The 144179-nt window shown below is 39.0% G+C and overlaps 1 protein-coding gene across 5 annotated transcripts; it reads left to right on the forward strand.

The window, feature by feature from the left end:
* Nucleotides 1-21253: 21253 nt before the first annotated feature.
* Nucleotides 21254-89151, forward strand: TJP1 (tight junction protein 1). 5 transcript variants are annotated; one of them, XM_082291059.1, is made up of 28 exons: nt 21254-21565; nt 48874-48930; nt 53387-53511; nt 53725-53827; nt 55260-55539; nt 56099-56202; nt 57007-57175; nt 57534-57678; nt 63330-63466; nt 65946-66051; nt 66877-67027; nt 67547-67655; nt 68294-68513; nt 68919-69103; nt 69239-69334; nt 69764-69846; nt 70873-71083; nt 71622-71722; nt 72667-73020; nt 73430-73681; nt 74430-75329; nt 75659-75753; nt 76262-76486; nt 81023-81198; nt 81888-82329; nt 83610-83827; nt 84141-84245; nt 87554-89151. In XM_082291059.1, exons 1-28 carry the CDS (start codon nt 21533-21535, stop codon nt 87646-87648), a joined length of 5277 nt encoding a protein of 1758 aa, XP_082147185.1. In that variant the 5' UTR covers nt 21254-21532; the 3' UTR covers nt 87649-89151. The 5 variants fall into 5 exon arrangements, with proteins under 5 accessions (XP_082147185.1, XP_082147186.1, XP_082147184.1 ...); XM_082291060.1 differs by having other exon boundaries at nt 84141-84224; XM_082291058.1 differs by having other exon boundaries at nt 21255-21565; nt 84141-84284.
* The last annotated feature ends 55028 nt before the right edge of the window (nt 89152-144179 follow it).

The raw sequence follows: 144179 nt of genomic DNA on the forward strand, positions 1-144179 counted from the left end.
GACACAGTGAGCAAGCTGCCCTGAGCTGGTACTGTAATCATTCCCTTGCTGCCATGGTCAAAATTACAGTGTCCAAAGTATTCCTTCCAGACTTTCACCAAAACGCGAGTGTGTTCTTGCCACTAGCAGTAAACCTGAGTCACGGCCTCAGTGTGGTTGAGAAAGAGTTAGTCAACAGTCTGAAGCCAGGAGGTACATGCTGGAGTCTGGAGCGGCGTGGGAAAAGGGTTCATGAGGAGGCAGGAGGCTCTGAATTGCATTCAGCATCTCGATGGAGGGGTGCAGGATGTGGCTTGCAGAGCAAAGGAATGGGAAGATGTGGGATTGCCCTGGGGTGCCTCGTGTCCTTCATTCACGGCTATGTGGCAGCCACGGTGACGTGTCCAGGAAAGATGCAGTGGACACAGATGGACCTGGTGGACAGAGGCTGTATTTGCTTTACAAGATAACGTATGGATAGAAATGTTAAAAGGGGACGAAGTGAGGTGGAGACTGTGGAAACCTGGCCATGTCAGCATGTCTTCATACTGAAAGCACTGCAGGGCAGGGACTTGTTTACCCATAAATCCACTAAGAATAGTATGTGAGTGCCATGGATCCTGGCACTGTGATTTGGTTGAAGACACAACCTTTGCGGAATTCCCTTCTGTTCTCCAGGCAAACTGTTTTGCTACTCTTCCCTCAGCCCACCTACTATACTGCCATCCCTACATGGTACAGTCACTTGCCCACTTCTCTCTGACCTATTTTGGCTGTTAGGAGAATTCAGTCAGTTAATAATGGCACATTTGGGGGAAGGTAGGAATAATGTCTTGATCTTGCACTCCTACTCACATATCTGTATTAGTATGTCATGGATAGGTAGATGTTGAGTACTTCAATTAGGCATTCTTCCCTTTCCTACCACCTCCTGTTTCTCTTCAGGTTTTAATCTCTGTGGCTTAGAAAATGCCAGCAGACTATGAGGATTGCCAAAAACTAATAATAATTAAAATTCCTTGCTTTAAAAAGCAGTGTATGCTGCTTTTGAGCTGAAAGTATTAGAACACTTTCCAAGAATTCCAGCATATTAAATTCTAGTGTGACATTTGACTTATAGCATGGTAATTTTTCCCCCTGCTTCAGCTCAGTGTAATGACAGTAAGTCCCAGTTTTGTAAATAAATTCCCACTCAAATTCCTCATGTCATCGTATGTGGGAGTTCACATAATAAAAAAGGAATGTTCCCCTCTTCTTCATGTTTCTTTACAAACCTGTCTCCATCTTTTAAATGAATGTCAAATTTTCTTTAAAGACATGGTGTCTACATAACTGAGCTATGATCATTAGTGTTCAGAAGTGCTGTATTCCTAGTTGACCTCATTGATAAGCAGATTCAAAAAAAAAGAAGGAAAACATTCCACAGCATAAGCAGTTGCTGTAGTCGACTGGACTGGCTAGTTCAGGGTGCTTTGGTGACAGTGCAGCCTCGGAACTGGCCTGACGAGTTCCATAGGGATTCCCCAACTGGCATGTCGACGTAAAAGCAGCCCAGCTGCTGCCATCATCATCAGCCTCTGCTGGGCTTCACATCACAGAGGTGGGAAGGAGAAGGCAAGACTTCAGCTCAGATCTGCTCTCTTCAGTCTGTACTCTGGTGGATCCTGTGAAATTCCATTAAGGTCCTTACTGATACAGTTAATTTAAGTTGTACTGATCTGTTTCCAGATTATGCTGGAGGCTAACTCCAGGGGGAAAATGGGTAATTTAAGTCCACTTTCTTCATGATCACTGATGTGTTGGCAATAAACCTACACTGCAGCTACGGATTTATTTTTATATGCCCAGGGCTCTGTAAGCAAAGTCTTCATCACTAGACTAATATAAGAGCAACCCTTTTTAACTTATTACTCATGTACTGGACAAGAAACCTATCCTTTTTCAGTGATCTGTATTTGTTTAATGTGCTTTCCTTTTATATTTGTAAAAAAATTGTTGATAATTTGATATTAGCTTTACAGAACAGGAGCTGTGTCGAAGGAAAGACATTCCAACAATTAAGTGAATCCCTTGCAGTACTGCAGCCTTATCAGGGATTGTGTTCCACTCTGAAACTGCTCACCATTCACAGAACCCAGATTCTGGCCAAACTGGAGTTGTTTGGCACTCACAAGCAAGCACATTTCCAGAACAAGATCAAATATTCTGATTTCTGACCGTTGCTCTTGCACCAAGGCTCCAGTGGAGATTTATCAGACTCGTTAAAGGGAACATATTGCCAGTGGATTTGAATTATAATTTGATTATCATTTACTGTCTTAGTGGTATCAGACACTCACAGCCAGTTCCTGTGTTGTAATAGTTCTGTCTTTCCATCCTGTACCAGCATTATGTTTCTTATGGTGGCTCAGAAAAGTGTTTTAGTAATTTTCTTCTGAGATGGAAGTACAAAATTGCTGCTACTGAGATTGACCTGGGCCCACACTCAGCTGTAGCTGGAAGGAGTGGGGGATACTACAGTTGTTTCTTTGTATGCTCAGGATCCAAACACCTGAAATATTAGCGTCTGAATTGCCTTGTTAGGAGTCTAAAGAAAAAAATTCATTAGGAAGCTTTGCTTTAAAATGAAATATGTTGAGAAGCAAATGGAAAATGTTTAAGGAAAATAGGTATGCATGTGTCCTGAATGTTTGGTTGGTGGATGTTGGGTTTTTGGGTTGTGGTTGTTTGTTGTTTTTTTTTTGTTTGGTTGGGGGTTTTTTGTGAGAATTCTGCGTAACACATTGAATACTTGAAGGTTAAAAGCTGGTGGGATCTTGTTCTTCACCCCATATTTTCTTAGCAACAAAAGCCATACAATTTATTTCGTATTCCTTGGTATTTTTCAACTCCTGTCTCCTGTTACTAACTTTTTTAGAAGCTATTATATTACATCTTATCCTAAGAAAAGACAAAAATAAAGTGCATATCTATTTAGTCCAATGAAAGAAGAAAGAGAATGGAAAACAAAGACAGAAGGGTCGTTCCTAGCAATTAGACACCTCTTTCTCCAGTAACAAAGTAATTGCCAATTATTCGAGGGAATTCAGATCAATGATAACAGTATTTTCAGAGACTTTGACCACAACACAAAATAATATTTTATTTTCTCTGCCCATGTTCTGTTGTGTGTTAGATTATCATATTTAATGGAAGTTCTGACATTTTCATGCGCTAGCTAACGTATATCAGTATTTGTTCTGCTTTTCTACTTTTCCTGGATGCATATATGCTCTCTATAAAATTAAGACAAGGAGAAATGCTAATGTTCCTTTTGCATTGTCTGTTCAGCTGTGAATACTGCACAGTGCACTATAAGGTGCTGGGACATATCAGTTACTTATAAATGACTTATGTGGTTCTGGTATTACCGTAGGAGTCATGTGGATAATGCCATGACCATCTGCAGAGTGGAAATCTGGAAACACTGTAATACCGTATAGACCATCTTTTCATCCCACATGGCACTGCAATCCCTCTGCAGAACTGCAATTTTGGCTGTAATATGATTGAGGCTGGTGTTGCAAATGGATTCTAGGAGTGTCTCCTGTGCATGCCTGAAAGTAACTGTAATGTACCATATCGTTATTTTATATGCTCTGTTTCAGGTATAGAAACATAAAAAATGTTAGTATTTATTCTAAGGAAAACGACAAGGAGTCAGAAATAAAGCAGAATTTACAATGGGCTGGGGTGCAACTGTGTTTTTTCCTGAGGCCTCAGCAGTGCCACAAGCAATAGGCATGCAGAAGGATGTGGAAGCCTGGTATTCACAATAAGTGTCCCATTGCCAGCCTGGTCCTCCAGCACTTTTCTAGATCTTTAGTCTCTGTTTAGGTTTAGCTTACATAAAGTTTTATTTTTCAGGCTATGAGTGTAATTTTTATAACTCTTTTTACTTCTGACAGTCAGTCAAAGAAATACACTGTCTTGTTGAGTAAGGGTTCTGTTTTCCCCTTAGCTCAACTGGGAATCTGATTTCCTCCCTTGTGCTGCAGTGACATGGAGAAATTCAGAAAGCTTGTGAGAGTCCAGGAGAGAATTCCCATCATACACTTGATGCTAGGAGGCCTGCTTTTTCCCCACTCCAGCACCCATCATAGGGCATCCACTGAGCATGGGGAAGTGTGCTTGTAGCATTCTGCTAATTTACACAGGCATGGACAGAGTCCAGGCAATACAGATAGGAGGTGCCTTCCTCTGAGCTGCACCTTCCAGAAAGAATTAAATGCTGTATCTGCCCAAAGAAATATGGACAGGTAGAAACTTAATTTAATTTTGCAGGGTCACTTGGTGAGCAGGGGACTGGAATGGAAGGACATCTTTAAAATTCTTTGATCTTGCACTCAGTGAACGAACTCCACAAGTTCTTCCACAGAGCTAGAAGAAGTGGAAGAACTTGCACTGTAATGCTCTCCTCATTATTACATTGCAGAAATAACCAGCTGCTGCTTCTTCCCTTTATTTCCAGCTGTTAACTCCTTTAAAAGACAACTGAAAACGAGGTAGATATAATTTTCCCCTTGCAGATAATTTCTGTGGTTACTGTGCTGCTGCAAGCTGGAAAGAGGGATGCTGGCAGCAGATGGGAGGCTTCAGTCAGGGCAATGTGAGGAAAGATCTGTAGATATGGGGCAGTGTTGTAACTCCATGACTCTTAACTCATTGCAGTGAGGACCTTACTGTGTATAAGGTTCTCACAGCTGTGGGTAAGGAATGACAGAACTCATTCCACTGAAAAAGCACAGGGATCATTTTTAAATGGACGCCTTCCCAGAATATCTTTGTTTTGCTCTGGGATTATTGCCAAAAATATGTTTTTGTGACATTTTGTAAATGTACCTGCATCCTTAGATAACATTATTTTTGTTGTTGTTCAAAACTATTTACAAAAAGAAACAGAAAGAAAGGAGTATAAACTCTATCAAAGTAATTGCAGATGGTTTACCTAGCAAGGTAAAAGGAAAATGACAGAGATGGCAAAAAGAAAGCTGGATTTAAAATGCAGCAAAAATTACTGTCTTGTAAAATTAATTCCAGCCATGTGAGTTTGCTAGAGTGGAGAAACTGATTGAAATGCTCATCTTCAGATTCAGGTGGAGAGAAGTTTACAGGCATCACATAAATTCAGGAAGTGATTCAGTAGGTTAAAGGCAGTCAGGAGTTTGAGACTGCTGAAGCAGCACAAATGACAGAGCAACTCCTGTCAGGGGATCAGGAAAAAGGTTGGAGAGAACAAGGCTGAAAGTCGATTGAGCAGGGGAGGACACCCATGTTTAAAATCCAAGTTGCAAAGTAGAGTGTCATGAAATATTATCAAGATGTTTTCAATTCTCTTTGGACCTAGATAAGAAAATTGTGAATGTAGCAAAGAAATTATTACCATAATAAATAGCATCTATATAACACATCCATCACAATATCTTGAACTGGTTTACAAAGGTCCTTACATATTTTATTTTTACTTCATAGCCAATCAAACAACAAATTAAGTGACTTGGGCAGTTACTGAGAAAGTCAGAAGCACAGGCATGTTACTGATGAAGAGCGACTCTGTACAGTAGTCTGAATATAAAGATGCTAGAATATGCTTTTTCACAGAAGGGAGCTGTTTGTCTCACAGCTGACATTTCTTCTGTGCAATTACAGTCCAAAAATGCTGTGTACTGCTGTTACACCATTGCTGCCTTACCTGAGTTCAGAGCACCACAAAACTATTTCCAGGCTTTGGAAACTGATGTCAAATGTTTATCAAGACAGCTTGCAATTTCTCTTTGCATTTTGTCTGCATTTCACAGCATATTATAAGTGGCATGTCAGTAAAAAATAGATTCAGTCTTGCCAGCAACAGAAAGCAAAGAAGGAAGTGGCGGTAGTTGGCTCCCAGCAATGTTCTCTTGGGAACAAGTCTGAACTAAGGCAGCTTTAGGGCTCTTTAGTTAAATTAGAGTTTTCCTTCAGTCCTCTGCATGATGGGGTTGTTCTTTTAAGGACACCACCGTTTTGCAAACATCTAAAAAATAGTACTGACAGTCTTTGAGAACAGGCATCTTGTTGTACTGCCTTGGTTATAGCAGCTACCAGCTTACAATACACAGAGAAAATACCTCTCAGTACATCACAAAAGAGAGCAGAAACATTCCATAAAACACCAGAGGGACACTGTCTCTGGCTGACAAGATTTATCTTTAAGGCACAAAAACCTAGAGGGATGTAACAAAGAGCCACAGATCTCAAACAAGGAAGCAAAGAAAGTTGTGGCCATTTCCATTGCTGGGGTTCCAAGGCAGAACTGTGATGCTGCTGTGCATGTCCATCCTGTGCTGCCCACTATTTCATAGTGCTACAGGGGACTGAGTCGGGCTGAGTTTTAGAGACTGCTTATGTGATTATTGTGGTTGGTTGAGGCTTTTTCCAGAAGACCCATCTCATGCCCCTGTTTTGTTGTGAATTATCTGTCACTTTTATTACTGCACTGGATTCCGTTTGATTTATGGGTTAAGTTTACATTGATGAAAATAGATCTGAATACATTCCAGTCCCCCTGAACAACTATTACCCACCTTCCAGCTCCACATTTTAGCATCACCTCTTCTGCTCATTCTCTCCTGTATTCCCTACTCATTTGTGCAGTGGCTCCTTCATAGTCATTACCATGGCACCAGAAAGTTTTGACAGTGCTTCCTCCACATGGCTTACCACAATTGAAAAATGGTGCTGATTGTCCTGGATGAACTGGCTAAGAGGACAAACAGATAATAATAGAAATTATTAAGTTTGGCATTGTAATTTTTCACATGTCAGTGGTGCTCAGTCCAGCAATCCTTGGTGCTACAATCTCGAACGTGGGGTACTGAAGAGATCAACTGATCTCTGAGCAGGAGGATGTGGACTTATTTGGAAAGGCTCCAGTGTGGAGTGGCCGCAGCAAAAGGAAGCAAAAGTGGTTTAATCATAGGATAATCATGCCATGGTGACTCACTGATAATGGGTAGATTGCTGGGCTTGCATATCCAGAATCCAGCAGGAGCTTGAAGTGTGAACAGGCTTTGGCAGGAAGCTGAAGTGTGCAAGTGTTTGAGCAAACAGAGAGTCCTTTTTTTCTGTAACTTATCAAAAGTGTTTTCTCCTTGGATGCCTGATCATGAGGATGGCAGTACGCTCACTGTTTTGCTCAAAGCTGTAAGCAACCTTCAGTAATGTGGATAGTCAGAGAATATGCCAGACTTATGTAGTGGCCCTTAAGGAAAATTACTCACTGGAGCCATTTATACCAGCTTGTATTCGCAAGGCAGGGGGGAAAAAAAAAGATATTTTGGTCTAGCATTACAGTTCTTAAATCCATAAAATAAAAATACTGAAAGTGATTATGTTTGCATACTGAATGGTGCTTAAAGGAGATAAAATGGCAACAACTGAAAAATCTGCTGAAATTTGCTGGAAAAACCAAGTATAGATAAGATGGAAGTAAAAAAACCTGGATCTTAGTTGATCATTTTCTAGCTTCCTTCTTTTGGTTCCTGGCTTCAGCAATCTTTTAAATAAGTTTTGAATGTAAATTATTTTCTTTTCACATTACCTTTTAAAAACAGCAGAAATTTGTGCATAGATGCTTGCAGAGCTGACCTGCTTTTTATAACTCTTATAAAATCCCTTTGAGAAAGGAATAGGGAAAAAAAGTAAAAGCACAGTGTTTGCCAAATGGCAGTAATGCCTCCTGTCAGTAGAGAGAGGGGAAAAAGGTATAATAAAACTCACTGCTGTTACTTAAGAAGCTTGAAAAACTGATCTCTAATGGAGTTGGAAAATACTTTACAAAGCTAGTTAGGGACATTGAGAATGTGCAGAATACAAAATTAATATTCTGTTGTAAACACAAGCTAATACCAAAGTGAACACCTTGAGAAATTCTAATTTTCACTAGGAAAAAGATAATTCAGAAGAGAGATTTTCACATGTAACTCACCATCCTTTGCAGGGCTTTAATCACTTTAAATGTTTATTTCAATTTCCTTCAAATCAGTTTCTGGAAAGCCAGGAAGGCAATAGCTCAGGCACAACAGGGCAGTACCTAAAATTTGAAACATACAGACAGCAATTAAAAAGTAGCAGAGATTATGTAGAAGAACAGAAAAGTATAAATAACTTGGGGATTTTTTTCCCTTCAATTTTGTGAAAGTTCCAGATTTGGAAAAACCAACATTTTAATCAAAACTGAATAATATGCAAATCTGCCAGAAGTACTGGTTTTCCTGCAATATACTGAATCTTTCATAAAAAATCTTAAGAAAGACTGGAGACCTGAATTTTCTACCAAGACAACAATCATTTTATAAGAGTCCCAAGCTTATAAGGGAAATCCTGAAAAACATCAGAAAGAAGACGGAAAGAAACTGCCAGAAAGGATCATGGAGTAATTCAGGTTAGGAGGGAGCTAACAAGGGCCCAGCCTCTTCTCAAAGCAGGGGCAGCTCTGAGGCCAGACCGGGTTGCTCAGGGCTGTAACCAGTCAGATCTTGCAAACCTCCAAGGGTAGAGATTACACAACTGTAATGCTGAAGGAGGAATTGAAGTGGTAATAATGAAGAAATTAAAAATCAGTTTGTCTTTTGCAGTGTAATGTAGGTTTCAACAAAGTCCATATTTTACCAGTACTTAATTAGCTGTGATAAGGTACCTTGCTGAAGTAACAACCCCTTTAAGGCACTCAGGAAAGACAAACAGAAATAAAAATATTAATGACTGAATGTGCAAGTTGCATGCATTTTTAAGAATAGCTACCAATATTTGTCCTAATTTTGTCTTTTTCAATTACAAGTTTACAGCTAGAGTGTGCCTTTATGTACCACCAATCAATTTTTAAAGCACATAAAAAGTTTCTTCATTGTATTTATTTGGCCATATAGCCCCCATTGATGTTTTACTGATGTACAGAGCCATGGCAGCAGGGTGGAAAAACCCAGGCGTTGGTGCTGTTTGTACCTCAGTGATCCTCCTCTGCAAGGGAGAGGTGACAGTAATAAGGTCATACAAGAGAATTCTCTGTGAACATTGAGTATTTTCTCCTGAAAAGGTCTATAAAATGCTTGAAGAAGGAATGCTAAAAAATCATATGCTTCTTGCTTTCTATTTTGCACTGTTTTTTTCCTCAGATATATGACATAGCAAAGTCAAAGAGCCTAGTAAATTATCTCCATATAAAGATAGACAAAAAAGCTAAAAAAGAAAAATGAAAAACACTGGCTTTGAGGCCATTTACAAAGCTGGTGGAATGTGAGGCTAGTACAGTCCAGAATTTAACATCTGTATCCTGCTGCTGCTAAAATATGGGTGTAGTCACAGTTGTTTGCCCTTTTGTTATGAAGTGGAGGTTATTAAACATCCCTGACAATAGAAACAGGTATGATTTAATAACAGCTGTTACCACAGACAGGATTGTGCCAGTTACGTTTGCACTGCATTTGTATTTACAGAAACAAGTTTGTTCAGAAGAAAATTATCTGTCTGTGAATCTGTACTGACATCAAAGTATGTCTATTAAGTACTTCTTCCATATAGCAGAGAATGGAAATGGAACGCTAACATCAGAAATTAAGTGTTTGCTTAACATATTGAAATAAATGTCAAAAATAGATAAACAAAATGATCTGTTTCTGGAACGTCTTATTGTTAAAGGTGTTTTCATAATCAGCACCAACTTCCCCTGAGAAGATAAAGGGGAGAGGACAGATTCCACAATAACTATCAGATTGCTTATGAAGGTTACTACAATATTTGTCTTGCCCATTCCAGGCTTTGCTATGCAGTCAAAAACAGATTTTGGTGTTTTCAAGAGCTGTTCAAGCATAATTAGAGACTCAAAAGGAGTTGAAATCTCAGCTGGCGACCTAGCAATTTGTTTTCATGCTGCAAGTCATTTAAGATTTATATAAGCATAACTTTTTGATGGAGTAAGAGGATATCCTCAATCCAAGTATCCCGTTATACCTCTATTTCTATGCAAGATACAGTGCTCCAGCTGTGTGGTGTCTTCTGCCCCGTAATGTGGTAGAACCTTGGTAGCTGAGGTGCTGCTGTCTCTCTGAGGCAAACACTGCAATATAATTGTAATAATGTTATATAAGGGTGCATTTGTTTCTTTTGTAATTCACTGCAGCAACAGAGTAGTTTCTAAATATATTAGCAATGCAGGGAGGGAGGCTCCTCTGGAGTCTGGAGAAGGTTTCCATGGCAGGGGTGCTGGCGGGGGGAGTGGGGCTGTGGCGTGCAGATGGAGCATGGCTAAGTGAGCAGAGCGGGTCAGAGCGGGTGCGCTGCCAAGGTGCCTCCAGAGGCACTGTCCTGACTCACTGCGTCCTCTGACAGCTCCTCGGGGAGGGTTTTGGTGGAGTCCTTCGGCAGAGGGTGGAAGCTGCTTTTCCTCAGTCAGTGCAGACTGTGGGGAACACCGGAACTGTGTTCCAGGTGCCTCCCTGGATGGTGAGAGGGACTGTTCAAGGGATGCAGCCCACAGCTGACTCCACACTGAATGAACCAGAAATCCCGAACAACTTCAGATGCATGACTTCTTCAAGTGTCTGTACCCTTACGCTCAAAGAGCCTTTTAATAAAGGACTGCATATGTTGGCTGAATTAATTGCAGTTTCAAGTGCAAGCACCATCTTTTTAAAAACAGGGAACATGCTGGTCTTTAGAGTGCTATTTTTCATTCTGTTTAGAGAATAATAGAATCCTGGTAGAGCAGGTTGTCCCCAGGTGTACTTCTCACTAAGACTGTTCCTTTCTCTGTCCCTGACTGCCGCACAATAGTGTATTGCTGGGGCACTGGCCATCTTCACTGGTCACACATGACACAGTTTTTGGAAGGAGAGTTGGAGGAGGATCATGTAAGGACTATATTTGCCTTTTCAGTGCAGGCAGGAAGATGGAAAATAACAATTTTAATCTAAAAAAAAGACTAAGTTTATCTGCATATGTAACATACATTTGAGAGACCTCAGTCAACTTATCCTTGAGACCAGTGGAATTATTTTTGCAGTGGCATGGAAAAGGCTGTGATGTAGATAGCCTTCAGTTACACAATCAACTCTGTTCACTTAGAAACAAAATACTAATTTTAAAATGTAATATGATACCTAATGAAATTTTAATTTAAATTCAAATAGCAATATTTCTGTGCTCACCATCCAGCTCAAGTAATGACTTTAAATCACGTTTTGATAAGATCTCATTACTTGTGTTGTAGTATTATAAAGTACCAAGACATTGACATGTTCTGAAGGCTCATTCACCTTATTGCTCTGCTGGTTCTCAGGTTGTGCAGGTTGTACAAGATGGGGCTTGTGCTGCTGCAGGGAAGCATCAATGTTCACACCCTTTTCTCTGGGCCTTTCATGACCATGCATGGATAAAGCTGACCCTGCATATATGTGAGCAAAAATTTTGCAAAGCTCACATTATATTTGTTGGTTTTAATATAATGAGGGCAACAGCTACTGTATTATCTTGTGCATTTGCAGATATAATAAACTTGATTCGTAATCCTTCTCGAATATGCTTATGTAGGTAGAGATTGTTTCACTGATTTTAGAAATTATCTAAGCATTCAGTGATTACCTCTCTAATTTATTTCTGTGCCAAGAATAATGAGTGGGTTAACTGCTCATGATGCAGCTCTGGCTGGGGAACAGAGAGAGGAGGTTTCATGTGTGTTATGGCAATACTATGGTATTCATGGGGGAAGAATGCCTCCACCTTCTTTCCTCTTCCATGTAAATCTCTGTCAACCCCTGCAACTGCTTCCAGATTACAGGACTTCTAAAGAGAAACAATTAATTTTCTTCATAATCAATTTGTCAGGGCTATTAAAGCCTATTAGTGCAGCCAGGGCAGTGATACAGTTAGAGAAATATAGTAGGCTGGAAAAAAATTAGTCCATACTGTAAGACAGGTGTACAAAGAAGGTGTTTCTTCTAGTAAAGTAGTTTTGGATGCTTTCTGTGATAACCTTGGGGCTAGGCTTGCTCTTTTTTTTTTTTTTTTCCTGGTCTTGACATCTATTATTCAGAAACCAAAGAGATACTCATTTGTGAAAATAGCATATGGGTACCCTGAGAGAAATATTAAGAAGTAGTAGGCAATCTATTTGTCCAGCAGTGCATGTCTAAAAAGCAGCAGCGCATGTATTTGATGTTAAATGTCAGTATGACACACAGCCAGGGGAGAGTCATAGGGCTGATTTCAAGCTCTGTATTTATAACTGGGTCTTAAGGAGAAAAAAAAAAAAAAGTCTGTTTTGAAGGCTGCTGCTTCTAAAGAAAAGCTTTTGAAAAATATGGGAAAATAAATAAAATTTCTGTGGAAGACCTTTAAAACACTTGTTACATTTATCATAAGAAACTGTATAAATCACTTCAGCATCTTGTTGTAAATTATCATATTTACTCATCTTAAAACAGAAGTCAGAGTATTATGTGACTCATGAAGGTTTGCACACTTGGCAAAAATTGGTTTCTCCAGCTTTGAAAAGGCTTTCAGAAATACTTGGTAGCTAGGGAGCAAGTTTTATGGTGAGAAGCTGTATCTTTTATTAGACTAAAGCACAACATTGGAAATACTCAACAAGCTTTCAGGCAAAGGGATCAAGAGACTGAAAACAGCCACACTGACTGGACTTCACAGGGAAACTTGCTTTAATGCTTGTCCTTGCTTTACCTGCTTGGAGAACAAGAAGAATTTCTGTCCCTAGGCTCTTGCTTTAGCACTTTTCACAAGTATTATAATCTCACACTTTAAAAAAGGATGTGACAGTTACAGTTTTTCAGCTGGCACGTAGCATTGAACTGACAGATGTGTAAAGAAAAGATTTAGCTAATGAAATTGATATAATGTGGATTCTGTGAGGCCTAAACACTTGGATGAGAAACAGCCATGTGTTAAATACAGTATTTGTCCTGTTGGTTTTGAGCTTTGCACTGTAAATATTTTTGCTTTGAATCCTTCTGTACTGACTGTATAGGTTTAGCTAGATTAAAGCAATGTTCTGGTTAGAGCTTCTGGGCTTCACTGTAATATAGGTTGTGGAATGTGTGGTCCTATACTAATGGGATGGTTTCTCTGGTACTGCGGCAGTCAGGAAAATTTCTGACTGTGTATTTCTTAGATTTAAAGTTGGAGTTTAAGTAAAGATACACCTGTAGTAATATAGTTTATTTTACCAAATACTAATGCTTCCTGGGTGATGCACAACCAGTTTTAGCAGAACAGAGCTGAGTCCTGACAGTCCCGGAGACAGATGTCAACTGTGAATTTCTCTGAAGAACTTCCGGTTTGGCAAATGTAAATCAGTTTACAGATCTGTTTGCAGTGTAAGTGCCTAGAGAGCTGGACTGAATCTAATCAACTGAGAGAAGTAAGTGAAGTTTGGACTCTGTATCAGTATAGGCAGTGTGATGGCTCATAAAAAAATTCTCATTTAATACTTCACTTTTTTTTGAACCTCTTGTTTTCTGGGTTAAGCATACTCAGTCTGTGGTCAAAACTTGATTTTGTAAATACTGAACTAAAATCATATCTATTTTTTTCTAAAAATGTCTTACTGAAAATGCGCTGCAGGTTGCAGTTGATGGGACCAAGTGTTAAATGCCTGCACACTTTTTGAAAGTTTTGAGTGATTCAGTTAAAACTGGTTTCACTGTGCCTTTTTACAGCCAATACTATATAAATCTCCAAACTAAAAAAAAATGAGCATCTAAGAATTTCTTGCACATGCATGATGACATATCATACAGGACTACTGGAAAAATGACATGCAATTATCCAAGGAGTGAAGCAAGCCATCCTGTCTCAGATGAGGTACAGGTGCCCTACTTCTATAAGGCAGAGGATGCCTTTTGCCCACAGGTTCAGAAATCTGCAGCTGAGGTGATCTCTGTGCTTGAAGCGTAGGTAAATGCTGTGCAAATGTAGATACATAGGCATGTTACCTTTACCGGTAAATTCAGCTTAAAAAGTCCCCATCTTTGGCTACTTATTCCTGCCTCTGTGCTCCAAGGATAATTTTTAAACCAGTATCACTTCAGTTATCCCCATACAGAGTTAGCAAGATGCAGCTATGGAGGGGATGACACAGTGCAAGAGCAGAAACGAGTGGTCAAGTAACGTCAGAAGAATGCAGGGCTTTCATCACATTAGTTTATGTTGCCCACTGATTCCATGTGCTGTGACACACCAAAACATAAAAGCCAGCCCGTGACGTGCTTTCCTTTCCTGACAACAACAGGTCAGGAAATAACGCAATATCCTTCCAAACTAAGCACTTTCTGTTCTAGTAGCCTCTCTTGTATATTGTCATGTTGAAACTGTTACGTATGCTGAAAACTTTTTAACTTACTATAAAAACTTGTAGTGACCTTTATTAATATATTAAAAATATTAATATTAACCAAACAGTTACAGATGAAATAGGGCATGCTGCAAAACATGTTGTCCCTGGGAGCTGAATTTTGCTATTGATTGCAGACACAGCTAAAATAGAATATATAATATCACAGATAACCAGATGTCTGCTTAGTTGCTACAGACTAAAAGTGACTGAAAAGCTCTCTTAAGATGGATAGTATGTGGTGCTCAATGAACGTGTCTTGAATAAGATCTCTTGAGGGTGTAGCCTGGATTATTGAAATGTGGAGTTAAAAGTCATAAAACTATGTTCTGCTGTAGTGTTTTATAACACAATAATGTTTTATGCACTCATGTTTCAGGTTTAATATATTTTGGAATGATAATGATTTTGAAAGGGAGCCCCAACAAAACCATCTCAGGCCAGTGGTGACACCACTGTGTAATATAATCATCCAATAATATATAGTTAAGAAGCCTGCAGGGGGTACACACAAGATAACCTGAGTTTCTTCCAGTGACACAAACAGTGATCTCTTTAAAGTACCTTTGTTTTTAAAACTGTTTTTAATATTTGGAGGTAGAAACAAAAGCAAAAGCAAATACCAAGATGGAAAGGGTTCATAACCCTATGGGCGTGACCATCAGGAACTTACCTTACTTACCTCCTCTAAACCTTACTGAAGTTGCTCTTGTAAAGCAGGTGCTACTAGGACAGAGCTACCAACTAAGGTAAAGATTACACTGGAATTAACTGGGCGTAATCTGGTGTTCCTACTTTTAAGCACGTTGTTAGTTCCTTGACTTGATGGATTTGTGCATGTGAATTTTAAAAGAATAGATGGAGTCTTGTACCAGTTGTAATAAGAAAGGGCAGAGGATAAAAATAAGTTTGAGATTTTAAAAGATGAAAGCTGAGTGGCAATAAAAATAGATTATAGGTTATAAAGTTCAGTAATCTAAGTTTCTACATTTTTTTGCAATTATGCAATAAAGTCTTTTTGGTATGAAGAATTAAGAAGCAGATGAGCTCACACTTTTGCATCATTATGTATAAACATTTTTAGCAGTGTTACAATTTTCAGTATGTATCTTTTTTGTTGAATATAACAATTTTCAGTACATATTTTCATTTTCTGTATGCATGCCCTTCTCACTAACAAAAATGAGTCATGATAATTTCCTGTAGTACTCATTTCAGGTCTGATATTTGTGCTCAAGAAACTGTAGAAGTGGTATCACGTTTCAAAACTATCCGGCTTAGAAAACCACACCTCTGCAACCTCCTTTTCTCCCCATCTTCCGTCCTCCTCCTAGTGATGATTTCTCTTTGGGTTTCAGAGAACAGTTTTGTCACTTTGTATCTTCTGCGAGGGTTCCTGGAAAATTTCTGGGTTTGGATACAGAGTTGTTTGCCAGAAAGGTAATTAAATGAATCAATTTTGTTAAGCTGGTCCTGGACTACCTTTACAAATCACTCAGTGTTTGTAAGTAACGAGGCCTGTGTGTATTCTGTCTTCATTTTACTTTCTAAAGTTGCCTGTGCAGTTAATCTTTGGTGCTTGTTGCTTGTTGTCCGGGCAAGCACTTTTTAGGATGAACTGCTAGTCATGCTCTCTAAAAGCTAAATATGAGAAATAAGAATTCTAGATCAGTGGAGCATCTGTGGTGCTGTCTGCAGTGTGACTTTCTGGGACTGGAATCGCATCAGCTCTGAATTTGTGTCTGCTGAAGTTTCACAGCTGTCTTTGATTATTTTAACAGTCCCCTCTCTACCAAATAAACCTGGAGAAAGTAGAACAGTTCTGAATATCTGACATTTTGACATCCAGTGGCTACTTAACAGTGAAGCATTTTGTAAAATCAGCCTGGATTGGCTGCAGTGCATTGAATTTTACAGTCCTGTTCATAAAATGACTGAGATGGGAAGTAGAATAGTTACATAACATTTCTGTAACGAATTTCTGTAATAAATTAGCTCTGCTGCCATGAAGCACAAGTAAAACTCAAAAATAACATTTTCTTCAACAGTAGTCTCAGATTTTGTCTCTAAACAATTATACAGATGACAAAGATTCTCCAAGACCTGGTCTAAACCAAGGAGACGAGTTTCTTTTTTAAGGATATCCTGAAATAATAACCAAAGAGACTAGATTTCAGCTCTACAGTGATACATTCTTCAAGTATTTTAAGGCTGACAATAATGTGGCGTTGCCACTGCAACCTACTTTTAATTCTATTTGTACATTTCCCATTTGCTTGAAAGTTGAAGTGGTGTTTAGGCTGAATAGAAAAAATGCCCTTGCACTGTGTTAAACCTAGTACTATTTTTAAGGTGTTAAACAAGAAATAACCATGAGTTTAAACAGCAGGAGTAAGACAGGCTGACTGTATGAAGATGTTGGGTTTATTCCCATTCTGAGCATATCCAGCCCCTGGTGTGTTTTTCAGATATGTGCTTTAACCTCTTAATGAGAGGTGAAGTACAGATTCTGGGATTTTGTCTTTGTCTAAGAGTTCCAATATGTAAGAGGCAGTGAATTACTGGAAGCCTCTATTCCCTGTATATTGAGCAATTATCTGCAGTGTTTTCAGAAGAGGCAATGCAGTGATACACAGCCCTTTAAAGAGTCAGTAAGTATAGGAAGCAAGTTTCAGCTGTGTGGAAGTGGGAGGAAGATAAGAATCGTTACTAGGCATCATTACTACATTAATTTTTTCCCTGGGGACTTGATTCATCAAGACACAAGTTCTGTGTAATTTTGAGGACATGGATTTCCCACAGCTTTCTGGAAACCACTTTTTTACTTCTTAAGGTAGAAACAGATATTTTCTTCTCTTGTGGTGAACTCCTTATTTTCTCTTCCCCTTTTTTCTTGTTCCTGAAATGCTGAAACCATGTGGCAACTACAAATACAGAATGTACAATATCAACTAAACCGCATGACATAATTGATAATATATTGGCCTATTTATAGCTAAGTATCCCACGACTACTTCACAGGGCAGCAAAACTGTCTGCTATCTCTGAAAGATCTTATATGAATTGTTCCCTTTCAGAGCCACACACACCACAAAACCCACAGGAAGTTGTCTCTGTAGTGGCTGCGGTTCTGCAGTTTCCTTCTTCCCCATCTTTAAGTGGTCAAAATATTTCTTAAAAAGTTAAGTCAACATGAAGTAGAGAATAGACTTCCTGTTCTTGCAGTGTAACAGATACCCATGCCCTCAGAAAGGATTCACACATCTGACTGTCCTTCTGTGTCCTTTGAATCAATACAGGGTTATGGTTTGAACTTACTAAATAATAGCTTTATTTTTAGGTTTCCTACCAAGAAAGTATAATAGTACTTTTTTTAGACATCTCCCAGTAGCAGTTATTGAAAGGATGAGTAAAGCACTTGCTTTTCTTCAGCCCTCGACTTCTAAGACAATTTTCTTTCTAAAGATGGAGGTTAAAGATGGTCCTGTTTTCAGTACCTATAAGGGTAGAATCAGGAATATGCTTTAAAATTCTGATCCCTTAGCTAACAGATGGGACTTGGTATATAACTGTATCTGACTGAATGTACTATGTATATAAGGCATATATATATATATATACACACACATAAACACTAACACATACATCTCTTGCTATATATCAATATGTGTATAGAAATATATAGACATCTGCTGTTTCATTAAAGCTTTTTAAAGGGAACACATGAATACGCTGGAATCCTAACAGTCTTAACAATATATAACTTGCTCTTTCAGACATTAATTTTGTAATATATATTTTAAAATAATTTTTTAAAACCCCACCAAGCTTAAATAGGAATATAATTCAAAGTTACTCGCACTTCAGATTATCATTTTATGTTGTCTTGACCAACATTTGATTTGGCATTTTCTGTACTGTTGATGGTAGATTTGCTTGTGAGCAATTTGTTAATTAAGAGATGCAAAAATTCTCCTGAAGGAAGAATTTCAAAGAACAGCAATGTGATTCTGCTACTGCTTTGTATAAAATCAAGCAAAAACATTCATTAAAAATAATTTATATCTACCAAAAATACATATGCATTTTACCAATGCCAGTAGAATAAAATGGTGTTTCCAGCTCATCTGATTTGTATCAATAGTAGAGATGAAGAGTTAAATAACTGTTGGAAGGAAAGAGAAGGAAGATGGTGGAGGGAGGGAAGGAAAGGAAGGGAAGGAAAGGAAGGGAAGGAAAGGAAGGACGGAAGGGAAGGAAAGGAAGGAAAGGAAGGAAAGGAAGGAAAGGAAGGAAGGGATCTCATTAGTCTCTGTGAGCCGAGAGAGTTATGTATATCCAGCTGTTTTAAAACCCTAGCAGAAGTCCTTCCTTGTTAAACAGTCTCCCTGCTTGTTAAACTCATTGTATGGCTTGATGGCATTTTCTCATCCAATGTAAGATGATACAAAAATGGCACCTCCATCTTTGCTGGAATTTGCTTCGCTTAATATTTTTCTTTCACCCTTTTATTTGTCCCCCATCTTTCTCCCAATACCCAAATAACTGCTTTTCTTTCCCATGGTCCTTCTCCCTCATTTTAGGGAACCATCTCCACCTCTGTTTTCATGCCTGCATTCCTGTTTGATTCCCTTGCCTCATATTGGTTGAACTTCTTTACTCTTTGTTCCCAGCCTGTCCTCCTCCCCAGCCTGCAGGTCTTGCCCACCCTCCCCAGAACTATTCAAGGGGAGAAAGATGAAAGGGAGAGATTATTCTACGCTACACTTTATCAGGTCATCCTCCCCTGAGTTTCTTTTCATGCATCTCCACACCTTGAAATCTTCCCCCTCCTTCCTGTTGTGATCTCAGCCTTTTCCTTCCTGCCTCCTCTGTTGAATACTTTGGCAGTGAAGCATGTGGGCATAAAAATCATCACATTCCGCCTTCTGCATGTGTAGATCGAGTTAAAAAAAATAATCTGAGGCTTAGTTACATCTAGCAATTAACAACAAAAAAAAGTGCAGTGGTGTTTTCAGCGGAGGGCTCTGGCGGGAGAACTGCCATGGAGCCGGGCCCCTCCGGAGCTCAGCGCAGGGGCCAGGGCTCCAGGGGAAAGGAAGGGGCGAAGCCGGGCGTTCGGGCACTCCGAGATCGGTCAGGTGTCAGAAAGCCGCGGATGGTGCTGACAGAGGTCCCTGGATCTGTGAGGCTGTCCCAGTGTGTGCTATGGAGAGGTCCCGGTGGGCTTTCCCTGCCCTACAGTGCCGCACTCTCTGCGCCATGGTGGAGGAGTTGGCCCTTCCCCCTGATTTCGGACTGCTGCCTTGGGAATTTGCTTCAGCTATTTCCTGGAATATGAATTTGTTTATTTTCAAAGGAGAACAAACGTAAAACTCATACAGTAGCTTTGGGTAGGGCGTTTCTTGGTAGAAGAGTGATTTGGATCGTTGAATCCTCTTATTAAGAATTTAAGTACTTCTGAAGATTGCATGGAGCACAAAAGCAGCTGGTAGCACATAAATAGCACAAAAATCACGGCCCTGATACCATGGCTTTTATTGTCATGTATATCTCATGAAATGTTTGCGAAGCGAGTGCGGAGTACTCATTTGGGTCTGGGATTTTTTCTCACCTACTTTCGTTTCACTGGAACCTTATGTACCTGATTAGTCATGCTACTTGGGCTCTAATCTCATTGTAATGAGTAAATTAATGAGCAACATAAACTAGGGACCATAGTGATGTGGCTAATAAACAGTGCGTGCCATCTTTCACTGATGTTTGTAGCACTTTAATGGGTGATGTTTCTGGAAGTCATTTTGTTAACTTATGACTTGGTCCTACAAAATTTGGGAGTGTGCTCAGCTTTCTGTGGCATGAGCGTCAAGTCAGAACTCCAGCTGCATTTTGAGATCGCCTCATCGTGCATGGGTTGGGCATCTAACGCCCAAAAGTAAAATAACATCTTTAAAAAGCCTTTCCTTTTAAATGGAAAAAAAAATTGCAATATTTCTCTTAGTGCTTAAGTAAATACTTACTTTGTAAAAGACACTAAAAGCGCTTTGTCTAAAATACTGGGAAAAGTTTATTTTTCAAAGCCACAGGCAGCAGTTCATGGTGCTATAGGAAATGCTAAGGCTGTGCAGTCACCACTTTAAAGCAAAGCAAATCTACCAAGTTGTTTTCTTTTTGTGTCTTTATTGCTTTTATCTCAAGAACAAAATGTACAATTAAGGAACTCGAAAACTGATGTCCCGCCCCTTCAAACAATGGGCAAACGCAAAAGCAGGTTTGAGCCCGCGCTGATTGACATCCCAGTTCTGCGGCCGGCTCCAGGGGGGCGAGAATTCCTTCGCCGTGGGCGCTGCAGGACCGAGCGCCACGGAGAGCGCAGACACGGGCCCTGCCGAGCTCCCGCAGCCGCCCCGTCCCGCAGCCCCCGCAGCGCTCGGGGCGGTCCCGGTGCCAGTGGCGGTCCCGGCCTGCTCCGCTCCCCGCGTTCAAACGCCCCCCCGCGCTCCCATAGGCTGCGCCGGCCCGGCCGTGCTCGGCCCCCGCCGCCCCGACCATGGCGCGGGGGAGCCCGGCGGCGAGCGAGGCCCGCGGGTGGCCACTCACCGCGCCGCGCCCGGCGGAGCCCTCGGGGCAGGGACCGGCCGCTCCGTCGCCGTCGCTCCGCCGCCGGGGGGGTCCAGGTCCTGCGGCAAAGCGGGGGCAGGCGGCGGCGGGGCGGGCAGTCCCCCCGCGGCGGGATGGGCCGTGCCGGCAGTCGGACATGTCGGTGGCTGCGAGGGGGGAGAGACACGAGGCGGGCGGGCGGCGCGGCCGCTGAGCGGGCGGGCCCGGGGGCAGCGCGGCCGCTCCCGCGTCCCGGCGGCGGAGCCCGGCGCGCCAGGCGCTGCGGGAAAGAGACTGCACTTTTATCAAACTTGAGCCTCCGCTCCCCTTCCTCTTTCTTCCTTTCTCCCTCCTCCCCCGTCCCCGCCCCTTCCCAGCCGTCCTCCTCTTCCTCCTCCCCCCCGCGCCCTGGGATGTTTATTCGGGCGGCTGCGTGAGGTGCGGGCGGCGGCGCTGAGTTTCTCTCCCCCGGCCTGAGGAGTTGCAGGCGCGCACACGCTCGCCCGGCTCCGGGGGAGAGAAGGAAACAAAATGTCTGCCAGGGCCGCGGCGGCTTCCACGAAGGTAAGGCTCGGCTCCAGGGCGGCCGTATTCCCTGCCCGCTCCCATCCCGCGGTACCCCCGGCGCGGTTTTCCCATTGCCTCGCCGAGTCCGTACCGCGGCGGCTGCGGCTTTATCCCCGCCCGTCCTGAGGGCAAGGGCTAGTGCGGACCGAGGAGGTGGGCGAGGTGGGCCGGAGCCTCCCGGCCGTCTTCCCTGCAGAGCCTCCCTCCCGCCTGCCGGGAGGGGCGCGCAGGTGGCCCGCACCCCCCCCGGCCCGGGCTGCTGCCCCGCCGGCCGTCCCCGCCCCGGCCGCCCACCTGTTGGACCCGGGCCCCGGCGGTGGGATGGCTGCGGTAGCCGGGCCCTGCCCCCTGGAGAAGCCCCCGCGCTCGCGCCGGTGCGCTGGCCGTGCCCTTTTGTTCCAGCCTGGAGCCGGGTAGCAATTAGGAAAGGCTCAACCGGGAGAGTCCAGTACTGCAGGATTTTTTCTGTGGCCGCTGAATCAGTCGGGGATGATTGTTGCTGACATACGGTAAACAGCTTTGGGGCGGCATTAATCCGTCAGAAACTTGTGCCGGTCCTCCACCTGATCCGTAGGTGTTGCCGGTGCAGGTGCACGTTGCCGGGTGTGTACTCTGACCTCCCCCGGCACTGCGCGGCGGTGAGTAATGCTGAGCGGCCCCGGGGGGGAGAGGTGGAGTTAGGAACGCTCAACAGGTTATTTCTCCTTCGCGTAAAATTAAAGGTTTGCTTTGAAACTAGTTTGAATTTGAATTTCGAACTAATTTTTAGCTTGTGGCGCCTGAGTAGTTGCTCTGGCTTCAGTGCGACAAGTTCCTGTCGTGTGTTAGCTGGTGTTGCCAGAGCTCAGCTTAGTGGTGTTTGCCTTCGAGTGAAACTATGTGGTTTCGGTCTGATGTCACTTGCTGGTATGCACTTACTCAGAAGTGGTATTCTACAGGGTGAAGTAAAATGTACACCTTACTCTACCGAAAAACTTCGGTACTTGAGATACTAAGTAACGAACAAACTTAGTTCTGAGATACTCTTAGCTGGCGATTTTGCAAATTCTAAAGTCTTAACTTTCGAGGTGTGTTAAAGGCAACTTCAGCTTCCAGAGTGGAGTTTTAAAAACTTTAAAGCCAGTGTTGACTACTGAGTTTCATGCCTCTTTCTAATACCACATTTGGAGGTATTGTACTACATTTGAACATATACACAAACAGATTTCAACAATAAATGTTTGTTGTTGGAAGAGTAACTTATTTTGGGTAGTATTTCACACTGGTGGTATTACCTAGCTATGGAGATAGATAAAACATACTTTTTAGCCCTTTTCAAATGCACTTATATTAACAACAAATAGGAGTTGAAGATAAATATTGTCTTGAATACTATTTTGTTAGAATTCCGCTATGTGAGGCATTGTGAGAAAATGCATCAACTTAAATTTTGCAGATTTTTTTTGGTTTAAAATTGGGGTACAAAATTCTCATTTCTAGTTCAAAATGATCTCTTAAAATAGAGCTATTTTGTGAGGCTGTGGACAAGTACTGCCTTCCACACATGCATATACTGTCTTGAAAGTTTTTTCTATTTTTAAATATGGAAGTGTATTTAAAGTTGCAGAAGTGTACAGAAAGTGTATCTGTTTCGGCTGTAGACTGGTGTACAGACTGGTGTTAATTGAAAGTTGTATCTTGCCATAGCAGTTATTTGAAACTCCTCCTGCTCGTGGTCATATCACATTGGCCCTTGGAGCTTGCATACATGTATACAGTATCAGCCAAACTAATTATACTGAAAGGTATGTTAATTTAAGAATGTTGCAAAATATAGTCTCACTGGGGTTTAACTCTCCAGTGGTATGCTTTCAGATTTATGGAAGTTATGTGTTTGAAATAGCATATCTTTCTGAGGGGAAAAAACTTGTTTTTTAAGTCCTGTGACTGTCAGTGTAAATTCTTAGTCTGTGATAGCTTTTTATCAAAATTATTTCTTATCTTTTTATCTTGAAATGTCTTTAGAGGCTAGACTCTGGTGCATACAATTCATATGAGGTTCCTTGTCAAAACAGAGATGCTTTCAGTAGATGGATAGTGTTAATTGTACTTCAGCCATTAGTTCCTGGGCCACTCTCCGTGTAGTTTTAATAGTTGTAGACAAGGAGATTAAAAAGTATTTTGGAAATCCTAGAATATTGTGGGATTTCTGTGTTCACATTTCAGATATTTTTTCCTTTAGTTGCCCCTTTGGACATGGTATCTGGTTTCTGGTTTTTTGGGGTTGTAATGCTTTAAAAAAAGCCTCTCTGAATGGTTTCCTCTTAATAGTTACTTAATATACTTTTGAGCTTTGTGTCCCTATCTACAGTTGCCTTGTCATGCTTGACCAGACAAAACCTTAAAAAAAAAAAAAGAAAAAAAATTTTTTTTGATTACCTGAATAATTTTTATTTGTATGTGAGAGAATCTTGGCTGCTGTGATTGATTGTGTTATGCCCTATTATCAACAGTCTTTAATAAACAGTTTCACTGCCCTTCAGTTTTGATTACTTAGCTTTTTCCCTGCTATGCTGTAAAAGAATGTGGTTTTATTAAGGTATTATAGGCTTGTTTTAGCTGTTGGTAATATACAATAGAAAATGGAGGAGAAATGAAGTCTTGCTTGCAGTTTAATCTGGTTGTGGCTGTTACTGCAAAATGTAAGGGGCCTAATCTCTTCTGATGTCTTTCTGAACAGTACTGGTGGATGGTATGGGAATGACTGTCAGGGCCTTAGTAATGGGATGTAAACTTTCTTTCTGCTTTTAAGTTGGAGAGCGAAATATAGTCCACATTGGTAAAAAAAACAACCAAACAAACAAACAAACCACCCTGAAAAGCTTTTAAAGTGTAAATGTGGGGACAGGACTTACTGAATCCCTGAGCCTTTTTGAATGCGGAACCTGAGTTCTTGAGACTTCCTTCTATTTTTAAATACATTCATGAAGACTGTTTCAGTTTTTCACCTCAGTCCTGTAACTAATTGAATTTTGGTTATTCTAACTGGCTTTCTAGCTCCAGGCATGTATCTGTTAATTATCCCTTGAATCAGGATCTGAGAAACATGACTGTGTTAATGGTTCAAGACATGCTGATTGCAAGGTCTCCTTGGTTTTGTGTTTTAGAGGGAATGACCTATGGTTTTTGTAAGTGTGGGTTAGCATTGTACCCAAAAATCTTACTTGGAAACAGCAATGGATTTGTTTCTTGTAGAGCATATATGTGCAGATCTTTTTATAGTGCTTTTAGTGCAGTGTGTGAGATAGCTAAGTTTGGAGCAGTATTTTGTTTTTCCCATCTAAGTCTGTATATGAGCACTGTAAAGTTAGATCAGTTCTTCTTTGGGTCTTTGTGAGATTTTTCAATTGTAACAACAAAGAAATAAATACATAGAAAATGTATATGGGAAAGTAACCGAGAATTCAGTTTAACCTAAGAATCTACCTCCTATATGGAAAAAAAAAGCCTTTAAAATACTACATTTAATTGTCATAGCATTTCCATAAGTTGTATTTGGACCTTAGGAAATACTAATTTTAACGTTCCAGTAGGTATTTTTCAAAGAATAATTTGTATCAATAACTTGTATTTTGGGCTTGGATTTTCTTGAATTCATTGTTCCAGTTAGGACTATCAGCAACTTCAGCTACCAGATGATACTTCAGGTGCATTTTTCAGTATGACTGGCTGCAATGTGAGAAGAGCTGCAAGCTCCACACTCCGTAGGTCATTATGAAGTGTATTCTGGAGTTTGCTTCTGGTTCAACGTGCAGCATAAAGATTACTGAAATGTAAACAGAACTTGAAATCTGACTGTGCCTGGCAACTGGCTCCACCTTTATAGAGTGGAAAATCAATTAAGACCTTATCACTGATCAGCTAGCTAATCTTTGTGTCAAGGAAGACATCTAGAAATGGGTTATTGTACGTCATAGGTATTCTAACATGCACATTGTGCTACTATTCAGTTTCTATGAGAATAGATACTGGGGTTCTATCTGTGGAAAAAAAAGCTCAAAACATAGTATTTTGAATTTGTGCTTGAAGTCAAGAGTGGTTATTGAGCTTAAATATATGTCTGTGTTGACACTGCAATGTATCTTCATTGTCAAAACCTTCTGGGTACTCATGAAAATACTTCGTTTTAAGTATTCAGCATAAGGTACTGAATTGGAAACAGAACTGTAACTAGTCAACTACTCACGCTCTGAATTGTGCTAAATATGTTGGGTTTGTTACTTGAAGTGCTATGCAAAAGTATTGTCTATCTCAGGTCAAAGCACTTGTTCAAAAGCTGTGTATCAAAGTTGAACTTCTCATCAAGGGCTGAAGTGTTCACCCATTTTGTTTGCCAATAAGCTTTCAGTGTGAAATAGGATCCTCTCTTCTGTTTTCTTCTCCTATCCTCTATACCCAGAGGAAAGGCCATGTCTTGTGTACACACTGGAGTGGCGGGGGAAAATCTGATTAGTCACAGTGTGGGGATTAAAGCCATGTACATGTCCATGTCAAAATTAATGGTCCCAATATTTGGTATGTAACACTGTCAAGTTCTAAGTGTCAGTTTGAGTTAAGGGATGGTATTTGAAACAAATGCTTTTATTGTTTTTTTTTTTATGGGTTAAGAAAGACATTGGTCATTTATATCCCCACAAGTATTTCCTTGTTATCATGGTATAAATACAAGAGAAATTAATATCAAACTATGCCCAGTGTTTTCTCCGGCAAATATATTGCTAATGACTTCTTCACTGAATGTACTGATTAAGCAAACAGCCGTAGGGAAGTCTTAAAATGAATTCCATGATTCTGTGCAGTGTATTTATGCTGAGTCCAAAAAGTCCTGAAATGAAAACATTGTCTTGTCTTATAATTATGCTATTTTAGGGACAGATTATTCAAATGAGTGCCGTACAGTCATAAATAGTGGGGGTGCTCTTGTTTCAAGGGGCTGTGATGTGCTTGAGTGAAGGATCTGAGAAAATGGAGGGACACGTTCACCTGAATATTTAAGGTCCCGTGTGGATCCCTTGGAGGCTGCAGAGTAACAAGTGCTGCTGAGGCCATAAGTGTGGTGACTTGTCCAGGGACAATGGTGTCTGCTTGGTTATCCATGGGATTTTCCTGCTGTGGTGTGCTCTTAGCTCCTTAAGCCCCAAGCTCCGTGGACTGTTTGGGTTTTGTAGATGGGCTACTGCAGGGTTGGAGAAGTGCCCCAGCGTGTGCAGGCCTGGGCACTTGGCTTACGTTTGCTATTCGTGACTCTCTAGGATCCTCAGTAGTTCTTTAGAGGTCTTTCCTGCATTTGCACATCAGGATTTATTTAGACACTTGGAAAAATTAACTGTATTGTTGGTGTTAAAAATTTAAATATTGGCTGTATGTTAAAAAAGTATTTATTTTCTCAGGAGTATTTGGTAATCTCTAATAGGATTTTTGTTTCCTAATCCATTATAAACAGATGTTCTTCTCTTTTGCGGTGGGGGAGGGCAGCCTAAATTCAGTAAGATGATAGCAGTAGGGAGTGCTGCGTTGAAGTTCACATTCTTAGGAGAAGTGGGCAAATGTGACCTTTTTGGCCTACATAACTCATCATAAGGTGTGTGGTTAACTTGCCATAGCAGAGAAAGCAACAACAGAACTTGGTATGGCTCTGATGGCCTTTTTGTCTCCCCACCCCCACATATACAAAGTACTGAAATGCTGAAAATAGAAATTGAGCAAAAGTAGGCAGTTTGTGTGATTTATAGTTCCCAAGGCTTTTCCCAGTAAGTACTGCCCTGTAGAGCAGCCTTGTGTCTTCCTCACAACTGGCTTTTACATTTGACTTCTTCTTAGGAACTTCATTATAAAATATTCCCTCACCCCTCCTGAAAAGGCAGTAATTAGTTTTCAACTTGTGATCCTTTGGGATTGTATAGGCGGTTCCTTGCCTAGTTTGAATGGGGTCCAGTAACAGTGTCTTCCCCTCTGCCCCACTGGGTCAGCAATCATTTTAACAGATGCTCCCCTTCTCTGTATTCAGCTTAAAATTTTTCTTGTAAATATTAAATGGACCCGTTCCAGCTATTTACACTCTGGGCTGGTGACTGTTTCTTAGGATGCATGCAGATGGGACCTAGTATGAGCAAGGTGTGTAGAGACTTGTTAATACACTTCAGAACATATGGTCAGGCTTTTGGACATGGCTCTGTGAGGTGAGTTCATTTGGCTGAAATAACATCCACTGCCTTTTCCTAAAACCTTCTTGGGTCTCTTTCTTTAGACAGATGTGGTGCTTTTGCAGCAGCATTAATGACTTAGTTATATTCACCATGAATTCAATAACACAAAAATTACTAAGAAGTAACTTGTGGCTGAAGAGACGCTACTCAATTTTTCAAGTTAATTAAAAGGAAGTAATAACCTTAAATTATAACTAGAAGCAGTAGCATAATGAAACTGGACAGATTGTTCAAATTTCACAATGATGTCAGGTTTTCTATTACTTAAATTACAGCAGTCGTGGCTTGACTTTGACAAAGGACTGAGCTGGCATGTGTTGCTATAAAAAGGTATATAAAAACATATTTAAAAGTTTTTTAAAAAAATAAAAATACCAAAGTGAAGAATATGTACACAGGTGCTTTCAGCTTCATTGAAAATGTAATAGGCATAAATTATGTAATCTAAAGATTCATTGGTTTTAATAGAAAGTAACAATTGGAATGACTGTAACTGTAAAACTCTGGCAGTGACTTTGAGGTGCTACTTGACAATGTGGTATCAATTAATTAGTTAGTTGTAATTTGCATGGAATCAGGATAGTACCTGGGGCTAACTCTGCCAATTATTGTTTATCTGAACAAATTCCAAGACTTGTAATAAATACGTTATTCATGTTCATTTTGGATGACTGGCTTCCCCAGAATTAAATCTGGGAGAAGGCCAGATTATGTTAACCCTCTCATCACAGGATGTTTGTTTAAAAACTTTTTAATGTCACTTGACCCAACGTTGTTTCTACATGTTACTTGGAAAAAATGTTCCTTTGCCCATGAATGCCTCCACGTGAATTAGTTTCTCAGCACAGTGTTAGGTGACAGGAGTACAGGCTTTCCCTGTAAACCTGGACTTCCTGAAATAATTTTTCCAGTGGGTATCAAGATCTTGAAGCCAAGCTTGAAGGCATGGCTTTCTGACAAAAGAATTTGTGTTTCCTTCAAAATTGAAATTAAGTTGTGGAAAGTGATTGGTCATTGCACACAGGATAAACCTCTCTGTTAATAACCGAACTATGTAATAATGGAAATTCCTGGAGGGTAATATCACATGAGAGAATTAAATGTACTTGCATTTTGATTGGGTCTTGCTCTCTATGGATAATGTAGACTGGATTCATATTCCTAAAGCAGGAAGCATTTACTAGGAAGTACGAGGAAGGTATACAGGTTTATAGAAAACAATGTTGATGGCTTGAACGAAGAACATTTTTCATCTGAATCAGATACAGTGCTGTAGAAGCACTCTGTGGGGTTATTTTTTTCCAGTGCTCATGTAGTTTATTGTGGTTTGTTTATTGTTGGTAGTTCAATGGTAAATCCACCCTAGAACTGCCCAGGAAAGTGCTGAGTTTCACATGAGGGGATTTGTCACTTAAATTGTTTGAATATGAATGCTAACATAAAAGGTTTTCTTACTTGTTGTGTTTATTTGCAGTCAGTAAATATCTCTATCTTGGGAAGGTGTGTAAGCAATAGCAAGAAGCCAGTGGGTGGGAGTTACTGAAATTGTTTCTCCTTTAGAATGACCGGTGGTAGTGGGTTTTTTTTTCCTTCCTGCATGATGAGGGCACCTTCTAAATCAGTTGCATTATTGATAATAGTAGGATTGTCTTTTTGGCTGTAAACTTAAGTTTGGTTTACAATAATGTGAGATTTATGTCCTGCACTTGAAGCTGTGCTAGCATTGTAGTTTAAACAGGCAGGGATGCCTTTTAAACATAAATGTGATGTCCCTGCAGCATGCATTTTTGCTAGCCTGAACTTCTGACTGCATTTATTATCTCCATTTAAAATCAACCAACCATGCTTTAAAAGTACTTTAAACAAAAGCAAGCAGTCAGAGAAATATTGCATAGGCTTTTTTCTTTCTTCTCTATGATTGAATTAACATTGAGAATTTTTGCCTTGTTCTTTGTACTTGGTTTTACTCCCTCCCGTGTGAATGATAAATGCTTGAATTCACCTCTGGAGAAGTAGTAGAAGTAGATTTGTTTGTGGTGTGGTGGCAGTGGAAGCAGACAGTGCTGGTGGTGTGCAGCAAAAGGGCTACATGGGATAGGATGAAGGGAACTGAGGTGCTGCCAGTACAGCTCCTGTGTTGTGAGCGTTGGGTCGGCTTGGGGAGCTGCGTTCTGTGCTTTGGGACACAACAGAAACACGTAAATCAAATAGTGGGTTGAAATAGTTTTGACTGTTTGTGATTAGGCAGTTGGCAACTAAATGTTGTATTTTTAATCTTGTGAAGTGGATTGACTGGTGGATCTAATTTTGCTTTTCTGTTTCTAGAAAAATCTGTTGTTAAAGTCAATGACTGGCCTTGCTTGGTTATGAGTAAATTGTTTGGGATGCTTAGAGCTGATAACAATATTTCTTTTCTCTGATATAAAGTACTGGTTTTCAACTGGAACTAAACCCTTACTATGAAAATTGTGTTTTGCTTGCTCCACCCTTTATCTTCCAGAACAGGACCTTTTAATTTATTCAATAGTAGTTGCAGTCTTGCTGTATTTAAAAATTAGTTTTATAGGAAGTAACTTTAAACATTTTTGAGCACTTTTTAAGAAAAAAACTCCCTCAAATATATTTCTACTTCATAAACTACTATAGATGGTGTTACAAAACTTTGTTAATAGTTTTCCCTCTATCAGAAGAGCAGACTTTGATGTTTTAGTATTCCTTTTTTAAATTCGTACATTATTCTGAGTTTCCTGGATATGCTTACAGTGTAGAGGTTAGTATGTAGCTGACCAAAACATAATACCTAAAATCTGTCTTTACTGTCCTAGCCCTTCAAGCAATGTAATTATGTTGCTTCCATGCGATAAGCCAAGGCAATTTACAGATTACTGGAATGCTTGAAAACACTGACCTTTCAGGTCACTCGGAGCACTCCTATTATGCAGAGATTGCTGTGGCACTGTTGTAATGTGCTGGCCTGTCACATGCTGACTAACTTGCAGAAAGCTTTGATGCAGCTGTTTTAAAAATGCTTTTGCTGACTGATAGGCACTTAGGCTACTGCCTGTGAACAAAGCCAGCTCTCATTCCATGCTTTTAGCCCCCATTTTCTATAACAACACTTCTTCCCTGCTGACTACACACACAGTTCTTATCTGGGCCCAATTGTTGACTTGTTTCCATTTAAACTGTGTTTGTGTTAATTTTCACATCAAAAACAGTCGTGTGTTTGAGACAGATTCGGTTTGTGTGGTTTATTCAGAGCTGCTGCAAACAAGCTGCCTTAAAAAGTTTATGTGGTGGCTTTAAAGAGTGGGTGGATTAGGGAGAAGAAAGTGTGTGTGACCGGGCAGAGCAGGGGAGGGAAAGGATTAAAAAACAATGGTCCTTTATTGATGACGAGTACAGTGGAAAGCAGTTTACTGCAGCGTAGCATATATTCTATAGTTTGAGCTCTAATGTCTTTTCTCAAATTGGTGTGAAGAATAATAAAAATTTGACAAATGTTTCCATGTAGTGTCTGATGCTTAATGGGCGTCATACATGGGAACTATGCTGGAACCTTCCTCAGTATTTGACACAGGGATAGAACACGAATAAAGATTAAGATGACTTGATTTTTTGCTTACTATCTTTACTTTTATTTAGTTTTATTAATAACTGTTAGATCAGGTAGTGCCTGAATTGCAGAGATCATGGGGAGAGGAGAAATAAATACAGAAGAATAAAACCTTTAATGCCAGTAGCCTGGTGAGACTGTTAAAGGATAAATTGGTTTTTTTCTTCCCCAAAACACAGAATCTGTATTCTCAGTGAAAATAAGATGCTGGATGTTTGGGGGAAGTAGATGTCTAATCCAAGTAAGACTCCACATAAGAAGCACAATAGCCCATTACCTATGAATGGCAAGTTTAGCAATTCACAATTTAGTCTTTGTTAACAGGGAATGTTTTATATTTAATGTATTCTATTGGTTGCCTGTACCTCAGATTCTAAGTATGTTTGAGTTCGCTGCATTAGGATCAAAAACTAAGCATCTCTATTCTATTCTGCTGAGAAGTGGAAAACAGAGGTAACATCTGATTGATACTGTATATATGTATCATGTATGGCATTTTATATAAGTCTAAGACTGAGCTTCTGTTGTACAGCATGGCATCATTGTCCCCTTGTTTGGGGGAGTGGGACATCGGGTATTCACCTGTTCGCTGCAATTCCAGTAACTGCAAAATATGCACAACCTGTGCCTAAAATCTCTTGAAGCAGTAGTGTATATTCAAGGATAAGCACTGGTGTACATAAAATTGCCTTTGCTCTTTGACCACGTACTATACAGTGACAATGCACTAAAACATAAATTTCAAGTTGTAGAAGAATGGAATATATTTTTCTTGCTATAACAATGCAGTGAAAAGAATTGAATGAGTAGTGATTTTACAGCAGGAACCTAATTGAACAGTGTAGTTACACAGTGAGTGTTTTCTTTTTTGGGTATAAAGTCTGTACTTCTTGTGGTGATTGGTAGGACACAAATATTTGGGTTTTGTATATATTTTTGTATGTACTTTGTAGTTGCACCTTAACTTTCATAGAAGAAAACGTTTTCCACAGCTCAGTTCAACATGTGGTAATCCGGATCAACTTAAATGGCACGGTGAGGCAAAAAGGATGAATAACTTACACGTGTTGATAACATTACAGTATCTTTGAGAGGATTTCATTTCAGAAGAAATTACTTCTGAAGGGGAACCTACAAAAATGAGTGGAAGAGATGCAACTAAATCAATACATTGATACAAGAGGTACAGATTTAGATATTGTCAACTGCACTTAGTTTTCTCTTGCAAATCATTAGAAGTTGCATGACTGTGAAGGTATGACCATTATCAGTCAAGCTTTGAAAGCATTCTGGCAGTAAGTTGTGTCTTGCTGTTCAAGTCTCGCTTTAATGATAAAATTGTACTACAGCTATCTTGGCTGGAACTACTCTTTTTTGTCTCATCTTTCTGATGAAGATGAAGATGTTTTCTGAAAACATCACTGTTTTTTATCCTCATATTTAGTCTTTAGGATTCTTCTTTCCAAAGAATACTCTGGATTGAATGGTTTCTCTTCAAGCTATGGTCTCCTGATAGGTTTTTCCATTGAACTGACTCATCAAACAGATTTGTCTGGGTGTCCTAAAGCTAAACTCTTGTGGTTACGTACTCATTTCAGGAGACGCTCCTTTGAAAAAACTATGGCTTGCTGAATTTGCAGGTTTGTAGATAACTCAGTTGCTTTCTTCCTCAGTGTCTCATTCTTGTTGTCAGGTAACTTGATAGTTTTTTGGGACAACAACTGAATGAACTGTAGCTGTAATCTAGGATAAACAGGTAATCCACCAAAATTATACAGGCTTTTCAGCTGTTAACCAAGTGCTTACCCAGTTTCTTCTCCAGCTGGTTGGATAAACAACTAGAATGTCATTCATACTTTTCCATTTCAAAAAATGTGCTGAGTAAACGAAAAAGACATCTGCCCATTAACCACAGATGGGAAATACTTGCTAAGAGGTGGATTTGATGGGTAGCATCTCTCAGTAATTATGCGTAGACTTTTATTTTTAGTCTTTGTGTTCAGAGTTCCTCTTCTGAAATAGTCTCCGTGCTTCTCATCTTCACCATAGCTTGGCTTGCAATCAGGGATTAATCTTGATGAAATGATGATGACCGAGGGAGAGAGCAGCTTCTCATAGGTCTGGCTCTGCTTGAGTTACTGCATTTTGATTTATTTCAAAGTTGAATTGAAGCCATGACATCCACTATTAAATTATGGACACACCTTGATGTAGTGATTAGTTTGGGATTCTTCACTTGATGTGTCTTATCCATGCAAAATAACAGCGTTGTACTTGAACATAATTCATTTTTTTGTTTCCCTGTTTCTAAAAGGTACCAAATGGAAAGCTATAGAAAGTAATTTGTGATGTCTGTGTTAGGTACTTAGAGCTGAGAGTGAAGATAGTTCTTCAGACCTGTACAGACATGGACAGCACCAGCAGTTTAATTGTAAAGGCAATTCTAAAAATGCCACGACAATCTCCTTCTGTTTAAGCTGCCAACAGAAAGTTTTTGGTGTTACAGTGCTAGTGTGTCTAGATTTTCATTGTCAGACATACATGATGGCTGTCAGACTTCTGCCAGTATTTACTGGGATTTGTTTGTAGCATTCTTTAATACCTCAATAATTTTTTTTTGTTGTTGTTAATGAGTGCTTGTAGAGTGTATAAACTTTCTTCTGCCCCTTCTCAATACTGAAAACAAGTCTATGAAAGTAATGGACACTCAAGTAAATAAGAGCATTACTTTTGGTTGTGTTGGATGATGTTTTTGTGGACTGGTATAAATAGCTTAGGCTAAATATTCTTTCAACTTGCACTGGAGTAGACTAAATTTTTTGGTGGTAGGGAAAAGTCTCTAAAATGTATTATGGAACAAATGTAAAGTGAACCCCCTAAAAAGTAAAAATGCTTTGCAATTTAACTTTACCATTCTATCAGCCTTATTTAGGCTGAGGTCCAGGTGCAAACTTCGGATACTACAATTCTCTGTGTGTTTTGATGCTTATCACTTTCTTTCATGAGAAGCTCAGATTCCATCTTGTACGAAGTGTGTATCCAGTGCTAATAGCAGTAGCAAAAGAATAACCAAACTGAAAATATGCTTGTATTGTTATCTGAAAAATAAAGAAAACCTAAAATACTGCTTTTGAAAATTATTTCAGAGTAATACTGACATTTGCATTTAATTTTACAGATGCAATGATGTGCTCTATGTAGGTGTGTGGGGCTGTAGGTTATCTGAAATAAGGATGATAATCTATTCTATACCTAATGCTTTGCTAACAGCCTTCCCTCCAGTTTGGAGAGAGAAGCTATACCCTGCAGAAACTTTACACTTCTGTGACATGTCACTGCATTTGGTCTCAATATTTAAGTCTGTTAAGTATGTGCATCAGTAATCTGCACTATTGTTATGGTAAAGCATATGTTATCTTTGATCTTTTGAGGATAAACATGGCTTGGGAGCACTGACTGCTAAGCTGACAATGCATTGTCAAGGAAAAATGTCACCAGTATGATAAATGTGTGCAAACTGATAATTGGTACATGCTTGTGGAACCTTAATGTGTTCAATTTATCAGTATTGGGCAGCTAAAATCCTTAGTTTACTGTATTAGTTGCAAGATGTAAAGCAAAGGTGGAATGGAAAAAGAGCTTTTAAGTACTTTTTTTTCCTGTATCACCTTGTAATAACTTAGTTCCTTAAAAAAACGTCATTATAAGCAATCCTAAAGATGTGTTGCTGATTTATCCAAGGCCCATGTTGTCACAAAATTGGCCTTTTGTATCCTTTACTTTCAGATGCCAATATACACCTGAATGTTGGGGTGCTGGTGGTGAGGAGCAAGAGTGTGGTACAAGTGAAGTTCTGCTCTTGAAAGAATTTGTTTAGCTGTGGAATTAAATTACATTGTTGTGTGTACCTTCCCCCTCAAGACTCAAGGTGTGACTCACATCAGGCAAGAGTGTGGAAGCCCTTCTGCCATTGATTTTCCTTTTCTTTTTGGTGGAACAGATTGGAGTTAATGCACAGCAATGTGAACAAATATTTGCAGAGGGGGAAAATACAGTTAAGTGGGATTTCTGTTACCCTTCTTCCTTGCTTCTTTTAGAACTTTGTCACTCTTGAGGTGAATTTTTTTTGTCAGTTAAAGTCTTAACTTGCTTTAGAATGTGAAACGTAGAGATAAGGTAACGATGGGGCAAGACTTGAAATTTCTACACTAGTTATTTCTCCTGGTCTGTAACCTTTTTGTTATTTTCTTAGAATTTATTGCATTCAGAATGTTGAAGTTCAATAGAGCTGCTTTCTGTAGCACAGGGACTGCTGTGGTAATCCAGGAGTGAGGTAAAGGCTGTGTAAACTTGTGTGTTTTCAGGTTGCCAACTGGAGTGTCAGGTTTTAGTTTTGCAGTTTTTCCTTCTTGCAGTTTTTAATGTGAAGTATAATCAGAACAACTTTTAAAAACATAGAAATTTGCTCTTGTTTAAGTGCTTTGGGTTTGCCAACTCCATTTTTAAATATGATTCCAGGTAGCTAGAAGATGCAGTTCTGTAGAAGCACAATGCATATCTTAAAATAGCCTTGATCATCTCTGGCCACATAGTTTTCTTGAATACTTGGAAATGTGCATTCCAGAGTGGTGATGAATGGAGATGAAGCAGTTTTGGTCAAGAATATAATCCTGTATCATTGATATACTTGAAATTGTGGGTATAGAAGTTAGTGTTATGTGGCTAAAGCTGTTGGTGAGGCAGTTTGTTCCACTGAAATGAGTTTATTTTTAATTGCTGGTGTAAATACAAAACTAGCTTTGTGACCATTTTTTAGGTTAACCTTTGGCTTTTTAGGTGTGGCTTTAATTTCCCCTTTGATGGGACTATGTTTTTAGGTATACTTGGGCTTGCAAAAGGTAGGCCTTAAAGCTATTTGATCTGAAACATTGTAATTTTAGGTGATTAAAGCTTTCTAAATTTGCATACTGGGTTTTATGTAAAATTTAGTGTTGGTTCATCTACAGTGGTGGAAATAATTGAAAGTCTACCAGATGGATTTTCATGAGAAGAATTGCTTTTGAAGTGTGCTGTTTTGCATGGTATGCATAAGGCAACTTGCTGCTAGGAAGTTCTGATCTGGTCAACAGTTATTTCTCTGAAGCATGTTAGTGAATTCCCTTGTTCCATTCCTCTACTTTGATGTGCAAACAGGAAAGAAAGAAATCCTAGCTATATGTCTGTCTGAAATGATATGATGGTTGTGTAAATCTGAATACCTACAGAGGTCAGTTTGAAGCCTGTGTACAGTCTCTTGTCCAGTAATTGCTCTGTCATTTTTTCCAGTGACTGTAGCCAGTGTCTCTTCTGCCCTCTCTTCATGGGGGGGAGGGAAGGAGACTGGGTGTTGGCTCCTGACTCACTGAGTGAGAAAGGCTGGGGTAATTCTTCAGTCTGGGGTTTGTATGAATTCTGCTATTTGAAGTGGAAGTAGGGATGCAGTCTACTAAAGAAAATCCAACCCCAAAAAACCAAGAACGTGCTGTTTTTAAAAAGTGCTTGCTTTTCTCAAGTTACTATGTAGTGGTTTGTATCCAGCTGTTCTGAAGAGGTCTGGTTGTGAACCAATGGTATAGTGAAAGGCAGCGGGTGGGATTGCTGCCGGTAGTAAATCAAAGAGCAGAATTGTGATCAGGGCAGCTGATGGTGCTGGGCAGTATCTCAGACCCGCTTTTGGTGCCTGTTGTTCAGTCTTGGCTCCCTGATGGAGCTGGTTTCATTGCTGCTCTTTAAGAGGTATGATTGAAATAAAAAGACGTTTTGGGTTGCAGGGTCACCCCTGTTGCTGTTGTGTGTCCTTTTAAGGGAAGGGAAAAGTGTGGACATGTCTTACTGGTTCTTCTTGCTTGCTGATTCTTCTGGAGCTGCTGTTATTTTCTCCTGTGCTTGTTAGTGGCCTTGGCTCCTGAGGAGAAAGGAATGAATCACTTAAAAAAAAAAAAAAAAGGAAAATATTAATAAATTGGAGGGTAGAAAAATGTGTTTTCTATAAAATATACTTGTAAATCTTCCTTTGGCAAAAATGAGTCTTTTTTTGCCTTCTGGAATAAAATATCCATATTTTGCAAATATTTAATACTATAGCCAAGATTAAGAGTAAAAAAAAAAATCCCACTCTGTAACTGGCTGTGAATAAGCAATTGTGTTACCCATGAAAGCAGCAGCAGCAAGGGTTATCAAAGTGTCTGCAGGTATGTTGTTATATGGGCAGTCTTTTGACTACATTCGGAGTCAATGAGTAACCTACCTGAGTAGTTTCCTGCTTTTATTTTGCTCCCTTCCCTTCTTGGCTGCTCCTTTTCCATCCCAAGAAAGCCATCATCAATGCCAGGCTGATTTCTTGTTTCAGTTCAGAGTAGCTTTGCAAATGAAGGAGATCCTCTGTGCCAAGAATGAAAGTAGCCTTAAGCCTTAGGCTTTTGCTGCTCCTTAACCCTTTGTATTGTCAAGTAGTGGCCTCAAGGTGCTGTTCTAATGAGATACTCGATGTACTCCTGACAGCAGACTTGGCTCCAAGTCCTCTGGCTGCTTTGCCTTGCCTTGGTTATGTTTAGGCAATTGGTTCACACAACTGACTTCCTTTTTCTTAGGCCCCATTCACCCCTTTGCACCACTCTTCGGAAATTGAACCTTCACAATCACTTCGATTTTTCATAGTATCAGTGGATAAGTTTAATTTATATTACATAGACACTAAACAAAAAGGGTGTAAAGGACTGATGAAAATGATGTTGACCGAGCTGTAGAAAGATGCTCCTTGGGATGTGGGAGTTCATCTGCAGGTCTGTGGGCTGTTGAATACAATGGAACAACTTAGTATGAAAAAGCAAAGGACTTTTTTCCTCCATCTCTTCTCCTGCACTATGTTGTTCAGAATTTAAATACTGGTTTTACTTACTAATACATCTTAGCGTTTTTTTCTTTCTACACCTTCAACTTATTACCCATTTTTGAGTTCTGTCAGAGCTATGTTACTCAGTTTTGAGATTGAATGGAAGGACAATTGCAGCATGCTATTTTTTTTCTGTAACACCTACTAATCATTAATGCATTAGCTTTAGAAAGAGTTTTTTCAGCAGGAAAATCCTGGAATAGACTGATGTGCATATAAGCAAGGAGAGATTGACACTTTACTCACAACTGTCAAAGTATAGTAGACTGTACCTGTTTAAACAGATACTTTTTCAGAGTAGGTGTTTTTGAAAAATAGGAAAATCCATTTCATGGTGAAGTAATATGGAAGCTAGATGTTATTAGGATGGGGATAGTCCTTTTTGCTGAGAAAAAGAGGTGTTTTCCGCTTTCCACACTTGCCTGATAAGAAAGTTTAGGAATGTTTACCTTTCTGATGGCTGAGTAAGCCTTTTGAATGCTGTGGTGGTGTTTGTTATGTTGTCCTCCCATCTAAGTCACATGTCTATCTCTTGCCAGGGCCGTATGGCAGTGCTGCTCTAGTTTCCATTCTCTTCTCTCCCAGTGACTTCTTGGACTTGTTTCTCTTCCTCTCTCAATTCAAAGCACTGTATTTGAAAGTAAAGCAGAACCCTGCTGTGTTCCCTGTAACTGTGCTTTTTAAACCAAACTATTTGTTGCCATTGTCTCCTTAATCCAAAGTCACTAAAACCTTTCTAACCCAAGAAGTTAACTCTTTTTCAAGGAGCTGTAAGACTTAACATTATTCACCATCTCTTTCTCCTTGAACTCCTGTATTTCTGTATCCTTGATTTGAGTCTTGCTTTCTCTGATTGTGTGAAGTTAATGTGAGCTCAGAGTTGTACTGTGTTCTGAAGATGCTCTAGCAGCCATGTGACTGCTAAAATTGAATCTTCTTAATTGACAGTTACCCAAGTTGAGGGTGGGAGGATGCCATCTGGGTGTGTGGTTGTTCAGGGTAGGGAAGGACACTTTTCCTTTAATTTCTTACTAAGAGTGGTTGGTTGAGAGTTGAGATTCAGAGGAAGAAATTTTGTACCTACAAGCAGGGCAGGGGTGTCACTTACTGCCCAGTGACATATTTCTTCATACTGAGATTCAAGGGGTAAAATGTCAGGGAAACACGTTCCCAACCCCCTAATCCTGCTACTTCAAAAGTAGTTGTCAACTGCTTCCATGAAGCAAAATGTAGTGTGTGTGTTCAGAACACCCGCAGTTCAAATCTTAATTTTAGAAGAATGTGGTAAATTAACTATAGAATGTATAGTTTTGCTGTGGCTATGTGGGCTGTAAAAAGCAAAAACAAAACAAGCAACACCTCCCCTCCACCCCCCACCCCCCACCCCGATTTTAAATAGAAATTAACCTATGCAGGCTACTCTTTTATTGTCAAGATGGAAGATGTCAAAGGCCGTTTTTGTGCACCTGTAACTGGAATTGTAATGCAAGGCTCTTAAACATTTGTTCATACTTGGAAGCTCTGAGTAGTGTCTTGGAAAACCAACACAGCTCTGTCTTAGTGGGATATTGTTGCCTATCCTGAAGCTCTCATGATCTTCAGAGTATAATGATCTAAAATTTATGTGGTGCAGCACTTGGTGACTAGGTTATGATTCTCTTGATTAGAGACAAGGTGAGAAGCAGTCTTGTCTTCAGGTGAAGTGCTTGAAAGCTTTGATTGCTGCACTGATGTCTATATTCATGTTGGTAATTCCTTGGGGGACATATCTGCTACTTGTGTGCATCTTGGTTTTGTATTTTTTAAATAAAAAGCTGTAGTCAGATACAGAAGATTTATTTAGGCTTCTTATATAAAGCTAATACAGTATCATTTTGCTTTCTTTGATACTGATACTGTGCTCTTCTCCTTCCCCAAGGGAAAAACCAACTGGAATAACTCCAGCTGATGTTCTTTGAGTGATAAAACACTAATGTCAAGCTGTGTATAAGAGTAGAGATGGAGGTTGTGTCGGCAGTTGGATGATTGGATTTGGTTTCAGAAATATGCTGGCAATGTGACTTACGTAGAATCACAGAGTAATTAAGGTTGGAAGGGACTCTTAGAGATCAGCTAGTCCAAGTCTGTGCTCAAAGCAGTTCTCACTAAATCTGATTTATAGAATAATTGCAGAACAGTGAGGTCAGATCATCTAGAGCTCATCAGAGCTCTGGAGATCATCTAGTCCAGCTGCATACTCAGAGCAGGGTCAACTACAGGTTTGCCCTGGATCTTGTCCAGATGAGTTCTGAGCCCCTGCAAGGATGATATTCCATGGCCTTCCTGGGCAGTCTGCACCACCATTTGATCACCACTGTGGTTTTAAAACAAACCCACCAGGCAGCTATGGGACTAGAATTTGCTGTTCTGAGCTGTGTCAGTGCTGTGAAACTGGTCACAGCTGTGTGTACTTCTGAGCTCCACTGGTGCACTTCAATAGGACTTGTTTTACTTTGGTGAGAGGCTGTAGTTTAAGCTTTTACATTCCCAGGACTGCCTTACAAACTGTACCAGGAGCAGGTGCTGTTGTTGAAGTTGAGATGAACTGGTGGGGATACGGTTAGCAATGACCACAAAAATATGTGTAACACTTTAACAAGATATGAGGGAGGGGATATTTTTGAGGATGGAAACTAGTAGGAGGGTAGTGTGTGCTGCCTAAGCAGGTACCTGTGGTAAAAGAATTGCTTTTCAAGTTGCATCCTAAGATTTAAACAATTGAAATATTACATGAGTTCCTTGAAGATCTTGGTTTTGAAATGATACCCCAAAAAAAAATCAAATTTGAGGTAAATAATGAGAGGATAAGTCCTTTCAGTTATATGTTAAAATTTATACTCTAAATTAGGAATCTTTAGGTCCTAATAATACTGATGTAGGTCAGTATGGTGGAGAAATTACTTAAAGCAAAGTGCAAGTTGTCTGTGCTTCTGTGGTAGCATCCCTTGCTGGGAGGAGAAACATGGCTTGCCACTTGGCTTTTTTAGCCTCTGTTCTGTGTGATTTTGCTATCTTTTGCTAGTGTACTGGCCTGAAGTAGTGATCTGTGAAACACTATTGCCAGCACTTTGGAGTTTGTGATCCTATGTGGTTTCATTGCCAGCTGAAAGGCAAACTGGAAAGAAGCAAAAAGAGGCAAGGATCCCATATGCTGAAGCACAGTTTCCCCACACCTTAGCTATCAGGAGCTAGTAAGCTTTGCTTAGCTGCTGGCTGATACTGTTACCAGGGTGTTTGAGTGGTGTTCTTCATCTGAAGTAACTTGACCTGAGATCATTTGAGATGTATCTGCATGTGGGTCTTGCACTCTGGTTTGTTTTGCCTTATTCCTGAGTGTCAGCCTTCTGCCTTTCATGGATAATGTGATTTACTAGGCCTGTGTCATAAACACTTCTATAAATACTCAGATTTAACTGGATCTGTAATCCAGTATTTAATTATTTAACTAAAATGCAGCATCCCTCCAAATTTGTGCATACTGTTCTTGATGAGGGCTTTTTTTGGAAGAGGGGTCTAACATTTTTTCCATTGAGCAGCAGTACCACCAACAGAAAGGTTTTATGATCCCATCTGTGATGTGTGAAGCTTTGACTTGAGAGGCCATTCTGGAAAAATGAGTCATGCTAAACAAGCTGAGTATTACATGGATGTGGTGAGTTAAATACTGAGCTACTTTTTTAGCTTGGAGAGAACAGTGCCCAGAAGTCAGAGAAAAAATGTCTCTTGTAGAAAAATTTGTCGAGAAAACTTGTGGTTAGGGGTGTTTTTAGATACATGCAGTATCTATATGTTCAAAAGGTAGCCACAAACCTCTGGAATTTTATGTCAGGAAGCAATGGAAATTGTGTTTAGTAAGGTAGTGTCTTGCAGAATGGCATGTGGTTTTGGGAGCACGCAGAATTGGGTGAAATGGTTAAACAACCGAGTTATTTTTAAAACATACATGTATGTATTTAGTCCTACTTTTTCCTCTCAAGGTTGTTCTTCATGATGTAAAGATTAATTGTACTGTTCAAACTGTCCATGTGTGCTATTGTAGAGACTTTGTACTTAGAGAGTGATCTAAATCAAAATAAGTTCATTTTATTAACATGCAGTGTTGAAAATCCTGTATTTTTTCTAAGTTGGATTGCGCATTCTCATCTGAAGAGCAGCTTTAATTGTGGTTTTCCTCGTACAGACTTTTCATGAGGTGGGGCTGTTTAATATAGGTGAATGTTTGGGAGGAGTGGAACTCTTGACTAGAGCTTGGAACCTGTACAATAGATCAAATGGGAAAAAATTGCAATGAGCACTGCTTTACTTTTAGGTGGTTAGTACATTTGCTTGAGAGAATAAGGTTATTATTTCTGTTTTAAGAGATGGTTGATATCACTTCTGTGGTTGTGCACTCAGAAGGGGAGACTGAAGACTGACTTCTCAGCTTCAGTGATTCTGTGGAGTTTTTTTATACACATCTCAGAAGAGTCCTTTAGTGGGTGCTTTCTCCTCAATTTAGCAGTGCTGCGTAAAAGAGAAAATCAAATAGACAAACAACGTGCACCTGATGCTCTGTGGCAGTCCCTGAGCTGCTCCGTCTGATCTCTTGAGTCTTCTCCTCTGTTCAGGAAAACAGTCCTTCTCCTTGGAAGGAGTGATGATCAAATAAAAAACCAAGATACAGGCTGTTTGCAGAGTGTAGGACAGAGATAGCAGGCTGTGGGTGGGAATGTAGCTGCAGCAGTGTGCAGTTTGCTGTGGGGACCCTGCCTCAGTGCTCTCCTCTGCCTGACTGCCTGCACTTGCTCCAGAAGCTGGCTGCCAGGATTGGAAATACCTCAAGTAACTCTAAGGTTCCCTGTAGAGAGGCTGTGGTGCATTGTGTATGTGTTAGACTATGGAAGACAAAGCTCTCCTTTCAGCTGATAAAATCAGTCAGATAATGGGATTCTGACCTCATTGCACTAATTGCAGGGGAACAACTGTTAAAAAATGGGTCTCCTGCCCCCAGTCAGCTGAAGGCTTTTATGATAAGGCAATTGGAGGGAATCTGTTGGAATTTAAGGTGTCTGTAGTTCAACTAGGAAAGGACAAAGGTGAGTATCTGTAGGGAAGTCATCGTGGTTGGTGTTGGAAACAACACTGTGCTGCAGCTGAGTGCTGAAAGATGCTGTGTGTAGGGAAATGACCTCTTCATTCCTTGTTCTGGGCTGGCTAAGGAAGATTCTGTTTTCTATACTTCCTCAGGAAGCTGTGTGTTTTGGATATTGACTTTGATTATGTTGGTTTTTTTAAGTGAATGATAAATATCACCCCCTAGATACCTAACAAATTGCAGAAATTCTTGTAAGAGTTTCAAATTCTGATTGTTCTGATAAGCACTTTTAATTCTTGTTCCCACAAGTTCAGTCAAAATGTATTGATACTGCATTTAACCTTTAGAACTTGGAAGTTTAATAGCATCCTGCTGTGAACTGGACTTCCCCAAGAATAGTGGAAAATTAATTTTAGAAGCCAAATAGAAATGCAGCAAGATGGGTGAGGCATATGTATGTCTGGTGTATCCTTCTGAAGAGGGATTCACACTCTAAATGTATTATAGATAATACTGTATGTAATACAAGATTATATAGTAGAGTATATAGAGAGTGAATACAGTATTTTTTCCCTCTTTTGACACAGCCCCAGTACCAGTTCTTCCTTCTGTTTTTTTGTGTCATAAATAAGAACACTGTCACAGGTGTTATGATTTTCGCAGGATAAATAGGAATGTTTTTTGACATGAGCATTTTATTGTAAGTATGGTATACACAAGACTGCAAGCTTGAAGCAAAGCTGGTGTTCTTTTACATGGCTGAGTTTGTGATCTGACCATTCACTTCCTGTGGTTTGCTTGTTGTGGTTGAAAGAGCTCACAGCTGTCAGATACCTCTCCTCTCCCCACTGTGTTCTGTGCAGAATAGGAGCAATATGCCCCCTGAGGTAGCAGAAACAATTGCTTCATTTTATTGTCTGTAGGACAGCTGTCAATGCTGTTATGCAAAACCAGACTGGTAAAGATGCTAAATGCAACTTAGTGCTTCCTACAGTAGGTTCTTCTTGCGTACTCCAGAGGAAAATCTGTTTTAGGTAGATACCTAGGTATTATTTTCTCTGAAAATGTAATAATCTCTTTGTCCTCACTTTGTCCTTAATGAGGAATGTATGGAAATGGATGGCAACTGTAGATATTTAACACTTACATTTATTTATTGAAAATTACTGTTAAATTTTACTAAGAAGTAACATGGTTGAAAACTCATTTGACCTCAAAATTTGATCACAATTGAGGAAACAATTCCTTAAAATCTATCTTGTCATTTAGAACACAATTCACTTTTTATGAAAAGCAGTTGAGTTAAAAAGGGAACAATAATTCCTATAGTAAATCCCCCTAGACTTTGAAAGAAACATTGGGAAACTATTCAGGCTTGGATTTCAAGAATATGTAGGAGCTCTGGCCTTAGTCTGAGCTGAGGTGTAGAAATCTAAAAGGTGTTAATCTGCAAGAAACCTCCCCTTGGGAAACTTGCATTATTTTAAGGTAGAATACTAATTTCTGTTGCTGTTGTTTGAGGCTTTCCAAATGTGAACTGGAATTGTCTTCTCAAGCCTGTGGGTGGCTTCAGTGCTGCTGCTGGCAACAGCTTTTTCACCTGCGGTAAACTGAGCAATGGCATTTCCAACATGACTGCATTGAAATATGTTGAGAAGGGGGACAAAAGATGTTGGCTTTTGTTTGAAGGACCCTTATAAGACCACAAGGAGAGCTTTCTGAAAAGATGTTTACTTTGATATGTTTATTTCTAAGGGCAATTCCAAAGATGGAAGAGTTGAACAAGATTGGATATTTCCAAGATTCTGAGCAAATGATAAGTTTCATAACTTCCATATTGATGAATTGCAACATCATGTATGACTCTATCCTTTAAATAGTAATAAAATAAATATTAAAAAAAAAAAAAAAAACAAACACATCCACTTGCCATATACAGAGCCAGGAATACCAATTGTCTATGTAAAGGTGTTTAAGATGAGCTTAAGGAAATTTATCATTTTAATAAAACAAAAGCATGAAATAAATCACTAAAGTCATGATATCATCATTCTGTCTGTTCTTTTTATTCTTAATATATGTGCTCAGTTCTGGGCTCCTCAGTACAAGAAAAACAAGGAGCTGCTGGAGAGGGCCCAACGGAGGCCACAAAGATAATGAAGGGTCTGGAGCATCTCTTTTGAGGAAAAGCTGGACCTGTTTAGACTGGAGAAGAGTAAGAGGGGATCTCATTAATGCATAGAAATATCTCCAAGATGGGTGCCAAGAGGATGGTGCCAGACTCTTCAGTGGTGCCCAGTGACAGGATGAGGAGCAATGGCCATAACCTAAAGCACAAGAAGTTTCACCTCAGCATGAGGAAGAGTGTCTTTCCCTGAAGGGTGGCAGAGTACTAGAACAGTTGCCCAGGGAGGGTGTGGAGTCTCCCTCTCTGGAGACATTCCAAACCCACCTGGACACATTCCTGTGTCACCTGCTCCAGGCGACCCTGCCTTGGCAGGGGAGTTGGACTGGATGATCTCCAGAGTCCCTTCCAGCCTCAAAAATTGTGATTCTGTGATGTAGAGTCATTGGTAATATAAATATAGGCGTTTGCAAAGTTGTCCACTTGCATTTCAAAGGTATTAAAGGGTCTCTGTTAAATTATTGTAACTCTAGATTGGGGCATCTTAGTATTCTCCTATATTCCTAGTTTCTGGGTTGTTAGGCTGTATATATTTCTCAGTTCCTGCTGAGTCACCTTGATTTCCCCTAAATTAGTGGTGGATAGCATGAAAAATAGAAGACTTTGAGTATGGCCTAATAAGAGCAGCATCACAACAGGGACCTCAGCTGATGGTAGCACAGGCTCATTCTTCTGCCTCAGTTGTCAGTGTTAAGTGGGATGAGTACCTTCACAGGTCTTCTTCAAACTTCCCTTTTTCTTTTGTGAGTGAATGCAGTTTTTTACAGATCAGAAACTAACTCAAGTAAGCAGTTTGTGTCAAAGCCAACACTCACCTCAGACTGCCTTTGAACTGTTTTTCACTGTTCTTGATTGGACTGTTTGGGCATGCAGAAAGAATGAAAATAACTTATTACTTGCTTTGCTGTGTAACTAATGGATATTTGATGTTTCCAAGTCTTGTGCATTTGAAATGGATGTATTAGTAAAATCTAGGAGAGGTGATAGCAATAGTGTGAGCAAAAAAATGGGGAATAAAGTGGAAAGTCTGAGCTTCTGCACAAAGGAGAAAGGCTTTAAAAATGGCAGCCTCAATCTGACTGAGCAGTGAGTGCCCTGTCCAGGTTTTGAAAGGCTGGTGAGTTTGTGAAGTTGATTTTTTTTTTTTTTTTTTAACGTTTGTCTTGAGTTTTTTTGAAGTAGTGTCTTCTCACAGTTCTCAGAAGCATGTTACATAGGTAATTTCTGTTTTTCTTAGTCATGGCTTAGCTGTTTTTGTTGTCTTGCCCTGCTCCAACTCTGGGTTTGCCAGTTCTCCCAGATCCAGTGGGAGCAGTGCTGAGCTGGTTAAACCGGGTTTTATCAGTTCATGCCATATCCAGAGCCAGTTCCTGTTGTTTGCACTGTGCCCTGTGTACCAAGCTCCAGCAGTGAGGCACAAGGACCCAGAGCTGTGGCAGTCAGGCAGCTTGTCAGCCAAGGAGCTCAAACTGTGCTGGCTGAGGGGGGCTCTGCTGCTGACACAGGGCTGTACCTGTGGAGCGCTGCCAGAAGTGCAGTAAATGATCAGGCGGGTTAACTTCTCTCCTGATAATTGCAGGTAGAAATGAGGCAGCCTATTTCAATTAGCATCTGAATTGCAACTTTTGCAGTCCTTTATTGAATTCCTGTTGCCCCTTCTGAACAGGAGCTTAAAGCTTTTTGCTTTAGAAGTTTACTTGCAGAGATAATTCTTCACTTGTTGATGAGATGTTTAGCCTGAGAAGCCCTTGCCAAAACTAAGACAGAATGAGAACATCAGAAATAAGGAAGAAAATCAGTATTCCTTGACCGTTTAACAAGCAAACATTCTGTTTTGTTTCAAAGATGGCTTTGTGTGTGTAAATTGTTACTGTTTTAGTATATAGTCTGAGTTTAAAAAGCTGGAGAGAAATAGTCTGATTCTGGGGTAGAGTTGAATCAATTGGTAATGCAAAGGAGCAACATTTGGTACTGAATTGAGGAGAATTACAGCTGTTTGAATGAAATAGATCCCAATTAAGTCACAACAGCACTTCAAAGATAAGTGTTCTCTGAAAGAGAAATGAGCAAGTAGTGTGGCACATGCTAACATTTGAAATTCAAGCACAAAATGCAGAGGCAAAAATGCAGAGCTTTTTGGCGTTATGAGAAGAGCTCGCTTTTTGAACCCAATTGCAAATTCTGATATTCTGAAATTGGAAAAAGTTTATTGTTTGTGAGAATAAACACTCCTACTGCTATTCCCTGTAATACAGGACTGGATTAAAAATTCTGAGTACTTCTTGTTGTAGTGACTGAGTTACTGTAACTGGAACAAATTGAGAGCAAAGTAGATTTTCAAAAAACCAGTACCACCATGTTGCAGAGATGTTTGTGTTCTGATTCTGTTCTTTAATTAGTGGATTGAATGCTTATGAGAGGGGAGGGTGTGGAGCAAAACACAGGACACTCCCCCTGAAAAGGTAGAAAATGTAGCAGCAGGACGTTCGCTATACATTTCCTGCTGCCTTCCTGCCTGTTTTCAGGCCTTGGGCTCTGCTAGGTTTTCATCCCTCATGCTATGTTCCCCTTTCCAAATGTTTGCTTGTCGTGGCACACTAAGTAGTTCTCTTTTAAGCAGAAATGCAGGTATGTCAATATTGTCATAATGTTACTGTTTAATCTAGTTACCTTAGAGAGGACCTTGTAATTTCTGCAGTGCTACTGTTCACCAAAATAATTAGCCTACACTAAACTGCAGTCCATTAAATATGACCTGTGTGCATAATACAGTAGCACAGGTACTGTAATCTGTAGCTGGGTGTTCATGAATTAGCGGTAATCTGCATACAGTTAAAACAAGCAAAAGGAGAGTGTAAGTATGAATGTTAGAATATAAATAGAACTGTTTGGACTACTGCAAGCTTAATGAGCAACCAAGAGTTTATATCACAAATGCTGCTTGTAGTCCTTCCCTTGAAACTTCTTTATAACTTCAAGCTCTGTAATCTATTTTGTCTGTTCTTCCCCACACCCTTTTCCACAGGAGCACAGGAAGTTCAGATGTGACATATAAAGGCAGGAAATGTGTAATGAATGAGCCAGGCCAACTTCTTCTGTAGCTATTCTATATGAATATTAATATTACTTTTGAATGTAAGTTTCTGTTTGTGGTATTATACAGCTATTGAAAGTGAAGTTTAATCTTTGGGTTGTTTGGTTTTTTTTTTCCTTAGAGCACAACAATGGAAGAAACAGCTATATGGGAACAACACACCGTGACTCTTCACAGGGTAAGTTCATACAATTGGCTCTGTGTGCCTAACGCAGGATACTGGTAGTTTTTGAAAACAATAGGAAAAGGCCAGATGTCAGGAAGTAAAAGGAAAGGAAACTGTCATATTCCTTTGTTTAAATTTAGAAGTGTTGTAAAAGCTCCATGTGATAGCTCTATTTGTTTGTTGGGTTTCAGAGATAAGCCTGCCTACAAATAACCGTGCCAGAAACAAAGCTTTAGATTACATGTGTATTTAACTGAGGGGAGGTAGAAATCTGTGTTCATTCATGGTTGTGCTTGAAAGTTTTAAAACTTTATTTGCAGGGACACAAAATAATGTAGTTGCATATAAATAAATGTATTCAAAACTGTCTTATTTGCTTGCTGCTTTCTTAAACCAGTGGCTGGAAGTAGTGATTCTGGGTGGTCAGAATGTGTACCCTGCACAAAGGAATGTGTGCTGGGAATCAGTGAATAGCAAGACTGCTTTTGCATTTAGACTGATTCCTCTTGTTTGAGTTACTCCTAAATTAAACTGAGTTCTGATGCAGCTATCATGAAGCTGTACAAGAGAGTCAATAAGGAATTAATTGCTTAGCGAAAGTCAGAGCCGGGTGGGATGCCATTTCTGGCAGCAACTGAGTATTAAAGTGACTGTGGAATCGTGGTCCAAATAGCAGTATTCATTCCAAAACCAGAGAGATGTGAAAGTGTTTTCTCAAGGGAGCAAGTTCTACCATTTGCCTTCACTTCATTGTTGAATGAAGGCATTTTAAAATTGTAGCTTTGGTGGGATGAATGGACCTTGGACAAAAAAATGCATATGTGTAGGTCAGCTGGTCAGATAAAATGTTAATTCTCTGTCAGATCTGTTAGCTGTTGATTCTAAAGGCTTTAATGTTGTTGATTCAAAGTAACTGTTTGGGTAGGTGCGGTTTTGTGAAGGTAACAGTTACACTCAGTTTGACCAGAAGGCTGACAAAGTATCCTGTCTCTGACTGCAGCCACGTGAAAGAAAAGTATGAGTGAAAATGAAAATGTGTAGTGATGTTTATCTAGGCTACTCTTTAAGCTTCCAACAATTTTTAGGTCAACAAGTTTTTGAGCAAGAAGTGTTATTTCTATGTATAATTAATTGCCCTTTATGTTTTCATCTTGAAACTGTCCAGTCATCCCTGAAATTTCTATAAACTTCAATTTTTTTACTCATATTAGTGATTAAATTAGAACTGGTTTTTAGTCAAAACCAAACAAAAAATGCTATAGTAATACAAGGTTGGCTCGTAGGCTTGGTGATACCTCATTTTCTCTTGAAGGGGAATTTTTCCTGGTCAATTGCAGCAGTAATTTCAGTGACACCAGAAGTGAGTTTAGTCAGTGCACAAAGACATAATGAAATGCTGCAATGTGGTGTTACCTTGAACAAATTTTTAAAATAATTGGTAGGAACCAGAGATCTCGTGTTTGGTTGCACTTGCAGCGTAGTCAGAAGTTCTTTTATAACATTGAGGTGAAAGTATGATTTGATTATAATTTTAGTTATGATCTTTTATGTGCCAAAATTCTGCCAGCTGTTCTGGTATAAATGTTTTGTTAGCTGATTAAGTAGCTCTTAGGTGTCGAAAGCTGATATGTACTGTTAATAATTTTGGTAGCATTAATTTAGTCAATTAAAAACAAAGTTATTTCCATCTGACAGATAAAAAACCCAATACCCTTATGCTAATGTTAAACAAACACATGCTTAGAATTTATCCTTAACATTGGGAAGAGGGTTTACTGGTGAATTCCAGCACTACTGTCAAAAGACTTGTTAGAAAGTTTTTTGGGAAGGAGAGGCTGGAATTTCTCAGCGTTTTTTGTTCCCTTTCTTTACCACCCTTTCAACTTCCTAGACTGGACTGCTACTTAACTCTTAAGGAATTGAGCCAGTCTCAAGTTCAGTTAAAGCTTATCAGGTAGCTACAGTTTATCTTTTATTGAGAGATCCTCTGGGTTTATATACTTAAAACTGCAAAGGACTTGAAGAAGGAACCATGCACTTTGTATACAAATGTGGTTTTTCTCCTGCTTGGAACTCAGTTCTGTGTGTCTGTGGTAGATGTTGGTGTCCTTCCCCCAAAGCACAGAAACCAGGTATGTACTTACCTTTTTGCCTGCCCCACACTGCATTACTATGGGGAAGTAGGATAGTACAGCTCTTTTTTTGGTGTTTTTTCTACAACATCTGACAGGTGAAGTTGTGATACAAGAGATTTTTCTTAATGCAGTTTTACTTAAGATACATGTTAGTATCCTGTATAATCTGTAGTGATCAACATCTTGCTATTTCCAGACATGTTTAGGAACTATGCTCAGTTTTCAGAGAGCAGTTCTGATAATCAGTTGTCTCTCAAGATGATGGTAGGCAGCAGGATAAAATGAAAAGTAGGTAGGCTGATTTTTACTGGAAGGTTTCTTATGTGACCTCTTAAATTTTCAGAAGGATTTAGGATTTGATTTGTTAATTGGGAGTGTTTCTGAAGACCTTGATTTATCTTATTAGAAACTCTTTGTCTGACCTGTATGCTCTTTTAAGTGCTTTATATGAGACTACATTGCTTCAAGGCTTCTGGAAGGGAACATCGAAGTATGAAATGTAATTATCTTCATACTGGTGATTTGATTTGCAAATCTACTTTTAAAAAGTAGTATGGCAAAAAAGTGGTATGGCAAGCAGCAAGATAAGGCTTACAGTGAGTTAGCCTGATGATTGTATTTCTTATCATGAGTGGAGAATTTAAAAAATATTTTTGTTTATGGTGAAGGAAAGATGGAGAATATTTAAATGAAGTTTGGCATAAATGTCTGTTATTATCTCTTCTTCTCCCTTTCCTTCCCCTCCCAAATACAGTACAAACTAAGTTCTCCTTTTTAGAGCAATGGAAAACTAAAAGGAGGAGTGTCATGAGAGGGGAAATATTACTGTTTTGAAAGGTTTTTTTGTAACATATTTGTGTAGGCTATTATATATTCTCTTTGACCTTAAAAAATAAAACAGAAAAAAACGCTCGGCTCTGGCCATGAGTGGACATTGAGATCCTCCTTCATGGCACCAAGCTTCAGTTAATTCTTGCATCCCAGCCATGATTTCTGGTTAATCTAGCTAGGATGTATTTTGAAAAGAAGTCCATTCATCCTCTAATGAATTAAATTGGATATAAAAGAAACAGTAAGGTGTAGCCTTCCCCAGTCCCCCACACTTAGACCAGCTTCCTTCTTGGCAACAGTATGGACTAACTGCTTGACTCCATTTCTGAGCCGTGAATCTCCAAATCTGTATTTTAGTACTGTATGTTCCTATTCACTGCTGACAGGCAAATCTGAAGCATCTCTTTATGACCTGTGTTTTGGGAGGAAATAGGAAACATGTTGGTTTTGGGCAGTAATTAGTGTCCAAAAAACTGACAGTCACATGTCTTGCAGCCAGATGCAGACTGCCATGTTGTCTCTGCTGTCACTGGAAGGTTACGAAACTCCTTGCTAAAGCTGGGTCATGTTTGTTGAAAAGTCTGAAAAAGAGGAGGTGAAGTCTGCCAGCACAAAGTGTGTGCTCTGCGAAATGGAGGGGTGGGATTGACCCAAACCTGATTTTTTCTGTCCAGTGACTGCATTTTGCATAGTTGAAAATTGCAGGATTTGAGTAAAATTTAAAGCATTTAAATGGTAATATCCTCAAAATGTTTTCTGTGCCATGATGAAAGAGCTAGATGGTTTGCAGATCAGTTATACTTAGCTTATTTCCCACCCTCTCTGCTTCCAGGCAGAAATGTAAGCATCATTGTTGTATCTTGAAATATCTAACAGGAATAACTTTTCAGAGGCACTGACCTTGCTGTAGTGGCAGGTCACCCTAGAGGGAGAAGATTGAAACAAATTAGTTTTGTTAAGATGCAGATGATTTGCAAGTGCTGACAAGGTTTTGATGTATTTAATGGTACAAGGGATCTTGGTATTATTTGTAAGAACTGAGCCTGCAGTCATTCTACTGTGTGCTTCAATCCTGTCAGTTCCTGAGCTAAGTGAGGTCAAGCTGGGTAAATACCATAATGTGAAAACTCAAAGAAAGTGTTGCAGGAAGTGATACAGGGGTTTGAGTCAGTGTTGCAGCTCAGTGGAATGGTTTGTTGTGCTTACTGAAGATTGAGGTCTTGCTGATGACCACCTGAGGTCTAGGCTATAAAAATGCAAATGAGAACTCTAATCTCTTGGGAGAGACTGGGTAGTTACTCCAAAACTCTTTGCCTTCTAAAAGTGCTTGTTTTTAATCTGTCTGCTGTTACTGGATTGCATAGCATTGATTCTTTCATTGGCCCTGCTTTCTTTCAAAAACTTGTATTCATCTCATAGGACCTTTTTGTGTTTAGCATGGGAATACAAATTGTGACCGTTAGATATTGGAAAGTAAAAAGATTTCTCTTGTTACATTATAGGCCCCTGGATTTGGATTTGGTATTGCAATATCTGGAGGAAGAGATAATCCTCACTTTCAGAGTGGTGAGACATCAATAGTTATTTCTGATGTGCTGAAAGGAGGCCCAGCAGAAGGACTGCTACAGTAAGTGCCAAACTGTACCTGGGTTCTGATTTGGGGGCATTCATCTTTGTCAGTAGTAGGTTAACCTAATTGTTTTGCTCTCAAGTTGTCTGTCTGTAACTGTTGGTTTAGTAGGTTAGTAATACAGGCAGTTGGCTCAGGGGCGCCTATTTACCAATATTTTCTTCTTGGTATAAAGTATTTATACTGTACACTGTGATGTTTTTCATGTAGAGAAAATGACCGTGTTGCAATGGTTAATGGAGTTTCAATGGATAATGTCGAGCATGCGTTTGCTGTTCAGCAGCTGAGGAAAAGTGGGAAGAATGCCAAAATTGTAAGTGAATGTCTTGAAGACTTAAAATTCCATAGTTATAGAAAATGACTAAAATACAAAAGTGAAATAGTGAAATGTCTGCTATAAAATATGGGCATGATGCAAGGTACCTGAATAACACCTATGTGATGCTTCAGGTTTGAGTGATGACCGCGGCATGTTTATCAAGTGGGTCACTCAAAATGTTTTTTTAAAATGTGAATGATGATTGCATAATTTGGCGCTGGATAATTCAGGTGCCTTTTCTTTATGGTAAAGTTCTTCTCAGACTGCCAAACTGTGGCAAATAAGCTTTGTTTAATATTTGTTTACTTTGTTGGATGCACTGTTACTGAGTTTTTCAAAGGCTGGTGTAAGCTAAAGGACAAGCTGTTCAGGCACTAACACAGTTCTTTTTGTGCTCAGAAAACAGTTTGCCAAAATTAAGTATAATTACCTTAATTCCTATAATTTTGTAGGCTTATTCTAAGTGGTTGGTTTTTGAACTTCTGCAAAACAGAACAGGTCATCACCAAAGGGTGGTAATCCAGCTTTCTGTAGAAGTTTGGGGGTTATGCTACAAAAAAATAGAACAAAAAATGCACAATGTTAGGAAGTTCCTTAATTAATGAAAACAAACTCCTAGGGCTTGTAGAAAAGCTTTTGTGCAGGCAGATTTTTTAGTACATTTGTATGCTTTAATGCTGTTGCAAAAAAGTGTAATGTTTTGCATTTGTAGGTTTGGTAGCAGTTCTTTAAAGCTTACAGAAAGCAACGTGTGGCAAGCCGTGCAACACTTTCAGTATCTTAAGTATTTGGTGTGTAGATTTATGTAAAGAAAAAAAGTAATGAAAACTTTATGGTACGATTTGGTTTGGTTCTGTAATACGTAGAAAATAAATCTCTGAACAGGGCAGGCTCATATTCTGGAACCAGCTGTCTATGTTAGTGCAAACCAGCTTTGAACTTCCAAAAGGACTGCTACCCTTCCTCCATGTCTTGCATAAACATTTCTTTTGAAGACTGGGAGGCTTCAAAGTTGAACAGAATTACTGTCAATAACATACTGAGTATACACTAGATTACATGTTAGCAAAAAAGGTTTTTAGCAGTGCCAGTAACTGATTTTGTGGTTTTAAACAAAGAGAGGGCATTCAGATACACAGCACTGAAGATAGAATATTGTTTTGTGCTACAAAGGCTGTTATCCTTTTGCCACTTTTGCATAAGTATTAAAAAGCACTAAAAGAACTGTAAAAACAAGTTTCTAGTAATCTGTATTGATAAGTCTCCTGTATTAATTGGATATAATTTTATAATGAGGGTGCAGCAATTCAGAGCATTTGCAAATACCTCTGCATGTTTTGAATTCTGGGATTAGCTTGGCTTCTGACATTTAGCAACACCATTAGCATTACACAGCCAGAGGCTGATATCTACTGTCGGGTTGTAGACTATCCGAAGGATGAAGAAAATTCAGATTCCAGTGACTCGACCAGACCCTGAACCAGTGTCTGAAAATGAGGATGACAGCTATGATGAAGAAATCCGGGATCCAAGGAGCAGCCGTGGTGGTCCCGGTGCCAGCAGGAGGCACGAGAAGAGCTGGGTCAGAGATCGCAGCGCAAGCAGGGAGAGGAGCTTATCTCCAAGGTCAGACAGGAGGTCTGTCACCTCCAGCCAGCCCGCAAAACCCACCAAAGTCACACTGGTGAAATCCAGGAAAAATGAAGGTAACTTGTCTGTACATCTCTTGCAAAAACTTTTGCTGGTTTTAAGGCCAGCTGCTTCACTCAGTGTTGTGTTATGGGCTATGTGAATCATGCTGTTACCAGTTGGCCCATTTTACCAGTAGCTGGCTTAAAACTTAAAAAGTGCTATTGTGTTTCTAGTGGTATGTTTTGTATTCAAAAATCTGTGTGCTTAGTTAAGGGTAAACTATTATATAGTGTAAACAAATCCCAGTTGTGCAGCTGACATCTGGTAGTCAGCAGCTACATACCTACACTTTAGCTGGGTCTTTAGTGGCTGTCTTATTTAGAAGAGGAGAAATTGTAGGTAGCATCTAAATCTGTTGAACAACAGCCCTGATTATAGGCAGAGTTAGGAAAAGAGACTGATAAAATGGTAAAGCTCTAACATAATTCTACTACGGCCCATTGTGTGCCAAGTTCTCTCTCTTCATGTTCCCTGTGTAAATACTGTATAAAGCAGTGTTGTAAATCTCCAGATACCTCTCTTTTTTTTTTTTTTCTACTTTAACTTCCATCAGTTTTTTCTTTTATTGTAAAGAGTATGGTCTGCGGTTGGCAAGTCATATATTTGTGAAAGAAATATCACAGGATAGCCTGGCAGCAAGAGATGGCAATATCCAGGAAGGAGATGTTGTACTGAAGGTACAGTATATGGTGGTAGGGGTTGTTCAAAGGCAAAACTCATTGATAGAACTCTGCTTAGAATTGGCTCTGTCAACAACTTGATTATAGTTAATAGACAATAGTGTCACTTTTCATAGAATAATTTCAAAGGTCAAATTTAATATAAATGAACCTCTCTAAGGAAAGGAAAATTACTAATCCTTTTTGGTATTATTCCCTAAGCTTTAGTCAGACAAATAATGCCCACTGTAAATACATAATAAAGACTATTTGAAAACGTATGAAGCTTTGCTTAGTTGCAAGTAAAATGTTGTGGATTAATTTTTTGTGCCCCATCCCTAGCAGTGTCCAAGGCAAGCGGATGGGGCTTTAAGCAGCCTGGTCTAGTGGGAGGTGTCTCTGCCCATGGTAAGGTGGTTGGAACTGGATGGTCTTTGAGGTCCCTTCCAACTCAGCCCATTCTTTGATTTTTAATTTATACTAACAATTTTTATTTTAAGATAGTGCTGTGGATGTGTTGGTGAAGGAAAATGGACCATTCCTTACTCTGTTGAGCATAGCAGTGCTGGTTCAAAAAACATAACTAATCTTTTACAAGTTTTGTATTAGTGGTAGAAGCTTTGACTTTGAAAGTTGAAAATAATTTTCTATATTATGCAATATTTTGGATGAGCCCAATGGTCTTCCACTATATTATGGTAATTTGGTAAATATTTAACTATTTCTAAATATTATCAGACAGAACACCGCTATTTTTGCTGGAGATTCACTGGGGTTTTTTTAGTAAGTTTATATCTGTTCTTTTTTCCCCGCTCTATTCAGATAAATGGCACAGTGACGGAAAATATGTCCTTAGCAGATGCCAAAACATTAATAGAAAGGTCAAAAGGCAAATTGAAGATGGTTGTTCAGCGAGATGAACGAGCCACACTGTTGAATGTCCCCGACCTTTCTGACAGTATTCATTCTGCTAATGCTTCAGAAAGAGATGGTGAGTATAAAAACTTGATTTCTAAAGAGAGAGAATTCCTTGTGTTGTCAAGATGTGAAATACCTAAGTGGGATGAGAGGGTGGGGAGGAGAAAGAGTTAGGAATAAGATTGTAATATGGGTAAATTTTTGTTTGAATGTGAATGAAATCCACACCTCCAAAAACCGTGGAGAAAAAGATACAGTCCCTATTCTTGTGGCTGTTCTTTCAGGAATATTAAGTTTGGTTTTTCTGTAATAATAAGCATAGATTTAACATCTTCATAAAAATTCTCTGCAAAAGCTTATTCCCATTTGAGCAGGTCACACCACCATTTAAATTACAATCATTTCATGAAAAAACAACTTTTATTTAACAGACATTTCAGAAATTCAGTCGCTGGCATCAGATCATTCCAACCGATCACATGACAGGCCCCGCCGCAGTCGTTCACGATCTCCTGACCAGAGGTCAGAGCCTTCAGACCATTCCAGACATTCTCCACAGCAGCCCAGCAACGGCAGGTGATGGCAGCATTGTATTATTTTTAAATCAACTATTTAATGTGACATATAAGTTGTAGGAGTGCTTGGATTTATATGGTGTAACAAATGTGAAACAGAACTATGGAAGCAGTAATATGACATTCTTTGTCTCAAGAGATGCAGATGATAATGATCCAGATATTTAAGACTTGAGGAGGAACTGAACCTTTCTTTAGTGTTACACCTTTTTTAAACATAGTCATAGAGCATGGCTGTATGAATGACAATGTAAGTTTGATAGCAATATGTTATTGAATAATATGTAGTTGTATTTTGGTTTTAGAAAGCAGTTAGCTGTGAGGAGATTTGAGATGACCTGTAGCACAGTTGCTGTTGCATGTCCAGCCTGGGTAAACTTGTTGAAATCTTGCTTTGTTTAGGCATAGGGATTATCTTATGTTTCTAAATACGTTTAGTTCCTACAAAACAAGGTGTATTGCACAGCAGGTTTAGCTTTTACACTCTAATTTTTAATATTTGAACTTGGTAATGGAACATTGATTATAATTCTTCAGTACATAAGTCTAATTTTATTTGAATTCAGATATAAGTAATGTACTGTGTGGTTTGGAATTTTTTCTCCTGCCGTATGAAACTTTAGTCCTGAATAAAAAATCTGCCCCATTTTGGATTTCTGCAGTTTGGAAATAGACATTCTAATTGATATAGGTTTCAGTGTTGGATTTCAGATTCTACTAAATATTTGTAAGCAAAAAGTTTATCTTCTGACTGCTCATATATGATAGAGCAGAAGTTAGACTTGATTTGTGCAAATTCCAAATTCAGAGCCTCCATCTGAAGATTTTTAGATGCTGCTCAAAAACTCTGAGAAAACAAATTGCAGCTGGCTGTTTCATAAAAGATATGCCTGATTGCTTATTAATAAAATTTGGTTTGCCCAAGGGGAAAATATCACTTACACCTTCAAGGCTTTTAGAGTCTTTTAAAGATAATAAAACTGCAAGAGAGATTGTACCTGCATGTGCACCTGCTTGGGGTTATGGGTTACAGACATTTTTGCTTCTCTTGTGTACATTGTTCAGAGGGATGGACCACAAGGCATGAAAGCTTGTTTTCCAGTAGGAACCCCATTAATGGGAAAAACCTGAAAGCAAGTTCCCAGAGGCAGGGCTTTGATTGTGAAGGTTGAGAGATCTCTGTCATATTTAAAAGCTGTATGTCTTGATGTGCATTTCTAGTCCAGGCTGATAGGGTTTGTGGAGGGAGGAAGAAAAAACTATCAGAACTGTAACTATGACTGACTTAGCTTAGTGTTAGTGCTTTCCTGTCCTACTGCAGTGACTTAGGTAGATGGTCACTTCCTCCCTGTAGACCAAACTGTTGGAAGAATTAAATCCTCCCTGAAGGGAACTTTGAAGTTATCTCAACTCTGAATGCATCCGTTATATCTTCTTTATGAGCAAGAGCTACTTTGGCATGACTTGATTTCCTGCGCGACATGTCCCTTTCAAGATCAGAAAATCTGGGCCCTGAGCCATGTAAAGAAAAATGTGTTGAGAGCAACTTCTCTTTGTAGTGGTTGTTTGTGCAAGTTTAAATCTACTATAAGATCAAATTAGTTGTTAACTACTTATTCTTTTTTTAATTTGGTGGAAAATCTGGAGGAAGAAAAAGGCTTGAGAACGAGCTGAGGAAGAAATGTGCAAAAAGTCTTCCAACTAAGCTTAAGGAGGATGTTAAAAATGTATTGAAGATAATGAGTCTTTATTTAGACACTGCTCTGCCAAGTGTTTGTATGTTAATGAGGAGGGAAATTCCAGGGGAATCCTCTTAGTCCTGTCATACAAGCTTCAGTACAGACTGACATTTCTGGGTGAGGAATAGAGTACAGAAATCTGCTAACAGATCTGCTTCAGTGTTGCTTTGGGGTCTGACAGGGTCTTTAATGTTGTCCACCTTTCAGTATTCCACACTGGTATGTACATCAGGCTGCTTGCAATGCTCCTGGATATAGAGTTTCTATAACAATTGCTGTTTGATCATTCTGTCAAAGCATTAAATAGCACTTTAGTTTTTTTTAGTCTAAAGAAAATTCACAGATCTCTCTTGAACAGTCTTTTTAAAACTCAAATCCTAAAACTTTTTTCTTAACTTATTAACAGAAAGGACTAATTCTGCTTTGTATAACCTATAAAGAGTTGTACTTAAAAAGTTTGAATCAGTAAAAGAAGTCTCTGTACCTAAGCTGGAGAGTTGCTCAGGACAAGTATCACATCCTTTCTAAGCTATCTGGTCTTACTGCTGGCACTAAGAAGTTGTTGAGCTAGGTAAGCTTTTTGACCCATCCTAAAGACTGGGGTTTATAGCCAGGTGCTGCCAAACCTGCCAGACTCTTATCTCTGGGCTGCCCTTTACTAATTGAAAGAACTCCTGCTTGGGAACTCTGTCTCCTATGCTGACTTCCTCACCTAGATATTGGAATAGCAAAAGCATCATCTGATATGTTTAACACTTCAGCCCCAGCAAGAAAGCTGTGGTAGCTTGAAGAAACCACTGTAGAGGTCATCATTGTTTCTGGAAGGATGAAGCTGACTTCTGTAATACCCTTGTCAATTTATATTGGCACGAGAGATTGGATATTCTGTCCATTTTCAAAACAAGCTGAAAAACTAGGATATAAGATAAAAATCAGGCCTATTTTGAATGTCTTTAGAAAGACGCTACTTTACTCTTAGTCTTTTCTTGCTAAACAGTTTGAGATGTGCTGAAAACACATTTGGGAAGAGCTTATGAGTTCATATTTTCTCTAACTTTCTGTAGAGACAAACGTTGTGTTGCAGGCCATCTCTTGTTCTGCAGTAATAGCCACAGTGGATGGCACTAACATGTAGCTGATTGCATTTTGTAGTTTAAAAATGTTTCCATTAAACACACTTTAAAAAAATGTCAGGGAGAGGAAGTGAGGTAGAGGGGGCCCTGACACAGCACAGATGTTAAGCAACAGTGTCACAGTGCACATAGGGAACTACACTTTCGTCTCTTGGAAAGTGCAGCTGTCAGTTTTTAACAAGTTTCCCTCACCTGGAACCAGTGGTGGCATCAAGTTGTTTCCTGTATCATCTTGTAATGTGAAATATTCCGAGCTTACTGGCCAGTTTAAGCAAAGTCAAGGAAAAAATCTACTCCCCTGCTTCTCTGACATTTCCTTTTTGTTCTGTCAGCTTTTTCCCATTTAAACTTTCATGTCTTAGGTAGAGTAGAGCTGACCTTTTGCAGGCATTTGAGTTGGCAGGGTGTGTTTGCCTACACACATGGCAGCAGCCCAGGAGCCTGTTGCTTCAGATACTCACCTGACTATTTTTTGCTGTGACCCTCAGTGTCCGTATTTTAGTTACTGTTCTTGAGGGCTTCCACATTTACATGGTCTTGATGTATGCAGGAATCAAAGCAGCGTTAAATTACACTGGGTTTGGACTGTGTAGAGGAAATGGAAAATGAATTTTGTCTTTGTGTAGTAACTGCAGTACTTTCTGCCTTATTTTTAAAGCAAAACAGGTATTATTACTTCGGAATAATGGTGCTTTGAAAAGTTAGGAGATGCTTGGAAGCAGGTAGAGAGGGCTCATGGGGAAATTTACTGTAGTATCTCCATAACGAGTGCTCATTACCCAGAAATCTTTGGGGAGTAGAATTAGTTGCAGCTTACAGTATTACAGAACTTTTCTGTTTCTAGGACACTTGGCATGCATTTAAATAGCTAAATACATGTGTCTGTTTTTAACAAGCCAGGAACTATTTTCAAGGGAATGAACAGTGCAGTCATGTTTTAGTCTGGTACTGTGTATCTTATGCACCTAAACTGGAAATCCAAAAGAGGAATAAGAAAACTTCTATCAGTGGTATTTAGGAATGAAGTAGAAGGATAAATGCTTACTTTTCATTTTGTTACACATAGTTTTAGCATCCTTTTAATCAATTGTGCAAGCCTCCAAAAGGGACTTTATCTGGATAAAAAAGGCATAAATAGGGATTTTTAAACTTAAACTACTGTGCTTGTTTTTATCAATGACTTACAACAAGACTGTTTATAATGCAAGAATGCTTCTGTCTTCAGTTTGTTGTGGTGATTGGAGTACTTTTTTGTATTCTATTTTGTTTAGCTGCCTTCGGGCACATGGTTTTAAAACTGGCAGAGGAATGCATGGAGAAGGTGTAGTATGTCTTGACTGAATAGCTAAGCTTTGTTTCTTGAATTTTAAACTTCATTTTGCTTCGGGAAAGCACATTCTGCTTGTTTCGATTTTTGTAATTTCTTTTGTTTTTTACTGCACATCTTGGATGAACAGACTTGCTGGAATCTGTTTTCTGAAGTTGTATTTCCAACTCTTGAAGTATCATTTCTGATTAGGATCTTAACAGTCTTAACTCTGTATGATGGTATTTTGATCCGTTTGTGCTTTATGGGCAGCGATGCTCATTATTGCCCAGTAGCACCATCTAGCTGTTGGTAGTGCAGAATTTCTCTCTCTTTCCCTCCAGTACAGACCTCTCCTTTATGGCAGCAGATGAGCTTGCACCTACTGACCAAGCCATTGTTATCCTTGAGAAAATACCTTTTCCCCCCATTCTTGGCAATTCAGTCTGGTATTATATAAAGGCTGGTATTTGTGTCTGTTTATTTCAAATATTCTTTATATCCTTGCTTATTTGCCAACTCCCAGGAAGAAAATTTTTCTTGCTCGTTATTAATATTCATCTGTTCCAACCCTATTAAATTATTTACTGTTCATCAGATAGCACTGTAGTGGCTAACATTTCAACATGCAGCACATGTTCAGTTCTGCTGTGGTACAGCTGGTAGCTGTAGCTCAATACAACAATAAAAGATGATCTTTTGAACTCAAGGAATAGAAATTATGTTCTTTAGAATTTTCCTTGCTTTCGTAATTTAAAAACAAGAACTTTCTTGAACTTGTCTTAAATTCCTTCAGTTTATACACCAAGTGTGTGCAAGAAACACATAAGAAGCAGCATATTGTCTTTTGACTAAAATGCGTGGATGAGAAGCACTCCCATCTTGTAATAGCTGTGGATTGAAGGCCTCATCTTTGAGATGAGAAATGAGGGACATGTTTGTATGGGCCTTGGCAAGGCTTTGCAAAGGTAAAAGGTGCCACACCAGCGGCACTTGTGTTTCAGAGCAGCTGACACACAAAGGAGCAGATAAATTAGCATGGTCACAGCAAAGCCTAAGAATTAAGTCTCAAAATCCATGTTTTCTATAGGAAGGGGTGAGAAAAAGACCCTTTTAATGGATTTTCTTCCTTTCTTCCCTTTGCTTCTCACTTCCTTATATATCAACATACAGCACATGTGTGTGACTTGTGGCTTGAAGCAGAGAGCCGTCTCTGTCACCATGTGCTGCTGCTTTCTCAACAGCCATATCTGGGGAAGTCCTTTGTTAACGTGAAATTAGGGACGGAACACTTGGATTTAAAGTGGTAAAAATTGTTAATAACGTGATAGTCTACGAACAAAACCGTCTGAAATAGCAATGGTTATACCTTACCCTCAGCTTGATGAGTGAAAGTATTTATTCTTTAGTCTTAGTAGACTGAGATCATAGAAGCAGTTCTGTATGCAGAGTGGAATCTTTTTTTCTAATATAGTCATCGAAGCAGAGAAGATGAGAGAATAACTAAACCAGGAGCTGTCTCTACACCTGTAAAGAATGCCGATGATATTTCTAAAACTGTGGAAGAGGTGACAGTTGAAAGAACTGAAAAACAAACTCCACCACTCCCAGGTAAAAATATTAAAATATATTAATTATGCATGTTGTTGAGAATGGATGACCAGTAAAGACTTAATGCTCTTGCATATTTGTGGAATGACTATCAAGTCTTCAAACAGACGAAGTCCTAATTATTTTTATTTCTGAATACAAACAGTGTTTGTAACCATAATACCATTTATATCTGAAGAGTTTTGGTCCTGAAAACCTAAGTTGTGAGGTCTGTCATTATATAGGGGTCAGATTTCAGTGTTTAGGGTTGTAGTTATAAGTGATGGTTGTAAAGAGTTTTGTACTGATTTCTCAGGCAAGGTTAAAATCTGTCATTTCTTTTCTGAGTGTTCAGCAGTGAGTGTGTTCTTACGGGTTACTGTAGCAGACTATATTTGTAACAAGGATGTAGTTAAGCCTGTTTAGAACTACTGTTCCCAAGATACAACTCAAAACAATCCAAAATGCTTTGTTCATGTAGCACTTAACTACAGTCATGGACCAAGAAGGCAGGTGAACAAATGCAGTACAGCTAATAAAACCAGAACAAAATCTCATTCCTTTTTCCCAAAAGGGAAGGATAAGCTAAATGGCAGCAGATAAAAGCCAGATGGTGTAAAAAAGGGAAAAAAAACCCGAAAACAAAAAAAAACCCAACCAAACAAAAAAAACCCAACAAAAGATGATACAGGACACTATTCCAGGCAGGCTGGCACTTAACAAGATTTTTGTTTACAGAATGAGGCATTTCAGTGAAATTACGAGTGGAGAAAGGAGCTGTGCAGATGGTTTAGAGGGAGCTGTTCTTGAAAGGCTGGGTGCAATGAGAGAGAGCACTGTCAGGCTTGAAAATATTTGAGGACCTAAGGGATAAGCAGTGACACTTTAGCATGTAGTAGTCAGTAGATTAGTGAAGAACTGGAAAGGTTATGATCTTGATAGACTCTGAAAGATCTTGAAAGTAAGAACAGTGGGTTTTCTGATACAGCAGCCATTATTAAAAAGATTGTCATAGGAGGTGACCTTTTACAGCAGTGTTATGAAGAGAGGCAAATGAAGTAATTTATATTTGCCAAGACGGAAAAGGATGTGGTAGTGAGATTAGAAAGATGAATTCTGCATTTCTGTAAGATACTGAAGATTAGTGATGGGCATAATACAAATCCAGTCAAATAGGAGACCTTTAAGATGGTTCTTAATCCAAAACAATGTACTGATAACTGGTCTGAGGGACAAGCAAGCAAGTGATAGTGTGGGGATTTTGTTGGTTGGTGGCGAAGGAGCAGTGTTTTATTCCTGCATGAATGGGAAGAGGCACATGGGGATACTTAGTTTGGGTAGAAGGAGTTGTAGGCCAGTACATAAAGCTAATATTTAAATTAATGTCTGCAGGTAAAATTAACTGCCATAATATATAGTCTGAGATAAAGAAGTGTAGCAAAGGGCATAAACCTTTAATAGCCTCACAGAAAGCTCTAGGGAAATGAGGATCTAAGACTGTAATGAAAATGTTAGAGAGGTTGTTGGCAGAATCTATGACAGTTTGCTGCTTAGACTAAGGGCAAGGGCAAGATGACTGTCACAACTGATTGTGTCAAAGAAGGGTGGGAGAAGAGTATTGGTTTGGAGGGATCATCAGAGGCTTAGCCTAGAAAGGGTTCTTTGAAGACTTATAGGAAAATACTATGTTACTCTATGGGAAGGACCAGAGTCACGTTAGAAAAAGGTATAATTTCCCAATTGTTTCCTGAAATTCCCAATTTCAAACTAGTCTGTTCAGTGATTTGAAGGGAAGATGACACACTTGTTGGTAAGATCAGGAGTATTAGACTAGTTCAAAGTCAGCCTTTTTTGAAATCAAATGTTTTCCAGTGTGCAAAGATAAGCCTTACATATAAATTCTTGTAACATGACCAAGCCTGTATCAGAGAAGAGCCCCTACTAGTGCTCGTTGCTGAGGGAAGCCTGCAGTGCAGTAACTCCAGAGAAGCTCTGCAGCAAAGCCATAGTAAGTGTATAGCTCTAAGGACCACCAACTGAACCTCAAGGTATGTACAGTAGATTGAGGTTTTATGGTATTTTCATTTCAAAAATTAAATTCTTGAGTGAAGAGAGCCAATGGAAAATGAAGAAGTTAGGTCAGAGAAATCAAGGTTAGAAACAGGAAACAGTTTCTAATTGGTTGAGAGTGGTCTTGGGAGCACGAAGCCTTTTAGTTCTTATAGTTTTGCAGTGTTCAGAGTACTTAATGAAGTACAAAGGAAGTTTGGGAATCTTCACTGAAGTAGTAAATAGGCCAGTAATCACACTGCTCTGAATGGCATGATGAGAGTATCTTCTGTTGCTGTGAGTTTTCTAGTATTTCACTTTTAAATGGGTCTAAGTGGGGTAGAGGAAGGCTACTGAAGAAGGCATTAACTAAGTCTTAGCTAAGTTAAACTTCACATTTTCATCTTTAAATGACCAAATGGACATTGGAACTCTTTTGGTATTTTAATAGAACCAAAGCCAGTGTATGCACAAGGAGGTCAGCCAGATGTGGATTTACCAGTCAGTCCATCTGATGGTCCTTTACCCAATTCAACCCATGAAGATGGAATGCTTCGGTAATGTATCTCTGAACTCTATTTGAACCTGCCTGCTCCTTGAGCAAACCAAACTTTTATCCAGGGTGCTCAGTAACGTCTATATGTGCTCTCATGTCATGTCCAGTATCCTGTCCTCACCCTTCTGTTCACAAATAATAGGATGGAGACATGATTTATTCCTGAGCCTTGTTGGCACTTATATTGTGTAACATACTATTTTAAAGTCTATTAATTTATGTGGAAATTAGCACTTAGAATAATCAACAGGTGAAAAGGATTTGCTGGGTTTCTCTCTCCCTGGGCACTCTCACCCCTCCTTTCCTGTCCCCATCTCCAAAGAGAGGAAAGCTACTGTAGTATATTATTTACCCTTCATAATAATTGGAGAGTAATGAATAAAGGTTACTGCAGAAATGTGCAATGTCCCAACATGGAAATAAGTCTACTTCAACTGGGATCTCCCTTATGGACATCAGTGTACATGAGAATAGATTCTAGTTTGGTTTCACCTCAAATTCATTTTGATCTCTTCAGAGCCAAAATAGATCTGTATGCCAGCACAGCTCTTTAAAAGGAAGAATGTTTTTGGAAGAGAGTGTCAGCGTGTCACATAAACACTGTGACTGTAAGACAAACCATTCTAAACATGTACATGCAGGTGGGTTATTTTGGAGTGCTGCTATTGAGCATGTTGTAAAGCTGCAGCTGATGAGCAGATAATGGTATATATAGCAAAATATTCACTAATTGACTAATGGACAGATTACTTCTTTGCATGTTTCAAATTTACTAGGATATTTTATGCTATTACACCTGTAAGTGGAATATTTTCTAAATTTCTAGGCCAAGCATGAAACTGGTAAAATTCAGAAAAGGAGATAGTGTGGGCTTGCGACTAGCAGGTGGCAACGATGTTGGCATATTTGTAGCTGGTGTTCTGGAAGACAGCCCTGCAGCAAAAGAAGGATTAGAGGAAGGGGACCAGATTCTCAGGGTATGTCAAAACCATTAACATTACAAATGTTTTGTTGTACCAAAGTAGGTTTTCTTTCTGTAGGATTGAATATATTGCCTTTGTAGTTCATACACTTTTTTCTGTATGTATTTATTAGATTACTTACTAGGACCAAGATCTCTTTTTACTGTACTGTTGCTAGGAAGGTTAGTAAGTTTTTAACATCAAATTATGTAGACTAATTCAGTTGATAAATTTGTTTGATTTCATGCTGGGTGACTTAAGTTGTCAGAGGGCTCTGTGGGCTGCTGATGTATATAGGTGCTCCATAGTGAGTATAAAAGGAACAGCTACCTATTATCCTGGAAGCTGTGCTTTTACTGAGAAATAAAGTGAGACTTCAGTGGTACAAGAGGCATCTTGAGATACATGCACTTGGTATGTATGAAATTGAGTAAGAAAAAAATCATAGCAATAGATTCAGATTTTCTATTGTATAATTAAATCTCTGTAATAATGTCATATGCTAAATCAAACTGATTGCTTCATTGATACCAGGTAAATAATGTAGACTTCACAAATATCATCAGAGAAGAAGCTGTCCTTTTTTTGCTTGATCTTCCTAAAGGTGAAGAAGTAACCATTTTGGCACAGAAGAAAAAAGATGGTAAATATTTGTATATTGAAAGTGATGTAGTAGACTGCTTGGAACAGCATTAAAAAGTCTAATGAACAATAACTAACTGCTGGCTTGCAGGAAATTGGCACCTTAGACTATTAAGTTCTTTTGGCTTTGGGATAGGTGGCTACTGCAAATGGAGTAGAGACTGATATGGTGCCAGTATACACACACTCCCACCCCCCTAAACAAACAAAATCCCAAATAAAAAACACCTCTTCAGAAATAACCCCTTCCATCTAAGTAAAGTCTTCGCATTATTCTTGGAGGAAGTAGAAGAGTCAGTTGTAGTTACACCATTGAAAATGACTGATTATGCTGATATGTTTGTACATATAAACTTCTTTTCTGAAGATTAATTTCTTCCGGGTTGAATGAATTAAGCTTGCATTTGAATCAAATTTTTGACTATAAAAGTTGAATTTGTTAGTAGAGTTTACTATAAATAGTTATGCTGCTTAAAATAGAGCAGCTCTGAGACATTATGGCTTCTTGAAGTAATGTTGCATATTTAGAACAAGGAGAATTAAGGTGAGGCATTGCTTCTTGTAATTCTTGTGAGCGTTATAACATCACTTGAACTTGTGTATCACTTGATAGTTTGGAATTTCTTTTCCTTTTTTCAGTTTATCGTCGTATTGTTGAGTCTGATGTAGGGGATTCTTTCTATATCAGAACTCATTTTGAATACGAGAAGGAATCTCCTTATGGACTAAGTTTCAATAAAGGTGAAGTGTTCCGGGTGGTGGATACCCTGTACAATGGCAAACTGGGTTCATGGCTGGCCATTCGAATTGGGAAGAATCATAAGGAAGTGGAAAGAGGTATCATACCTAACAAAAACAGGTACGATCTTGCAGTACTTAAATTGCTGATTCAAACCCACAATTTTAAATTGTATCTGTATAATGAATGATTGGACTTCCCCGCAGGACAAAAGTTTATAGAACTGGTTCAGTAAAAAAAAGTGACAAAGTGTTAAAACATACTGAAGTAAAAGATGTGATCTATGGATTTGCTTTTGACTCTGCACAGTCCATGAATAAACTTTCCTTTCAATACAAGAGACAAGAATATAATAAGTTGTAGAAATGTGATACCAGGCTCAGTAGTTGTCTTGTAGTTCTTAATACAGAAACAACAAAAGCTTGGTTCAGCCAGTGGTAGTGGTTTTTTGAGCGTGTAAGCTTGCAAGTCAGGCATTACTTCAGAAGCTGACTTCTTGGTAACTGGGATTTGTTGTCACCTTAGAGCTGAGCAGCTGGCTAGCGTACAGTACACGCTTCCAAAGACAGCAGGAGGAGATCGAGCAGACTTTTGGAGATTCCGAGGCTTGCGGAGCTCAAAAAGAAATCTCCGGAAAAGCAGAGAAGATCTTTCTGCCCAACCTGTTCAGACGAAGTTTCCTGCCTATGAAAGAGTTGTTCTTCGGGAAGGTATGTCTTCACTCTTACTGGTGCACGTTACAGGTTTGTGTGGTTTGGTTTGGAAAAGCCAATGTAGTTAAGAGTATCTTGCATTTGGTTTAATCAATTGATACATCTTGACTTTTCTTTTTCCTTCAATTCTAGCTGGGTTTCTCAGACCTGTAACTATTTTTGGTCCAATAGCTGATGTTGCACGGGAGAAACTTGCTAGAGAAGAACCAGATATCTTTCAAATTGCAAGTAAGTGGGAGATCAGGTTTTTCTGGTTTTCAGTTAGGAAATAGTCGGCTTTCTTTGGCTAGATAGTTTCTACATTATTACTTTAGTTAATGTATTTAACAAGACATTGACAATATAAAGGAACAGACTAAATGTGAAGTTCTTCCACTACATTGCTGCTGATAATTCTCTGAAGAAATATTAGTTCTATTTATAGCCACCTCAAATTTCATTTTAATTCTGTACCTTATCCTGTTTCTAAGTGCTTTTTTAAAGATGTCATTTTTATGGCCAAAATGGTGGGTAGACTTTCATGTATTATATGTAATCAGAAGTGTCTTCAAGATGAATTGACAACTTGAGCTATGAAATGGTTTGTTTTATCTTAATAAGGGAATGTAGAATATGTTGTAAATTTACAATAGATTTTTACTGTGTCCTCTTTACCAGAAAGTGAACCAAGAGATGCTGGTACTGACCAACGTAGTTCTGGCATTATTCGTCTCCACACTATAAAGCAGATAATTGATAGAGTAAGTCTTTTATTGTCACTGGGCTTTTAACACAAGAAGAGTAAAACTGATAACATGAAGAAAAGTGTTGGGTGTTTTGAATGTAGAATGATAACTTATTGTACTTGCTTTAAGAATAACTTTCTCATCTCTCCATTGGTTAATAAAAAAAAAAAAAAACCCCACCACCCCTCTTCTTCTCCATATTAATAGCAGCAGCCTGGATGTACTCCTAGGCTTTGTTCCAGAGGCTGTTGTCCTCTCTCCATTAAGGCTCTTTTAAGCTGTTTCCTCTTTCATTTAAAGCCATGATGTGACACTGTAGCTAGAAATGGTTGTTTTATTTATGGAGTTGTTGGTTTTCCCCCACCCCAGTGTACAAATTGATCTCTTGACATAATTCTTTCGTGTTAGGACTAAGAGAAAGGGTTCTTCCATCTCCCTCCCTTAATCCTTAAAACTTCTAACATTAGTTCATTATAAGAGGCTCACCTTTTTATTTCCTTACTTAAAACCAAACTGGAAGCCTTTCAGATGCTGAAGTATGAGGGGGTAAAAAAGCTCTTGAAGGAGCAAAGTCAATATACTTCATGTCTGTGTGCTTGATTACACTGAATGAAAGCTGGCCAAGTTCTGCAGAGTGATTTTTTTCTTTTTAGGAAAATAGAGGTGTGTAATGGGCCTATGTCTTGTGTTTCAGTCTTTGGTTTTTTTCCTATTTACAGAATGTTAATAGGAAACTGCTTGTTTTTAGTTCAATATCTGCTTACTTTGTGGAAATTTTAAAAAATAGAGTTAAATTTTAAAAGTCCTAGAGTTATACAGTTTGTCCTACAGTTCAAAATGTATATTCCTATTTAGGCTGGTATTGGAGTTGTTTGGTTTTTATTATTCTGTTAATTCAAATAGAGGAGGATTTAAATCAATACTTTGAAACAATGAATTCTGTAAAGGTAATACAGAATCAATTTGTGGAGTATGTTAAAAAAATTTCGTGTAGTACACAAATGATTCACTTTCTTGCCTCTGTCCTTTTTGTCACAACAGGACAAACATGCTTTATTAGACGTCACTCCTAATGCAGTGGACCGTCTGAATTATGCCCAGTGGTATCCTATTGTAGTGTTCCTCAATCCTGATTCTAAGCAGGGAGTAAAGACCATGAGAATGAGGTTGTGCCCAGAATCACGAAAAAGTGCCAGAAAGCTGTATGAAAGAGCTCACAAGCTCCGCAAAAATAATCACCATCTCTTCACAAGTAAGTAATTAGACTGGATTAGAATTTCTGAGAGGGAAGGGGAGGCAAGATGAGAGAAGCTTCTACCTCCAGAATTTTCTGCAAATGGACCAAGTCAAGCAGTGATGGACTTGCTCAGGCTTCCCCATTCAATAACCAGTAGTTAATTGGTGTGTGCATCATTTGCACATGACTGCACAAATGTAAAGCAATCTGAAACATCAAAATGACATTTCTAATAGATCTTGTGGCTTTGCAGGATCATCAGCGAAAATCAAAACCTGAATAAATAGGAAAATTATGTAACTTTATTGTTTTAGCCTGGCTAAACTCAAGCCTCTCTTTACTCTCAGCTACTGTTAATTCAGTGTTTCCTGTGGGATAAAACATCCCAAACTACATCAGGCCTTAAGGTTGCTTTGGATACTAATGTTTACACTACTATTTAAATCTCATAGTTTTAACCTACCAGTTTATATTGCTTTTATTACTCATGGTACAGATCCTTCTTTTAGTTCTGCAGAAATCATTAAGTCAGACTAATCTACTGTACTTCTAGCTACCATTAACTTGAATTCAATGAATGAAGGATGGTATGGAGCTCTTAAGGAAGCAATTCAGCAACAACAGAACCAACTAGTGTGGGTTTCAGAAGGAAAGGTAAGAAATAATGTTTGGGGGGAAATGGCAAAACAGTATTCATGAGAGGTTTTCTGTGAAGATCTAAAGCAGTAATGGCTCCTGGTTGTGTGAGCTGCTCAGAACTGATTTGTTGCTTTATTAGAGCACTTACTCTGTTAATGAGAGCTGTATGGTTGCCCTTATGCATGTAGCAGTGTAGTAAGGGAGCATTTGCTCATTGGCACTGTTAGCTGGAGGATATATTAATTCTGTGAAAATTTTGTGGGGATTGGATGGGTTTTCATCAAGGGACTTCTGGGTATTTCACTACATGGGTACTCAGGGCTGGGACCGCCTGATGATAGAATGTGTTTTTCATTGTTGTAAAAGCAAGTGGCATATTCACGTTCTCACCTTTCTGAGAACAGTTGTGAGAGAACAGATGTGAAATCACAATTTAGTATTCTGTGTTCCCCACTAAAACTCCACTTATGTTCTCAAGCTGCATGTTACACTATGCACATTAGATCCATCCTCTTGAAGAACTATTATCAAGTGAAGTGCCAACTACAAGCAAGCAAATGATGAATCAGCTATTGCTACAGGTTTCTTAATTAGATCTGAATTAGACCATAGCTCCTTATATGTATCTGCAAAGTAATGATTCTACTATCATAATACCACTTTAAAGTGCAGCTCTGTATTTTTCCAAGCACTTTGATATCTGTGGACACTGCGCTATCCCCCCCTCCCTTACACTGACAGTCCTCTGGCCCCTTAGTAAAATGATTCAAAGAGCTAGGCTGCAGAAAAGTGTTTTAGGTCTAAGCTTAACATATTCAGTGATGGAAACCTGATTTCTTGTCCCCTGTGATGTTATTGGTACTGAATTTGATAAAACTTTCACGTTTTACATTGCAAGAAAAAGGGTATTCTCTAAAACATATTTCAATAAATGTGTACCCTAATTTTGTTTGCCACAGGCAGATGGTGCTACAAGTGATGATCTTGATTTACACGATGACCGCCTTTCTTACCTCTCCGCTCCTGGCAGTGAGTATTCCATGTACAGCACAGACAGCAGACACACGTCTGACTATGAAGACACAGACACAGAAGGGGGTGCTTATACTGATCAAGAACTGGATGAAACTCTGAATGATGAGGTTGGGACTCCTCCTGAATCTGCTATTACACGCTCTTCTGAACCTGTTCGAGAGGATTCTTCTGGAATGCATCATGAGACTCAGACTTATCCTGCTTATGCATCTCAAGCTCAGCCACAGCCAAATCTCAGAATAGACTCTTCAGGATTTAAAGCAACTACTACTCAGCCGGTAAGAAAGTTATTTTATACACTGACTACTATACACTTCAGATTGCAAGTTCTCTTGAACAAGAAATGTCCATTTATGTTCTGCTTACCAGTGTTGTGTGTGCATACAAGAATCTGTCAACAGCAATAATACATTACAATGAATTGGAGAATCAGCTTGCCCTGCCTGTTTTAGTGACTCATTGACAGGAGGGGGATTGAAGTGCCATTCTACTTTGATTAAATGTTTTGCTTTTATAATCCTCAACTTAATGAATTTCTGGAAGTGCTAGTGCATGATACTTTCAGTACATTTCATTCTACATCTAGCTGCATTGGTCAGAGCATCACTTAAATTATTTTAATATAAATCAAAAAGTCATACATTGATTCAATAGCAGTATATTTAAAATATTTTAAACACTTCACAGAAAGCAGAAGCCTCACCTGCAGTCCCTTACCTTTCCCCGTCGCCTGAATCAAACCCTGCAACCTCATCAGCCTCTGCAGTAAATGCTAATGTAAACCTAACTAATGTCAGACTGGAGGAGCCTACTGCTGCTCCTTACAACTCTTACCAACCACAAGCGGGCCCCTTAAGAACACCGAGTACTGAGGGAGCTCATGTAGTACTAAGAGAGCAAGAGCCATCATCCTTATCGCCGCATATAGATCCAGCAAAGGTACCTGTGCCACATTGTTGTGCTGATTTCCTGCTATACATTGAGCTAGCACATGGTCTTTGTTTTGCCCTTATTTGAAGAATTCCTTCTATTTTTTTTTTTTCTTCTAAGAGAATCATGCAGGTTACAAAAACCAGTTCATCTAAATTGCTAAGCATCATGTAATGTTTTGTGTGCATGGCTTCAAACTATCCTTTTCACTTCTCAAAAACATGACATTTTTTACAAGGCTGCATTCTGTATTTTGATTTTACTTATTTATGACTTTCTTAGCTTGTCAACATTCTCCTGTTAATGAGGCCTTGAGAAAAATCTTATTTCCCGAAAATTTAAATCATGCCAAATTGTTGATCATGAAGTTGAGTCCAGTTTGTTGAGTGACTTTATATACTTCTTCAGCAATGCTAGAACTATCTTAGCATATTTATATATTTCACTTCCACTCTTTCCACATTCTGAAAAAAAGTGCGTGTGCCCCCCTGAACACCAAACCCCAAACATGAGGCTATTACCTTTGTCTTTCTCTTCTCATCTACTTATATGTTTTTTCTTAAATGTATGACTAAAAGGGATCTCTTGAATCACCAAGTTCAGCTTCCTCTGGTTGCAAACATCTGCATCAAATTATTCTGCTTTTGAACAAAATTAAAGCCAATATTTAAAGCTTGGGTTTGTTTAAAATAGTACCTTTCAAATGCAGCTGAAGTTACTCTTCATTTTAGCTGAGAAGTGTCTCTCTCTCTAACAGGTGTACCGAAAGGATCCATACATTAATGAAGAAGCATCCAGACAAAGCTACGTCTTAAAACAGCCAGCAATTAATCACCCAGTACAGAGACAGGAAAGAGACCCAAATCTGATCTATGAATCCCAGGCTCAGTATGCAGAAAAACAACCGAGTAGGGATTATGAACAGTCAACATATAGGTATGACTCTACAAACTATGTAGATCAATTTTCCCGTGGTTATGACCCTCGCCTACATTATGATGACCGTGTGCCTCCCTATGAGGAGCACTGGACATATTATGAGGAGAAACAGCCCTATAACCAAACAAGGACAGTTTATGAAAACCAGCCTCCTAGGGATCTTGATTCCAGACAAAATCTAGAAGAGAGCACAGAACGCAGCTATTACCCAGCACAACCTCGTTTTGAGGAACCCCCTGCAATGAGCTATGACGGCAGACCTCGCTATGAGCATGCACCCAAAAACTTCAGCTTACCACAAGTGCGATACGAAGATCAACACATGGTTGGATACGACACCCATGGTAGATACAAACCAGAAGCTCAGCCATACCAGTCAGCCATATCTCGATCTCCTGAACCCAAGCAGTACTTTGAACCACATGTAAGGGGCTATGAACAAGGTCCTCCTCAAGCTTATAATGCTAAAGCTGGACAGTATGAGCCTTCTCATAGCACTTCAGGTGTTTCTCTTCCTCCTCCCCCTTCATCACAAACCAAACCAGAAGTTTTGCCTTCTAACAGTAAACCACTGCCTACACCACCGTCTCTAGCTGAGGAAGAAGAAGATCCAGCCATGAAACCACAGTCTGTGCGAAGTAGGGTTAAGATATTTGAAAGGAGAAGATCCCCATCTTTGGAAAAAATTAAGGATACGAGTGATACATCAACTGTCAAGGTATGTCATTTAAGTTTTTTAGTTCCTGCTTTATTGCTTAATGAGATTGCATTGCAAGAAGTAAAATACTGTCTCAGAAAAAAGCTTTACTGCTTGTGAAATACTGCCTTTTAGCAACTTAAATGTGGTATGTTTTAAAAGCAGAAGTTGAACACTTCATGTGGAAACACTGCTGGGGTCTTGCTATACTGAAAACTCCTCTAATTCTTCTTTTCCTAGTATTTGTTTTTTCTTTTGGGGTAAGGGAAGGTAGTCTTAGTTTTCTTAATCATAAAGTGCTTTATCTAAGTGTTGGAATTTAAGAGAATGTTCTGTGCTTTTCATTACAGCCTCCAGAACTAGCACCTAAGCCTGTACTTTCAAGTGTGAGTGGTCCGAAACCAACTTCTCAAAGCCAGTATGAGCATGAGAAAACAACCTACAGGTAGATGCACAACTGATTAAATTTAGTTTTCAATATGAGTTTAGAGGATTCAGAAACACATTTTAGTGCTTCAAATTGAAAACTGCAGAGAGGAGTTGGAGTGTGTCAGTATGGTTTGTGTGTCAGTAGTAAAGCAGGGCATCAAGTCTGTTCTCATGGGTGTGGTTGCTGGGAGGTAGGGGAAAGATATGATGATTTCTCAGCGGTTTTGAGGAAGAAACTTATTAAATGTCTCTGTTCTACTTTTTTCTATCTTTAACTGAGATAAATTAGAAAGCAAAGCAAAAGGGAAAAGGTAAGGTATAAGGGAAATAAGGATTTTCTTTCCTTATGGTGTGTCACAGCTATCTAATTTCCATGCAATGTAGGTAAAAAGGCAATGTGTGCAGTTATAAGAATTACATGTTCATTGCTTTATTACTAGCTAGATTATGAAATAGAATTGTAATTTGGGTACTTACGCTTGTTCAAGTGGGCAAGGCAACTGTATATTATTATTCTTGGTTAGGGCCCCAGAACCACAGAGACCTCAAGTGAAGCCACCTGAAGATATTGTGCGTTCCAATCATTATGATCCTGAGGAGGATGAGGAGTATTACCGGAAGCAGCTCTCCTACTTCGATCGCAGGAGTTTTGAAAATAAGCCATCGGCGCAGGTTCCTGCCAGCCATCACTCTGAGCCCACCAAACCAATACATTCACAGAATCAGCTGAATTTCAGCAATTATTCTAAGTAAGTTTGGGTTGTTTGGTTCTTTCTACTTGAAAAAGAAGGGGGCGCATATAGGACTAAAACAGAAATTCTGCCTGTGTTCAATTGAGTTCCAGGGAGTTGTGGTAGTGAAATGAAATTTTGTATTCATGAAGTCTTGTTTCTCTGTTTGGTGTAGCTTTAGTTTAAAAACACATACCATAATGTTTAGTTTTAAACACCACATACCATACATGTGGTGTTAAAAACCACCACAATTTAACTTTTTATTTGGGTAAATTAATCATTTTTGCAGGTATCAGGGCTTCCAACATGTTACTTTAACTTACTACTTACTAGCATACAGTCATAGAGTTTTTGAGGTTGGAAAAGACCACTAAGATCAAGTCCAACCATAACCCAGCACTTAAAAGTAGTCCCTGAGTGCCACATGTACACATCTTTTCACCTCCAGGGATGGTGACTTCTCCAGTTCCCTGGGCAGCCTGTTCCAATGTCTGATAACCCTTTCAGTAAAGAAATATTTCCTAATATCCAACCTAAACTCTCCTGGCACGATTTGAGGTCACTTTCTCTTGTCCTGTCACTTCCTACCCAGGAGAAGAGGCTCACCCCCACCTGGCTACAGTCTCCTTTTAGTGAGTTGCAGACTGATAATGTCTCTCCTGAGCCTCCTCCAGGCTGAGCCCCCCAAGCTCCCTCAGCTGCAACTCACGAGACTTTTGCTCCAGACCCTTCTCCAGCTCTGTTGCCCTTCTCTGGACCTGCTCCAGCACCTCAGTGTCCTTCTTCTCATGTAAGGCCCAGAACTGGACACAGTACTCACGGTGTGGCCTCACCAGTGCCCAGTACTGAGGGACAATCACTGCCCTGCTCCTGTTGTCACAGCATTGCTGGTACAGGCCAGGTGCCATTGGCTTTCTTGGCCACCTGGGCACACCTGGCTCATGTTCAGCTGCTGTTGACCAGCACCTCCAGGGCCTTCTGCAGCTTTCCAGCCCCTCTGCCCCAGCCTGTGGCACTGCAGGGGTTGGTGTGAGCCAAGGGCAGGACCCAGCACCTGGACTTGTTGAACCTCATGCAGTTGGCATCAGTCCACTGATCCAGCCTGTCCAGATCCCTCTGCAGAACTTTCCTACCCTCCAGCAAATCAACACCCTCACTTAATTTGGAGTCACCTGTGAACTTACTGGTGGGGTGCTCTCAATCCCCTCATCAAGATCATTGATTGTGTTCTGTTTATGATCATCTACAGGACATAACAAAGTATTTTCTTAGTCTAATACAGTAGTGCTTACACATCTTTCAAAGGAAAGGTTTTGATTTATTCCGGTTCTTCATGCATTTGTTCTTGTGCACGTTAGCCATGCTTGACATTAGGAAACTGAACCTTTAGGGAATATTGCTGAGGCCAGAATTTAATCTGTTGATGGAAACATCTGTTTCCTGTATTGTTTTGCTTCCTTGATTTGGAACATTTTGATACAGAAATTGTGTGAAAGTTCATACACAGATTTAGCTCAGGTAAAGAGCTGGCTATTTTGGAGGACACTTACACAAACTTTTTGAATACTCTCCACAGTTACCTAAAGTTGTTTTGATTCAAAATGTATCAAGATGTTTGTAGCTGTTACTGTGAAAAGCTATCTTGGCTTGCTGCATGCAGCCTTAAAATTGGGTGTTTTTGAAGGCTTTGGTTGTATTCCTGCTTGAAACATGGACTGTTCCGGTGAAGCTGAAAATCTGGCAGCCTTAATGTAAATGAGATCTTTAGAACAAATTAATAAACTAGCTAGCTGAAGTTTCATAATGTTAAGTATATGTGCAAGGTGTCTTTCATGTACTTGATACATCATGTTCCAGTGCTTGTCTTAAAGGATTTGAGTTGGGACTTGGGAATCCAGTTCTTATTTGTTTGATCATTGTCTGTGATCTTCCAGTGTCTGTCTTTGTGAACAAAGAATATTGGAATATTTGAAAAAGCTTGATAGGTTTTAAAGGTTTCACTTTTTTTTCCTAATGAAGTCTGTATTGGGTATCTATAACTAGTTCTGATTCTCAGACAGGGATGCTTCTTATCCTTCCTTTTCACTTGCCCAGTGTCTTCTGGTAGAAAGATGAGAGTTTTTCTGTTCTGCTCTCTGAGCATCATAGGCACAGACCTAAGAAAACTGTCCTGACTGGCCTCATTGCAGTGATTTTGAAAATTCTTCTCTCACATACAAAACCCAACATTACCCACAGATGATCCATTTTGGTCTGTCGGCATGGACTGTGTTGCCATTGAAAATGCAAGTCATGCTTTGGGAGAAGCGTTGTGAGCTTTCATCAAGTAATTTGTGAGGATTGTAAAATTCTTCAGGTGGAGAGTGTCATAAGCTTTCATTGTACATTTGTTACTCTGCAGTGTTGTTGTGGTGAAAAGCATGAGACACACAGCTATTGAATTTTTGCTGCAGAACAGCTCATGGTTGAGAGAGATTGTTCCATACTTCTACCTACCACTTCTGTCTGCTGTGACACTTGTATTCTTTGGCTATTCAGTTGTGGTTTTGTTTTGATTGTGAGTTAGTGTATAACTTCAGGGCTTGTACTTATGGGAAGGTGACCTCTTACTGCCAAAGAGGAGTAAGATAATACTGGTTTTAAGGCTGACAATTCTGTGTGTCATGTGGGACAAACATGTGTTGTGCTTTTGCTTTGTGAAAGAATGTAACCCTTAACAGGAAGGGACAGACATGGGAAAGAAAATTTGCCCAGGGTAGTCCAGTGCAAATAGACAAATACTAAAATATTAATGTAAGTGGAAAGAGATAAACAAGAATGCTGCTCAGTTGGACAGGGCTGCCTCTAGTACACTGCAGTATCCTCGTGTGGAAACACAAACCAACTGCTGCCTTGAGAAAGCATTCGTATTTAGGACTGTCCTTTCACCAGCTTCCACATTGTTCCTGTTACTTGCTCAGTATTAATCTTTTTTTCCCAGTGAATTTCTATGGTAATTGCTATTCTGTGAATAAACTCTCCTAAAAATAAACAGGACTAAATTTGGATTATACAGGAACTGTTGATTATGCAATCTCTTGCTTCTGAATAATCCGTATAATGTATTCTGGGTACAGAGGACAGATTTTATTTATTCATGAGCAATAGCTACAACTTTCTTAGTGTTAAATATTAATGTGAAGCATCAAATTATGTAAAGTTCTTTGCCACTGAGGAAGTGTGGTGACACTACATATTTCTGCCACTACAAATTATTTTACTCTTTTATTTTGTTGGGGGTTTATTTTCATAATTTAGGAAACAGTACAATACAAAACTACTGTCATTCTGTGTATGTTATGACTGAAGAAGTTGTTTCAAACAACTGAGAGATTGTTAGAATATGGGATTTATCCTTTGTCTATTTCTTTCAATGCATTGGCTAACTTCGTTTATACAGATTGTAACAAATGGCTTAGTGTAATCTCATTCTTACTTTTAGTATCTGCCAATACAAGATCTTGACTACCTCCTAATTCACTGACCAAATCTCATACTGAACGTAGTATGTGATCATTGTGCATATGCATACGATAAAGGTTTTGTCAGAAACCTCTCTGTGAATAGTGTCTCTTTGTTTCAACAACCTTGTCATATGGAAGCTGCTAGGACTAACATAAAAAGTGTGAAGAAATAATATGCTCAAGATAGAATGACTATTTTCTTTCATTCTTCTATTGCTGTTTGCTTTGCCATCACCTAGATTTCTTGGCTCTTACACTAGCTATGACTACTTGAAAAGGAACATCAAGTGGTAAGACTGTTGTTGATGTGAGGATGTTTTCAGGTGTCCTCTCACTGTTACATTTCATCACGGGCATTATGTGCACTTTAAAATTTGAAACACACAAATTCTGGAAGTAAGTGCAATAAATATATTGCAGTCCAAAATTACAGGTGTTTGTGAAATCAATCATTTTCTGAAATAAGCTTGTGGCTAAATATTTCTAGCATAAGAAAAATGTTTTGAAAATAAGATTCTAAAGTTACATACCCTATGCACATAAAGCTAGTGAAGCTTAAGCTGATTACATTTCTAATTAAGATGGCATTGCTCAAATATGAGGTGTATTTAAAGAAGTTATACTAGAGTCCGTTGTCCTGTTGGCTAATTATGCTTTTCAAAAACAACCCCCAAAAGAAGTGGATTTACATTTTTACTTTGAAGACCCATGAAATTAGAGAACACTCTTTCATTGAAGTTACTCCAAATAAAGTTCAAAAATTAAGATCTAGTAGGCAATTATGCAAATACACCTGAAATGTCATCTGCCTTTTGTTTGCCTTGGTTTGTGTTACTAATCTTCTAAAGGTCAATGTTGTCTGAATCTCTTGTGCTTATCAATAAATGTTTTTATACTTGAGACAGCCTATTCAAGAAAATAATGTTTTAATGTTTATAGGAAGAGATGGAAATCAGGTCATCATAGAAGACAAAAAATAGCAGTGAATGCAGGAGCCATAAGGAAACCAAACAGTCAAATGTTTGTTTATTTAATTCTATTTCAACAGGGGGAAACCAGCTGATACTGAATCAATGGATAGACCTGTTGGTGAAAAACGCTATGAGCCAATCCCTCAAGTTACAACTCCTCCTCCTGCTCCTTCAGTCCAGTACACACAGCCACAGTCAATTAATAGTCCTGTCCTGTCTCTCCCAGCACACCACAAGCCTGCACTTTCTGAAGGTGAGCAGTTACAAAGCTGACCTTTGTGGGAACAGCTATTGCTTGTTAGGTGCTTGTGCAGTTGCTTCGGCATGTCTACACAGGTAACTATGTTGTTCTCTAACTGAAAGGTGGAAGAATTATTATTGAAAATAGTTTTTTACTGTAGTGAGATTGAGTTTTATGAAATTATTTTGTGATTCTGTCTGAAAGGTAGCTTCCAGGTATTAGTAGTACCTATAGCTCTCTCAGTTGTCTCAGCAAAGATGAAGTAAAACTCCCCGTGCTTTTTGGGAATTCTTTTGACATGAGTAATATTTGTAGGCTTCTAAAAACTAGAGAAAAAGTTGTTTTCACTTTCACATTGAGGAGATTGCCCAGTTCAATTGATTTTTCTTGTTTGTGCAAGTACGCATCAAGTATTTCAGTACTGGTTTTCTGGGGGTTTGATTGTGATATAAATTAGTCTAACCTTTATATTGAAAGGTCATACCATTGTCTCCAACATGTTTAATGAAATGTTAGATAAGTTGCCTGAACATACAAAACGCAATAGGAGGACAGATGATCTAAAAGAGCTAAGCTGAACCTGTAAATATTTTGTACTGAGGATTAAAAATTGGCTAAAATGTGTTCTTATGCCACAGTATACGTGACTAGACATTTCTGGTGGTTACTGACAAGTTCTGGTATTTTCATTTTCATTGCAGTTAACTCTGTGTCTGACCCTCCTCCACCTCAGAATAAGTCAGCAATTTTCAGATCCTCTAGAGAGGACACTGTGCAGTCCACTTTTTACCCTCAGAAAAGCTTCCCTGACAAAGGCCCTGTTAATGGAACTGAGCAGATTCAGAAAACAGTCACTCCTTCCTACAACCGCTTCACAACCAAACCTTACACGAGCGCTGCAAGGCCCTTCGAGCGCAAGTTTGAAAGTCCCAAATTCAACCATAATCTCTTGCCAAATGAAGCTCAGCATAAACCAGAGTTGCCATCAAAATCTTCAAATTCTCCTCAACCAATTTTGAAAGCACACAGCTCATCGCAGCCTCCCGACTTTGAGAGTGGAATGGACACCTATGCTGTACAGGTCGACAAGCCTAAATATCAACCAAATAATGTTAATGCTGTGCCTAAAGCCATTCCTGTAAGGTAAGCTGCTGCTCCTTCTCTTTCCACTTGTACATCTATAGCTCATCTGTGAAACCTGGGAAAAATACAGCTTTTTTATTCAGCTTCCAATTTATGTTGATGTTATAGTTGAAAGATTGATAGTAATTCTAAATTCTGCCAAAGGATAGATACTTAAAATGTGTCCTATGTCCCTGTACTGTCTTGCATGCTGTTTTTAGAAAGTGACATGGCTTTGTTTCCTATTTGTCATACTAAGTTACACATTTTCTGGTAGATAGTAATCATTTGTCCTCACAATTTATTTCCAGAAGATGGAATTAACTTCTAAGGATAGCTGTTGCACCAAATTGTATTCACTGTGTGCTTAGAGAGAGCTCATGGTATGCAAGCATAAGGGATACTCTAAAATACTTGTGAAAAGAGAAAGCAACTTTTGCAGTTTTATATTGGTCCTCTTTAGTGTGAGATAAACCAGCAGCTGCTTAATTGCAGCTCGTGCTTGCCTAATATGCTTTAACTTCTAAGAGTTATGTCAGGAGCAACAGATACTGTTACTATCTTAAGCTATTTGCTGACTTACTAAATTCTTTTCACTTATATTTGCAGGACAGTGTTTTATTAATATTCTATTTCAAGATAATAATAATGCATGAACCAGACTTAAAATTTTGCTGTTTGTCTCATTTGTTGTTAAGCACCTGAGAAATGTGTTATGCTATATAGTTCTACATTTTGGAATTACTGGTTCTTTGAGTGAAATTCTTTAGAAACTTTTCTGAAAACTTCATCAAGGTACCTTGAAGTTACAAGTTTCTCTTTAGTTACAGCCTGGCAACCTGGAAAAATTTGTGTCTTTTTTTTTTTTTTCTTACAAGCTTTGTTTTATATATGTATATATGTGTGTGTATATGTATAATGGTTCAGTTTGACTTGAATAAGCATTACTAGTTTTTACGATATTAAAGTTAGAATAGGGTTTGGGGACAAAAAATAAACTTTCTGATGTTAATTGCATTTATTTTTATGAAGCTGAAGTGTGTAGCTGGGGTAAGCTCTTTCCATATAATGCCAGAAGCAGGCAGTTGGAAACACAAGATTCAGGTGGTCTGAATTCTTGCTTTAACTACTTGCTGAATGTTTTCAGAGTTTGTGACATTTGGTGGTTTTTTGTTTGTGGTTGGTTGTTAGGGGGTTTCTTTCTTTGTTTTGGGGTTTTGTTGGGTGGAGTTGGGGTTTTTTTGACACAGAGTTTCAGGAAGGAAATACTGATAAAACTGCTAGGCTTTCTGTCTTTTCAGTCCTACAGCACTTGAGGATGAGGAGGAGGAAGATGGACACACTGTTGTAGCCACAGCAAGAGGCGTGTTTAACAGCAATGGTGGTGTATTGAGCTCCATAGAGACTGGAGTTAGTATTATTATACCACAAGGAGCCATTCCAGAGGGAATAGAGCAAGAAATATATTTTAAAGTCTGCAGAGACAACAGTATACTTCCACCTTTGGATAAAGAGAAAGGTAACAGCTGGCACTGTACACTGTTCTGTTATTTAATACAATTATTTTCTAACAAGAACACGACAGAAAATGAAAATAACCTTATTATGCTTCAGTATTTTTCATTTTGAGATTGTAGTGTGTTCTACTGAAAAGTCACTTGAGTGAGAAACAATCTTGTGCTTTTCTTTACTGACAGGTCTAAATGTTCATATTTTTCTCTCAGTTGAGTTACTGAGTATCTCTGCAGTGTAGTTGTGTAATACTTTGAATGTATTTCAAGAAAAATCAATAATAAAATCTAATAGCAGATTTTTCTTTCTCTTAACTCTAGGTGAAACACTTCTTAGCCCCTTGGTAATGTGTGGGCCTCATGGACTAAAATTCCTGAAGCCAGTGGAGCTGCGCCTGCCACACTGTGCGTCTATGACCCCTGATGGTTGGTCTTTTGCTCTAAAATCCTCCGACTCCTCGTCGGGTATGCTGTCCTCCCTCTGTCCTTTTGGGGCTTTTGGGTGCTATCGTATAATTTAAGTTATTTTGGCTAAAGGTGATGCTGTGTAATATAAAAACTCAATCATTGTATTTGTGTCAAACTCTCCCATCTCACTTTCATTACAAATGTCTTTCTTACATTTACTCATGGTGCAAATTCATAGCTAGAACCATGATAGCAGAAAAAGAGTAATATCTCTAGTCTATTAAATATTACCGTATTTTTCTATTCTGTCTTCTTTCTTGAGGACTGCTATAGCTGAATACACTTGAAATGATAGTCGCACTAAAATTGAGAGGAAATGAATATGTACCTCTGATTGGCCTTTGTAACATAACTGGTGTTTGTCTGTTGCTTAATTAACCATATAGGACTCTGGCAAATCTTAACAATCTGCATGCTCATAAATCATGATTTAACGCTTGTTAACTGTTTCCATGTGTGCAAGTTGATGCTAACAGTTGGGTCATTTAAGAAAACTATAGTGTTCAGTAAAAGCATTTACAATTTATTCTAATGTAGCTGATTCTCCAAAAGACTTTTCTTGCTTGCTCCTGCCTATCTCTCCTCTACTGCCTTTATCCAGAAGTCTCTGGTTGATAGTAAAAGTTGCAACTAGGTTGCAATTTTATTTACCTGTTCATTTTTACCTCACTGTGGCTTTCTGGGATGAGGGAGAGAATGTATTGACTGAAATTGTCAGTGAGGAGCCTAATTGAGAATTTGGGCAAGTTTCAAGCAATTTCATGAAACGGCTATGAGGTTACAGAGATTTTAAAAGGAATGTTTGCACATCTGGGGAGAAAATCTTAAGGTTTTATTCAGCTACTTTCAAAATTTATGGTGGAAGGTTCAAGCCACTAATGTGCACATGTGATCTGAGTACTGAGTGAAAAATGTATTTCTGTATACAGCATTTAAGCCACCATGTATGCATATCTTCTGTCACTAATGTATCTATCACTGTCAACACCAAAGCACTGATGCTTTGAAAGATTGAAGCATCAATCCCCTTCATGGGGAATCAATAATCTAGAGGTATTAATGGCAATAATTTTTAGTTGTTTTTTATAAGCTATTCTATGCATGTGTTGCATGCATCTATTTAACAATGTGTGTATACATGGCAGCGTTAAAACACAGGCTCATAAACGATAGGGTCCCAAAAGATATGACAACTATGTACAAAAACAACACAGCACTTCCTTTGTAACTAATAGCACCTGTTCATGAACTTACTTGAAGTGAAGGGAGAGGACTCAAATTATCTAACACCGAAGTTACTGAGACATTTTCCTCCCTTTCCAGAGTGGGATGTGTGTGTGTGTGCATGTGTGGGTGAAAGCAAGAGCGTGTATATTTAAACCCTAACACTTTCTGTACTGTAAATATAACACCACATTCTGTTAATCTGAAATGGGATGTATATCATAACATTGCTCTTTTGAGACAAACTTAAAAATTAGGCAATTCTGTCTTATGATATGTAAGTAGACCATACTGTGTCTTAAATAAATAATTGTTTTCTCTCTTTCTAAATTAGTTGGTTATGGGACTCTGATTCTTGGGGTGGCTTTATTATAACAATTTATACAATTCTGGGGTTTTTCTCTCTTCAGTCGTCTGCTCTACCTCATCTTTTCTCAATGTATCCATGTTCTGTCCTAAAAGTGACATTCATTTGCACTTACTAACATCCTTTCTGCCACATTTAAGCCTCATACATTGGTATTTTACTGTTAAACCCCTTCAAAAGCTTAACTGATTCTGGTATTAAAGCTGAGTGGGAAAAAAAGTTGCCTTTTATGGCCACACTGATTAGAACATAAAAAATACTGAGTGATCTCTTTATTTTCCTTTTCAAAGCAGTTGTATGGGAAAATACGGGAAAAACATCCTCAATAGCTATGTATCCTTACTATGTATTTAGAAGGAAAGATTGGAAACAAGTCTGCCTGTCTCATGTGCAAGACTAGGACCTGACCGTCTTACAGTCCTGTTCTACTCTTCTAATACATTTGGTCATATGAATTTTGAATGGAATTTCCTGAATCTATATAAGGAAAAAATTCTCCAGCATTATTGAGGTTTTTTGACTGAAATAAGCAATCTCAGCTGGTTGCAGTAAATTTGTTTGTATTCTCTGACTATACACCAGCCACTTCTATTCTTTGTCACGTTAGATGTTGCCATCACTCAGTGCATTGTGTACTTCATTTTGTTTTCATGAGTTCTTCAAGAAAATTACATGGAATTTGTATCGTTCTCACTTAATACAGAGGTCTCACGTGTTTGCTCAGGTGTGTGACTGGGTTCTTTAGCTTGTTACACGTCTCTCAAGGCAGATTTATTTGGCCAAGGTATTTAATGTCATTTATCTGAAAGGCTTAAGAGTACTTAAGTGCATTTTTCACTTTCTACTGTAGTGAGATGATCACACCTGTTGTGTAGTGGCAACATTTGGTAGTGATTTTAGGTGGGTAAATGAAGAATACTATCTCCACTTAAGAGACAATTGTGCAGATGGAATGTAACTTTTGATCTGGTGAGATGGCAGCTGATGACATTCTGTTGTAACAGATTGTTACCCAGAACCTTTGACCATGAGTAGATCGGTTGTAAAGATTTTTTATATAACAGTTAACTGGAATCCCCTTTAGTATTTCTTGCTTTTAAACACATATACTGGATGTAGCTGCAAAATGGCTACAATCCTGTCTATAATCATTTTCATCAGAGAAAATAAAACTACCAATGTGTCATAGTGCTTAGTTACAACATGACTTCTGATTTGCCTCATCTGTGTTCAGAACTGTTCCAAGACACTTCAAATGCATCTTACCCACATTAGCTTTTAAAACATCCTATTTTTTTGTCACTGGTAATTTAGGAAGGAGCCAGTGAACACCTGATTCACTGTTAACAAGTCTCAAATGGAAAATGTGTTGGTTCTCTAGAGTAGTATGAGTTACATTTAACAGTTCCTTAGTGCCACAGCATCTGTTTTGAATAACTGACCTATCCTATGTGATGTGAAAATGAAGGGATATTTTTAAATTAATAATGTGCAAAGTGCAGGGTTTTTTAAACCATCAAACAAAACAGCAACAAAGGGAGAAAAAAACCCATAAAAAACCAAAAGAGGTGTTGCTTCAGAACTTAAAAGCTCCTGTCCAAAAGCTTGGTTGTTTCAAGATGTACACTGTGTGACAGCAGATACTAAACACCAGCATTGTGTTTTCCTCCCACAGGTGACCCCAAAACCTGGCAGAACAAGTCTCTTCCCGGGGATCCAAACTATCTTGTTGGAGCAAACTGTGTCTCAGTCCTAATTGACCACTTCTAAATATAGTTAGCTGACTGAGTAAATAATGTGAAACTGAGATGGACCTTACACATAAACTGAACCACTCTATCAAGTATTAACTGTTCTATAAGTGATAATGGATCTTAGTGTTTAAGCATCTTGCTTTAACTAACAATGAATTAGCAAGTACACTCTTTGAACCATGGTCACAATACATGCCACAAGCAGGGAGTGTACAGGGGGAACAAGGTGGGGGTTTTGCAGGTTCTGTATGGTTTGGTTGTTCTTGTGTGTTGGGTTTTTTGGTTTTTTTCTTCTTTTTTTTTTTTTCCTTTTTTTTTTTCTGTTAAAGGACACTACTAGTATTTTGTTGTTATCTGAAAGTACCAATGAGAAACTCTACACAGAGGAACTAAACTTGTTTCATACTCCGGTGTCGAAAACACAGATTTTGGCCTGCGTTTTTGCAACTGTGTGTTTTTAACTCAAGACTACCTTTTGGTCTCTGGTTTTTAAATGACTTTTGGTGTACATGTCCAGTGAAATGGCAGTCAGCTGGGGGTAGCACAGTTTAGATGTTTTCCTCTGCTGAGAGGTAATGCAAACACATCTACTTGCTGTATATGGAAACATTGTCCTGAGAACAGGGGGGAGGGGGAAAAGCATGTGGGTTGACTATGGTTCAGTTGCCTCTGTGGATTTGTAAATTAACCACATTATTACAGACCTATTAACCAGCAGGGATGCCTTACCCTCATGTTTTTAATAGTCTTAGCTCTCATAGTTCTCTGTATTAAGTTTGTATGGCTTTTGTGCTTACTTAGATATTATATCATGAGAGATTGGGGGGTGGGGGGGGGACGACAACATCAAACAATTGTGAGTTTGGTTTAGAGAATGAGCATTGTTTGTGTTCATCAGCCAGAAGAGAACCAGAAGAAAATGATGGTATGTTTTCTGCTATGCATTTGAAAATTTATAGATGTTATAGACTGCTTGTATATAACGCGTGCATACCACTTTTGTTTTTGGTTTGTAAATTAACTTTTATAAGCTTTACCTTTTTATATATATAAATATATATAAAAACAAACAAAGTTTCTTAAGGATATCTTTGTATTCTCATACCTTTTGAGCCTTGAACTTTGACATCTGCAGCAATAAAGCAGCATTTCTACAATATACGAACGAGGACATTTTTTAAAAATGCACAAAGTTGTTACCTTTTAAAGTGCTGCATTTAAAGAATATAACTTGGAATTCTCTACTTTGATTAAATTCTTGAAAAGTATCCCTACTGTAATTTGTCATAAGGATGCTGTACTATGTGCCCTGAAATGTATTTTTTTACTAATAGACAATTTATTACGGCACAATGGCACTACTACTGTTTAGATAATATACCACTGCATTCTGTTAATGAGTTATTAGCTATTCAGGTGTGGCTGATTTTTTTTTTCTCTGCAGTTATTAAAATTACACGTTTCTAAATATACAGAATAAAACTGTTTTTAAAATAATAAAGATGATTGTAGTACCTTATTGTTTCTGAAATGCATTCATGTGTACATAACACAATTTTGATTTTATTTTTTCTATGTAAGTAGACAGCTGGATTCTGCCATATCTTCATACATGTAGCAGAACTCTTTTGTGGAGTCAGTTGGAGTTGTCTAAAGCAGGGCTTCTGAAATTATGAGCTCCAGTGTGGATCCATTGGAATTACTCAGTACAAGTAGGAGTGGTAGACTTTTATCTCTAGGATCATTATGTTGAGCTAGTTTACTTGTTACACCTGTTCTTCCAAAAACTGCGGTAGTGTTCATAGCTAACTAGTAGTATTCTATCAGGGAAAATAAGTTGTAAAAGATTTTTTTAAAAAAATACTGGGAAACCCTGGTGTTTCCTTTCTGTACTTCTACTTAAAGTAAGTTTTGTTTCTCAGGCATGACTTAGCCCAGAAGATGCATTCACTACTGTTATTTCTCCTCCTCATGGCTTATCACTCACTAGCAGAGTATGAGACACTAAAAAGTCCTTGGCCTAGAGTAACCACTACTTGACAAAACTAAAACATCAGTATTAACAACAGTAATGTAATGAAGTTCAGAGCACAGCACAGTACCACCTACTAAGAAGAAAATTAGGTCTATCCCAGCCCATGTGAAACACTACAAACCAGGACCATGTGAAACACTACAAAAGGAGTCAGTCAGACTTGAGGCACCCTGGCATTACACTGCATATGGACTATTTGCAGTGGTGGTATTCTGTGTCTTGGGCATCCTGAGTCCAGCATGCTGGAAGGTGTAATTGTCCTGTGTTGATTTTACTGTAGTGATACAGATAACATCTTTCTGCTCTTCTGCTTTTAAATAGTGTAGGGTTGTGCCTTTCTATCAAAATGAAAAAAAATGACAGCTTTTGCTCTGTTGTAGTTTCATAAATGAAATGAGAAAGCTGATGCTGTTCAAAAATGTGTCAGTTCTCTACTGCAAAGCAGCTTGTTGGAGAAATTGTCTTTTGCTGTCTGCCTGTAGGAATGCTTGTCGAGGTGTTTAATGCAAGCCACATGCATGTCTTCTTTCTTGTTAAATCCCAGTGCTTTTTGGGTTAAAACATGGCCAGTGAGAATAACTAGGCTAAAATAACACATTTATTTTAAAATAATAGTGGTTTTGAAATCTTTATCCTTACAGGAGGTTGCATTCCTTACATATTTTATATAGGCTAGGCTCTGCAGGAGGTAACCTCACCTGTAACATTTTCATATTGTTCCTATTTACTGTTTAATGTGAAGTTCAAAAACTGCATCTCTCAATTCTTCCTGTTTTTCTCAGTGATGTCCTGGTCATATTTGGCCCTGCAAATTGTACAGAAGTGTTAAAAATTTAAATCTCAAGTCTTGTGTTCATTTTTAACAAGGGTCTTCAGTGTTGGAAACAGACAGTGGATGCAGAATTACTGTTTCTTTCTGATTCAGGTTTTTGGTAAAATCCTTTTTCATTATTTTTTTTTATTTTTTCAAGAAAAGTAGCAATAAGTATTCCATGATACCTACACAAACAGTTATGGTTGTAAAAGTAATCCATTCCTGCCAGGCTGGGTTAGATGAAGCAAATCAGCAATGTTAGGGTGTGGTTGAAGATTCTCTGCTGCAATGTAACCTGGACCAGGTGATGGAAATTAAATCTATACAGATTTGGAGAGTAGATGTTGGTAAGCTAGGTGAAAAATGTGTTCTTAGTATCTAAGTCACTAGAGAAAAGCATTCGTAGAAGCCTTGCTGAGTGTCGTGGTGTTCTGGGTATGTATGAACTTCTCTGGCTACTGGCTCCATCCATTGGCAAGATCAAATGATTGGGTAAAAATATTTTTCATTATATCCAAACTGTGCATTATGATCTTGTAAGCAAGGATCTGAGAATAAATACACATAGTATTACATTATCTTTACAGTGTTCTCCACCACTTGCCCATTTTATACAAAAATTGATGAGCACAGTAGATAGGCTGTGAAAATAAATTACAGCCTGTTAAGGTAAGTGCTGGTTTAAAACACGTTGGTTAAGGTATTAGTTTCTAAATTATGTTAAAAATAAGCAATATTTTCTCAGAAAAATTATGACCTACTTCCCTTTCGGCTTCAGGGCTTGGAATCTGGGGGAAGATCTAAGAGAAACAGGCTGTAGAATTTAAGGAAAATGAGATCGGGTATTTAACTGGGTAGGTTCTTTTATGTCTTTGCATTAGATTACTGATGGTGATACTAAATCTACATATATTTAAAAACCTTGCCAAATATTTAGATGATTTTGAGGTAATCTTGCTGGAGTGAAACCTGGCATTAAAAATTATTCCTTGCAGAAAGAAGATGAGAAGAAACTTCTTTGCTAGAAGGATCATTCATAATACAGAGCCTGATAGAGAACTTCCAGTACAGATGGTGTAACAGTGAAAGTGGCTGCAGTGATTTCCCTCCTAATTATACTTCTGTCCTTCCGGAATTAATGACCAAATATTTCACATTGTAAAATAAAAAGGTATGGTAGAATTAACTACATTGGTGATACAGAAATGAAGTAGCATGTTAGTAAAGCAGTACATGGTGGAAGTCAGCTTAGTGCTCAGGAAATAGTTTCTTAAAATTAAGGTTTGTGCTAATTGCTTTCTGCTTGTCTTGTCTAAAAGCTGTGTAAAGGCACAGGATACATGCAGATGCAAACCTTACTGTACAGAAAATAATGCTATGAAATGAGCTACATAAAAGACAACCTGCTGCCCCTGTAGAATAGCCAGAGCCTGTGGCAGAAGGAAGAGTTACATCCCTTTTCCCTGAACAGCAGTAGCAGATCCACTGGTGCTGCTAGTATTAGCACCACTTTTTTTATTTCTATCAGCAGCACACTGAAGGTTTTTATAGCCCTTCATATGTCTGCTGAGAATGCAGGAGCGATGAGAGTGGGCTTGCATATCTTTTAGATATATTTCATATACAGACTTCCATTTTTCCTTAATAGTTGACATCTTCATGGTTCTAGGCAGTTTTGAAATGGCAATTCAGACATAAGCTATTGCTGTAAAGCTGTGTCAGTCTCACTGAAATAAAGCTTCCTCATCTGGTGCCCCAGTCCCTCATCCTTATGGAGGACTCTGCTGGTATAGAAGCCTGTGGGGTTGGTTTGGTTTCAAAAGACTGGAGACTTTTGTTTTCTGATTTGGTGGCATTTAAATGTAATTTCCATAAATGTAATTTCCATTATTTAATGGGTATAAATGGCATGGAGTCTTGGCCTGTGATAGTAACAGCTGCCCAGTTTTAAACCGTGCCAGTAAAGAGAATAGAGCAGTTTTTCACAAATGCTGAAAACTGTCACTGAGCAGGAAGAGTTTCCTGAGAGCCCATAAAGCTGACGCTGCTGCAGTGTTCTGTTTAACAACATCCCCAACCCCAAAAAACAGTAGCTAAGTTCCCTGAGGATGTGTTTTCTGATGAATTTGTGTATAAGATGCAAAAATGTCTGCCCCCAATGAAGATGAGGGAGGCTGGCATTGCTGGGCAAGGAGCTCAGAATTCACCTTTCTGCAGTGTGAGAGTAGGTGATGAGCAAGCACAGAGGTCTGTACACAAAGGTATTACATTTTATTTAAATGAATAGCAAGCACTGTTCTGACATACCCGTAACTTTTGACGTGTTTTCTGTTTCTCCTTTCTTTTGATGGGATAGTTAGAAGTTTGCCAATGACCTTGCTCCTCTGGTCTGTAGCTTTCTAAAGTGTAGCATGGCAGGTAGTGAGCTGTGAGGCCAGCATGCTTTGTACTGCTCTGTATGTGCGGCTTTCAAAGCACTTAACAATTTTGAAGGAATTAAGTGTTATTCTTCATTTCTGGATGTGATCATTGGGGTTTTTTTTTAATATCAAAAATAAAAAGCAACTAAGGCTTTCTAGTGATCAAGCCATGTAGAAAATATACACCATAATGTCATGCAAAAATGCCTGCATGGAGGTCAGGCCAAAATGTGACAGAAATGGAGATGGAGGAGTGCAAGTCCATGTTGTGTGCATTGGTGCTTCAATTCAATCCTATTTTAAGAGAAAAAGGTATTGTTTTATCATAGGCAAGTAGTTTTACAGTGGTGGAAGCTGTCAGTAAGGACCACTCTGAAAACCCCTCAAGGAAATAGAAAATGTATCTGATTATAAATAAGTGAAAACTAGAAAACTATTCTACCTATCCAGAATATCCTTTCAGTCTGGTTTTATGTATATACACATACACACCTGCCACTACTGCAAAGTCTGATCTTTGCTGGTAACAGGGAAGGTGTGCTTGTGCATCTAAGTCTTGTTCACCTCCCATAGGATCCATTGGACATCCTGAGGTGGTCAGAATGCATATCCACCTTATCTTAACTTGGTAAGCTTCAAACTTTTACTGGATTTCCATAGAAATTAGGAATAGTTTTACCATATGGTCTTGAGGGTTGTTGATCACATTATTATAGTAATAATGTATATGTAATTGGACTACTCTTGGCAAACAGGAAAAACAAAGGTAATCACTTGTTTGTGGACAGAAAAGCATTTCTTAAAATAAGAAGTTTGCTTTTTCGTACCATGAAAGAAAGAAAATGAATATATAATTAAAAATACTTCAATTAAAAAGGAGCAATTCAGATCAGCAATTTGTGTTAGATTCCCTTTGTGCAAGCTTCTGCACAGTGAGAACTCCATCAGAGCTCCTGTGCAGTGTATACGTAACACAGATTGGTTAATACAAAATCACACTTAATCTCTGAGAGCCTCTTACCAATCCTTTTGATTTATCAGGCTTAGTACTGGCAAGTGCTACAGGTTTTTTTCTGCAGGCTGAAGAGCTGTGGCAGCCTTTGAGCTCGCATGTGAGTGAAAGTAACCACTGGGGGGGAGTCTTACCTAAGAAACAGCTAACAGCTTTAGAGCACGGGAGATGTTGGGAAAAGCAGCAGGTTTATACTGAGTGCCAAAAGATGCTGCTTAAATATGGTGGCCCTTCCTTTTTATTCATTCTTCAGGCATTTTCACATCAGTCTGTACTCGTGTCATATATTCAAACTTACCAACAAAGAGTTAATTGTATAACTGGTCTTTTCAAACCTGTGTGGCTACTGTTAGAATGCTGCAATCCTGCCCAAATTTGCTTTCTCTAAGCCTCAGGAATCAGTTAGAGGTCTGGTGTCAAGCACTGACTGCCCAAGCCTGGGACTGGGCTGTGAGTCCAGCTGTGCACAGATGTGTGGCAGCTGTGCTGACGCTGTGCCTGCCATGTGTGCCCAGCCTGGCCTGTGCAGAGCTCTTGAGTACCCAGAGCTGCAGGCAGCTGTGCCCTGCACATGCACGGCCACGCTCCAGAGCACTGAGCTCCACGGGATTGCTTCCCTTTTATAGGGAAAAGGACATTAACACAGAAGCTCAAATGTCTTGGCTGTCATTTAAAACTACTGTCAGAGCTTGTAAACAAGGGGCATGTTCTTCCAGAAGGTAGCCAAGGGGAAGATGTTCATAGTATTAATTCGGTCATCAGAAAGCCTGGCATGGCCTTCAGTGGTGTGGCAATAGGGAGCCCAGAGCTGTTCATACAGCTGAAGGATGTCCATGTTCCCTTCACTATAAAGGACAGTTGCAGAAATGCTCCTTTATCATGTTCTTTCTGCAAAGTGGGTTGGCTTGATTTTTTTGGGACTTGCTGCCTCTTCCAGAAAACAGTGGTTGCTTGAAGGCTGCTTCTGTAGTTACAAAACAGATGTTTTTATTTAGAAAGCTGTGAAAGCAAAGAGACAGTGCAACAGGAATCTCAGACTCACTGTGGTGAGTTGCGTTTGTGCCATCTCACTTTGCTACAGCCCAATATTTTCTGCCTTCGTCATTTTCCCAGGACTGTGGGTTTTCTTTACGGACTAATAAACTGACAGGGAAAATGCCTGAAGAATCCTCTGATGTAATATACCCAGCAAGAGATTATGAACTTTTATAGACTTTTTTAGTCTGCAGTTAATTCATTTTTCATGTTTTCTTTGCATAAACTGTTGTCTCTTTCAACCAAATTGCAAACAAGCCTTAGGAAAGAATTCAGTGTAGTACAGAGTAATTTCCTAAAGAACAGTCTGTGTAAACTGTACTGCTAGATTTTTTTACTATCTCAAAATGTTTTTTTCATAACTGTATGATGTCTATATAACAGTCTGAATGGTGTAATCTGGATCAAATTCTAAAATAAAAGGATTTTCTAGGTTTTGGGATTTTTTACAAAGCTTTGCTCTTCAAGAGGAGGAGATGACCTTTGTGCCGTAGGAATATGAACAAAATTCATGTTTAGACTGTTGGGTAATTATGGCTATGGAGTTAAGAAAATAAAATTTTAAAAGGCCTTCTCAGCATTTGAAACTTTAGCTTTAAAAGGATGATTCATTATTATGCCCTTTTTAACCCCTTGATTTCTTAATTGAAAATAGTTATTTGGAATATAGATGATAATTTTTCTATTAACAAAATAGAAGTTAAATGCCAAATGTTCTGTGAATACCTTCATGTAACTTCATAGGCTTTGGAAAATCTACATGAAATTTAAAAGAAAATAGTAATAGTATCCTGGTTTTGAAGAAGGAATATTTTAATCCAAGAAGATCAAAGATTTACTTATCTCTAGTTTTCTGTCAAAATGTACTAATTCTGGGTGATGAGATCAGATATTTCATGCAGCAGTCACAGCTGAGTAAGAAATCTCTTTCTGTTAAGCAAAAAATTGATGTTCCAAAAATGTTTCTACTTTTGACTAGAATGAACAGATATTTTAAGTGTTTAGTGAGGCAATGAAATCCAGGGATCCATCTGTGCATCATTTTATTCTTAGCGAATGTTAAGTTCTAAAAATATACGGGAAAGGGTGCTGGGGTTCTGGTGCAGAGTTATGTAAGGATAAATATAACTATGAAGAATAGTATTTGCTTATGGTATGTGCACAATTCCAGAATGTTATGCCCCTGTGTTTATGGGCATGGCATTTGCCAAGTAGTTTTGTTTGGATGTTTGTTTTGCATTAAGAATTGCCATTTTGGGACCAGTGAGTAAGTAGAAAGACCCAAAACAAAGGGTGGTGTAAGTAATTTCATTCTGTATGTCTTGATAAATAATGAACATAAATACAAGGTCACTCTTCATAGTAAAACTTTAAATTTGTGGACAAGTTTTCTTAGGTGAATCACTTGACATGTAACTAAAGGTAATTAAGGAGAAGAAAACAGTAATTCCACAACAAAGTTACCTCCAAAACCTCCACAATAGTCCAGGTCTCGTGTGTAGTAGATGCTCAGGGTTTTCTTCTTCAGTGTCACTTCAAATATACTTCAAGGACTCTTCTTAATGTATTTGGGAAAGGAAAGGCAAATTGAAAAGAGGTGGATCAAAAGTGAATCTTGTATAGTTGTAACTCTTGCGGAGCAGTAGTGCTGCTCAGCTGCAGTGTAGCTGAATGCAGAGCTAACAGTTAAGTGCAGAAGTGAAACCAGGTGAATTTTCAATCCCAGTAATAGGAGTTGCAATACATACCTTTATTCAACATCTTAATTTCTTTTTTAGTGCATGTTGCTTGTGATTCTGATGTAGAAATGATGTTTTCCTCAGCACTAACAGAAGGCAAATTGTTGTGGTAAGAAAAAGTTGTGCTGTGGGTACGTGGCCTCATGAAATGCCTTTGTCTCTTCATTCTTTGGTGCTGTACTCTGGCACATGGAAGCCTCCCTGCCCTGCTGTGTGTTGCCATCAGAACACCTTGTGAAGGTCTTGGCAGGAAGCACTGAGATTCAGCTCCTGTTCTGGCAGTGTGCCCTTGAAGCAAAGGCATCTGCAGTGCTCTCCTGGGCTGCATTAGGCAACCTACTGGCAGCTGCTCCACAAGAGGATCCTTGCCCTTAGCTCAGCGCTTCTGAAGCCATGCCTGGAGGTCTCTGTTCAGTCCTGGCTCCTCAGTACAGGAGAAATGTGGATGTGTTGGAGAGAGTGGAGCCAAGAGGCACAGAGAGGGTGAAGGGAGTGGGGCAGCTCTCCTATGACTAAAGGCTGAGAAAGCTGGGACAGTTCAGCCTGCAGGGGAGAAGGCCTGGGGGGATTTTTATTTTTCAATATGTGTAGAAACCAACTACCACAAGGGAGGGTGCAATGAAGGTGGAGCTGGGCTTTTTTCAGTGGTGGCCAGAGGCACAACTAGAGAGACAGTGGGCAGAGAATGGAACCCAGAGGGTTCCTTCTGAACATCACAAACCACTTATTTGCTGTGAGATTGCCCCTGGAGGTCATGGACTCTCCATCCTTAGAGTTATTCAAAAGCCGTCTAGCTCTGGGTGACCCTGTGTGGGCAGTGAGGGCTGGACATGGTGGCCTCTGGAGGTTCCTTCCAACCTTAACCATTCCACGATTCTTCTGACCAGACAGCATAACTTTCATGCCAACCCCAGTGAAGCTGTTCCCTCATTTTTAAGAGTCTAGGTGAGTTCTAATCTATGAACTGCTCTGGCCTGCTAATTGATGGAGAATCTGATTGTGTCCAAAAAAATGTGGTGACAAAAATACCATACTTCATAAAGGCCCTTCTCTAAGACACCAGTGTGGTTTAAAAATTGGTTAAGGAAATTGTTCAGTTGCTGTTACTCTTTCTCTGCTCTGTTGTCATACTATTTATGGAAGAAGATTGGAAGCAAATAAACATTACAGTTCTAGCTCAAAATCCCTATTTGTGGGTTACATATTTTTGCTGTTAATTGAACAAAATGTACTTGTAGCTGTCCATAGCTCTACCTTAATCTAGATAAATTGTTTATGTTCGGTGAGGCTTCCTGAATGAAATGGCTGCAAAGTTGCCACAGTATGGATGTTGCTGGTAATGCATTTATCCTATAATGTGATCTTATCATGAAATACTTTGAAATTTTCACTCCGCAGGCATTAATGCTGTAAAGCTTTCCTTATTTACACAGTATATACCATATTTAGAAGGTAAATTAACTCACCCTTATTTGGTGTCCAGTGTCAAGAAGTATTAAAAGCTTCTAATACTACAAGTGATCTGTTTTTTGCAACAGTAGTAGCCCTGCTGCCTAATGAGTCATTTTCAGCTGGATAGTGCTGTAGCTGCTTCTGTCTGCCTTGGAAATCATTGTGTTTGGTGCCTGCTAGCAGCAAGGGCACTGTGACATGCCATGGGTTGGGGGGACAGGCACAAACATCACACCATGGGTCGTGCAGGTCTTTAGCTGCTCCACTCTTTGTAACTTCAAGGTTCCAGCTACAGCTCTGTTCTGTGTTCCACTGTTCTTTTCTCACGTGAATAGTTCCTCACTGAACATTCCCAGGAAGGTTTCATGTTTGACAATAAAATCTGTTCTTGCCACCCAGTGAACCTTGGAATACCTCTGAAAATAGAATGAGGCTAATGGAAAAGGTAACACTTTATTCTTACTAGAATCCTGAGCCTCCTTTGTCTCAGTTAAATATTTACAGCCCATGTTCTATAATTCAACAGGAAAAGGTTAGAGAATTCAGACATTAGAGTGTTTTGCTGTAGTACTTCTAAGATTCAGCACATGACAAAAATGATTTTAGCTTCTAGAATATTGCTTTATTTATAAACTGTCCCTGTCAGGGATGTTAATTCGCACTTTGCTCACAGTGCAAAAGCTGCCAGGTCAGCTGTTGGATGCTGAAGCAACCTATTTATACATAGACCTCCAGAGCAGAAACTTTTCCTTGTTGTACGCAGTTAAGATTTAATTTGCCTCTTCAGTTTTTATGTGGGATCACAGTTGTGGACTGTTTGGCTTCAAGTGATGACCGAAGTTGGATTTTATTTGCATTTCTTTAAGAAATAGTTTTCATTCTGATTTAGGAAGTGACTTGTGCTTTCATTTTAACTGTTCCCCAGCACCTGGGATGGCAGCTTAGAGTTAGTAAATGCTGTAGATGTGTGTTTGTAGCCATCACTCCATTTAAATGACAGATCCTTCCTAACATGTAATAGGCTGCCCACTGTGTCTGACTAGTAATTGTTAATGTGATCCTCTGTTAAAGCAGAGAAAGGCTGCAGCTAGCAATTTGAAATGTGTGTGCACATACTGCTAATCCAGCCTTTGTGTACTGGTGCTAAGAGTGGTGTAAAATTTACATGATGTGTAAGGAGTCATGGTTTTCAGTAAAAGAAAGGAAAATCAGGCTTTAGGTTTTTTCCTAGTGATCACAGGAGGGTCTTGTTATGAACATAATAGAGATGCTGGGATGCTATCAGAAGTGACTACAATAAAACACTAGAAGTAATAGTAATGTCAACATAATAAGTCAAAATTGTACTTTATCAGCTGGACATGCAAAAAAAAAAAAAAATTATACTTCTACCCTTTCCAGCCCCAGGTTTCTAACAGGTGCCCAAAACCTACAGCAGAAGCTAGCTTTACTTCACTCAGAGATCACAACAAAGCCTATTGTGGACCTGGAGTATACATTAGGAACAGGTAGAAGCAATAGCTGTATCACCTGAATGTAGCAACGTTTTACTTGTCTGGCTTCTACTTAAACTTTTTAAAATCTACTCTTAATTTGACATTGCAGTTGGTGAAATTTTCAGCAATTTTAAAACTACAGACTTTTTTGGAAATACCACAAATGAGCCGGACTTACTCAAAAGACAAGGACACTGAAGGCAACAGACCGTAAAATGCCAGACTGACATGGATAAAAGTATTAACATACATTGCATGTATGAGTGGAGCAGTTTTGAAATGCCGTGTTATGGGCACATATGGCATGAGCTGTGTAATCAAGTCGTCATGCCTGGGTAGACATTGCTTAGGAGAGGAATGACGGATGGTTGCAAATAAGCTATTGCCTAATCATCCATGCAGTGGGTGCAGTACTTGTGTTGCTCTCACTTGTGCCTGGTACACACAGCCCCACCTCCCAACTCTTTTCTGGCACTGCTGCTCTGGCTACTCACTGAGGAATGCTGTGGGAAACAGCAGATCATGCTTAGAACTGCAGTTTGCTGTAAGATACCACAGGAGGGGAAAAATGAACTATAAATGACTGTGGCAAATATCAACGGTGAAACACTTCTATTTGTTGTTTGTTTGTTTGTTTGTTTGTTTGTTTTAAGCATTGCTTCAAAAGGGTTTCAAACAACGTTTTTTGCTGAATCCTCCCCTGCTAGTGAATCTGCCTTTCCACAGAGAATTATGAAGACACCAAATCTGAAGATAGCAACTTCTGGGAGGGAATAATGGTTTTTTGTGTGTCATTTAATATGTTGAGGAATGCCAGCAGTTGCCTCTCAAAAGGATAATTAATTCATTACCAAATGAAAAACTGTAAACAGGAAATTGGTTAAACTGTCTGTCAAGGAATTCCAATGCCCAGTAGTCTGTGTAGAGCCCATTAACTCTGCAAACCTGCTGTGTCTAATAACTGCTGTATCTGAAGGGCATATAGGGAAACACACCTCAGTAACAGACTGGCAAATCTGCACTTTGTTTGTGGTAGTGATTGATTTGGTTTTAAGTCCTTCATTAGAGTATCTGAATATACCCTTTCATGTGGAGATGATCAGGAGACTGCTCTGATGGAAGCCTTCCCATCTGTGAAGAAGAGTTCCTAGGAGGTCCTGAACTTGGGTTGAGGAGGACTAGAGTGGCTGTGCTGTACTGAAATGAGATTGCTCTCTGATGCTGGCCAAGAGGATTTGTTCAAAAAGCTTATGCAGTTGGGTAAGCTTTTGTATATGGTAGCTTTTGTATATGTTGTCTTCACCAGGCAGTGTACTTTGTCTGTAAGCACACTGCTATCTCCTAACAGACTAAATATAGTTAGAAGCAGTTCAAATTAAGGCGGGGTAACTTACTGGGTACTGTAATAAGATCAGTTCCTAGGATAGTAAAAATACTGGTTTGTACTGTATTTTGGCTAGTGGCAGCCCAAAGCTGTATTATGGGGTTAAGTTTGCTCATCTTCCACCTTTCTCTAATATCAGGGTCTTCTCAAAACCCAGGAAATGGGTGAGTTGAGAGTCATTCCAATATATATAGCTTTGGTCCACTGTGTTAACTATGTTTTTTACCCTACACAGTCCCATTCTGTATGGGGAAATCATTCCTTTGTTGGTTTTTTGGAATGAAGTGTCATTCGTGGATGTTTTTAATTCCAGGGTTTAAATATCCAGGCTTATTTTCAAACTCCCAGCACCACCCTTCCCAGTTCCCTGGATGTCAGCTCCCAGTGACATCATCTCAGGCTGGTTAGAGACATGGCTTCTCTCCTGTTTTGTGTCCTGAGATGAAGGCTGCAGATGTGCTCTGGATTTAGCCTCAAAATTCTTTCCACTCCATGCAACAGCTCAGATCTTTCACCTGTTTTTTTCTTGGTCCCTTGTAGTCTTTCCCTAAATAATTAAAATAATGATCAGTCCATCTCCTGTTACAGAATGGAGATCACCACTTCAGAGAACCTGTTTCAGTGTTCGACTACCCTCATAGTAAAAATAAAAGATTTGAAAAAAATACTGAGAAGGTCATATATGCATTGTTGACCAATAATACACACTCTGAATATTCACTTTATCCTCTTCTATATCCCTATTTTGGTAGAGCAAAATTATCCTCATTCCTTCAAAGCTGTTCTCTTCAGTTACAGCATTTCCTCTTGCATAGAAACCTCTAATGCCTGTAGTGCTGCCTGTGCTGTGCTAATTAGTATTATTCCTCAATGGTTGTAATGTCCTAAGATTTGGAAAAAGAATCACAGCAGGCAAGGGAATGGAAGCTGTCAGGCCATGAGCCCAGTAATGTAAAGGCTACCAATCATAACATTTTACACTGTGAATCAAAAAGTCAAGTCCTACTTTTGTTGGATTATAAAATTTTGTTTTTATGGGATAGAAAATAATAAAAACCCCCAGGTTGTTTAGTATATCAAACCTGTTTGTGCTAATGACACTTCTATCTGTATCTTTAATATTGCTATTAAAAGGGACTTAATTAAATAAAATTCTCTGTGATTTATTGAAATAGCCTGTAATAGCTCAATGTACTTATACCTTCTTCTTGAAATTCCCAAAACACACTGTGCTAATGCAGCTAATGGCAAGTCCATCATTGCACCACCTGTCTATTTATGATTTGCAAGGCCTATTAAGTCTATTTGTCATTGAGCTGGTATGAGGCAGAAAAGAAAGAATGAGGTTAGAATAATTTTCATGGAGGAAAATGGCAAGAGGAAATGGGCAATGCGAAGTAATTCTTAAAAAGAGTGCAAAACTTATTAAGTCACAGTTCTCTAATTCTTTAAATTAGAATGTTTCCCGATAGTTTGATCAAAGCAGCAATTTTAATGGGTTTCTGAAGAAAAAATACTGTGGTAGGCTCTTTGAGAGTAACCTGAGAGACATCCATCCTTTTGCAGTCTGATAAACAAAGGGAAGACTTGGAATTTACCCAAGTTCTGAATTACACAGAGTAGGTATCTGTTTTGGATAACTGTTGTCTCCCCAAAAGTGTGGCTCTAGTGTCGATTTTAGTTTAATTTAGAGCTTGTTTTCCTCCAGGATAGTACCTGAGGCTTATGAACAATTTCCACAGTGGTGTAGGCTACATATTTAATTCTATATTTACCAGCAATCAACTGAAAATATAATATAAAAAATAGGTTTGTATATACACACAGAGTAGAAACCAAAGTTGCTAGTAATATACAGAGGTAAGAAGAAATTATGGAATGCTATAAAATCTCATTAAAAATTATATATTTTTCCAGTAGCTTTATGTGAGAGAAGGAGTGGGGAGCTATAATTGTCCTTCAGTTGCACAGATCACATTGGAAACATTATTTAGTATTTGTATTCCAGAATGGTTTTATTTCAGTCCTGCCCTATGTGAACAATGTTATTTTATCAGCTTCTATCTCTACATTGAAAGTAAAAATGTTCCTTATCTTTAATAGCAGCAGAACACTTACAGTAATGCTTTTCTTAAGAACAAACAAAAAACCCTAAAACTTGAGCATAGCCATAGCCCCCCCGACAGGAAGCACATTAGACACAATCTGAGGACACCAAATGTGGTGACCGAGAGCAGCAAAATGCCTGGGGATACTGAAATGTTTGTGTACTCTATTGACAGTTTTTGCAAGTCCTGTGTGAATCAAGGGGATGACTTTCCAACAGGTGTCAACCTCCTTAGCTGGTAATGCAAAACATCACCAAAGATAAAGGACTGAAAAGTACCTGTAGCCTTCAGAACTCTGTTTGAATGGCTGTAAGAATTCATCTGGGGAAGGAGCACAAGCAGAAAAGCAGATTCCCCCCCATTGTTTCTGCATTATTGAAGCTTATAAAGTTACTTTTCCTACCCCAGGAACATTTCACCCTCGTAATGATTAGAGATTGTGATACTACTCAGAAACTGTGCAGGCAGTAATGTAAGGAGAACAGGGAGCATTAAGTGGTTGTTAGGTTGAAACAAAATCTTCTGAACTGCTAAGAGATAATTAGGCTTTCAGTGGGGAAAGAAAAACATAATTTAAAGGCCTTTACTGAACTTGGTTTTTCCTGAAGTGTTTACCTAACAGCTGTTCTCCTAAGGGATTCCCTTCTGAATTACTCAGTTCCACAGTACAACATAGACTCCTACCCAGGGGCCTGAAATACTCAGAGAAAAACCTGAAATAATAATCCAACTGTCTCATATTCTGTGTAATGGAGAAACTGCCTCCAAATTGCTCTTGCTGCCTCGGGCTCCAGTGCCCTTTCAGCGGCATCATTTTATTGCAGATGTGTGTGAAATGGTACCGGTTCGAGCAAGGGGTGAGCCTGGCCCTGATTCTGGTAGTGCCAGGGGGAGCAATGCTTTTTGCTGCAGGGTGAATGAGAGGGCACTCAACAGGCTGGCAAACCATCAAATAGCCCCTTGGGAAGAAATGCTTTAACAAGAGGGAGATTTTAAAAAAAAAGAGTATTAAGAATTGTGCTAAAATACTGGCTAAAGAGTAATCCAAGCTCTACTCAAGCTGACCTTGTTAATTTTCCTGGTTCTTAGAGAAAGAAGCACAAAGCCTGAATGAAATTTCTCACTAATTCTTTTGTTTGAAGGGTAGTGAGACAATCTGCTTAATTATTTTTGGCAGTTCAGATAAGTCTGCTTTTCAAATGCTTGTCACAGTAACTAATACTGTTAGAATAATTGCTTTTTCTGTATGTGCACCTCTCTATTCAGTGTTTTTGTATTATTGTTTTTATTATAAATCCTGCAGGGAATTTTTCTCTCTACCAAACCATTTTATATCCTTGGCTTACATTCCACCTATATAGTTTTTGCCAGATTTCCCTGTATCAGTCTCTTACAACCACCATAATATAAGAGGGATGTGTAAGATTTGTTTGCTTTTTTAAATTATCATCAAAAATATTTCATTTAGAGACATAAGAAAACAAAAAACATAAATTGGCAATGGAGTACAATTCTTCAGCATATTAAATCCTTCTCATCTTGGCATTGCTAAAACCAAAGAGAGACTTTCATTCCACCTGTCATTTTTACAGACCTCAGGCCACTGTGGTGAGGGATGATGCCAGCGCTGTTCCCTAGGCAGCCACAAAGGTACACTGCTCATTATGCACTGATATTCCAGAGGGATTTCTTTTTATTTCCCCTCAGGCCAACAGTAAGCTACCTTTGAAAATACATAGGCAGTATTCCTTTAAAAAGAGCAAGTGCCTGTCTTTCAGTTAGAAGAAACACTGTGTGGGAAATGATAGAAAAGATTATTTTCCTTTTGAGGAAACCATCTTCTAGAAGTGTTACTGGCTGCAGTCATTTGCATGGGTAAGATTTACTGTTTGTAAGAACAGTGAAAGAACCTTCTAAATGCACAAATTGGCCACAACCAGCCTGTGTATTTTAGGTGTCCTGCTTGGAGTGATCTGTTCCTTCTGAACTGGGGCTCTGCTGAATCACAGGTTCTGCGATCTTTTTCTCCAACTTTTAAAACAAGAGTATTAAATCTGATAGAAACGTAGCCATGTACTTTCTGACCAGATGAAAACTGTTTTAAGGAGTGCCACCTCTGTTGAATGAATGGCCTATTTTAAAAGCACTTTGAAGAGCAAAGAAAGCTTTGCATGCTGTTAAAAACAAAGCACACCCAAGGTTCAGAACACTGTCAAAACTGGAATATTTTTTTATATTTTTATATAAAATCGGCATTTTTATACCGATTTAAGTAGACAGTTAAGAGTAGCTTTTCACAGAACAAATGTAATTTCTTCCTCCATATTTTTCTGTGCTGAAAGGGAAATTATAGTTTTGTGCATAAATAAGCCACTTAGAACAATAAAACTACAGGTTATTGGTACATATGGATAACAAGTTTATAAAGGCTTTTCCAAATACTAATTGTACCTGAATCATAAATATATAATAAATAATTATGGAGAAGTTATCTCTTCCTGAAGGCTTTTTTTCCAGACAGTATACAGTAAGACTTGTCTCAATTTTGTAGTAAATACATAGACATTTCTGCCATTCTCTTACAAAAAAAGGAAGTCCAGATAATGCCTAAGAGCTCCATATACCTCAGGAATTTATTGAGATGTAGTATTCTACATGGGTGATGCATTTCTGAAGAAACAGCTTCTCTTCAGACATATTTGTTTTAAGGAAATAGTATTCTGTTCTACTGCAGAAAAAAAATCCACTTCTTTCCAAAGTGTTGAAGTTCAAAAACTTTAATCTGCAATGCCTGGACAGAGGTGAACAGTAAATTTGATTTAAGAACTAAGGTCTAACAATTAAAAATCCAAAGAGATTTAAAGGGTCTAATTAATAACTATGAAATTTGATTCTCTAAACTTTTCAATCCTTAGTCACCCTCAGCAGCAGATTCAGCTGTACCATTCTGCAAAGGGGAATGTTGTGTGTCTGCTTAACTGGCCTCAGAGCCGTGGGGTTTAAACCTTTCTCAATTTAGGGCAACTACATTGGGTTTGATCCTAAACACGTTCTGTATTTCATCAGCATTTACAACAAATGGTTGCTACCGTAGTGTGTGATGCTCAAATAAACAAATGGCAGCATTTTCTTTCTTGAAGTCTTCTGCTTTCAAAATGGACTCTGCCAGGAAAAAAAAAAAAAAAGGCAGAAAGGTTATGATAGCCTAATAAAACTTCCAGTGTACTCTGCAAGTATAGATTTCTGGAGAATTATGTCATTTTTCTCCTTTTACTCTGCATGTTCTTGCTCTGAAAACCCAATACCGAACTCTATGTGGAGTTATTTGGGAAGGCTAGAGGTATTTAGGAAGATTAGAGAAATGCAGAGGATCATGTGGGCTAGGTAAGCAAAAAGGAGAGTGAGGAGAATCTGTAAATTTCTGTGGAAACACAGCTGTGCTGGTGGAAAATACTAGACTGGAGAAGAGGGTATGGATTATACCAATATAATGCATTATCGCAGTATGATTATATCTGCAGGTTTCTGCTTGCAGTACGGTCCTGCTCTCTCCCTGTCTGGAGCAAGGGGACAAAGTGGTGTAGGGGCTTGAGTGTCAGCAGAAGGTTGCTTCTGCTTGAGGTCATTTAGTGTCCAGGGGAGGGGGATGAGTTTCACAGATGTGTTCCAGGGCTGCAAGTCCACTGAGCTGGATTAGACAGGGTGGGTGGATGGTTCTGTGGAGCAAGTTGGCCTTGAGGCATGGAAGGGCAAGCCCTGAGGGCTGTTCCAACTTATCCATGGAAGTGTTCCACCATGGTGACAAAACTATACAACTTCTGAGTTGTTTCTGCTCAAAACAGTCCTTCTGGTGTGTTAGTACACAGTTAAACACTTCCACACCTGGCAAAACTGCTATGGGTCATGTATCTAATCATGTATGGTCAGTTACTGCAAAAAATACTAAACTGTGCCTTTGATTAATTGGAATGTATTTCAGATACATCTAGATTGCCATTTTTGCCTTCTGATTTGCAGCTGCATTTCACAAAGAAAAATCTTGAAAAATTATCCATTATGTTGGAGACTGTTTTCATAAATCTCAGTGGTAACTTCATATAAAATAAATGCCCTATATGAATTATATTTTCATCCAAGAAACTGAGTTGTTTTAATAATCCTTAACTTCAGGAATAATCTTTCTGGTCCTTTCAATTATCCAAAGTAGAAAAGCTGTGTTCATCTATCAGGCTTTAACTAAATTGCTAAGAGCAGCTAAGCTAGCCTTGAATTATTTAGATTGCCTACCCCATGCTTCTGAAGAAAACTGGAATGTCTCAGCCACCTAATACCCATTCCTGATTCTCCAGGGAAGATCCTTTTGCCCCGTGTTTACAGCTTTTCTCATCTACAGATGACAACTGGAAAGATGATATGCCTTTAATAAGCTATTTCCTAGGAAGTATGTCTATCTAAGTTTTTTCCTAGTATTTTGATGATTTTTACATGATAGTGATAGGAAATATTTTAGTTTTTCTCCTTTATCTTCTCAGGAATATGTTCATGTCTAAGAAGAATAGGTAGAATCCCACAAGCAGGTTCTATGTGCTTTACTAGAAAATCCACAATCTCAGCAAGACAGGGGAGGGACTATGTGCTTCTTTCTTTTTCATTCTAAATACTTTAAATTAATTACGTGTAACTCAATATCTTGAAAATTTTGTTTTGTGAATCATGTAAGAAGATAAGAGGGGTTTTTCTCAGAAAACCAAGTTTTTGACTTGTAATTTTAAAAATGTAACTCACTGTTCTTCAGTAAAGGAAATAAAAACCTACTTGAGAATGTATAAAATGATTCTTCATTTAAAATTACATCTGGATTTTAGTGGCTTAGCTAAAAGCTTGATTTTGTGCACTATTAAAAGTGATTCTGTTAAGTTTTATTTGGGACTTTCAGCTACTTAATTCTATAGTAGAAAATATTTTATCTAGTAGATTTTGGGCCTGTAAAATCTAATAATTTTAAAGGATGGTATAAACTGGCCAATTCGACCACATTTTTTTTACTTTTGGCAATGGGATCAGTAAGGAATTTGATCACTGTTGCTTGTTACTTTATATACAGAAGTGTTGCACATTTTAAAGTTTTACAGAAGAAAAGAGATACGGTTTAATGCACCAAAAAAACTTACATCTAAAACTTCTTGTATAATATTGGATATATATTTTTCTATGTTTTAATTTCTTAGACTGAACTCCTGATTAAAATAGTTTTATTTTTGCTAAGGCTTGAACAGAAAATACCAGGTACTTCTTCAGTTTATGCTTTTTGGGGGTTTTTTACAGTGATTACATTTTCTGCCAGGCGTCTGGGAAAGAAGTTCTGTCTCATTTAAAAAAAAATCTGAGTTCTAGCTTGCCTTTTGTAAAACCACCGGGCAATCTGCTTTTCAGATCCAATCACGTGCACCCAATGTGTACTTTCAAGCAGTCATAAAATGCAGAGCAATTATCTTTATTTCAGTGGTGTCTGTAGCACTCCAGAACACTCACATGGAGAAAGTAATTCCAAGGTAGGTATTTCTGAAGAACAGACCCGGACTATTTTCAGATTAAAGCATGAAAATTGAGGTTTCTTTCATTTTTTATCTGCAAAGCTTTCTTGTTTAAAACCCTTTTGGCTTACATTTGGAAGTAAATCCTATGGTTTTATATATGCTTAGATTATGTTGTTAAAGGATGCTATTTTTGTGAAACAACTAATCTGTGAATATCCTCTATGTAAAAACATGTGAAACCACAATAATGGCTGTAAAGTAATGGCAGATACTTTTCTTTGTTTCCTTCAGGTCTATCACTGGTTGGGTTAGCAGACCAATTCACAGGTAGTAGATGGTGCAGAAAATAGCTGAGAAGTTCAGGGACCCACATTTAACTCCAAGTCCTTAAAGAAACAAGTGAGAGAATCGTTCCTCTGTGCACAATCACCCCACCAAGGATAGGTTTTGCAGCCTACAGTGGAGATGTGACAGTTCCCCTTATTTGTGTTACCTCTTGGAAGCAGACTTTGTCCAGGCATTGGTTCATTACAGGGCTCTTGATGATTGTGAGGTAGGTGCTCTTGGTTTTAATATATCCTTTTAAAAGTTTTCATAAATAGGCACTTAGGTTTCAAGCACAGAAGCAGGGCTTAGTCAAAGTCTGCTGATCTTCACAGTAATGTTTTATGGTTTCATTCACAGTATTTTTGTACACAGAATTGGTGTGCTTTGTGAGCTCTTCATTAATTTCCACAGAAAAATTGCTGTAAAAGATGGGACTGGAAGTGTCATTGTACATCTGATTTGCCAAGTGAAAACACAGTGGATATGTTTATTAGTATAAAAGTAGGGAGGTGGGAAGAGGATTTTCATTTTTGAGGTTCATTGATTAACTACAAGTCTGTCAGAGGCAGTTATCCTATTTTAAGAAAACTGTTAAGTCATCAGGAAGCAAAATAATACCAAAGATAGCAGTGCCACCATAAGGTTTTAAGTCTACAGATTTAACTCTGTGATCCCTTCTTGTACTGGTGGTCACTGGCATGTATTGTCTTGTCTTTGACACATTTTGGTATCTGCTACGATGAGGGGTTTTTTATATTTTCAAAGGCTAAAGCTAATAAAGCAGGATACTTCCTGCAAGATGTTGATTACAACTGGATGTGGTGTATATATAAAGCCATCTTTATTGTTTGCTGTCTTGCCCTCCTTTCTGTCCCTGCCCAGTACAACTTTTTTGAAGATAAACTTAAGGAAGATTGACTGTCAAGTGCGAAAAAATGTAAATTTCTTTTTTAATATACTGAAATACCAGCTTCTGTTGCCTTATATGCTTAGAAGCTGGCATGTGAGAATATGTTGCTCTTCAGTTCTGCCAATGATACAGACTTTATATTTAGGTAACTATATCCATAAACCAATTTCATTACTTTTGTAAAAATTAGATATATTGGGTATAGTTCCTGGTAAACTGAGATAAAGTATGTTGGGAGTGCCCTACAAGTTATTCTTAGAACAGGGCGAAGTGTAGCCATGGAAAAAGATTTTTTTTTTTTTTTAATATATGTGCCAAGAAATTGTGGTATGCTTCAACTGAACTTAGCCTGGATGTTGTGGTCTGGATACTAGATTGCCTCTGAGGAATCAACATGGTAGACAAAGGAACTGGAATTACTGCTGCTGGTGTTGTAAGGATGCAACATCTGAATGGCTGAGAAATTACTTGTTAAAGATTAGAATAATAAATATATTTTAAGTCAAGATATCAAGATGAAGGTTGGGTATGGAAGGAGATAAGTTTTGTGGGTTTTTCTTATTGTGTATGTGTAGATAAAGTTTATATTTTATTTTTCAGGACTGATACTACCTCATCTGACTAATTTCCACTACATCTTTAGGATGTACGTTGTGTGGGACAGCCTGGTTTGTTAGTGCTTAAGTCCTTAGAGCTGCATAGAGAGGGGCTGCTTCAAATAATGAGCTCATGTAAGGGATGCAGATTTGAGTTGTGCTGTACATAAGTGACAGTGGCAGGGCCCTTGGACAAGCTTTCAATATCTATACCCTGTAGGGCACCTTCATAATGGCAAGAGAGGCTTTACTGTAACTGTGAATTTACTTCTCTTTGCTCCTTTTCCAATTCTGTCATATTTGAAAATGACATTTGCTTCATCTCAAGTAACAGTTGAAGAGACAGATGCACGAAATTCACTGCAGTGCAAAGTGAGGTAGAATAAATACAAACTTCTATCTGCTAATATAGTCCTGAGTATGAAGCTGCTTTCTGAACTGATGGGAGGCAGTAAAGGCTGACAGTACTGACACGGTTACCACAGAAGGTGGGATCATTATCATGCTGGTGTCTGAGTTTTGATGGGTTTTAACAGGCTAATAATAAGGTCTGGTATGTCGTGCCCTTCTGGCTGCCTTCAGGAAACAAATTATTTGCTAAATTAAAAATTAGTAGTTTATAGTGTTCCCATATAAACATGGCTATTCCAAAGCTTTTGTGGGCACAATTCTGGAAGAAATTTTACTACCACCACCCCACTTACAGTCACACTCAGTGATCTGGCATTGAAAAATACCAATGGAATTATTGTAAAAGGATCTCTTCAGCAAAATAACTTTAAATTAGGGATAATGCTACTTCCCAAATTGCTCTCAAATAATTCTCAAACAAATCCAGCAACTAAGACTCTTCAAAGAAAACTAAGAAGTGTATCCAGAGCTAATTCAGATCTTGAATGGTATCTATCTACATCTGAATATTCATGAATATGGAAGTGAACAAAATGTGATCTAAAGTCCTGTGGATTCCTACCAGAAGCCAAAATAATTGTTTTCTGGTAGCCTTAGTTTGCCATATTGGAAGCAGTGGAAGTATTGATTATCTGAGATCTTACCCACATGTGAGGTTCATGGACAGCATATGAGCATGTGGATTTGCAGTGCCAGATCCTCCTCTGGATTACCCACAAATGTGAATTTTTTTTTTTTTTTTTTTTTTTTTTACATACAAGTTAGAAAGTCCTTGGAAATGAAGGTAAATTGCTTTGTACGTAATGCATACAATAGTGTCAGCACTGGGAGTTAGTGAGATGTAAATTCACACCCCAGTGTAATGTGTCCTAATTTCTCCAAGCCCTAGGGCCATCTTGTTCCTGAATGAGAGCACCCAGGTAGAGGTTTAAATGCATTTATTAAGGTTTCTAATTGTCCTGCTGTTGAATAACCTAAAGCATTTCTGCCATGTTGGAGAATGAGCTGCTTAATCATGGAGACTGCACAGGTCCAGTTTGCTTCTGGGCTTTGGTTTTGTTTCTTTTTGCTAGAACCTTTCACTCTATTTGGCGGAACATTGGAACACAGACTCTTCGTTGACTTTGAAAGGGGTATTTTGAAGTAATGTTTCCAGTGTTGGATAGCAAATAGTTCTACTTAAATAAATACAAGTGGAAGTCAGTTTTAGTGTGAACTGGTATAAGCACAAATTCAGTGTGATCTATAACTATATATTCCACCTGCCTTCCTTTATCTGTTCTGCCTGGGTTTTCAGATGGGAGGAAGAACACCTGTGCCAGTGGTCAATTTGGGAATATCAGTTGGGAATGTGTGGTGGTGTGTTGTTTCTAGCTGTCTCCCATTTGTTATCAGGCCGAGTCTAACTATGTCATTGTAAGCTAACTCTTCTTTTGATTATGAGCAGTGTTAATATAGTACAATTCTGCATTTGACTAAAAACTTTTAGCAAAACAGCTGTCTCTCCAGTGTAGAGTTTTGTCAGGTACTTTTGGCTCTGATTAAAATATGACTTGCACATGTGCTGGAGCAGTATTTCAGCTGTGCTGGGGTGACAGCACTGTAGGCTGTTATGCTAAGCTGTTTTGTGACACAGGCAGTGAATTAAGCTGAAAGCAGCAAGCTTTTTTGTGTTCTTCTGTTACATCTGGATGTTTTACTGTATGTTGTATGACAAGAGGGGACCTACTCCGACACTTTCCTGTCAACGCACATTTCCTCACTACTACCTCCCCAGGAAACTATTTAATGCTAAGAAAAGTTCTTGAAAGAAAAAGAAAAAAAAAACCTCAAAGATTTAAGCCTGATTTACCTGTGATGTTTGGGTTGGGCTTTTTTTGTATGAATACTACAGAATTACAGATATGTAGACTACATGTACAAATTCCTGTATTAAAAAAAAAATATACTGTTCTAGTAGATTACAGTGCTACAAACATGTTAACCTTGGCATCGTTTTACTACCTAAACTATCCTGCAGTATAGTGAGATGATTTTTGGGGGTTTGGGTTCTGTTTGTGTTTTTCATGAGTAGGCCAAGCTGCTTGCACTTGATACCTAATCACTGTGATTTCCCCTCTGCAGAAAAGTGGCTTCAGGTGCTGTGAACAGCCTTACTATGTTGGACCCTGTTGGCAGCAGCAGCAGGGCTGGGAAGTTTTTATAATTAGAAGCTTGATATGTTTCTGAGGCTTGGTTATGGCTTGCTGCGAGGGAAAAAAACCTAAAAAATAAAAAAGGTTAAGATGCCTTTTGCATAGAACTGAGACCCAGCCCTGCCCTTCCTCCGCCGCTGGACGGGAGCGCACAGAGCAAGGGGGGAGGCTGCCAGGTGCCGCTGCTGTACAAAGCCCAGGTGGGAGCGATTTTGCCCTGAGGGCCCTGGCGGCAGGAGCGGGGCCAGCCCGCGGGCGCTGTTCGGCTGCTGGGGGGCCGCGGGCCGGGCCCCTCGCCCAGCGCCCGCCTCGTACACGACGCTGAGCCGGTAGGGCCGGCGGCCGCCGCTGATGCTCCGGCCGCTGCCTCCGCCCGCCATTGGCCGTACACAACCCTCCCCCACTGCCCTCCCCTCCCGGAGCGGCAGGAGCCGGGCAGTGGGGCTCGGGCGCTCCCCGGCAGCGGCGGAAGCCGCGGCGAGCCGGGCAGCGGGGCTCGGGCGCTCCCCGAACGAGTGCGCCCGGCCAGCGGCGCCGGGGCTGGGCCGAACCGGGGCCGCCCCCGCCGGCGGCTGAGGTTGAGCCGCGCCCGCGCGCTGCAGCCCCGCAGCCCCCCCCACCCCGCGCCTGCAGCGGGGACAGGAGGCGGCGGCAGCGGCTGCCCCTCGCCCGCCGTGCCCCGGCCGGGGCCGCGCGGGTCGCCCCGGGCGCACGGCGGCTCCTCCTCCATGCGCCGCGGCTGCCCGCCGCCCCGCAGCGCCCGCGCCCGGCTGCCCCGCGGAGCGCGGGGGCGGCAGGAGGCGGCGCGGGGCCGCGCGGAGGATGCCGGCGGGCGGCGGGGCGGCGCGAGCCCCCGGCGGGGCGCGCTCCCTCAGCCCCACCGCGCTGTCCCGCAGCCTGTCCCGCCTGCGCGAGCAGCGCGCCCGCTCGCGGGCCATGCTGGCCCTGGGGGTCACGCAGATGGTGCTCGGCTGCCTCATCGTGGCCGTCAGCTTCGCCGCCCTGGCGCTCACCACCTCGGCCCGCGTCCGCCACTCCTGCCCCTTCTGGGCCGGCTTCTCGGTGAGTCGGGGAACGCGGGAGGGGGCAGGCGGGACCGCCGCCGGCGCCTCAGGGATGCGCGGCCGCCCGACAGGTGGGACGCGGGCGGCGATTCCGGGCCTCGGCGCTCTCCCCGCGGTGAGGCGGGCAGGTGAGATCCTCGATCGGCTGCGCCGTGTTCTGCACGGCGCCGGCGCTTCCCCAGCCCGGCAGCACTTCCACCTCCCCTTTGGAAGGGCTGGCCAAGGTGGATTGGGTTTTAGCAACAGCGTCGGGTGAAAGTTGGGGTGACAAATGAGCCTCTGGCGTTGCCTCGGCCGCTGGTGCCCGTTCCATCGGCGCTGACTTGGGCTCTCGTTGAGCTGCGGCTGCCGCTCAGGGTCTGGCGCGGTTGCAAATTCAGCCGCGAGCCGTGTGGTGCTGGAGATGACCAAACGAGACGAGCCCAGCAGGAGGGGGATTTAAGGTGTGTACCTTATTACAGCATAGAAGAGTTCTGCCTCGGAGAGCGCGAGTGTGCCGGGAGGGCCGGAAAGGCCCGGGCTTTGGGGTACCCGAGCGTCCTGCCCTGAGAGAGGCTGGTCTGAGGGAAAAGCTTGTTTGTTCTAAACAAATTGGGATCCTCCTGATTCCTTTGTGATATCCTCGTTCACTTTTCATTGTGTCCTGCTAGCACAAATTAAAAAAAAAAACCGAGTTGATAGTCTGACTCAGGTGGTCTCACTTAGTGGTGATCATGAGTGGCTGCATCTGTGTGTGGGCACAGTGCACACATGGACACATTAGGATAATACCGCCTCATGAAAGTTTTTCTCATAAGCAGTGAAATGGGGCTTGATATTTATGAAAAATTAGGCATTTCTGAGGGCACTGGTTACAGACTTTGTGTTATTGGTGAAGATTTGCTCCATTTAATTTAATGCGTTACTGGTTTCAATTATGTCTCTTCACCTCTTTTAACGGACCAGAGAGTTTTCAACTTTAAGCGTGCTTGTTAGAAAGCAAAGCAGTTTGATAGAGTATTTGGGGTTATTTAGTTCTGAGCATGTGGCAGAAATGCTGTAATTTAAAAAAAACCTTAAACTATTTAATATGTTCTTATTCAGAATATTACTTTTTTTTTTTCTGAGTCTTTCAGAGCAGAAGAGTAGTTTTGGATTAATTATTTAGATATCTTTCTTGATTTTGTTGTATTTTATTCTGGTCTTGAAAAGAAATATTTGTTTACACTAATAGCCTTGATATTGTAATAGTCATTCTTTTGAATTTGACCCTCTGCAAGATAATGTGCAATTATTTGTTGTGATGAGGTGTGATTTTTAGGTTCACAATCTGGCTGCTTACATACGAATGTGCTACTAAACTGACACATCTTAGGCAGCCTTTGTTTCTTATCTTGACAGAGTGAGCAAGAATATGTGTAACTCCTTGTGTATTCCAGTAAGCACAACTTTTTCGATAGTACCTTTTCCCCCACCTCCTGTATTCTCTGTGCAAAAACACTTCTGATGGTTATCATTATACTCCAAGATAGGCTGGTTTCCGTGCTGTGGATGCTTTCTACTCTTCTCTCTGTGTAGTGTATTTCACAGAAAATGTGTTTTCCACTTAGACTTCATGCATGTTACTTGCTCACCACAGACACCAAACCCGTGATTCCAGCCTGTGGTAGAGTGGGTAGAAGGCTCAGGGAATTACAAGACTGTTGACTAGAAGGCCTTATTTTCCTGTGTTATCAGAACGAGGCAGGTGTGCATTGTTCCCTAAATTAAGAGTTTATTTTTTGAAAAAATAATTCTACCTTACAAATGATCTGTCTGAGCATTAGAGTAAACTTAAGTTTCCTCCTATTATCTGTATCTCTAAGTCTCAAGAACTAAGATAAAAATGGAGCAGTTTTTGAAGCATGATGAGCCCTAAAGAACTTTTTGAAGTTGATTACACAGCCTTTTCTAAAATCTCTTTGAGGTACTTAGTGAGTTTAACAAACACTAGATATATCATCACTTACAGCTGAAAAATGCTTCTGTGGAAGAGTAACAGTCTTTAGCTTGCTTCTGTAAATTTAATTAAAGTAATAACTACAGGTGGGTTTAAGTGACATGAGAGAAAAATAATGGAACTATCCTTTCCCTCTTTACTTGATGTCTAAAATCAGACATAGATATTCGCTGCCTTCACACTACTTCGCCCACACTTGTTGGAAGTAAATAACTGAGTTGTTTGATGTTAAGTAGCAATTCTAAATCTATTTTTTGTGTGTTTATGTGCTATACTGTAGCTTTTAGTCATTAGAAATGTACATGCTAAAAGAGAGTCTTGGCATTGGTACTTTTCAGCAGTTTTTGATACCAAATGCCCTGTCAATAAAAATTAAGGCTGCAAAAATTTGTTAAGAGTCTTTAAAATGTTTCTGAAAATAATTTCCCATTGTTTGTAACAGTCTAGCTGTTCGAAAAGAAAAAAAAGTAGAACAAGCTGCCTACTAGACTCACAGAAAGTTCTGTAATCAAATGCAAGGAAGGGTTCTGGTTTCTCATGTTTTTTTTTTTAAATCAAATCAAGTGACCATACAAGTGAGAGCTTATTTAAAGAACAAGGTACCATAATTTCCATAAAACTTCAAAGAATTCAGAGCTTATTTAAGCATCATCCCAAACATTAAACAGTTTATCTTTTATAGCATCATATTAGGAAGATAAAAAAAACCCATAATATTAGGAAGACATATATTTTGTATTAAGACATTTTTAAGGTAATTAATGAGAGTCAAGCTAACACTGAGCACAGGAAATTTGGGGATTAGATAAGCAGGTTGATTCCCTGCATAGGCAGCAATCATTGGCAAGACCTTGCAATCTGTGTGCTGAAATGCTTGGCAGCCTGTTCCCACTGCAGACTCCTGAGAGAGGGGCAATTTCATCTTCATGTTCTCTCAGTTGGGTAAAAGGAAGTGCTTTTTTCATATAAGGTAGATGAGCCTAAGTGTCTTTGATCCTGTTAAGAACATCAAGAACAGAGTATTAGCCTCATTTTAATCTTGGAAGAATAGGTCTCAAAATTAAGCTGTTCTGGTAGATCACTGAAAGTCTAAGCAGTGACAAGGTTATTTGTCTTTCCTGTAGGTCCATAGTTGCTTGAATATGAGAAAATATTTGTATCCCCTTTGCCCTTTAGAATGCAAACCATACACCAGTTTGTGGTGTGTTGGTTCTGTCCATGCCCAGATGGAAGGAAATGCTTCTGCTGAGTGTGTCTGATGTTCATGGTTCCTGTCAGCGTTAGGACAGTAGCAAACCACAGGCTGATAGAGTTGTGGCTGTGTGACTGCAAAAGCAAATCTCGCTGTGTGAAGTCATTTCTTGAAATTATTTAGAGTTTGCAAAAAGACACTTATCCTGCTACCCGCCCCCCCATCTTGATCCCAGCAATTTGAGAAAATTACCAGGCTTAGTTAGAGACTAAAATTCTCTCTAGTAGAGCAAAGTATTAATAAAATAGTAAATTGAATCATAAGATTACCCAGGTTTCTAAAATCACTCTATGGTACTAGAAATCTTAGAAGAATACACAGCAAGTACTTGCTATCTCCTTTCTTTATATAGTTACTTGACAGTGGTGTTCTTGTGTAGAAGTGTGTTGCTGGAAGATCTTGTGCTGCCTTTCCTTTTTATTAAATTTCTTCTCAATTGTGCCTCTTTTCATCCATATGCCATGTTCAGAACAGATCAATTCTTCTGGCTTAAAAGCATCTTTAATGTAGAATGTTTTCAAGGTTCGTGACATACATGCTTTTTTGTGTTCTTTGTAAAAGGAAACAGATATATAGGGAGATTATTATTGTGAACTCAGACCAAACTTTTCTCCCATGGAAGATGGGAAATACATTATATATTTGTCTACTTTCACAACTGAGAAAGCTGAGTGTATTCTGAGGCTTTTCTGTATTCTTCTGTGATGTTGTATAAAATAGGTTTAAAAACCTTAGATGATGCTTAGAGGAGTTAACTTTCAAAAACTTCTACTGGTCTGTGACCCTGGCTGCTTCTCACGTGCAGTGGGTTGTCCTGGCATGTTCCTATGCGGAATCACTGCAGAAGTGAAGGGGAGATGGCAATAAAGATCATTTGTTAGCAGTTGTGTTTTTCTCTTCTTCTCCATTTCAGATTAAAAGGTTTTTTTCCTTCTTTCTTTCCCCTGTTTTGTCCTCTTTTGCTATTTTCCATTATTGCCTGTGGATAGTCAGGAGGAATAGAGTGATGGTTGTAGCTTGGGGCAAGGAACTTTAGTTTGCATGAGAAGCCTCTTGCCAACAGTGTGACTGTGAAAGCAAGGCTATACTTGCTGAGAGAAAGTAACCTTACTGCTACTGTTATGTTCACTGAACTGGGGCAACATGTAACACATATTATTTCTTTGTCTTGGAGATGATAATTTCATGTCTAGGACTCAAAGGGCAGCTTTCTTGTGCACCTGCTGTAGGTATAAATGAAACTCTAACTCCATGGTTATCAAGTAGTTTTTCACAAAATATCCATTGAACTTCTGAGTGTGCTCTATGAGAGCTCTAGGTACTCTATGAGAATATGAGAAGCCATAGTATGGGTTGCTTGGTCAAGTACTCCTGGTTAACACACACAGCCTGAGAGTTCAACTTACAACTTTCTTGGAGGAAACACTGTTTGGGTAAGAGTATGTGACCAGATCCCTTGTCTGCAGGTGATTGTTCTAATAGTAGATTTCAAATCTGTGGACTCATAGCCATGATGATTAGTTTATTGTGGACAATTCGTTATTTTGTCAAGTTTGCTGCTGGTTCAGACAGTGTTCTGTATCTCTAAATACACGCTTCTTTTGGAGGAGTTTGTATTACTGTTTGGGGAATGGAGTAGGTAAATTTCTGCACAGCAAAAGTTTTCAGGAGACTTTCCAGACCTCTAATGCAAATAGTCAGGCTCGTGGAGCCAATGAAACTGATTTCTTCATGTGGCTGTTGGAGATCTTACATCATTCCTGAAAGATGATGCATCCACACACTAGAACAGTTACTTTGATGTTCCTTGCTTCAATTTGATGTAATTTAGAAGACCAGGAAATGGATCACTTCAAAAATCCTACAAGTCACTTGTTAATCTTTTGCCTCTTCGCAGTCTGGCTAATAATTCGTGGTAGGTTTTTGCTGGTGTGATAGTCACAAAATAAAAACAGCTTGATTGGATGATACATTTGAGAAAGAAGTACTATCATGTTTGATTGATCGCTGTTAACTCCTCAGTAATGAATTGTAAGATGCAGTAACAGTTTTAGTTACAAATAGTGGAACCTTCAGTTATACATACTTGTAAAAGAATTACACTAACTTTGATTCTTTGAGACTTTATCTGTTACTGTTTACTGCTGTGTCCTTTATTCTTTATTAACTACCATCCCTGGGTTTTTTCTGACTTTTTTTTTTTTTTTTTTTTTTTTTTTTTTTTTTTTTTTTTTTTTTTGGATTTGCTAACACCTCAGGCACCTCCTTCCTTTCCTTTGCAAGTTTGTCAGGGCTTTGAAAATGTGAGCAATCTACAGAAGGAAGTCACCTGTCTGGAACTTTGTGTCTCAGGAAGTCTGCTAGGGATGTGTGTTGCTGGTACACAGTGTTAGCAAAAAAAAAAAAAAAACAAAATCAATGTCACCTGCATGGCCTTGCCTCTCACCCTCATAAAATGCATGAGGACTGCAATGTGTCTTGTCTAGGTGATGGATCATTATTAATTTTATTAGCATTCTTGGTTTGTATATCCTGACAATAGTGTGTGACAGAAAAAAAAACCCAAAGCATCTAACCCAGAAAACCAGTGAGGCTGTTAATAGATGCCAGTTAAAACCTGTGGCCCTGGTGTATGAGAAGAGATCATATACATCATGGAACATAGGAAATAAGAAGCCTTGGATAGATCATCTGTGCTTTATGGAGTCTGTGGTAAGGCAAAGCTTTGGAACAGGGCATTCATGATTGAAAATGTTGTTTCCATATCCTGATGGAATGATAGCAAATCAGACAGCTGGACAGAAGAACAATTAGAAAGATGACAGTGTTCCTTTTTAACCCTTTGAACTATGCATGGTAAAATAACTAATTGTAATTTCCCGAGGATCTGGGCCTAAATACAACCTTAAGATTTTTCGTCTACAGTGCACTGGAAAATAGCAGACTCAAGGAAGCCAACATTATTTGTTTCATGAGGCACATCAGCTTTTATTGCTTTGAGTATGTTCTGTTGCCTGAGCCTTAAGAGCAATTTAATTAAAAAACTTCCTGTGTTACAGGAAGGAGTAGTTGAAGAAAGCAAAGATAATTATGGTAAGAAGTAGGAGGTGTCCAGGTGTAGGGAAGGAATAGCTTCATTTTTATTAATCCCATATTATTATAAATTACCTGTATTCTGAAGTCTTTATTTTTCTGCAGTCAGCCAGACTGCAGAATAAAAGTACTATTTTGAGTAAGTCTCTTACTATTGTCAGCATAGAATTTTTAGTTAGTTTGGTGTGGTTTTGTTTTTGTTTTTATCTGTATTAGAAAGATGGGGGCGTGTCTCAGTCTCTTTAGGAATTAAATATTTTTCCTGAATGCTCATTGTCCTTTCCAGCCATTTTTTAACGCTGGAAATGTATGAGCATTTGCTGTAAAAGACAGCAAATACTGCCCAGAAACTTACAAGAACTAGCAGTGAGGAACAGGTAAAGTTTACTGAGAAACTTGGGCAGAGCCAAGTACCCTGGTGGAAGCGGGAATTTCCAGGGTCTGTAATCTAGTTATTTGCAGATGCTGAACTTATTACACCTTCATTTTAGTTGTATGTTGCAGCTTACTAAAGGAATGAGTTGTGAATTATCATGTTTAATTAGCTATTCTTTCACAATTCATTTTTCTGCTTGCTCCTATGCCTTCTGGGATCCAAGGGCAGAACAGATAATGGGTCTCTGTAAGGTGTGAACTCACTGAAAATATGTAACTTACAGGAGTGTAACTATTTCAATGGTGTATTTAAAGACAGCCACTCTTCTAGAAGCAGGTGTTGTGGTCATTACCTCTTCTCTTTGGGAGCAACCACATTGCTTTAAAGGAGTGCTATGCAAACGTGGCAAATCTAGGGAATTTATAATTGAGGAATATTTCTACATTCAGAGCATCCTAACTTACATGCAGGTAACATTTTAATATCAAAATGCCCTAAATCTAAGTCTTCCATCTTTGGCAAAGTCACAGAATCACAGTCTCTACCCATAAACAGAGGCTACAATCTGTTTATAAGGACACTATGTTGATAATCCTTCAAAAGTTCTTGGTTGTGCTGTTTCAAACTTCAGTCGTGTCCCCAGTACATTTTATCATGGTCATTTTTGGTGGTCTGTGGATGTGTCCATATCAGTGCTTTAGTTCTGGTCATGTTTGTGCTCCCACTCACTGTTCATGCACACCATGGAGCATTCTCAGAGCACACAAACTTGACTCCGGGGGAATAAAATGAAGCCAAAAGATGAGCTGTAAGAACACAGTAAATGGAATCTGACTTCTGGGAGGAATTAAGTCTCTGGGCCAGACTACAGCTTGTCTGAAGTAGTCACCCACCAAAATGTGTGCATGGTATGGGTGCTCTCAAGACCAGATTCTTTTGCAAACAGATTTGCTCATGTTCCACTTACTCTTTGGTAATTCAGGTAAAACCTGTAAGGCCAATCTGAAAGCTCCTGTTTTGTGCAGTGGATGTGAACTCCCTACAAATTACTAGGAATGCTTTGTGCTGGGCAGCATTTTACTCTATCCTGGTTATATCTCCATTGGTAATTTGATGCAGGTCTGCAGACTAAAATAGCCAGTTCTGAGGAGCTGATGCCAGTGCTCTCTGTGTGTTACTTTTAAGGGTCTTGAGTAGGTGAAGTACTTTTGAGGTAAATTGCGGTAAATGAGAAATACTTATTTGAATTACTGCTGCATCACTTATAATGAGACATTGTTTTCTGATAGATTGTGATTAAAAAACCAAAGGAATAATTTTAGAATATTCTAAAAACTTTAGACTTGCTTGATTTTATTATTTTCCTATTCAGATAAAAAAGAGAAAATGTAAGCACTTTGGAGAATATGTATTTTTTGCTTGAAGGAGGCAAACTGAATTTAACTCTTGGGTTTCTGATTTTTAAACAGCTTGATTTAAACATGGATAGTTGAAACAGCAGCACAATTTTAAACTTTTGTGTCTAATCTACAAAGCAGGAGTTACTCTACTCTCAAACTTGCTTTCAGTTTTGAATATGAACTTTCTTCCTTTCTAGAAGCCATAATCATGAGTAATTTCTGTTCTGCAGAACCAGCAAATAATGTCCTCACTGGTAACTGTGCAGATTTGTTATTCCTGTCACAAAGAGTCAACCTCAGCAGAATTATTTTCATGTGAGGGGTATAATGTACTTACGAGATTTTTTTTTTTTTGCTACTGTTTTAGCAGAAAAGAGCATGGCTTAATCTGAAGATTTTAAAAAAGCCTTCGGTGCCGGGTGAGATAAAAACAGGTGGTTTTAAACTGAACACACTTAATCCAGAGGCACTGAGAGATAATGAACATAGCTTTACACTGTCATTTTTGCATTCACTCTCTTCAGAGAAGAAACTGTTTCCATCTAGGTGAAAAACTGTGCATGCAGCTATTTCTCAGATTTGTGGCAGATTTTTTTGTCTGCTAAAGAAATTAAGATTACTCTTTAGTTAAAAAAACCAAACCAAAAAAGCATTCAGCATTCAGTGTAAAGAGCCAAGGGACAACATAATTTATCAATAATAAACACAAGTCATTATTGCACTATTATGCATTCTAGTGAGTATGATTTTGTCAGAACAGTTAAACTCAATGGTATTTCTTTGTTATAGCAGTGAAAGCATTTGTTGACTAATGCTACTAAAATAAGAGGTTTTCAAGTTCTAACTGTAAACAATCATAAAGAACTCTAATGGTGCTGTGAACATGTGTGATACTGCTGTGTCATTCTGAAAATAACATTGGTGGAAAGTGATTTTGTCATATCTTGAAAGTAGCTGTAGTTCAAACAAATTTAATCTTTCCAGAGGCTAAATACAAAACCTTTTGAAAACTTGCAAAATATATGGCTAAAAAAAATTTACACTCCCCAGTGCAAAGGCTCCTGTCCTGTGTTTGTGTTGATGTGAAGGGAACTTAGTCTTATGTGTCTCAGGTCATCCGGAGTATCAAACTATAGACTTGACTCTTTACATGTTCCTACTTAAACAGAAAATTTCCAGGGGGTGTAAGACCACTTACACATTCTTGTGGCAAGTTTCAGTTTCTATGTTTGTGAGCTGAAAGTATAAAATGCATTTAGAAAACTCCTAATGAAAGTGTGGGATCTTTAGATGAAGAATAGTTGAGCTTCCTCTGGCTTGCCTATGACATGATTTGCATCTGAAAGGTTATTGTGTCTATTGCAAATGGGAATAAACCAAATAGATGCTGTTGTGGTCCTCTCTGCCTTGAAAATTGCTTTACGAAAGAGAACTGTTAATTCAAGAAGTGCTAGATTTGAGTTTTCATTTTGCAGTGGTTTTAAACTAAATAAGAGTTTTCATATGAAATAAATTTGTACTATATATAAAGAGTAAAAGGGAGCATCAAAAAAGAATATTTCTGACTTTGTCACAAATATTTGGTTATAAAGGATATTTGAAAAATATTGGCTTAGGGAGTGGAGATTTATTTAAATACATCAGAGTGTTATAAATAATTTTCATGTTCAAAATAACATGAAAACCAGAACAAAGCAAGGCACGAAACACCACTGGAGTTGGGGGGTGGGGAAGAAAGTAAAATACGTGTAGGATAACAGCTCATGCCCTTGTGACACATTATCATTGTGTCTATAACTTTAGGAGTCTCTTACAGTGGGATCACATGATTTCTCTGATGCATCTCTGAGACTTCTACCACAGAACCTGCTGCATGGAACCACAGAGAACTGTGAGGACAGAACAGAGGGGGTGGCAGGTGCACTTTGTCTCCCTGATATTGCTGTACACTTTTGGGTAAAATGTTAACAACTTGTCCATGCTTCCTTTTATGCACAAACCAGCAATGGTTGTCCTTTCAGAAGGACAGAAGTAATGTTGATATGGTAGGTAGAAGTCATATGTACAGACTTAAGTCATTCACATAACCAATTCTTCATGCTTGTTCTGGTACAAGAGGAGAAATTAGCTTTTTTAAGGAGTTCTTACCACATATCATTCTTGTCCTGTTTATTCTTGTGTGACATATATTATTCTGTGCCTAAGGAATTTAAAATAATTTAGAATTATTTTCTTTCCTCCCTTAAAAAATTTCCTTCATTCCTTATGAAATTTGGAGTGAAGCTTCACTGTCAGACCGTACTTTGAGGTCCTGTGAAATACTATTACAATAAGTAGTAACTAGCAGCAATACTAAAACATTGCTACCTGCTTTTGAAGTTCATGTTTATTTAGTAAATATTTTCTTTCCTACCTAAGTAGTTTAAATCTTCAATGCAGATTTTCCTTTGAGCTTTTCAGACACTCACAGTGTGGTGTGACAGACTCATTTCTCTTGGTATGTAATATTTGCCTTTTGAGTGGAGAAGAACCTTTACTGTAAAAGCAATAATGATAGTACAAAAAAGTGTTGTACAGATAATAAGTACAACCAATATCAGAATAGCATTTGGTGTCCACCAGAGACCATGTGCTCATCTTCCTTAACTAACTTTCCTGTGAATCAAGCGTCTGAAAGACCAAATATCAAACCAACTATTAGGAAAAGTGGACCCCAGTGACACTACCTGTCAGTCCTGGATGAGGGCTGTCTGAAGAGTTCAGTCATACCCATCACTGGTTTGTGAACCTGAAGTAATGGGCAGGAAGGCAGAAGGAAGCAAAACCATTTTCTACTTCCTGACCTTGTACCTTCCCCTGCAGCAATGCCCTTTTTGCTTGTGGGACTAGAATTCATCACTAGGAAAATTGTAATGTCCTTCCCCTTCATAGTTCCTTCTTGTGTCCTGACAGTTTAAAAACTTGCCTTCCAGTACGAACTGTTTGGGGTTAGCTTAAGGTTTTGCTGTTTCGGTTCCTAACTCTACAAGTAACTATCTTGTTAATTAACCTATTTTGGAAAATTAGAGAAGATAAAAAATAATGAACAAAAAAGGAGTCAGTTTGAGAGTTACAGTTACATTTCAATCTTGAATGTTTCTGCAACAAATAATTTTTTTTATTTTTGGAGGTTGGTTTTTTTGGGATTCTGAAGATTTCTTCCCTTCATCAGTGTCTGCTTTGATTTATAGAACATCAATGAAACAAGATAGGTCTGTGAAGAATGGAAAAATAAGTCTTTATCTACTAAAATTTAGAACTCCTGGAAACTGAAAATCAATTAGATTTTTGTTTATAGTTAGGTATATTTAGGAACTATGTGGGATTCCCCAAACAATGTATTTCCTTGGATCTACTGTAATTGACTCAATCAAGAAAAAGAATCTGATGCCAAACTGAATGCCGTAGTAATGGGCTGTAGCCAAAATTCTTGAAAACTAGATCATTTAGAAGTTAGAGCAATGTTTTTAACAATATTTCTCTGATTCAGAAAGGTCTAAAAATACTTCTGATACCTTGTGTCTGTCTGTTAACCACATAACATCAAAAATGTTAGACCAAGACATTTTAATCTCTTTGCCTCTGGCCTAAGTGCTTCAGGAATCAGTGTGTTAGATAATTTAGCTTTTATTGATGTAATTTTTCTGTAGAATTTAAGAAGGTAAACAAGACCAATGTTAGGAGCAGCTTTTTGCAGAAAGCTTTTGGGTAAAACATTACAGAATACAACCCTGAAACTGTGATGTGTTTCAGCCAGTTGGCCAGCAAGTTCCGTCTTTAAGCCAAGAGTCTAAGTAGGAACATCTCAGGAGTGCCCAGCTGCTGCAGAAGTGTCTCACAGCCTCTCCTGTCAGCACGGGCATGTCCAACCATGCATCTGTTCCCTTGGGACCTTGCAGGAGTAACCAGAGATGGGCTCTGTGCATGGGTTATGTTCAGTCCTGCCTCACAGGCAGTTCTTCAACACGAAACAAAGCAGATGGATGTGAAATTCTGACTAACAGCATGGACCATAGAACATGCCAGAGGTGAATAAGATGTGAAAAGCTTATACTTAAAAGTAATATGAGGCTTTGTGAAGTGTTCTGTTTTCTGAAAGCAGAAAATTCAACAGTCAGTGTAATTATATTTGTTAGATGCCCACAAGAAGCCTGTGGATTAACAATAATGCACAGTGATTACATTAATCAGTAGACTCTTGTGGAAATGAGAGGTTTAATGGTATAAATACATATAATGATACTTTGGATGAGGTAAAAAATACTTTCTGAGGAGATCATCCTGAAAAAGATGAAAAATTGTAATTTTACAAACAGATCTGTGAAAAAGAATTCCTTTCTTTTCCAATTAAATTGCCAGTGAATAGCCTGAGAAAGAAAAGGTAGGCTTGTATGCTAAAGAAGGTGGTTTTTCTAGCATGAAAAAAGATACCTCCTATAGCTGTTTTAGTTAGTAAAGTTATAGTTGGATGGAGTGTGATTTACTGGAATTCTCAGAAGCAGGCACTAACTTCAGTATAAGGCAATAATATGTATTAAAAGTTAGTGTATTTGGTGCCTGTTAAGGAATACCTTGGTTATTTAACTGGGAGAAATGTTTGCTTCCCGAAGTTGCCATTTGAAATGCCTGAGGAGTGGGAAGATGAGAGTAAGCAAACAGTGTGTTCTCAGACAAGATTAACACCTCCTCAATCCCCAAAGAACTTTCTTAAGAAATGTGCTATCTGTTCCCTCTGTGTTTCCACTTCTGACAAGTGATGATCTGTTACTTTAGTAAGCTCTAAATATGCCCTACCATTGGATAACAAGGTTGTACAAACATGCTGAGGGAACTGTAATAAACATAATAGTGATGAATAGTTCTTGCCCTTCTTTGACTGAGAAATTAGAACTTTTCTATTTTAACCTGCTCATGTTTTTAAAAAATAACTAGAGCAGGGACAATGAATTCTGTCATTTCACTGACCCAGTAATCTGTAGCAAGGCTTTAAGGAATGTGCCAGCAGATAATGCAAGGAATATTTTTGTAGACATCTAAGATTATAATAGTAGCATTAGTAGAGGTATAGATTCACAGTTTATAATCCTGTGGAATAGCAAACATGTAGAAGTAGTCCTCTTAAATATAAATGGAAATGATGCACAGATACTTTTTGTTACTGTTTTGGTTGGTTTTTTGTTAATTTGTTGGGGGTTTTTTCTTAGTGGGGATTTTTTTTTCTGTTTTTTTTTTTTGTTGTTGTTGTTGTTGCTGGGATTTTATGTTTTGTTGGTTGAGTTGGGGTTATTTTTAGATATATTGTGGGAATTTCAGAATATGGTGTTGAAACAAACTACAACAGGGTAAGCTGACAGCTGATCTTTCAAGAATGTAATTGAATGTACTTGCCTGTAGGGGTTGGTTGGTTTGTTTGTTTTCCTACAAAATGGAGGTCAATTATTCAGGAAGAAAAAAAAAGTGAGAGCCAGGAAATTTTTGCCTGGTGAGGTAATAATATCACAATTTTGACAGTAACTTTTCTGTCTGTGGAAGTGATGGTCTCCAATTCCTGTACTCAGCAGCTGGGAGCTGTGCCCTGGTGCTTTTGTCTGGTTGCCTTGGCTCTCAGCTTACAATAACCTTTGTATTTGAATGCAGCTACCAAGTGTCCCTTCCATCAATAAATTAAACACCTACTGGCTTTCTGTCATGTTCTATAGACCTGTGATCTATTCCATTGCTCTCTTTCATTTAGCTCCTTCATAGGAAGTGTTGATCAGAGGAAAGTTTGCAGAATCCGATGTGATTCTTGGCTGAGAGTAAAAAATGGTTAAATATGATTCTATGTACAGCTTTTTAACTGGTTATGTGTTCACCATAGGGAAACAATCAAAACTAAACCCACCAAAAAAACCTAAACCAGAAAGCATTAAATTTGTAATTGATCTTAATAATGTTCTTCTTAGTCCAATTATATGAGGAAGGGAAGAAACATCACAGTCATAAAGTTAGTGCTCACAGTGTATGATGGAAAGGACAAGATTCTTTAGTGGTTGAAATGGTCTTCTACCAATAGAATTATCTCCTTCTGCATCAACACAGCTAAAAGGCTGACTTCCAAACCACACAGCTTTTGCTAAGGGTGTAAAAGTAATGTCCTAAAAAAAATGGACTCAAGCTTGAGAGAAGGCACTGTTGAGATGATGTTTGTGATAAGGAAGATACTTGGAGTCTTCTCCAAGTTTACTAAGTAGTATAATGGTGCTGGCTAGGCTGCTGAAGAATAAGCACAGGCTTGGATTTGAAAGCTGCAAATCACAAGTGCGATCAGTGACTAAAGAAAAGGCTGCTACTATGATCTCATAGAAACTGCCAGAAACTCGAAAGAAATTTTTTGAGCAGCGATCACATACTAAATAGCATTAGCTTCATAGGCTCTAATCTGCCAGAAAAATAATTGTCCTTTCTGATAGTGTTTTCCATTTGACCCTGTTGACCCATACAAGCAGAATGTCCTTCTGATTCTTATCAACGAATTTGAGAAAAATCAAAATTCACTCATCAAAACATAGGTACATAACAAAAACTTATCCGCACTATAGCAAAACGATAAAAACTTTGCTATGTTAGAGCAAAACCAGGTCAAAGCAAATTAACAGGGCAAGTAAATGACGCTGTTGGGGCTGCCCGAGGCAGCACAGCATCCAGCTGCAGACGTCCTTGGCTTCTGCTGCTGCAGGCAAGGGGTCGGCTGCAGCAAGGAGGGAAAGCTGCCAGCTGCAGCAGGCAGGGAAAGCTGTCTCCTTCGCAAGGAGCCAACCCCAAACAAAGGTGGTGTAAAAGCGTCGGCAGAGGCAAAGGATGAGAGAGGGGGATCTCTGTGGAGGTTCCAGCAAGTTTAATGCCTGTAAACAATCCGGGGACAAAAGCCTTGGAAAAGGGGAAAGCACAGCATTTTATAGTGGGGTGGAACAACGGGAAACAACCAATGGGGATCGACTGAGGAGGAGGAGATAACAGGGGGATAACCAGTGGGGATAACTTAGGGGAGGGAATTACATGAGTAGACCAATGGGGCATCGAAGAAGGGAGAACTTTCCAGAACTAATACATAAGCAACTAGGGGAAATACATAAACATGAACGTATATAAAACTGGGTGGAGAACTCCTGAACCAATAAACTTAAAACACGTAAACTAAGAACCACTGGGAGCATGGGAACTCGCTGTAACCACAGGGTGAGAATTAGACCTCTGTGTTCTGTCCAGCAGCCTTTTGAATGCTGTGGTGCAGTGGCCACTGCCACCTGCGCTGCAACAAGTAAAGATGATATGGACTCTATTAAATATCACCAAAGGCTAATTGTTTTTCTCTGTATATCATTTCATCATGGGCAGAAGCTATATTGCACTTCATGGATTCAGATAGTAAGATTTGACTTACAAGTTTTACTGGTGAAAGAATGCCTTTTAAGTGTGGGGGTTTTTTCTCCTCTTTTTTTTTTTTTTACCTTTTCCTACAGCCCACTGGTCTGCATGAATTTAATACCTGATGGTGTGTAACTAACTGGGCAGCAGCAGTAGTTCAGCAACATCAGTTAGTGCTGATGCCAAAGAACAGAGTTGGCTTTCATCACTTTAAAATGCCAGCTGGTCCTTTAACAGTCTTACTATATTTAGAGATGAATTGATAATTGTGTTTTAACTAGTAGACCTAGGGTGGATTTCACCATTAAATTGTTTGGTAAAGAATTTGGGAGTCTCAGAAGTTTTTAACTGTAGGCATTGATATAAGATTTAGGGAGGGCATGGTGTTAACTATAAATCCCCGAGTGAGATATTTGGTAATGGAGAATATACAGAAACTTTCCTTGCTTCCAATTCCCTGTAAGTGCACAAGCAAAACTTCCTAAATGTACTAAAAGAGTGGTAAACTGCATTCTCTTAGAATTATGGTCTTCTCTTAATAAATAGTAATGTCCAGTAAATATATGCACTTTTTTTACATAAGTAAATGTAGAAATAAATTAGTATTACAAACATATTCTGTTTCTATGTTTATATGTGTACACACACTAAAATAAAACATCAAGAATGTATTTTTTTACAGCAATCATACAATTATAGAAATGTGCACCTGGCGTGAGTCTCAACAGCTCATCTACTCTATTTTCACTGTGAGATCCATCTATAAACAGCAGCATCTCCAGTTGAGTGTTTGTTTAGATGTTCCTAAAGTTAGGTAATAAAGGAAACTAATCTGTTAGTCAACATCTTCCAGCACTTAACTACTGTGCTGGTATGAATCTCATGCATTAACTGTATATATCCTAATATGTAATGTAATTTTTTTCTGTAAGTTAAGCTTCTAATTCTTTTAATGCACGTGTGATGGACACAAGGGCAAATGATTTTGTTGCTATTCATTTGTTGAGGTTTTCTAACCTACCAAAAAAATGCCACTGTTCTTTAATCTGGGTAAGTCATGCAGAATTTTCTAACTTCACTTATAAGTAGTTTTCTAAATCTCTGGCATCTTTATTTCTGACCTAGATTCTCAACAGTAGCTGGGTATATTTAATGAAATGTGGGCAAGCTGGGGCGCAGAGCATTTTTGCTGAGAATCTTCACCAGTGCTTATTGCAGCAGAATATATACTGTGCAATCTGTATGTATAAAACTCCTGCTAATTTGTTCCCAGATGCCGTCTGTGTCCCTGTGTTCCTCTTCACTTATTTATATTGTGATTACTGGTTAAACTAATCCCAAAGTCTTTTTCTGCAGTTTTCCCGTTTTCTGACAGTTAGGGCCTCTTACATACTGAAGTATTAATGCAGTCTTTCTCTTGAGTGTGTTATTTTTCAGCAGTGTTGGAGCATCCTCATATGCAAACATTATTTAATTTCCTGTTTGAAATACTGCTTTTCATTTTTCAGTGTTCTTAGGTTGGTCGCGGTACCAGCATGTCTCCCAACTTCAGGTCATGTGTGGATGGTTATCTTAGTGTGTCTCCACACAAGTGTGTAGGTTCAGATGTGCACTTTCAGAATAAATTATGCAGTTGTTTCCACTGTGCTTTGATTCATCTTCTGGAGCTCTGAGCTTGCAGACTGGATAACACTAAACTAGAAGGTGTGCTCCCATAGCATCTCTAGTGTTGTCTGGCTCTGGATGGGCATTTAAGTCTATGGGCTCAGACTAGAGCTAGATCTTGTGTTTAGAAGACAGAACAAAACAAATACACCCCAACTAACAACCCCCCATTGAAGCAGCAAAATCCCCCATCCCCCACCACAAAAAAAAACCAAAACAAAATGAAACAAGCAAACAAAAAACCCAAACAAACAAACTCCCACCACCGACCAACCAACCAAAACAAGCGTTGCCGAAGAAACTGTACTCCAGAAACGTGGATGGTGTGGATGTCAGCTTCCCAACAGCATCTGTTCCCTCGGCACCTCAGTTCTCGTTGGCCTGCACTGCCTGTGGGTGTAGACGCTGTTGTTACAAACATGTTGTTTTGGTAAGCTGCACACACTCCCTGTGCTAATCCCACATAACAAGCTTTTTGAGTGGTAGAAACTCTCGGGTGATAGCTGGAGATTTCGGTGGGTTTGGTGCCACTGTGTGGTGCTGTGTGTTTCAGTAGGCCATGCCTAGCTGAAGGACTCAAATTCATCTCAAGTTTTTTTATTAATTCTGATTTGCATTCATACCCTGGAACTGTTGAAAGTATTGAATAACTGATCATAGCTATCACTTTTTGTAAAAACCTAAAGGTATTGTCTTTGGAGAAGATTGGAGAATTTTTCATGAGAGAAGCTTTCCTAATAGCTAATGGACTAGTCGTGTGACTTTGTGTTGCTAGAACAAGTGTTATATGTCCCTCTTTGGCTGCAGCCAGTTTTGTCTTTCTGGTTTAGTCCATATATGGTCCTCTTGCCACCCTGTAATAGTCTGACAGTCTCTGGTTCATTAGAACTGCTTTTGGTAGTAGGTGAAACAGCTGTCACTGAAATGATTTTTTAATAAGTATGTAGGATGTTTCATGTTTGTAAATCTGCCAGTTATTAACACTAGCACGTGTTTTCTGGTTCTATTCTCTCTCTTATTGCTCCTCAGAGGAATTACTATACAAATACTTGGAGAAAATGACTTTCTCTTGTGTTTATATAACACTGCTAAAAGGATTTATTAGATTGGAAGCAGGCATTATGCAACTCAAGTCATGTTTGACTCAAGCTATAGCAGAAAATTACTTTGAACATTTAATAGTTTTCTAGTTAAAAGTCTTCTGCTTTGATTTTAAAGGTATTTGGTGTGCAACAGAGAACAAATTATAGCCTTTTACTGACGGGTAAGTGGTATTGTAAAATCATAAATGTATATAGTTTGTCATTTTCAGGAGAAGGAAAAATTATTCAGATTTTCAGAGTAGTTTAGAAGTATTAATTACTGTGATTTCTTTTCAGTGTTGAATCTTATTTACTTTGCTCTGAAAATTCTAGGCTAGGACTACAATTAGTTGGACTGTATTCTAATTAATATCAAGGTTTTATATGTTAGTGATTTCTTTTCATGTAAAAGATGGGATGGATTTTATGGCTTAAAAATGACAAGCCATAACAGCTTACAGAAAGACAGTTTACTTGCCTCCCTGAAGAATCACTAAATGCCTGATGAAAACCATGGTTTTAGTTTCCAAATATTGATAGTGAGTTCTAGGAAAACACCGTGATGTCCTGCGCAGACTGGCTCACTAAAAGGCTCAGTATGAAAGCTTAGCTAGAGTTCAGGACTTCTTTACTGTTAAAAGTACTTCCTGCAGACTGCAAAGTAAGAAAAGGTGAGCAATTAGGGGAAAAAATATAAGGGAAGGATTGTATATTTGGGGGAAAGTAAAATCGTGCAAGTGGCAGATTTGAGAAAGCTTCTCTAGCTGATCACCTGTCTTGGAGATATTGAGGTAGAAAAAGACTGGGTTTCCGTGGCTTACCCAAGATGTCAATCAATTTGAATGAGCTTTTCACTTCAGATTTAACGAAGTCAGTTCTGTTACTACTTACAGAACTGGCTGATAGATTAGAGAGTATTTAAGAATGTGGCAAACTGCTTTTTCTTTGAGTATTTCTAAATCAGCATCATTACATTTTTGTCTCACTGGGTTACAGTTGCTAGATATGAAGTTTACTGCCAATTTCAAAATTGTACATATGATTTTATTAGGTTTTTTTAGTACTCATAACCTTTCTGTCAGGAAGGGAGACAAGAACTTCAGCAAATACAAGAGTAGCTGTGATACGGGAACATGAGTACCAGATACTGGCTTTTAACTCCCTTATATTTCAGGAAGATATTTTAAAGAAATTAATGACTTTTTAAATATGAGTTTGCTATCAGCGGGACAGCAAGAAATCATGAATTCTAGAGCATAATGTATGTAATGGAATCATGGAATGGCCTGGCTTGGAAGGGACCTTAAAGCCCATCACATTCCACCTTCCCTGCCATGGGCAGGGACACATTCCACTATCCCAGGTTGCTCCGATCCCCATCCAGTCTGGCCTTGGACACTTCCAGGGATCCAGGGGCAGCCACAGCTTCTCTGGGCAGCTTGTGCCAGGGCATCCCCACCCTCACAGGGAGCAATTTCTACCTAATACCTTGTCTAAGTCTGCTCTCTGTCAGTTTGGGGATTTAATTTTGATAACCATTTTCTAAACCTGTTGTCTCTGTAGTTAGTGGAAGGTCCAAAAGCATCCTAAAAATTAAAAAAATGACTGTTATCTTTGAATATGCAGTGGTTCAGCATTTTGATGTGTAAAATAAAGGTTCAGAATGCCCTTTATTACATTTAGTAATAATCTGAGTAACAAACTGTGTTCACGTTTATCATATTTTGAGATACAGCAAGGGATTAATTCTGTGTTTTAAGAGCAGCAGTGCAGTGATTTTTTTCTTTGCTGAGACAATAAAATAAGATGTTAATTGGGCAGGCAGCAGTGCAATGTTTCACTGAGCATGGTCTGCAGAACTGCTGGAGCAGGAATGAGAAAGTTTTGCAGTCTGCATCCCTTGACATCAATTACTCCTCTGTGAATTGTGTATTCTGTCATGCAGCATCTCTGTTGCTTCTCCCTAGTTTCACTGATCATTCAGACATATTTTCAGAAGTTTTCAGAATATATCTGCATATGACGTAGCTTAGATTTCATGTCAAATAGTCAGCTTTAAAGGGGATAAATTTTCAGCTACACAACAGAATATTTTAAATTTTGCTATCTTATTTTTATATCTCAAGTACATGATTTCTTTTTTGGCTGCTTGCTAGAAAAATTATGCATTTGGCTGCACTTATAGTAATAGTTACAGTATTGCTTTCAGTTTTAATGTTGTTTCTTAAACTGGGTTTTCATGACATTTTTTCTGACTTTACTGCTGAAGTTTTCTGACTTCATTTCTCTGGCCCTTTCTTTTTCACATCTCATTTCCGCAGTGCCTGCCTGTTGCAGAGCTCCCTGTTTAGCAGTTATCTGCTTTTACTCTTTGTGTGTGTGTGTGAATTTCAAATCAAACAAACAAAAAAACTACCAAAACAAAACCAAACTCCAGTGAGAATTGACATTGCTTTATACCTCCTGTCTTGATAAACCACTTTATTCTGCTACTGATTTCCATGTCTCAAGATGGGAAGTAGTGTAGGAAGTCTAGAGGGAAGATACAAGAAAGATTTTATCTTTTCTTCTTCTTGTTATGAACAGCAATAACAATTTTGCTGCCTTTCCTGCAGGTTTTTTGTGCTCTAACACAACTGTTCTGCAAAATGATCAATAATATTCCTCAGTACTGTTTCTTGTGAAGCTGTATTGGAATTCAAGAACAAGTTGGGTTTGAAGTCTTTCTGTAAAATAAAGACTGGAAAAATGAAGGATGCTTCTCTGTTTCTTTCACTTGTTATGGATAAAGAAGTCCTGTGTCCTTCAAAGCAGTGATTAGTATTGTGAAAAGGTAATGAAAACAATTAGAACATGAGTGAGGGTCCCTCTGTCACCACCAGATTTCTGTGGCAGTTTCCGTAGGAGGGATATCAGGAGAGAGATAAAGAACCTTCTAGGGTAACTACAGCAGGGATGAATTATGAATCTCTAAAGGTGTCTTTTCTGAAATTATTTTGAAAAAATACAGTAGAACTTGTTTATTACAACATATTACAAGCAGAATCTGACATGCTGTGTAAGAAAAAATGTGTTCTAAGTTAATTAAATTTTGCAGCATTACAGTGAGTTAGCAAAGAGCTGTCTTAATTTGTAGAGAGTCTGAAGCATGGAAAGGTGAGATGAGCTACTTAAGTGACAAAGGTTTGTGTTTTCCAGAACCAGGAAACGTTGTATTTGCAAAAAGACCCAACCTTTCCAGCTTTTTTCTTTGTATATTCTTTCTGATTCTGTTACTCTTTTCTTTCTCTTCATGTCATTAGACCTTCCGTAGGTGATGTCTTTAGTCATTGAGTGTCTGACTGTTTGTAACCCTATGAAAAAAGTACATGGCACTATAGTGTGTGGTACTGGTGTTGTCATTAGGAGGTAAGAGCGAGGTTTAATGCTGTGTGGTGTTACGAAGGATCTGTACTGTCTGGGAACACTTTTACAGTGAGTAGGAAGAAAATTCTGAAGGAAGCGGGATGAGAAGACGTAGATGAATGTTCCTTTATATGCTGAAACACAAAAATGACTAAGGATATGATGATTTCTTTCTACCCCAGGAAACAAAATCAGTGTCATTTTAAGAGAGTAACTGAAGTTTTTTGTGAGAATTATTTATCGAGAGAATTGTTAAAAGGAAAAAGATTCCCATTCCACATTAATACTGGATGCTGGAGGATATCTTTGTCTTTTGTTTTTGACAGCCCTCATCATTCCTTCCTATTTAGTTTCTTCTTCCTCTTTCTTTAAGGAGTATTTAATGAAGCAGAAGCTGTGATTGATGATGTCCATGCCACCTTAGAGATCAAAATTAATTTCTATTATAACTCCTGTTTCTGTGTATCCCAGGTCTCTTCTCCTGATCCTTTGACTCCACAATCAGCAAAAGTGTGTTTTGTTCAGTCTTTGAGATTGTGATCCCGTCTGGGCTAATCTTGTATCTAGTCCTGCAGCTAAGTGCTGGTGTTGCTAGACTCTGGCTTAGTTTAACAAGGCTCAGAACCCATGCAGATGCTGCCCAGCTCTGACTTAGCTTCCCAGCTGGGACTCAAGGCACTGCAGTTTGGGTTGCTGCAAAATGTGCTGGATCCTTTAAAGTGGTTTTGCACTGAGACACTTAAAATTTCCTAATGTTCCACTGGCACTCTGTTGGGGTGTTTCATCAAGACTGACGTACGCTCGTGGTCTGATGCTCTGGTGCAATTCACTCATCATTTGGTTATTTGTTCTTGCAGAATGAGTCACCTGATATGCAGGACTGTCTTGTATTCAGGCCAATTTAGCAATTGTCAGCTTTGCAAAATGCACTTACCAAAACTAAATACAAATACCAAACTAGGCATGTGCACCCGTGGACTCGGTTTGAGGCTCATTTACTGGAGTTTTCTGTAGTCTCATTTTGATACTTTGTAAGAGCTGGATGAGTTTTTTAAAAACTGATTTACAGATTGCCGTGTTTCATTCCTGCACCAATATAGTTTTCCTGGGAAATTATACAGTGTGTTGTATAAATAAAGGTGAGTTCTAAAGGGGGAAGATCTCACAGAAATATGCCAGACAAGTTACTCATTTTCTGGCTCTCAGATGATGTTGATGAATGCTGTTTGTTAGGATCTCTGATCTCCTTTCTGTTCATAAGATCTACGTTTTTGTTGTTGACTGGAATGTAACAGTAGTTGTATATAACTTGGCATAAAGTCAGCAAAATTTTTCGATAAGATGAAGAGCCTAATTTTACTGACCTGAGTTTAGAAGTTCCTCTCACTTCTAAATTTTTCTAGCTTTAGATTTGGTCATAACTTTTTTTTTGGTGTAGAATTTTTTTTCCTGAAAGCATTAGTTAAGTTCCTTGTTTTGGTGTTTAAACTTCATTACGAAAACAGTATTGTAGTTGTGAATGAGTTTACTTTCACAGTGAGAACACTTGTCACCTGTGTTCCCTAGAGAAAAAGACTTCTGAAGGATTCCTTATGTTAAGACTACTAAGTTACCCTAAAATCAGTCAAATAAAAGATTGCTTTTTCCCTTTGTTAAAGTTTACATAAAATACATAAAAGCTTTTTTTTAGTATTATAATTAGATTCTTTTGGGAAGCATTTAAGAATTTTAAACAGCTGTGGTTAACAAGTGTTAATGTTTCTTGGCCATGTTTGATGGCTTGCAAGTTCACTTTATTTAATGATGTCTGGATTGTATTTTTAGGCTGAAACAAGAAAAAGCAGTTTTTGTTTAGTTAGAACAGTACATTTATGACTGCATCTGTTATATCCATTATTTTTTCCTGCAACATGCTCTGTCACCTCAGCTGTGTGGATACACAGCGCACATACTTTTGCACGTGCAGGTACAGGAGTTTGGGACTCATCTTCTGCTGGGGTTTGTGTGAGGAGAGCAGGAGAGTTCCAGCTCTAGATTCCTGGTCTAGATGGCATGTGTGAGCTACCTCAGGTAGCTGAGGCTATTTTGAGCTGGGATCTGTCAGATACCTATATATGGAAAACCTGTGGAAGCTGTAGGAAAACAGAATCCCATTTAGCACGTGTTGCATCTTTTATTTGACTTTTTTTCTAATGAAAATCAGTGGTATTCTAGATGCTTTCTAACATCTAGAATGTTTCCCAAGTTGATGAATGAAACAGGAATAGCAGACTATTTGCATAATGTAGTTTCTATTAATGTGATTTTCACATTTTTCAGTACTTTCTTTTGGTGCAGTGCTGTTCTTTTAATTGCTATACTATTTTCTCTTCCCTTCTCGACCTTTCTGTCAACTTCCTTGATATTTACATTGATTTTTTTTTTCTATTAAAAAAAAAAACCCACAAAACAACAAACGAAGAAAACACAACCCCAAAATAGAGAACAAACTACCTCTCCCCAAACGTTGTTCTGCTAATTTTGTGGTGAATTGCCACAGTTCTGTGGTGTTTATGTTTAACCATAATGTGTTTACTGTAGTGCAAGCTAGGGTGTAATTACTATTACAAATTGTCCTGTAGAGAATATTTCTCAGTTAAGATACCAGTATCTGGTATACCCCCTAACCAGGGACTTCTTGAAACACAACACAGGTCGTCATGTTCCTACAAATCAATAGCAATAACTTGAGAGAGTCTTCCTTGACAGCACTGAAGTACTGAGGATGATTTTCTTCACATCAGCTTCCAGCTCGGTGTTTGAGGTGAACTCAATCTGAATTTCTCCTATCCATTAATCAGCAAGCTTCGGTGTGGTCCTTGGTCTGTTTGATATTGCTAGAAAGCCAAGTTTCTCTGTTAAGTGCTTTTGATACTTGTGTCTGAACAACCATTGTTGTCATTGTTTTCCTGTCAACTTTTTGCATGTGTACAAAAAGAAAGCTGCTGGCCAGAGCAGAAGAGGTTGCGCGCTCTCTCTCTCTCTCTCTCTCTCTGCATTCTTCAGCTTAGAAATAAAACTTTTGCTTCTCAGATGGTGATTCTGAAAAGTTAATGTGAAAAGATAGCAAGAAGATGGTTTTAAAAACAGATACTGTGTGCACAGTTACTATCCCATTCTATTATAAGCTTAACTTCAGTAAAACCAAGCATGTTTTTTAAAAAGACAAGTGACGCCTTATATTCTGGAATACCATCCCATTCTGTCTTGGGTTGGGAGAGCTAATTTTCAAAATTGTCTAATTGAGATAGACTCTAAATGCCAGAGTTACAAGTTAAAACTTTTTAGGCTGTGTTAGTGTGTATAAAATGTAATAGCCCTAAATCATTTGGAAGTAAGTTTTTCTCTATCTTGTTTTTAATTTATTTTGTCTTAATGAATAAGTTATCTCCAACTGAAGTAGGTATATAGCTGCTTTTATGAAAGTCAATATGTTACGCTTTTGTTGAGTCTGTGGTCAGCCAGGCTGCAGTAACACAAACATTGAGAGTGTGGGAATCTTACTGGGATGGTAATTTCAAAGCTTCTTTGTGAGCTTTTTGCAGGCAATCAGAGACAAGTAGAACAAACCAAAGAGGCCCTGTCTTTGAAATATAATTGAGTTTGATGTACTGCTTACTCAGTTTTCTTTGCCTTTGACTCTGCGGAATTTTTTAAAATGAAGACATCTGGCTGTGTGATGAAGTGGGAAAATGGTCATATTTGAGCTTAGCCATTTAATATTAGATAAAGTTATAACAATTTCTTATGAGGTACTTAAGAAGGTGTTTTAAAGATAATAAAACAGAGCTCAGTCTAATGCCCATATGTGAATGGCTGTACCGTGTGCAATTCATTTAACTAATTTTTGGTCATGATGGTGGATCCACCACTAAAGGCCAGACATAATGCTGGTTACTGTGTAATCCTTGTTAAACAAGCATTCTTCACATGGCAATGGAAATCACTTCTGGATTTTTACTTCCTCCACTGGTGACAGTACAGTTGTATCTTGCACAATGCAGTTTTTATTTGCCCAGTAGTGATGCAGTAAGGAACCACAGTTTCTGCAGATCTGAGTCCTTCTGATGATGAATGATTCTGCATAACCTCAGGAACAATTTTTTAGAGTAAAGTGTTTCGATCTAGCAGTAATGTAAAAATGCAAAACTGCTCTTTTTAGACTATAAGATGTTTTCCATCTTAATATTTACACAAAGTTCCCAGTATATTTACCGGAAGTCCTGACCTTAAAGTCAGGCAGAATAAGTCTTTGGACTCCTTGAGCTTAATTTTTCTGTGGGAAAAGGGTTTCTGTAGAGTGAGTGTGGTTTGTGGTTGAGTGGTCATTAAATAATCCTAGAAAGCAGACCACCAGGATCTGGTAAATGGGTCTGGTGTGAGATGAGGTCTCATATGAAGATTGGTGTTTTATTCCCACTTTATTTCCAAAACCAATATGGAAAGCATTTCAATTTGATGATCCACCTTGCTTTTGTAACCAGTATTATACAGGATGCTTTTCTGTCTGCAGTGTTTCAGAGTTCATGTATTTTGACCATGTTTATTATAAATTACAAGTTGCTGTGCAAATGAATTTAGTGTTATACGTTAGTAATCTCTTTGAATCTCTTATGGAGAGAAAGTAGACTGTTGGGGTCCCTCCCCTGCCATGGAGCCCTGGCAGAGGGGCCCTGAGGGCACAGACACGGGGTTTCCCTGCCCCTGCTCAGCCTCGTTCCCATTGGTTGGTTTGTGTTCCCTGCGCGGGCAGAAGGACCCTTGGTCCGGTGACTGGAACAGTTCCTCGGCAGAGCCCCGGCCATGCGGCTGGAGAAATAAACAGCTCTGAAACATCTAGCAAGAATTTGTCTGTCCATATGTATTTCCTTTCCACGGGACTCCTGGTTTGATATATGCATGTTGCAGTATCCCCACTGCAACAGTAGACAACATTTTAGTTGCTCTGTAATTTTTATAGGATTCCCTCTTTCACATTGTCCTTGCACTTAAAATAGCTGTGGGCTTTGATTTTGGAGCTAAGGTTATACTTCTATTCATTTGGTGTTTGGACTACTAGTGCCCAAATAATTAACTGCGTTAAAATTACTGAAATAGCATGTCATGCGCTCCCCAAACCTGTTGCCTGCTGACAGGTTAAGAAGCCTCTACAGTAGAATTGGACTTCAGTTGCAGAAGCTTTGGTGCTGCGATGTTTTTGCAAAGCAGTTCTGCAGTCCTCAGCTGGGAGTCTTTGTCAGTGTGCTCCCCAGCTTGGTGTGAGAAAAACTCCTGCCGGTTCCCTAGATCATTCCAATATGTGCCTTCTCTTCTGTGAAGTTTGATGGCTTTCATTGCTCCATGGGATGGCATTGAAAACTCATTTTCTTGGGGGTGCATTGTAGAACTTCATGGTTAGTTTGTGGTGCTGGAGTGATGCACTCTTTTCTGCTTGCCCAAGTCCTTTGCTCTTTCTTTCCAAACCAATTTGAGATTTTTATACATTATTCTCTAGGGTTGTCATAAACAGGTGTCTTATGTATGCAGCAAGTCTAAAATAATGTATTTTAAGTCTTTAATAGTAACTAATGAGATTATTATTATTAAGAATAGAGGTAAGGCTCTAAATTATTCTAAACACAGTACGTTCTTTGTTCAGTCTATTTTGACTCTGTATCAACATGATTTCATTTTTGCATTTTGCTGCTGACAGGCTTTAAGTGCCTGGTGTTCAGGCCTGTGGGCATCCTGAGCAGGGACAAGGCTGAAATGTGATACAGTTGCTACTGGTTGCTGATGGTACCTGGATTTCCATTCTGTGGTGTTGAGGCTGGGAAGGACCAGGTGCAAGTATTTTCCCTGATCTTGTCTCCACAGAAAAATGGTTCAGATAGATTACATATTGGGGGTCAGGTGTTGAGAAGGGACCATCAAAATCATCAAGTCCAACTCCTGGCCCTGTGCAGGACACCCCTAAGATCATACCATGTGCCTGAGAGCGTTGTCCAAATGCTTCTGGAACTGTCAGGCTGGTGCTGTAACCACTGCCCTGGGGAGCCTGTTCCAGTGCCCAAGTACCCTCTTGGGGGAAAAACTTTTTTGATCTCAAATCTAAACTTCCCCTGACTCAGCCTCATTCTGCTTCCTCAAATCCTGTTCGTGGTGAAGAGATCAGTGCCTGCCCCTCCTCTTCCCATCTGAGGATGTTGTAGACTGCAACGAGGTTTCACCTCAGTCTCTTTTTCTCTCTGGTTGAACAGACCAAGTGATCTCAGCCACTCCTGGTGTGGCTTACCCTCCAGACCCTTCACCCTCTTCGTGGCCTTCCCGTGGACACTCTCTAACAGCTTAATGTTTTTTTCATATTGTGTTGCCCAGAGCTGCCTCCGGCGCTCGAGGTGAGGCCACCCAGTACAGAGCAGGGTGGGACAGTCCCCTCCCTTGCCTGGCTGGCGATGCTGTGCCTGATGCCCCCCAGGATAGGGTTCGCTCTCCTGGCTGCCAGGGCACTGATGACTCATGTTCAGCTTGCCGTGAAATAAATCTTTAGAACCCTTGGATTCTTGGTGTGTTTGGAAGGCATCCATCCATCCTTACATTAAACCTGTGTTTCTCCAAATTAATTTGTCCTTTCCCCTCTGAAGTCCTGTTTTGGATGTGGTGGCCAGCAATCTGTCGTGGTTATGGCTGCCTGGGAAGGGTTGTCTCAGAAAAGGTGGTAAATGCAGTAGTGTAGATGGCTTTCACCAAGATCACGGTGACAGAAGTCTGTAGGCTGAGGATAGTGTTTATCTGATCTGACCATTTAATATTTACTTTGTCCCTTTCTCTCTCTCATTGCTGCCTGTGCATCCTTAACCTTTTCCTTTATCTGGTAGCATGGCCTAGAAGCAAATCACTAATCATGCTCATTGGAGTATGAGGTCTACTGCTTTTTGATTAATCTCTCTCCATGTGTCCTGTGACTCTGCAGTTTAAAACATAGCTCCAAAAGATCTATGGAATTGGAGGAGTGGAGCTTACTCTGTACCAGTGATGTGCAGAGATAATGCATTTTGTGTATTTGGAAGCTCTTCTCAATTTGAGGCGGAGAAAATGCTCTTGTTACTGATATTTAGATCACTTTATATAATACATCTCGGCTTTTATCCCCTGAGAAATTGTGTCAGTAATTGAAAGAGCCGTTGTCTCATTTCAGTTATCTAAACAATCTCAGTCTTCATTCTTATTATTATTGGAAGAGCCCAGCAGCAAAAGTCTGATTAGTAATTTCCTAATGCTACTGGGAAAAAATATTTCTAGAATAATTTTCTGTACTGAGTCAATGATATAGGTCAAGATTGGTGTGAAGACAGATTAGGAAGTGTCTAAAGAAATTTATCACTTTTTTTTTTTGTCACAGTAACATTATGGATATAATGATTTTTTTAAGTACAATGAAACATAAAATGAAAATTCTGGAAGTGAAGTTCTGATAGCTGGGTGATACCTTTGCCTTAGTAATGGAAAAATATGGAATCCTTTATTTTTGGAGTTAAGATAAAGTTTTCACATTTTCAGCCCTTGAAAGAATGTAACTATTATGAAAGAAATAAAGCATGTTATATTTTATAGGCTCATAATAGCTTTCTAATGATTTCAAGTGCCTTATTTCTTTCATTACAAACACTTAAAATTGTATCAGTAGTTTTGGAAAGGAAATTCAATATACTTCTAGGTGTGAAGGTTTTGTCCCTGTTAGAAATCATCTTTGTAATCTGTTGTATGGAATGCACATCAAGACCAAGAAAACAAATATTCAGATGAGGAAATAATTAACTCTTGAGTTTACAACACCTGCATACAGACCTATCATATTGGACAAACTGCTTCTAATTTCACTGATTTCTTTGGTTCAGTGCATTTTAATTAGGATTTTGACTGCTGTCTCAATAAACCCTTTCTGCTTCAAAGAATCGATAAGCTATCCACACTTGATCTGGGCTACTGTAGAGATCCTGAATATCATGTGTGGGCAGTACATTTCTTCAGTCAATTATTTTTGAAAATTTCTTGCTCTGGCTTTCATGTTGAACATTGTGAAACACAGCAGCTGGTTCTTCAGCAGTGTTGCTGGTGGTGTTACTCAAAGCACTGTGTTCTTTTGGTTCGTTCATGGGTCATTCTGAAGAAGGGAAGTTGCTTGGGTTGTGAGGGAGCTTCATTTTAATTTGAGACAGTTGTCCAAGAGCCACAAAATCTTGTTATTCCTTATGATATCTCAGTAGACTTTATTCTGAGTTCAAACTCTTCCCCTA

This window comes from Coloeus monedula (genome assembly GCF_965178545.1).
Source record: "Coloeus monedula genome assembly, chromosome: 14".
Classification (NCBI taxonomy): domain Eukaryota; kingdom Metazoa; phylum Chordata; class Aves; order Passeriformes; family Corvidae; genus Coloeus; species Coloeus monedula.

Coding starts and splice junctions, on each gene's coding strand:
- TJP1 (XM_082291058.1), top strand. CDS start 21,533: ATGTCTGCCAGGGCCGCGGCGGCTTCCACGAAG. Junction 82,330..83,609: donor CCTAAAGCCATTCCTGTAAG/GTAAGCTGCTGC, acceptor CTGTCTTTTCAG/TCCTACAGCACTTGAGGATG. Junction 83,828..84,140: donor ACCTTTGGATAAAGAGAAAG/GTAACAGCTGGC, acceptor TCTTAACTCTAG/GTGAAACACTTCTTAGCCCC.